General features: G+C 42.5%; 2 protein-coding genes across 2 annotated transcripts in view; one reads left to right on the forward strand and one right to left on the reverse strand.

The window, feature by feature from the left end:
• The first annotated feature begins 13403 nt into the window (after positions 1 to 13403).
• On the forward strand, positions 13404 to 92634 carry ANXA10 (annexin A10). Its single transcript, XM_027548911.1, has 12 exons — positions 13404 to 13598; positions 56930 to 57011; positions 65457 to 65551; positions 71781 to 71894; positions 73507 to 73597; positions 74569 to 74648; positions 82920 to 82973; positions 83065 to 83158; positions 84017 to 84112; positions 84628 to 84686; positions 89650 to 89772; positions 92285 to 92634. The coding sequence occupies exons 1-12, from the start codon at positions 13581 to 13583 to the stop codon at positions 92351 to 92353; spliced, it is 975 nt and encodes a 324-aa protein (XP_027404712.1). The 5' UTR covers positions 13404 to 13580; the 3' UTR covers positions 92354 to 92634.
• A 4139-nt stretch (positions 92635 to 96773) lies between these two features.
• Positions 96774 to 144179, reverse strand: part of DDX60 (DExD/H-box helicase 60) — a 59253-nt gene continuing 11847 nt past the window's right edge. The window contains 24 exon segments of the mRNA XM_027550816.1: positions 96774 to 96874; positions 99093 to 99209; positions 99212 to 99236; positions 99380 to 99484; positions 100185 to 100385; positions 101010 to 101039; positions 101041 to 101115; positions 104224 to 104376; positions 114799 to 114946; positions 120546 to 120574; positions 120576 to 120629; positions 120632 to 120718; positions 122204 to 122347; positions 123342 to 123470; positions 124013 to 124051; positions 124053 to 124125; positions 131762 to 131807; positions 131810 to 131890; positions 131989 to 132154; positions 133177 to 133290; positions 139097 to 139207; positions 140116 to 140175; positions 140177 to 140236; positions 142919 to 143068. Of these exon segments, the coding sequence (XP_027406617.1) occupies positions 96774 to 96874; positions 99093 to 99209; positions 99212 to 99236; positions 99380 to 99484; positions 100185 to 100385; positions 101010 to 101039; positions 101041 to 101115; positions 104224 to 104376; positions 114799 to 114946; positions 120546 to 120574; positions 120576 to 120629; positions 120632 to 120718; positions 122204 to 122347; positions 123342 to 123470; positions 124013 to 124051; positions 124053 to 124125; positions 131762 to 131807; positions 131810 to 131890; positions 131989 to 132154; positions 133177 to 133290; positions 139097 to 139207; positions 140116 to 140175; positions 140177 to 140236; positions 142919 to 143068 (2298 nt within the window).

A 144179-nucleotide genomic window follows, 5' to 3' on the forward strand; every position in this document is an offset into this window, starting at 1 on the left:
CTAGTGTGTGTGCTCAGTTGCTCAGTCATGTCCGACTCTTTGCAACCCCATGGGCTGTACCCACCAGGCTTCTTTGTCCATGGGATTTCCCAGGTAAGAATGCAGGAGTCCATTTCCTACTCCAGGGGATCTTCCTGACCTAGGAATCAAACCAATGTCTCCTGCATTGCAGGTGGATTCTTTACTGCTTGAGCCACCAGGGAAGGATTTTTATATGATGACATGAACTTTATGTACTGATTTCAAGAAAAGTTAAGTCATGGCTATGGCTCTGCTTTGTCCACATCTCCTCCGTGAGAACTGATACTCCTCCCTAGGACCAGCTCCAGCGTTCACATGGGAGTCAAACACATCTTGTGTTTCCATTTCAAAACAAACAAAAAAAGGTACTGCGGCTTCCCTGGTGGCTCACTGGAAAAGAATCCGCCTGCCAGTGCAGAAGACGAGGGTTCAGTCCCTGGTCTGGGAAGACCCCTCATGCCGCAGAACAACTAAGCCCGTGTGCCACAACTACTGAGCCTATGCTCCAGAGCCTGGCACCGCAACAAGAGAAGCCCCTGAAAAGCGAAGCCTGCGCTCTGCAACCGAGAGGGGCCCCTGCTCTCCGCAGCTCAAGAAAAGCCTGTGCAGCAACGAGACCCAGCACAGCCAAATAAATAACAAACAGTGTTTTAAAAAGGTATTGATAAACCAAAAGGAAAATATCCTCCAGAAACATCTGATACTGCTTTTCAATACTCATTGCTTTTAATATTAATTTCACATGAGACCCGTTTACCATCATAAATATTTCTCCTTCTTTAATGAAAATGATTCTCTGACTTCTAATCTCTGTGAAATATATGAAAATTACTATTCCAGAAATTTGAACTTTGTTTCAAATTTATATATATAACTAATATGCTAGAATCTAATTTTCAAAGTGGTGAAAATAATTTTGTAGTATGTTACTTTTTTCTTTGAGTTTTAACTAAATTTCTTATAAGGTTTTGAGTCTCTGATTTGAAAAATAATTTAAAACAGATTATTTTTATTCATGAATTCTGTTGCTATAAAATGGAAAGGTGAATGCAAATTTCCAATTACAGGCAGCCTTAAATGGACCTTTGAATATCAGTCTATGTCCAAAGTGCTGAGATAAAGATAATTTTTTAAATCACATTTTTTTCATTTATGCATGACATAGATATTTATTGTATATTCTATGTGAATTCACTCAAAAAATTGCTTAAATTGAAGAGCAATACTCTGTCCATATATGAAATTGACAGTGACATTTAGAGTTGGACAAATGTGGTTTATACAATGAAAATCTATTGTTATAATTGATAAGCAACACAATTCAGGAAAGCTAACATTTCCTATTTTGGTTCGGAGAGAGTCTTGAGGTTTACAAAGATCGAGGTTTCAGGGATTGCTAGCTAGGATGACCAATGATAACATTTTTAAAGTCCTGGAAAAGAGTATTCCTGAAAAGTAGATGAATTTGGGTGACCTGTAACTTTGGTCTTTACACTAACAAGTGGCCCGAATGTACCATACAAGGTGAGAGCACGGCCACACAGGGACATCCAACAGCCACCAACATGACCAACTGCCTTGCCCTCGGTTCCAAATCCTTAGAAAAACAAATTCATTCATTCAAAAATATTTTGGGTGCTTTACGTATATCATATATAAATATATGAGCTTCCCTTGTGGCTCAGATGGTAAAGAGTCTGCTTGCAATACAGGAGACCCAGATTTGATCCCTGAGTTGGGAAGATTCCCTTGAGGAGGGCGTGACAACCTACTCCAGCATTCTCACCTGGAGAATCCCCATGGACAGAGGAGCCTGGAGGGCTACAATTCATGTGGTCACAAAGAGTCAGACATGATGGAGAGACTAAGCACAGCACAGCACAAGCTTTATACAGAGGATGGATAAACAACAAAGTCCTACTGTGCAGCAAAGGGAATTACATTTAATATCCTGTGATAAGCCAAAATGGAAAAGAATATAAATAAAAGGTATATGTATGTGTATATATATATATATATATATATATATATATCTTTTATTTATATTCTTTTCCATTTTATATTCTTTTTTTTCTTTTCAATTTATATTCTTTTCCATATATGCATGTATAACAATCACTTTTCTGTACAGAAGTAATTAACACAACACTATAAATCAACTCTGAAAAGTAAAAGTGTTAGTCGTTCAGTCATGGCCAACTCTTTGGGATCCCATGGACTATAGCCTGGGATCCACTGTTCCGTGGGATTTTTCAGATGAGAATACGGAGTGGGTTGCCATTTCTTTCTCCAGGGGATCTTCCCAACCTAGGGATAGAACCTGGGTCTTCTACATTGCAAGCAGAGTCTTTACTGTCTGAGTTGTACTCATTATTATACTACTTCAGTTTAAAAAAATAAAATTAAAAAAAAAAAAAAGAAGAACAGGTTGGCCAGGTTAAGATATTATAAGGAAGCAATGGTCAAGCAGAGGTCTCAATAAGAAGAAAGAGCCATGCTTGCTCAATATGGGCACAGGGGTCCACATAAATGAAGAGCAGGTTTACATGTCAAGTTAAGGTTCTGAGCAGGAGGCGAGTTTGGTGTCCACAGGCCCTCCAGAAGACAGCCTTTAGTCTGGAAGTAAAGGCGGATGGGCAGGCAGAAAGGCTCAGGGCAAGGCCATGCACACCCTGGCAAGAAGGGGGCAGAAGATGGGTTTTATTTGAACCGTCAGTCAGGGAAGGCTGTTAAAGGGGTGAGAGAAGGATCTGACTCTCTGGTTCAGCATGCAGACTGGATCCTGCAGAGCTTAGCAGGTCATCAAAGCTGCTCTTTGAGGACGAGGGAGCTCATGTCTAGCAGGCATGAGGAGAGACGCTGACCCAGGTTAGGACACATGGCAAGGCAGTGTCAACAGGACCTGCTGGTGATTCAGGGTACACAAGGGCTCTGAGGGTAAGACTCAGATCCTGGCTTGAGCAGCTGGTTGGGTCGTGGGAGGAATGTGCTGGCTTTGACTCACATGGGAGGGTGGGCTGCATTGAGGTAAATAAAAATGTCTGGTCCTTCTTGATACATTAAAAAAACTTATTGGAGTATAGTTGCTTTACCATTTTGTGCTAGTTTTTGCTATACAGTAAAGTGAGTCAGCTATACATATACACATATCCCCTCTTTTTTGAATTTCCTTCCCATTTAAGGCACCACAGGCTTCCCTGGTGGTTCTGACAGTAAAGAATCTGCCTGCAATGCAGGAGACCCAGGTTAAATCCTGTGTCGGGAATATCCCTGGAGAAGGGAATGGCAACCCACTCTAGTATGCTTGCCTGTAGAATTCCATGTACAGAGGAGCCTGACAGGCTACAGTCCATGGGGTTGCAAAGAGCCAGACACAACTGCATGATTAACAATTTTACTAGGTCACAGAGCACTGAGTAGAGGTCCCTGAGCTATACAGTACCTTCTCATTAGTTACCTGTTTCATACACAGTGTCAATAGTGTATGTATATGTGTCAATCCCAATCTCTCAATTCATCCTCTCTCCCCCTCTTTGGTGTCTATACATTTGTTCATTTGTTCCCTATGTCTGAATATATATTTCTGCTTTGTAAATAAGATAATCTATATCAATTTTTTCAGATTCCATATATGCATTAACACATGGTATTTGTTTTTCTCTTTTTTAGACATTCAAGTGAGGGTGTTAAATAAACATTTTGGAGTTCAGGGCCAATCTGAAAATTGGGACACCTAAGTAGATAGATGGTTTCAAAGCTCAGGAATTAAATGAGATAAACTAGGGCAGAATAATAAATTCATTCATTCATTCATTCTGTGTTTACACAGAAACAGAAAAGGACCTAATACTAATCAGGGGACATTTCCAAATAGGGAGGTGGGGAAGACGAGGTGTTCACAGAGTAGGAGATTGAGACAGTGAGACCTGTGCAGTCAGAGTAAGGCAAAATATCCCTCACTGCAGTCAGGGAATACGCCTAGGACTTTGGAAAACCAGCTTCATGGTTATGATTAATTACTTTCTTGCAGATGTTCACTGCTGTTCTAATTCTGCAAAAGTCTAAATTATATACTTAATTGTTTTCAAACATTGTATTTAGCTACTAATACATACAGTATTTCCACAATGTCTGATTTCTGTTCAATTTTCAAGTACTTTCAAGATTTAAAGATAACCAAGAAAATTAAGCATTGTTATATAGGTCTTTGATACTAGGTGACAATTTGAGTAAAAATTTTCCTACTTTTCCTATTTGTAGCATTGTGTTTCCCCAGTTATGTTTGATTTTAACTCTGACAACAAGATATATCTAAGAAAGTAAGAAGAGCAAAATTAATAGTCATTAGGGAGGTTGTGCTTTTCAGGGTATTTATTAGGAACTGAGATGATGATAATAATGATTGAGGAGCAAATCCTTCTGAACCAAGAAATACGTCATTTTCATTATAGGGGACTGGAATGCAAAAGTAGGAAGTCAAGAAACACTAGGAGTAACAGGCAAATTTGGCCTTGGAATACGGAATGAAGCAGAGCAAAGACTAATAGAGTTTTTCTGAGAAAATGTACTGATCATAACAAACACCCTCTTCCAACAACACAAGAGAAGACTCTATACATAGACATCACCAGATGGTCAACACCGAAATCAGATTGATTATATTCTTTGCAGCCAAAGATGGAGAAGCTCTATCCAGTCAGCAAAAATAAGACCGGGAGCTGACTGTGGCTCAGATCATGAACTCCTTATTGCCAAATTAAGACATAAATTGAAGAAAGTAGGGAAAACCAATAGACCATACAGGTATGACCTAAATCAAATCCCTTATGATTATACAGTGGAAGTGAGAAATAGTTTTAAGGGCCTAGCTCTAATAGATAGAGTGCCTGATGAACTATGGAATGAGGTTCGTGACATTGTATAGGAGACAGGGATCAAGACCATCCCTGTGGGAAAAGAAATGCAAAAAAAGCAAAATGGCTGTCTGGGGAGGCCTTACAAATAGCTGTGAAAAGAAGAGAAGTGAAAAGCAAAGGAGAAAAGGAAAGATATAAGCATCTGAATGCAGAATTGCAAAGAATAGCAAAAAGAGATAAGAAAGCCTTCTTCAGCGATCAATGCAAAGAAATAGAAGAAAACAACAGAATGGGAAAGACTAGAGATCTCTTCAAAAAAGTTAGAGATACCAAGGGAACATTTCATGCAAAGATGGGCTTGATAAAGGACAGAAATGATATGGACCTAACAGAAGCAGAAGATATTAAGAGATGGCAAGAATACACAGAAGAACTGTACAAAAAAGATCTTCATGACCCAGATAATCACGATGGTGTGATCACTGACCTAGAGCCAGACATCCTGGAATGTGAAGTCAAGTGCGCCTTAGAAAGCATCACAACGAACAAAGCTAGTGGAGGTGATGGAATTCCAGTTGAGCTATTCCAAATCCTGAAAGATGATGCTGTGAAAGCACTGCACTCAATATGTCAGCAGATTTGGAAAACTCAGCAGTGGCCACAGGACTGGAAAAGGTCAGTTTTCATTCCAATCCCAAAGAAAGGCAATGCCAAAGAATGCTCAAACTACCGCACAATTGCACTCATCTCACACGCTAGTAAGGTAATGCTTAAAATTCTCCAAGCCAGGCTTCAGCAATATGTGAACCGTGAACTTCCTGATGTTCAAGCTGGTTTTAGAAAAGGCAGAGGAACCAGAGATCAAATTGCCAACATCCGCTGGATCATGGAAAAAGCAAGAGAGTTCCAGAAAAACATCTATTTCTGCTTTATGGACTATGCCAAAGCCTTTGACTGTGTGGATCACAATAAACTGTGGAAAATTCTGAAAGAGATGGGAATACCAGACCACCTGATCTGCCTCTTGAGAAATTTGTATGCAGGTCAGGAAGCAACAATTAGAACTGGACATGGAACAACAGACTGGTTCCAAATAGGAAAAGGAGTACGTCAAGGCTGTATATTGTCACCCTGCTTATTTGACTTCTATGCAAAGTACATCATGAGAAACACTGGACTGGAAGAAACACAAGCTGGAATCAAGATTGCCGGGAGAAGTATCAATAACCTCAGATATGCAGATGACACCACCCTTATGGCAGAAAGTGAAGAGGAACTCAAAAGCCTCTTGATGAAAGTGAAAGTGGAGAGTGCAAAAGTAGGCTTAAAACTCAACATTCAGAAAACGAAGATCATGGCATCTGGTCCCATCACTTCATGGGAAATAGATGGGGAAACAGTGGAAACAGTGTCAGACTTAATTTTGGGGGGCTCCAAAATCACTGCAGATGGTGACTGCAGCCATGAAATTAAAAGACGCTTACTCCTTGGAAGGAAAGTTATGACCAACCTAGATAGCATATTCAAAAGCAGAGACATTACTTTGCCAACAAAGGTTCGTCTAGTCAAGGCTATGGTTTTTCCTGTGGTCATGTATGGATGTGAGAGTTGGACTGTGAAGAAGGCTGAGTGCCGAAGGATTGATGCTTTTGAACTGTGGTGTTGGAGAAGACTGTTGAGAGTCCCTTGGACTGCAAGGAGATCCAACCAGTCCATTCTGAAGGAGATCAGTCCTGGGATTTCTTTGGAAGGAATGATGCTAAAGCTGAAACTCCAGTACTTTGGCCACCTCATGTGAAGAGTTGACTCATTGGAAAAGACTCTGATGCTGGGAGGGATTGGGGGCAGGAGGAGAAGGGGATGACAGAGGATGAGAGGGCTGAATGGCATCACTGACTTGATGGACATGAGTCTGGTTGAACTCCGGGAGTTGGTGATGGACAGGGAGGCCTGGCGTGCTGTGATTCATGGAGTCGCAAAGAGTCGGACATGACTGAGCGACTGAACTGAACTGAAACTGGTAAATATTTCAATGAGACATTCACAATATTCACATTACTCAGAGCTTCACGGCAGTGAATTGCGTTCTCGTAAAAAAGCAAACAAACAAACAAACTTCTCTTGTTCCTACTACAATACTGATATGAATATGCTTTGCAAGGCTTACCCTCTTTAAAACACTGGAATGCTTGCTGATTTACTATTATTCTCTCATTCCAGCTACCAGCAACATTCACCCACAGGGATTCGAGAAAATCATTTATTTATCTCATTATAATACAATATACCTGAAAAAAAATTTATATTTTTGACCTATTATGCACTAATACTCTAAGGAAATCTCTTTAAAGAAAGAAAAAATTTAATACTTAGATTATGTTCACAGGATTTTTACTAATTACATCTTATGCATAAAGAGAGAACATCCAGGACTTTCCTGGTGGCCCAGAGGTGAAGAACCCACCTGCTAACGCAGGGGACACAGGCCCAATCCCTGGTCTGGAAGGATTTCACATGCTTCAGAGCAACTAAGCCTGGAGCCACAACTACTAAGCCTGTGCTCTAGAGCCCAGGAGCCACAAGAGAAGCCACTGAAATGAGAAACTCACAAACCACAACTTCAGAGAAGACCCTGCTCACCACAGGTAGAGAAAAGCCAATGCAGCAACAAAGACCCAGAACAGCCAAACATGAATAAATAAATGCTTGGTTTTTTTAACAGAGAGACACAGAGAGAGAGAGAATGTCCAGGAACGTTGTCCAAGTAAAATGGCTGTGTAGATTCGACCACTGTCAATAAAAAATTATAGTAGATAACAATTACAGAGCCAGATATAAGAAAAAAGTTGAAAATGTAAAGGCAGTAGAAATTATCCAAAATCAGATAGAGGCTACAGGAAATTTTGCTCTTTAAAAAAAAAAAAAAAAAAAAAAACAGTTCTTAAGGGTAAGAAATGTGTTTGCAACACAAAGAATACAGGTGTAGCAGCTGTGATGGTGCACAGGTGTGGCCGAGAGGAGCTACCCCAGGCCTGAGGCCAGGGGCAGCTGCAGAGAGGAGCTACCCCACATCCAAGGAGAGGCTAGGAGGAGCTACCCCACGTCCAAGGTCAGGAGCGGCCGCCCAGAGGAGTTACCCCACACCCAAGCTCAGGGACTGAAGCCGAGAAGAGCTACCCCACATCCAAGGTCAGGGGTGGCAGCCCAAAGGAGTTACCCCACATCCAAAGTAAGGAGCAGTGGCTGCACCTTGCTGGAGCAGCCATGAAGAGATACCCCACATCCAAGGTAAGAGAAACCCAAGTAAGAGGGTAGGCACTAAGAGAGGGCATAAGAGGGCAGACAGACGGAAACCACAATCACAGACAACAGGCCAATCTGATCACACTAACCACAGCTTGTCTAACTCAACGAAACCTAGGAATAAGCCTACCTAAAGACACATAAGACCTGTATGCAGAAAACGCTAAGACCCTGATGAAAGAAATCAAAGATGACACAAACAGATGGAAAGACATACCATGTTCCTGGACTAGAAGAATAAATATTGTGAAAATGACCATACTACCTAAAGCAAACTACAGATTCAATGCAGTCCCTATAAATTACCAAAGGTATTTTTTCCAAAGACCTAGAACAAATAATTTTACAATTTGTTTGGAAGCACAAAAGACCCCAAATAGCCAAAGCAATCTTAAGAAAGAAAAACAGAGCTGGAGGAATCAACCTTCCTGGCTTCAGATATACTACAAAGCTACAGTCATTGAAACAGTATGGTACTGGCACAAAAATAGAAATACAGATCAATGGAACAAGGTAGAAAGCCCAGAGATAAACTTATGCACATATTGGCACCTTATCTTTGACAAAGGAGACAAGAATATACAATTAAGAAAAGATAGCCTCTTCAATAAGTGATGATGAGAAAACTGGACAACTCTGTGTAAAAGAATGAAATTAGAACACTTCCTAACACCATACACAAAAATCAACTCAAAACAGATTAAAGATCTAAATGTAAAACCAGAAACAATAAAACTCTTAGAGTTAAACATAGGTAGAACCCTGTATGACATAAATCACAGTAAGATCCTCTATGACCCACCTCCCAGAGTAATAGAAATAAAAACAAAAATAAACATATGGAGCCTAATAAAACTTAAAATGTTTTGCACAGCAAGGGAAACTACAAACAAGATGAAAATGGAACTCTCAGAATGAGAGAAAATAATTGCAAATGAAGCAACTGACAAAGGCTTAATCTCCAAAATATACAAGCAGCTCATGCAGCTCAATATTGGAAAAACAAACAACCCAATCAAAAAATGGGCAGAAAACCTAAACAGACATTTGTCCAAGGAAGACCTACAGATGACCAATAAGCACATGAAAAGATGTTCAACATCACTCATTATTAGAGCAATTAAAATTAAAACTATATGAGGTATCACTTCACATGGTTAGAATGAAAGTTTTAATCATTCAGTCAGGTCCAACTGTGACCCCATGGGCCCCTAACCCACCAGGTTTCTCTGTCCATGGAATTCTCCAGGCAAGAATACTGGAGTGGGTTCCCATTTCCTTCTCCAAGGGATCTTCCCAACCCAGGAACTGAACCTGGGACTCCTGCACTGCAGGCAAATTCTTTACTGTCTGAGCCACCAGGGAAGCCCTCGGTTAGAATGAAGTGACGTAAAAGTCGATCAGTCGTGTCTGACTCTTTGCAACCCCATGGACTATACAGTCCATGGAATTCTCCAGGCCAGAATACTGGAGTGGGTAGCCTTTCCCTTCTCCAGGAGATCTTCCCAACCCAGGGATTGAACCCAGATCTCCCGCATTGTAGGCGGATTCTTTACCAGTTGAGCCACAAGGAAAGCCAAAGAATACTGGAGTGGGTAGCCTATCCCTTCTCCAGTGGATCTTCCCAACCCAGGAATTGAGCTGGGGTCTCCTGCATTGCAGGCAGATTCTTACCAATGGAGCTATCAGGGAAGCCCTTGGTTAGAATGGCCATGATAAAAAAAATATATACAAACAATAAATGCTGGAGAGGATGTGGAGAAAAGGGAACCCTCTTGCACTGTTGGTGGGAATGTAAATTCATACAGCTACTATGAAGAAAAGTATGAAGATTCCTTAAAAAACTAGGAATAAATTGACAACGTGACCCAGCAATCCCTGGACATATACCCTGAGAAAACAACAATTCAAAAATATGCATGTACCTCAATGTTCACTGCAGCATTATTTACAATAATGCTGGACACAGAAGCAACCTAGATGTCCGTCAGTAGCTGAATGGGTAAAGAAGATGTGTTACATATATACAATGGAATATTACTCAGTCATGAAAAGGAATGAATTTGAGTCAGTTACAGTGAGGTGGATGAACACAGAGTTTGTTATACAGAGTGAAGTAAGTCAAAAGAAGTATTGTATACATGCATGTCAATCAGTTGTGTCTGACCCTTTGCAACCCCATGGTCTGTATGTATGCCAGGCTCCTCTGTCCATGAGATTTCTCCAGCCAGAATACTGGAGTGGTTTGCCATATCCTACTCAAGGGTATCTTCCTGGCCCAGGGATCACACTTGCATCTCTTACATTGGCAGGCAGATTCTGAGCCACCTGGGAATATTAAAGCATATATAGAGAATCTAGAAAAATGGTACTGATGAACCTAGGAGAGAACATACTTGTGGGTACAGGGGAGGAAGGAGAGGGTGGGACAAGCTGGGAGAGCAGCACCGACATATCCACACTACCATGTGTAAAACAGCGAGTGGGAGGCTGCTGTGTAGCACAGGGAGCTCAGCTCCACGCTCTGTGATGATGTAGTGGGGTGGCATGTGGGGGTGGGAGGGAGGCACGAGAGGGAGAGGATATATACATAATTATCAGTGATTCGCATTGTTCTAAAACCAACAAAACATTGTAAAGCAATTTCGCCAGGAAAAAAAAAGTGTGAATTTGAGGCTTTCAGACCTGAATTTGTGGCTTTTTGATTCTCTGATCTTCTCAACCCCCATAGCTGCTGCTGCTGCTGCTAAGTCGCTTCCGTCGTTTCCGACTCTGTGCAACCCCATAGACGGCAGCCCACCAGGCTCCCCCGTCCCTGGGATTCTCCAGGCAAGAACACTGGGGTGGGTTGCCATTTCCTTCTCCAATGCATGAAAGTGAAAAGTGAAGCTGCTCAGTTGTGTCCGACTCTTAGTGACCCCATGGACTGCAGCCCACCAGGCTCCTCCTTCCATGGGATTTTCCAGGCAAGAGTCCTGGAGTGGGGTGCCATTGCCTTCTCCACCCCCATAGCTACAATGATGCAAATCAGCAGAATAAAACTATGGTATCAAGGGACAGCAAGGGAATTCCAGAAAAACATCTACCTCTGCTTCACTGACTACACTAAAGCCTTTGACTGCATGGATCACAACAAACTGTGGAAAATTCTTAAAGAGATGGGAATACCAGACCATCTTACCTGTCTCCTGAGAAACCTGTATGCAGGTCAAAAAACAACAATTAGAACCTTGTATGGAACAACTGACTGGTTCAGGATTGAGAAAGGAGTATACCAGGGATGTTTCTTGTCACCCTGTTTACTTAACTTAGATGTTAAGTACATCATGTGAAATGCCAGGCTGGATGAGTTACAAGCTGGAATCAAGATTACTGGGAGAAATACCAACAACCTCAGATATGTAGATGATACCACTCTAATGGCAGAAAGTGAAAAGGAACTAAAGAGCCTATTGATGAGGGTGGAGGAGAGTGAAAAGCCGGCTTAAAACTCATTATTTAAAAAACTAAGATCATGGAATCTATTCCCATCACTTAGTAGCAAATAGAAGGGGGAAAGTGGAAACAATGACAGATTTCCTTTTCTTAGGCTTTAAAATCACTGCCACTGGTGACTGCAGCCAAGAAATTAGAAGACAATTGCTTTTTGGCAGGAAAGCTGTAACAAACCTAAACAGTGTCTTAAAGAGCAAAGACATCACTTTGCCAACAAAGGTCCAACTAGTCAAAGCTATGGTCTTTCTAGTAGTCATGTACAGATGTGAGAGTTGGACCATAAAGAAAGTTGAGCGGCGGAAAATTGATGCCTTTGAACTGTGGTGCTGGAGAAGACTCTTGAGAGTCCCTTTGACAGCAAGGAGATCAAACCAGTCAATCCTAAAGGAAATCAACCCTGACTATTCATTGGAAGGACCGATACTGAAGCTCCAACACGTGTGCCACCTGATGGGAAGAGCCGACTCATTGGAAAAGATCCTGATGCTAGGAAAGATTGAAGGCAGAAGGAGAAGGGGGTGACAGAGAATGAGATGGTTGGATGGCATCACTGATGTGATGTGCATGAACTTGGGTAAACTCCAGGAGATTGCAGGGGACAGGGAAGCTTGGCATGCTGCAGTCCATGGGGTCTCAAAGAGCCAGATAGGACTTGGTGACTGACTCACAACAACAACAAATGAACACTGGGTTGTTCACTAAGTGGCAAGTTGCAGTAAAATGCTATAATACACATTTTGTGATTTGGGGGAAATAATGTATGAAACATATGCTTACAGATATTTCCTAACAATATATTGGACTTTGAAGCTGTTTTTAAAATGTTTCCTCAAAATGTAATAAGGCTAAATCCTAAAATAAAGTATATACATATGAAAGTGTATAGATGAAAGTGAAAGTTACTCAGTCATGTGTGACTCTGTGACCCCATGGATTATACATGGAATTCTCCAGGCCAGAATACTGTAGTGGGTAGCCTTTCTCTTCTCCAGGGATCGAACCCAGGTCTCCCACATTGCAGGCAGATTCTTTACCAGCTGAGCCACAAAGGAAGCCCAAGAATACCAGATTGGGTAGCCTATCCCTTCTCCAGCAGATCTTCCTGACCCAGGAATCAAACCGGGACTCCTGCATTGCAGGTAGATTCTTTACCAACCGAGCTATGAGGGAAGCCCAAGTGTACAAATGATGGCGCACATATATAATTTCTCCAAAACTTCTCCTGATGGGTAATCATTTCTTTCCTAAATAAACTATTTTTTAACATAAGACATATAACAGTTTAATATATTTAGTGAATGGTACGTGTGTTAGTCACTAAGTCGTGTGGAATTCTTTGCGACCCCATTGACCGTAGCCTGCCAGGCTCCTCCATCCACAGGATTTTCCAGGGAAGAATACTGGAGCAGGTTGCCATTTCCTTCTCCAAGTGAATGGTAGAGATGCATATAAAACCTAGCCATGTGAAGCATGAAGCTAGAAGCTGGAGGAACTGAAAAAGTCTGAGTGTTAAAAACGACAAAGCAGAAAATAAATCATTAACTATGTGGTTAATCAACCCACTTTCCGTAAGTCACCAGCTTTCTCAAAAGATTACACTGCTTTGATTGGTTTGATAATTAATGTTTCTTAAATCAACACAGAGCCAGGGGTTAAGCTACCGATTCTGTTTGTTTTGTGCATTAATTCTGCCTGTGACTGGTGGCTCAGTATATTAATAAATGCTTGTCCATAACTGACCCTCTGTTTTCTTGCTTGAGAAACCAAAGTGGACAGTGGACACACTTAAATTGGATTGAACGGTGAACTTGAGTTCTTTCTAGGGACACAGTGAAACAAGTCTATTCAACTGACCACACACTAAACACCATTTGATCTGCCCTGAAGTTAAACATTATCATCAAAATGTTTTGCGGAGACTATGTGAGTATAATGGCTATTTCCATAAAACTTCAGTTTTTCGAGATTTGTAAACCTTCTTTACAAAATTTCATTTGTGGTTCTTGACATTTTTGACAAGAAATATTGGTGTTTTGATTTATATTCATTAAAATTTTAATGAGTAGGTGTCCAATGTAACTATTAAACAAAGTTTGTGTTATTAAATATCAAATTCATGCTAATTTTGAAATAAGGTATTGTTCTCTAGAGGCAATTCAGTGATCCCTACTTTCTAAAGTTACCTGACTCAGAATTCTAACTGAAGTAGTAATAAGCTATTTTTGTCTCCATACTTACTTCTCTCTATAAGAAACTAAAAGTAAACCTGGTTGCTAATTTTTATTTAAAATCTATGGTATGTTCAGAAAATATAGTTTATTTTTTAACAATTATTTTGAATTTAAACAAATGTAAGACTTAGTTTAGTCATTTTATTTTTTTTCTTGTCTGAGTCACTTTGATCCAATTACTCTAACAGTCCATGAACTTTGGAAGAGCCTATGGAGACACTGAGTTATTTAAATATACATCATTTGAAAAGATATCCACTTTGCACAACCTTGGAAATTATATATACATTTGTTGAGGATTTTCTAAAAATCTGTATCATTAAAAATGCTTTCCAGAAGCCTTTTATTTTTAGTGCAAAAATTTTATGAAAGAAAAGAAAACAATTATTTGGTTAAACTTTGGCACAAAAATGATGTTATTTACCTATTTACAAAATATTAATCCCTAGAAATTTTTATTTACTTATATTGCTTTTCAAATTAAATATTGAATGGAACCTAAAAAGTAGCTACTTTCCATCACTGTTGGTTCATGAATCTTAATTTTATCTTGAGATTTCAGGATCTTGTTTGCAGTTGAAATTTCCTTTATCATCTTATTAATTGTAAGGCAGTTACATTCTACTATAGAAACAGAAGTTGTTACATAATTTAGGCCAGCACAGTAAATGATTTAATTTGTAAAAGAAATTGTTTTTTCCCAATTATTACTTTCAAATAATTGTACATGGATGAATAGAAAATTTCTCCCTTTTTTTTTCATTCAAGTACAATTATTTGGAAGTAATTAAAACTATATTCTGTGTGGTACATATGGTTTTATATTAATATTTTATGCCAATCTATCAAAAGATATATTCATAGAATATTTAAATTACATTTCAGAGACTACTAAAAGTTACCAATGATAACAAGCTTTTAAAGAAATGCGATGGTTTGCCATGCTTCTGTAGATAAAGAAGAATATCAGAGATTAAAGAGTTGGATTTCAGCAGACCTAAACTTTCATTTTAAGTGTTCTGATCATCTATTTTAGAGATAAATATTAGGTTTTATGAATTATCTCAGAAAATTTTGATGATAAATGGTTTTACATAATCATGTTATTATATTTTCATATTTATAAATCCAGTTATATATATATCCTTAAGATTTATGGACTAACTGGGAAGAATTGGATATTAACCTGGCATATATGAGGTCAAGTTCACCTGTTTAATCTCCATTCTGGGGATGTGTCCTTCAGCAAAAGGCAGGCTTTTGCACAATAAGTAAAAGTCCTCAAGTCATAGGGGAGATAATTACTGACGGGGTTGCTTGTTAAACTATTAAGTTTAAACTAAAGTTAAATTATTGACTGAGCCTTCTTCTCAGCAGCTCTGATTGAATGACACCTGAATTCACCCCCTTGGTATAAACACATGACCAGTCCATTCTGAAGGAGATCAGCCCTGGGATTTCTTTGGAAGGAATGATGCTAAAGCTGAAACTCCAGTACTTTGGCCACCTCATGTGAAGAGTTGACTCATTGGAAAAGACTCTGATGCTAGGAGGGATTGGGGGCAGGAGGAGGAGGGGATGACAGAGGATGAGATGGCTGTATGGCATCACTGACTTGATGGACGTGAGTCCGAGTGAACTCCAGGAGTTGGTGATGGACAGGGAGGCCTGGCATGCTGCGATTCATGGGGTCGCAAAGAATCGGACACGACTGAGTGACTGATCTGATCTGATCTGATCTTTAGAGCCACCAAAATAATGCATTATGTCAGTTGCAAAACATAGAAAATTTAAACAGAAATCAAGCAAGAGGCAAGAATTAGAGAAAAGCAGTTATATTTCTATAGGAAAGAAACATATTCACTCATTGAAAATTACTTTCCAGAATTTTGGAGTTAGATGATCCTCAGGGATTAAAGTAATTCAAGTGGGTTAGTTACATCAAGAAGGTAAATTCACCTTCCTGAAAGTATTTTACAGGTGTGCTTGACTGTAAAATTGTTAAAAGCAAGATTTAATGAAATGATGTTGGCAAGCCTGGAACTGTTCTGATTTACTACTTAGCCAGATATAAATCACCTGTCAGGAAGATGGTATTATAACATGTCTCTTGGAATGGAAGAAATTTCACTGCAGAGCATTACCAAAAACATGCCCAAATCAGTATCTAAACCAGGTCTGTCTGTCACTGTAACTCAAGCTCTTATCCACAGAAAAACACTGTCCCTTCCACATACATTGCCCTGATTCTTCTACCAAAACTGATGGCTGCTTTTGTCCTGTTTTGTCATCAACTGATTTCCCCTTTTTGTATGCGTGCTCAGTCACTTAGTCGTGTCTGACTCTTCTGTGACTCCATGGACTGTAGCCCACCAGGCTCCTCTGTCCACGGGATTTCCAAGGCAGGAACAATGGATTGAGTTATCATTTCCTCCTCCATCATTTTGTACAGTAGCATTTTATTTATTATAGACTCCTTTATTTGGTAACACTCTTCTTTTTTGCCTCAAAGGAAATTTTAATCCTTTTCCTTTCCTTTTGACAACTTTCCTATTTCTACCACATTTATTGAATCTGAAAAAAAGTTAATCATAGGAAGATCACAAGCAATATAATATGTCTAGCACATATTCCACACCTGAATTTACGTTTTACTTTACACAGAGAGAAGTTATCACTATTAAAATTTCCCGAGTCTGTGATAAACAGCAGGAGCTTTGCATGCCTTGTCTGATGGGACAGTCACTGTGAATCTTTTTACAAGAATACTCCGGGACAGGCAAAGATCCTTCCATTCTTCTTGGAGGCTCCAGACATTCTGCTCAGTGGTTTTAAACATTGTTTTCAGGTTTCACAACCTTCAAGGAAAATTTTATCTACCAGTTTCCATATGAATATATTGAGGCTTAGAGAAGTTAAATAATTTTTCCGGGAATGAAAAGGCAGGAAGTGGTGAAACAGAATGTAACTCCAAAACCGTATCCATCACACATACACAGTTAGAAGTTAAACACATCTAAGTGTGACTGCTGTGTGTTAGTCACTCAGTCGTGTCCGACTCTTTGCAACCCCATGGACTGTCACCTACCAGGCTCCTCTGTCCTTGGGGATTCTCCAGGCAAGAATACTGGAGTGGGTTGCCATGCCCTCCTCCAGGGGATCTTCCTGACCCAGGTCTCCTGCACTGCAGGTGGATTCTTTACCAGCTGAATTACCAGGGAAGCCCCTAAGTGTGATTATCCTACATAATTAGAGGTTATGTTACAAAGGAAAAAGCAGACCCTTTGTCAGTCCAATTGAGAGAGGAAATTAGCAGCAGTATTTTCACAGAGATGCTGTTACTCATAGATTTGCTTCCAGAATGGCCTGAGAATAGTCTGACAACAGCAGCTGAGCTAACATCTAGAATGGGCAACCAGGCAGTCTGCATTTCAGCCCAACTAACGTGAAACAAGGCTCAGTATTAAAGAACCCACCTGCCAATGCAGGAGGCACAGACTTGGGTTTGATCCCTGGGTGGAGAAGATCCCCTGGAGGAGGAAATGGCAGTCCACTCCAGTATTCTTGCCTGGGAAATCCCATGGACAGGGAAGCCTGGCGGGTGACAGTCCATGGGGTCGAAAACAGTCAGACATGACTGAGGACTGAATAACAACAACATGAATTAAATGCACGGCTGCTCAGGTATGAATGGCAGGTGGGGAAGGCAGATGGGCAGTAAATCAGAAGCAAGTCCGGGCTTTCAGTCCGGAGGGCCTTCAGGCTGAGAAGGCCTCCCTCCCTTGCAGGCAGAAGCTGGGAGGGGCAAGATCTTTTTAAAAACAATTTTATTGGAGTGCAGTTGATTCAAAGGCAAGAGCATTTTAAAAGCAGATTTTCCTATAGAAAGGGACTCCTGAGAGAAATATTCCAAGCTAGAAATGTGATTTTGATTGCTTATCTACAGTATGACTTACTGAACAAATAATAAGAAAAGATTATTCATACTGCGATTGCATTTTACTATCACAGGACTGTGTTGTCTGAACTTGACATGCTAGGATTTAACAAGACTCATGACTCATGTGGGTGAGGCCTCCACTGCAACTGAAGCTTCTGTTGAACTCATACATACTGGACTGGAAAAGTCTATGCAGTCATGTTTTCCTTGTAGTCCTGTATAAGCATATTGCTAATAAGTATTATTATTATTGCTAATAATATTTCAAAACTCCTTTAACAGTTATGGACTGCTTTATTGTAAGAGCAGGGCAAACATAACCGTAGGATCACTACTGAACAAGCACTCAGGGCCAGCTTCACCTCCAAGGCTCTATGCTGAGGACCATTTACTCAAGCTTTGTTGTTGTTTAGTCACTCAGTTGTGTCCGACTCTTTTGACCCCATGGACTATCACCCACCAGGCTTCTCTGTCCATGGGATTTTCCAGGCAAGAATACTAGAGTGGGTTGCCATTTTTCACCTCCAGGGGATCTTCCCCACCCAGGGATTGAACCCACATCTCCTGTTTTGGCAGGCGGGTTCTTTACCACTGAGCACCAACCTGGGAAGCCCTTACTTAAGCTTTCTGCATCTCAATTTTCCTACCTGTGAGATGGGTGATATGGGCTTCTCAGGTGGTACAAGTGGTAAAGAACCCACCTGCTAATGCAGATTATGCATAAGAGACATGGATTCCTTCCTGGGGTCAGGAAGATCTCCTGGAGGATGCCATGGCAACCCCCTTCAGTATTCTTGCCTGGAGAATCCCGTGGACAGAGGACAGAATCCCGTGGCTGCAGTCAGTGGGATCGCGAAGAGTTGGACATGACTAAGCAACTTAGCACAGCACACAGCACAGAAAATAGGTGGTATAATAGCACCTGTATTATATGAGTCTCTCGAGGATTACTTGGCAGGTAATGCTCTGAGAAGACCTGAAGTACAAACACACCTGGGAACTACTATTAGCAGTTTTATTAAGTAGCTGTGCCAGCATTTGAACCCAACTAATGCAGAAGCCCTGGCTGTCAACATCCCAGCACACGGCTTCTAGAGAGGAGGTTAAGTCTGCACCATTACTAACGTGCTCGTACACACACACACACACACACACACATATGTATATTCATATATATGTGTGTAAGTATTCATAACATTCATGAGCAAATTTGAATACCAGCAAAAGTTCCAAGGGTGGAAACAGAAATATATTGTCTTATATGAATAAATTCTCTTTATCTGTAAATAGCTTCTGCTGCTGCTGCTAAGTCGCTTCAGTCATGTCCGACTCTGTGCAGCTCCATAGACAGCAGCCCACCAGGCTGTCCTGTCCCTGGCATTCTCCAGGCAAGAACACTGGAGTGGGTTGCCATTTCCTTCTCCAATGCATGAAAGTGAAAAGGGAAAGTGAAGTCGCTCAGTTGTGTCGGACTCTAGCGACCCCATGGACTGCAGCCTACCAGGCTCCTCCATCCGTGGGATTTTCCAGGCAAGAGTACTGGAGTGGGGTGCCATTATAGCTTCTACCATGCTAAAAAGTTTCTCACAATCCCACTTCCTTCACCAGTTATTGCAAACTCTGTTTTTTATGTCCTCCAAAGTGTACTGTACTTGTGTTATCCAGCTCCTCGCCTCTGAATATCCCTGGCTCCATCCTACCTGGGCTGTCACCCACCCCCTCTACCTGCAGGGTCCTGTGGAGGTTGGCAGTGACCTCCATGACCTGACCTATACCCCATTCTCTGCCTTCTCTTGTAGACATATGGGTGAGGTCTAACTTCGGCTCTTTGCCAGGGAAAGCCCCAGGGCTAAATCCTTGAACTTATTTACAGCCACTCCTTCAGTCATTGCATCCAATCTACTGGCTTTAATTACAATCTACACACAGAGCCTTCTTGGAATGTACATCTCAACTCATCACCTGTGCCTGAATCCCAGATTCATACAAGCGGGTGTCTACTCAGGAAGTAAAAACTCACTCCATCCTTGGTTTAGGTCAGAGTAAAAGAAAGGTAAAAGCTTGAAAATCAGAGTTACTCCTGACTCCTCTGACTCTCATGAGTTTGTGTGTGCTCAGTCATGTCCGACTCACCGTGACACCATGGATTGTCATCTGCCAGGCTTCTCTGTCCATGGAATTATCCAGCCAAGAGTACTGGAGTGGGTTGCCATTTCCTTCTCCAGGGGATCTTCCCAACCAGGGATCAAACTGAGTCTCCTGCATTGCAGGCAGATTCGCTACAACTGAGCCACCTGGGAAGCCCCTCTGTCTCCCTCACACCTCACAACAATCCACCAGCAGAACCTGTAGGTTCTACAGTCACAGAATTCACTACACAACACCTCTCACCAGTCTTCTACATCCAGCCATCCACTCCACCATCATCATTACCTGATGGCTTCCTGCAGCTCCCTCCTACCTGGACTCCTGCTTCTATCTCTGCTCAAACTTCTGGGTCTTGTGGACACAACAGTGAGTACAACTGTCAAAAACATGAATTCCATTGATGACAAGTTCCATTGATGATGGTGTAGGGACCACCATCATTCTGGAGTGAGTTACAGAGGAGGAGGTAAAAACATTAAAGAGGAGCATGGAAACAAGCTTCTGGTCTTGGTTTACAAGTCATTGTTCACTGTGATAACAAGAATGAAACCCAGTTTCATGTTGTAGCATCATTTTCAGTTTCCAGAGTGCTTACCGTGTACAGACTACAGGGTCCGTGGAAGATAAGACACCTTTCTCACATACCTCTCTGGACATGCTGACTTCTTGTAAATGTCCAGGTTTCCAGGTGATTGCAAATTATCAGGGAAGATTTTTGACATTATATGTCTACTCTCATTAATACACGGTGCTCATTCTCATAACATTAGGGCAAAGCCAGAACCAACTGCAAATATAAATAGCACTGGGAGTTGTAAAACCAAAGGAACAAGAAAAATATGGTTGATGATATTTTTATTTTATGTTTTCCAATTAATCAACCCACTTAACAAACAGTACAAGAACATCATCAGATTATCACAAATCACTTTCAAAAACTATACTTCTTTTGTTAAGTCTTGAGATTAAAGACTGAAGCAACGATGACTAAGCAATGAGACTCATGGTTACTCTAATGAGTCATGCATTCCCAAGATAACAGGAAGTGGAGAAAGCAGATAGAGAGATGGTTTGGAGGGTGTTACCTGCTGATACTTCATTGCTATAGCACTACCTTTAGACCAATACCCAGCCCTCTATCTACCACTAATTTCTGCTATCAGTGCAAACTTCTTGTAATCATTCATCAAAAGCAAAAAGATTATGGGAATTTTTAAAATGTATTTCAGAGTTCACATTGTCAACCTCCCTCCTTGAGCCTCTTTGGAACTGTCTTCAAGAATTCATAATACCCTGCTTATAGCCTGTGGACGTGCCTTTCTCATCCAAGGCATAGAAAAGACTGCTTTTTAAGACTCATCTTCTTTGTCAGCATCCCATCTTATTGACACAGGAAAGAGAGTGGGTCACGTCTGAGGCCCTGGGATGGCTGCCAAGTGTGGCTTCCTGACTTAGAGCAGGAAAGAATTCAAGAGTGAGCCATGGTAAAGTGTGTGTGTATGTGTGTGTGTGCATGTGTCTGTGTTCAGTCGTGCACAGAAGGTTTACTCAGGGAGATACACACTCCATAGACAGCATGTGGGTCATCTCAGAAGGAAAGAGCAGGCCCCTGGGTGTGGGGAGTCAGTTTTTATAGCAGTGGGAAATTTCATAGGTTAAGGAGTTGGAGGAATATTCCAGTTATTTCGGGGAAGGGGCTGTGATTTCCAGGAATTGGGCCACTGCCCACTTTCTGACCTTGTGGTCGTGGTGCCAGGGGTGTGTCACCCAGCTTGCTGTTGTATTCCAGTGAGTGCATATCGAGGCTTCAGGTCAAGTGGAGGTCAACCCGTCCACCATCGTGTGCCTATTTGGGTCTAGTCAGTTTACATCATATCTTTGGGCTCTGTCATTCCTTCAAAGGTTGATCCCTGCACCCTCCTGTCTCATTATCACTGTATGGAGTTGGAGTCTCCATACAGTGGAGTCTCTAAATTATGCTTTGATTTATGTAACCTTCAGACATCCTGGTCACTACACTTGAAGGAAGCAGGAAAATAAGATGCTAACAGACCATGACATGTATGATGTACAAAAGAGTGATTCTAGGCTATTTGTGCATATGATACTGTGTGTTACATGGTCCTGTTAGAGAAAAAGTGGGAATCAGTTTCACTCATAGGCCACTCTGGATTATCTTTTCAGTTTATTATGTGGCAATTTGTAATAAAGTAACAAGATATGAATGTATTTTATCATTCTATTTAGCAATTACAACCTTAGTGCTATTTAATTTTTAAGTGAGAAGGATTAAAAACATGGAAGAAATAATATTTTTTCAAGTTATAAAAAAAAACACATTAACCCCAGCAGACATATTGTTCTAAGGAATATGTATTAGTTATGGTTTTAAAAAAATATAAATCCTATTGTATTTTAGAGTTGGATGACTCCTGTTCTTGTCACCACTATAAAAGTAATCTGCTTGAATTATTGTTCAATTCTTTAGAGGTAGTGAATATACATATACATTCTACTAAGCTTTCATTCCATACTGTTCATACTGTTCATGGGGTTCTCAAGGCAAGAATACTGAAGCGGTTTGCCATTCCCTTCTCCAGTGGACCACATTCTGTCAGACCTCTCCACCATGACCCGCCCATCCTGGGTGGGCATGGCTTAGTTTCATTGAGTTAGACAAGGCTGTGGTCCATGTGATCAGATTGGCTAGTTTTCTGTGATTATGGTTTCAGTGTGTCTGCCCTCTGATGCCCTCTCACAACATGTACCATCTTACTTGGGTTTCTGTTACCTTGGACGTGGGGTATCCCTTCACAGCTGTTCCAGCAAAGTGCAGCCACTGCTCCTTACCTTGGGCGAGGGGTATCTCCTCACTGCCACCCGTCCTGACCTTGTGGGGTAGCTCCTCTCAGCCCTCCTGTGCCTGAGCAACCACTGCTCCTTGGACATGGGGTTGCTCCTTTCAGCCGCCTCCCCTAACCTCAGGCATGTATGAAAAGGCAAAATGATAGAATACTGAAAGAGGAACTCCCCGGGTTGGTAAGTGCCCAATATGCTACTGGAGATCAGTGGAGAAATAACTCCAGAAAGAATGAAGGGATGGAGCCAAAGCAAAAACAATATCCAGTTGTGTATGTGACTGGTGACAGAAGCAAGATCCAATGCTGTAAGGAGCAATATTGCATAGGAACCTGGAATGTTAGGTCCATGAATAAAGGCAAATTGGAAGTGGTCAAACAGGGGATGGCAAGAGTGAACATCGACATTCTAGGAATCAGCAAACTAAAATGCACTGGAATGGGTGAATTTAACTCAGATGACCATTATATCTACTACTGCGGGCAGGAATCCCTCAGAAGAAATGGAGTAGCCATCATGGCCAACAAAAGAGTCAAAAAAGCGTACCTGAATGCAATTTCAAAAATGACAGAATGATTTCTGTTTGTTTCCAAGACAAAATATTCAATATCACGGTAATCCAAGCCTATGCCCCAACCCGTAATGCTGAAGAAGCTGAAGTTGAGCGCTTTTATGAAAGACCTACAAGGTCTTTTAGAACTAATACCCAAAAGAGATGTCTTTTTCATTATAGGGGACTGGAATGCAAAAGTAGGAAGTCAAGAAACACCTGGAGTAACAGGCAAATTTGGCCTTGGAGTACAGAATAAAGCAGGGCAAAGGCTAATAGGGTTTTGCCAAGAGAATGCATTGGTCACAACAAACACCCTCTTCCACAACACAAGAGATGACTCTACACATGGACATCACAAGATGGTCAACACCAAAATCAGATTGATTATATTCTTTGCAGCCAAAGATGGAGAAGCTCTATACAGACAGCAAAAACAAGACTGGGAGCTGACTGTGGCTCAGATCATGAACTCCTTATTGCCAAATTCAGACTGAAATTGAAGAAAGTAGGGAAAACCACTAGACCATTCAGGTATGACCTAAATCAAATTCCTTATGATTATACAGTGGAAGTGAGAAATAGATTTAAGTGACTAGATCTCATAGACAGAGTGCCTGGTAAACTATGGATGGAGGTTTGTGACATTGTACAGGAGACAGGGATCAAGACCATCACCATGGAAAAGAAATGCAAAAGAGCAAAACGTCTCTCTGGGGAGGCCTTACACATAGCTGTGAAAAGAAGATAAGTGAAAAGCAAAGGAGAAAAGCAAAGATATAAGCATCTGAATGCAGAATTGCAAAGAATAGCAATGAGAGATAAGAGAGCCTTCCTCAGAGATCAATGCAAATAAATAGAGGAAAACAACAGAATGGGAAAAACTAGAGAATGCTTCAAGAAAATTCGAGATACCAAAGGAACATTTCATGCAAAGATGGGCTCGGTAAAGGACAGAAATGGTATGGACCTAACAGAAGCAGAAGATATTAAGAAGAGATGGCAAGAATACACAGAACTGTACAAAAAAAGAGAGCTTCATGACCCAGATAATCACGATGGTGTGATCACTCACCTAGAGCCAGACATCCTGGAATGTGAAGTCAAGTAGGCCTTATAAAGCATCACTACGAACAAAGCTAGTGGAGGTGATGGAATTCCAGTTGAGCTATTTCAAATCCTGAAAGATGATGCTGTGAAAGTACTGCACTCAATATGCCAGCAAATTTGGAAAACTCAGCAGTGGCCACAGCACTGGAAAAGGTCAGTTTTCATTCCAATCCCAAAGCAAGGCAATGCCAAAGAATGCTCCAACTACCGCACAATTGCACTCATCTCACATGCTAGCAAAGTAATGCTCAAAATTCTCCAAGCCAGGCTTCAGCAATACATGAACCATGAACTTCCAGATGTTCAAGTTGGTTTTAGAAAAGGCAGAGGAACCAGAGATCAAATTGCCAACATCTGATGGATCATTGAAAAAGCAAGAGAGTTCCAGAAAAACATCTATTTCTGCTTTATTGACTATGCCAAAGCCTTTGACTATGTGGATCACAATAAACTGTGGAAAATTCTGAAAGAGAAATGGGAATACCAGACCACCTGACCTGCCTCTTGAGAAACCTGCATGCAGGTCAGGAAGCAACAGTTAGAACTGGACATGGAACAACAGACTGGTTCCAAATAGGAAAAGGAGTACGTCAAGGCTGTATATTGTCACCCTGCTTATTTAACTTATATGCAGAGTACATCATGAGAAACGCTGGGCTGGAAGATGCACATGCTGGAATCAAGATTGCTGGGAGAAATATCGATAACCTCAGATATGCAGATGACACCACCCTTATGGCAAAAAGTGAAGAGGAACTCAAAAGCCTCTTGATGAAAGTGAAAGAGGAGAGTGAAAAAGTTGGCTTAAAGCTCAACATTCAGAAAACGAAGATCATGGCATCTGGTCCCATCACTTCATGGGAAATAGATGGGGAAACAGTGTAAACAGTGTCAGACTTAATTTTTGAGGGCTCCAAAATCACTGCAGATGGTGACTGCAGCCATGAAATTAAAAGACGCTTACTCCTTGGAAGGATAGTTATGACCAACCTAGACAGCATATTAAAAAGCAGAGATATTACTCTGCCAACAAAGGTCCATCTAGTCAAGGCTATGGTTTTTCCAGTGGTCATGTATGGATGTGAGAGTTGGACTGTGAAGAAAGCTGAGCACCGAAGAATTGATGCTTTTGAACTGTGGTGTTGGAGAAGACTGTTGAGAGTCCCTTGGACTGCAAGGAGATCCAACCAATCCATTCTAAAGGAGATCAGTCCTGGGTGTTCTTTAGAAGGAATGATGCTAAAGTTGAAACTCCAATACTTGACCACCTCATGCGAAGAGTTGACTCATTGGAAAAGACTCTGATGCTGGAAGGGATTGGGGGCAGGAGGAGAAAGGGACGACAGAGGATGAGATGGCTGGATGGCATCACCGACTTGATGGACATGATTTTGAGTGAACTCCGGGAGTTGGTGATGGACAGGGAGGCCTGGCATGCTGAGATTCATGGGGTTGCAAAAAGTCGGACATGACTGAGCAACTGATCTGAACTGAACTGAAGCTTTCATTTAGTTGCCAGGCTCAAAATGTCATTGTTTTAAAGAGTAAATAAAACAACAACAACAACAAGGGTGGATAAAGATAGAGGCACTGTACGTGGGGTCACACACCTTCTGTGTACCTTTCATCACTTGTGTACTTAATCAAGCTGTGTGTTTAATCAAGCATGTAGCTCATGTTTTAAAAAGGCAAATATTCACAGTGAGTACAATAGTCCCTTCAAAGCAAAGATGGGTCAGATTTATGAACCCTCAATGACACACAAATTACTGGTTATGAAGTGAGAATTCTTTGTGCAGCCAAGGTCACACCTGAACCTACGATGATTTAATGACCTACAAAACTCCTAGAGACCTCAGTCCCTGCACTTCTTCTCTGTGTCATTTCACATACATTTCAAACACCGTAGGGTGACCGTACAGGGATGTGTCAAGTTCTCCTTCAAGAGGAGGTCAGTGACTTCTGATTGCCTCCCTTAGTGAACTTGGTCTTTCTCTCACATATAATACTGATTGGGAGTAATTTGAATGCTTCAGAGATTGGAAATGGTTTCAGGAAAATGTTATTTTAGTTTTTACAGGCCAAAATAAGTACAAATAATATAGCCCTGTCAGGGAGGAAGAATTTTCCATCTGTCTACGTTCTTCTGGCTGGTCTAAGAATTAAATGGGCCTGAGACAGATGAACAGGAGAAGATCACACAGAAGTTGAAAAGTGTTGCGGTCCTTTAATGGACTGGAACCTGTTGTTCCAGATCGATGATAAAAAAGTGAAAGAGAGAAAGAAAGTAATATTCCCTGGTTTACGTCAAGAACCAATAAAACCCTTGAACAGGGCTTGCACCACTCATGAAGGCACAGGATGTCCTCTCGAAGAGGTCTTGAAAGCCTGGACAGGAAAGTGAGCTCAGCGGGTTTCCACACTCCAGAGAATTAGCCAGAGGGAGGGAGGGAGAGAGAGAGAGAAAGAAAGTCATGGGGACCCAAGCCTCTGGTGGAGCAAGGGTGCTTTAATGATCTTTCTGTAAGTATATAATAGGCTGTTGTACAAGGAATTTCTTTCGACAATGATAAAGATCAGAAAACCAGACGTACAGCAACTGTTATCAAGGAAACAAGGAATTAACAATGATCATAATGTCAGAAGACAATCCATATCTCAAGAAAGAGGGTTGTGACTAAGCACTTTTGTCGTTAAGGAGAATGTTTACTGAAGGAAATCCATGCATGCGTTTTATCTCATGACCTCAGTCCTGGGAGCAGTGTGCCACTCCACTCATTACCAGAAACTGATAAGGAACAGAGGATTTATGAGAGACAGGAAACAGCACACAGGAATACTCCTGTTAAACGTTCCCTGACAGAAAAGCATGTACACCTGGGAGAGACCCAAGAAAATTGAGTCACTCGCCAAAATGGCTGAGACCCTCAGCTTAAACAACATCTCAGCTAAAGACAAAGAGGATGTTGGGGGTAGGGGGTTGGGACCTCAGAGGAGGAAAGGCAATTCACATGGAGATGGAAAAGAACGTCTTTGGTAAACACGTTAGCTGGGCCAGCAGAGACAGTGGGACAGAAGGAATGCTAACAGACTTTGCAGGCACCTCCCTGTCCACACAGCTGGTTCACAGTACAGTTACCTACGGTGGCTGGTTTCTCTCTCTAGCTATCTATCACTGTTTTCATATTGATACATTCAATCTAATTCAGGCTCCACATGTCAACCTTCTCCATATTTATAACCGAAACTACCTAAAATGCACGTGCTCATTTCTTTAACTCTATTGCACTTGTATATGAAGACTTCCCTGGTGGCTCAGAGGAACACAATCTGCCAGCCAGTGCAGGAGATGCAGGTTTGAGCCCTGGGTCAGTAAGATCCCCTGGAGAAGGAAATGGCAACCCACTCCAGTATTCTTGCCTGGAGGATGCCATGGACAGAGAAGCTTGGAGGGCTAAAGTATATGGGGTTGCAAAGAGTTGGACACGACTGAGCAACTGAGCACACACACATGCAAACACACGTCCATGAAGTTTAACGCATGGTTAACTGCCAGGAAGAGGACACTATCTGGGTTCCTTTCATCCTGAGTGTCAGTTTCTGGTCAAACGCTATTTTTCCAAGTTACTTAGGGCTCTTTCTTTCTCCCAATCCACTTGACTGTGGTTACAAGGTTCATGTGCAATTTAAACAGCTTTGCTACAATCTGTGTTCCCTGTCAGGTTCCTCTCCATCATAGCTCATTTTGTTAAATTCACGTGTGGTAAAATATGTTCTTTTCAGTATACAGTTGTAAGAGTTTTGAGTTATGGATCCAATATATTTCCTTATAGACACTTCCATCACCCCAAACACCATACACACTTCCTGTCAGGAGTCAACAAAGACCCCAGCCCTCAAACCCTGGCAAACACTGACCTAGTTACCATTACCCTAGTTCTAACAGAGTTTCCAGATTTTCACATAAAAGGAATCACAGACTATCAAACCTTTTGGATTTTGCTTCTTTCACTTAGTGGAATGCATTTAACATGTATCCAATTTGTTGAATGACTCAGAGGTTGTCGTTTTATGGCTGAAAAGCAGTATTGAATGGGTGTTCTGCAGTCTGTTTATCTATTCAGTTTGAAGAATATCTGGCTTGTTTTCAACTTTTAGCAATTACAAATAAAGCTTCTAAGAACACTTAAATTAAGGTTTTTGAATAAACACAGGGTTCCATTGCTTTTAGACAAATATCTAGGACTGAGATCATCAGGCTGTATGATAAGACTGTGTTTAAACTTTATAAGAAACTTCTCAGTTGTTATTCCTCAGCAGCCCACAGTTTTGCCTTCCACCCAGCAATGTATGCAGTTATATCTCACTGTCGCTTTATGTCGAACTTTTTAACGTAAATGTTGTCAATAGTTTTTCATATACTTATTTACCATACCATCATTGAAAATGTGTCTGCTTATCTCTTAGCATCTTTAAGTGTTAGTCGCTCAGTTTTGTTGACTCTTTGTGACCCCATGGACTGTAGCCTGCCAGGCTCCTCTGTCCATGGGATTCTCCAGGCAAGAACAGTGGAGTTGGGTTGCCATTCCCTTCTCCAGGGAATCTTGCCAACCCAGGGATTGAACCCAGGTCTCCTGTATTGCTGGCAGATTCTTTATCACTGACCCACGAGGGAATGTTTTACAAATATTTTCTCCCATTCCGTTACTTGTCCTTTTTGTTTCCCCCTCACCAAACCACATGCCTTGTGGAATCTTAGGTTCCCAACCAGGTTTCAAACCCATGCTCCCTGCAATGGAAGCATGGAGTCCTAACCACTGAACAACCAGGGAATTCCCTGTCTTCATTTTTTAAGATTTTTCACAGAGCAAAAGGTTTAAGTTTTGACAAAGTTCAATTTATCTTTTTGTATTTATAGACTACATTTTTGTTGTTGTGACTAAAAACTTTTGACTAACCCAAAGTCATGCAGATTTTCTTCTATATTTTCTTCCAGATATTTCACACACTTAACATTTCTATTTAGGCCTAAGAGAAAGTGGGGGTTAATTTTTGTATGAGGTGGGAGGTATAAGTCAAGCTTAAATTTTTAGCATATTGATGTTCACTTTCTATAGGCCCATTTCTTGAAACTATTCTTTATCCATTGAACTGCTTTTACAACTTGCTCAAGATTATTTGTCTGTTGCTTCATTCTCTATTCTGTTCCATTCATCTTATTTTCTAAAACATTAGCTAATATCACAATCTCATTCTTATTGTGACCTCATAATAATTCTTAAAATCACAATTATTCCTCTAATTATGTTTTTCTTTTTCAAATCTGTTTCAGCTGTTTTAGTTCCTTTGATTTCTGGTATAACAAAATAAACTGATTGATTTTTGAACATCAAATCAGTCTTGCATTCTTGGAATAATCCTTATTTGGTCATGCTACTTATTGTTTTTACATATTGCTGCACTGGATTTTCTTAGATTGGGCACTTTTTGCATCTGTGTTACTAAGAGTTTTTGTTGTTCACTCATTAAATCGTGTTTGACTCTTTGTGACCCCATGTTCTGCAGCATTCCAGGCTTCCCTATCCTTCACTATCTCCGGTGTTTGCTCAAAATCACGTCCATTGAGTCGGTGATGCCATCCAACCATTTAATCTTCTACTTCCTCCTTCTCCTCCTGCCTTCAGTCTTTCCCAGCATCAGGGTCTTTTCCAATGTGCCTGTTCTTCGCATCAGGTGGTCAAATATTGGAGCTTCAGCTTCAGCATCAGTCCTTTCAATGAATATTCAAGGTTGACTTCCTTTAGGATTGACTGGTTGGATCTCCTAGCTGTCCAAAGGACTTGCAAGAGTCTTGTCCATCATCACAGTTCAAAAGCATCAATTCTTTAGCACTCAGCCTTCTTTATGGGCCAACTCTCACATCCATACATGACTACTGGAAAAACTATAGCTTTGGCTAGATGGACCTTGGTAGGCAAAATGATGTCTCTTCTTTTTTAACACACTGTCTAGGTTTGTCATAGCTTTTCTTCCAAGGAGCAATTGTCTTTTAATTTCATGGCTGCAATCACCTACTAAGTTACAGTTCTGTAATTTTCTTTTCTTGTAATGGTTAGATTTGGGGTTAGTGCAATTCTGGCTCCACAGAATGAGGTAGAAAGTGTTCTCTTCTATTTCTTATAAGAGAATTTATGAAATTGGCTATTATTTATTCCTTGAATGATTGATAAAAACCTCCAGTGAAACTATGTGCCTGAAGTTCTTCCTCTTGATGCAATGCTAACTATGAATTAGAATAGGGAAGTGAATAGGATCTGGCTATTCATCTTATTTGTTTTTCTTGAGTAAAGCTTGATAGTTCTTGTCTGTCAAGGAAAAGAAATTTAAATTATCATATTTATGGACATGGAATTGTTCTTAACATTCCTTTTTCGTAATGATGTCTCAGATATATTCATATTTATAGTTTGTATTTTTTCTGTTTTTGTCAGCCTGGCTGGAGTTTTACCAATTCTATTGTTGTTCAGAATACAAGCTTGTGATTTCATTTCTTGCATTTCATTTATTTCATGTATTTTTCTCTTCAGTTTTATTGATTTCTAATGCTGCTGCTGCTGCTAAGTCGCTTCAGTCGTGTCCTACTCTGTGTGACCCCATAGATGGCAGCCCACCAGGCTTCCCCGCCCCTGGGATTCTCCAGGCAAGAACACTGGAGTGGATTGCCATTTCCTTCTCCAATGCATGAAAGTATTAAGTGAAAGTGAAGTCGCTCAGTCGTGTCCAACTCTTAGCGACCCCATGGATGGCAGCCTACCAGGCTCCTCTGTCCATGGATTTTCCAGGCAAGAGTACTGGAGTGGGGTGCCACTGCCTTCCCCATTATTGATTTCTACTTTGTCTTTATCATTTCTTACCTTCTGTTAATTTTAGTGTAATCTTCTACTATCTTTCCTATTTTTTATCATGAAATCTTAAATTTTTAATTTGATAATTTTTTCTAACATCTGCATTTAATGCTATAAGTGTTCTTTTAATAACAGAAAGAAACTGAGGAGTAGTCGACTTTGTTCCTCCTGCCTAATTTTGATCAGAAAAATTCCATAAAGTCTTGAAAACTGTTATGCTCAGTAATAACTTGTTGATGTTACATGATAGAAACAATTACAGATAAATAATATTTTAAAGCATTTATTATGAATTTCTGAGATAAAAAATGGAAAGTACTACAAATTTATCTGTGGATACCTATAAGACTTACAGTTTTCATTTTACATCTCAACAAACTTAACATTTCTAATTTTATATAAAGTTGATTCTTGAAAATGGTAGAGTCCCATGAAACTCTCAGAAGAACAATGAAAACCTAAGTGTTGTTACAGGTTGAAGCTAATGGTTATAATGAGGAATAGGATATACCCCAGTGTTCAGAGCAGCACTATTTACAACAGCCAAGACATGGAAACAACCTAAGTGGTCATCAACAGATGAATGGATACAGGGGATATGGTACATATAAACAATGGAATATTACTCAGCTGTAAAAAGAATAAAGTAATGCTAATCGCTGGAACATGGGTGGACCCAGAGATTATCAAACTAACTCAGACAGAGAAAGACAAATAATATATGGTATCACAAATATGTGTAATCTAAAACAAAAATGACACAAATGAATTTATTTACAAAACAGAAACAGACTCACAGACATTAAAACTAACTTATGGTTATTGGGGCAAAGGGGAAAGCAGGGATAAATTAGGAGATTGGGATTAAAATACAGACACTACTACATATAAAATAGGTAACCAAAAAGAACCTACTGTATAGCACAAGCAACTACACTCAATAATTTGTAATAACATATAAAGGAAAGGAGAAAAGGAAAGATATACCCATTTGAAAGCAGAGTTCCAAAGAATAGCAAGGAGAGATAAGAAAGCCTTTCTCAGTGAGCAATGCAAAGAATTAGAGGAAAACAATAGAATGGGAAAGACTAGAGACCTCTTCAAGGAAATCAGAGATACCAAGGGAACATTTCATGCAAAGATGGGCTCAATAAAGGACAGAAATGGTATGGACTTAACAGCAGCAGAAGATATTAAGAAGAGGTGGCAAGAATACACCTAAGAACTGTACAAAAAGGATCTTCACAACCTAGATTATCGTGATGATGTGATCATTCACCTAGAGCCAGACATCCTGGAATGTGAAGTCAAGTGAGCCTTAGGAAGCATTACGAACAAAGCTAGTGCAGGTGATGGAATTCCAGTTGAGCTATTTCAAATCCTGGAAGGTGATGCTGTGAAAGTGCTGGACTCAATATTCCAGCAAATTTGGAAAACTGCTCAGTGGCCACAGGAGTGGAAAAGGTCAGTATTCATTCCAACCCCAAAGAAAGACAATGCCAAAGAATGCTCAAACTATTCCACAAATGCACTCATCTCACACGCTAGTAAAGTAATGCTCAAAATTCTCCAAGCCAGGCTTCAACAGTATGTGAGCTGTGAACTTCCAGATGTTTAAGCTGGATTTAGAAAAGGCAGAGGAATCAGAGATCAAATTGCCAAATTCCATTGGATCATCAAAAATGCAAGAGAGTTCCAGAAAAACATCTACTTATGCTTTATTGGCTATGCCAAAGCCTTTGACTGTGTGGATCACAACAAACTGTGGAAAATTCTTCAAGGGATGGGAATGCCAGACCACATGACCTGCCTCTTGAGAAATCTATATGAAGGTCAGGAAGCAATAGTTAGAATTGGACATGGAACAACAGACTGGTTCCAAATTGGGAAAGGAGTATGTCAAGGCTGTATATTGTCACCCTGCTTATTTAACTTATGATGATGTTAACCTAGGATGCAGAGTACATCATGAGAAATGCTGAGCTGGATGAAGCACAAGCTGGAATCAAGATTGCTGGGAGAAATATCAATAACCTCAGATATGCAGATAACACCACCCTTATGGCAGAGAGCAAAGAAAAACTAAAGAGCCTCTTGATGAAAGTGAAAGAAGAGAGTGAAAAAGTTGGCTTAAAGCTCAACATTCAGAAAACTAAGCTCATGGCATCTGGTCCCATAACTTCATGGCAAATCAATGGGGAATCGATGGAAGCAGTGAGAGACTTTATTTTGGTAGCTCCAAAATCACTGCAGCCATGAAATTAAAAGACGATTGCTCCTTGGAAGAAAAGTTATGACCAACCTAGACAGCATATTAAAAAGCAGAGACATTACTCTGCCAACAAAGGTCCGTCTAGTCAAAGCTATGGATTTTCCAGTAGTCATGTATGGATGTGAGAGTTGGACTGTGAAGAAAGCCTAGCGCCAAAGAATTGATACTTTTGAACTGTGGTGTTGGAGAAGACTCTTGAGAACCCCTTGGACTGCAAGGAGATCCAACCAGTCCATCCTAAAGGAAATCAATCCTGAATTTTCACTGGAAGGAAGATGCTAAAGCTGAAACTCCAATACTTTGGCCACCTGATGCAAAGAACTGACTCATTGGAAAAGACCCTGATGCTAGGAAAGATTGAAGGTGAGAGGAGATGGGGATGACAGAGGATGAGATGATTAGATGGCATCACTGACTCAATGGACATGAGTTTGAGTAAACTCCAGGAGTTGGTGATGGACAGGGAAGTCTGGCATGCTGCAGTCCATGGGGTTGCAAAGAGTCAGACACGACTGAGTGACTGAGCTGAACTGAACTGATAAGGGAAAGGACTCTTAAAAAAAAAAAAAATATATATATATATATATATATATGTGTGTGTGTGTGTGTGTGTGTGTGTACTTATAAATGAATTACTTTGCTATACAACTGAAACACAATATTGTAAATCAACTATATACTTCAATAAAAAAGCAACTACCTCTGATTGACATAATACCTCATTCTTCAAAATAACTCAGGTGAACACAGCGTCTATATAAGCTCCACAGCGTGTGGATCAAGGATGTTTAAGTAATGTGCAGTCAAGATGCCCTGTGGCCACAGAGGATGCCTCTGGGGCCACTGTGGTTTCAGGACACCTCTTGCTCCAGGAATCCTCTCCTTAGGTTTGTGTATCTGTCTGCTTTCAAAGTTCCTGTTACCCACTGAAGGAAGACATGGAACCAGAGCCCTTCAGATTAACTCGGGTTTAATGCACCTGCTTTGTGGCCCTCACTTGGCTGGTGGTAAACGCACTCATGCCTACCTCCCCTCCAACTCTGGATGGAATAAACACTTGGGGCTGGCAGTCCCAGGAAAGCTGCCCTCCTCACCTCGGGCAGCTGGGCAGTCTCAGCTTTAGGCTTTGTCCAGTGTGAGTCGCTGTGTAGTCAGGACTCCATGGTCACATTCAAGTTCTGTAGCAGCTCCCTTGGTAAAGACACCCCCACCCTGGAACCCTTCACCTTGGTTCCCATGGCAGCGCATAGGGTCTCAGGACACTGTCACCTCCAACCAAGTAATCCCACCTCTAATTTAGAGACTCTTCCCCTCTCCTAGGTTGCTGAGTGGCTGAGTTACAAAATGGGCATCTAGAACCTTCTCTGCAGCCCCAGCCAGGTGCTCCACTTCACTCTGCAGTGTGGATGCCAGTGGTGGCCACTGCATTGCCAGAAAATTACAGCCTCAGTGAAAACGGCACAATGAAGCAACCAGTGTTAAAATCCTGCTATTATGTTGCTGTTGTTTAATTGCTAAATTGTGTCTGACTCTTTGTGAGCCTGTGGACTGTAGCCCACCAGGCTCCTCTGTCCATGGGATTCTCCAGGCAAGAATACTGGAGTGGATTTCCAGTTCCTTCTCCAAGGGATCTTTCAGACCCAGGCATTGAACTTTAATCTCCTACAATGACAGGCAGGTTCTTTACCACTGAGCCACCAGAGAAGCCCCAAATCCCACTATTAGTGTTATATAAACATCTTGACTGTTTGCCACATTTTCCCTATGGTTTGTCTATCAAATGAGTATCTTTCTCTACCAACCTTCACTTTTCAGAAAGATTAATATATGCCTTCTGTGGTGCAGCCCACACCACAGACTCCTATCCAACACACCCATGTTTATGTGGCAGAAGTCTTTCCTGTAATACAAGACATCACATGAATGTTAATGGATTTTAGTCTCCTCAACACATGTTCTCAAGTTTTTCAAATTATCTTAATACTAGTACTGCTTTAACACTTACATTTCTCAAGAATAGCTATTACATTTTTAAAGTAAGAAAAGTAATATAAAAACATGCTAAATGCAATTTATAGCAGAAAAGAGCACTGTACTTAAGTACCTATTAGGAGAACTCTAGGTGCATTACCAACACTTCAAAGTGTAAAAGTGACCAATTGAGTATTATTTTGAAAAATTAAATAAAACTGGATCCCCCATTGAAGCAGGTGGCTGTCATTTTCTGAATAGATCCTAGTATCACTGTGGTGTTTGACACCTGGCTGACAGGTTACTATGAAGATTAAAAATAGGGGCATATTTACCATAAAATTAGATTCTGAATTATCTTTTCCTTCCTAAACATTTGAGAGTTCTGAGATCTTTTCTTTACAATGAGATCTCTTATACTGATTGCTATTTATCAGAACACTGATCAACTTTTTCATTTAGAAGCATAACACTATTTAAATGCAATTAAACCAGGTATTCTTGAGAAACTAAAAATTACCTTTAAGTACTTTAAACAATTTAGTTTGGTTGAGTTGCTCAGTTGTGTCCAACTCTTTGTGACCCCATGGATTGCAGCATACCAGACTTCCCTGTCCATCACCAACTCCCGGAGCTTGCTCAAACTCATGTCCGTCGAGTCAGTGATGCCATCCAACCATCTCATCCTCTGTCATCCCTTTCTCCTCCTACCTTCAATCTTTCCCAGCATCAAGGTCTTTTCCAATGAGTCAGTTCATTGCATCAGATGGCCAAAGTATTAGAGTTTTCAGCTTCAGCATCAATCTTTCCAGTAAATATTCAGGACTGATTTCCTTTAGGATGGACTGATTAGATCTCCTTGCAGTCCAAGAGACTCTCAAGAGTCTTCTCCAACACTACAGTTCAAAAGCATCAATTCTTTAGCACTCAGCTTTCTTTGTAGTCCAACTCTCACATGCATACGTGACTACAGGAAAAACCATAGCTTTGACTACATGGACCTTTGTCGGCAAAGAAATGTCTCTGCTTTTTAATATGCTGTCTAGGTTTGTCAAAGCTTTTCTTCCAAAGAGCAATCATCTTTCAATTTCATGGCTGCAGTCACCATCTGCAGTGATTTTGGAGCCCCCCAAAATAAAATCTCTCACTGTTTCCACTGTTTTCCCATCTACTTGCTATGAAGTGATGGGACCAGATGCCATGAGCTTAGTTTTCTGAATGTTGAGTTTTAAGCCAACCTTTTCACTCTCGTCTTTCACTCTCATCAAAAGGCTTTTTAGTTCTTTTTCCCTTTCTGCCACAAGGGTGATGTCATATGTGTATCTGAGGTTATCGATACTTTTCCCGGCAATCTTGATTCCAGTTTTGCTTCATCCAGCCCAGCATTTCGCATATAAGTTAAATAAGCAGTGTGACAATATACAGCCTTGACATACTCCTTTCCTGATTTGGAACCAGTCTGTTGTTCCAAGTACAGTTCTAACTGTTGCTTCTTGACCTGCATACAGATGGTCTGGTATTCCCATCTCTTGAAGAATTTTCCACAGTTTGTTGTGATCCACACAGTCAAAGGCTTTGGCATAATCAATAAAGCAGAAGCAGATGTTTTTCTGGAACTCTCTTGCTTTTTTACACAATTTAAAAGTACTTTATCTAACCATAAAGTTAACTAATGTCTCCCTGATCCCTTACTATGCCTTTCATTAAGGAAGTAGAGACCTGTGAACCAACTGATATAAAACCATTCAAGGTACCAAGTGGTCCTTTTGTCTTCATCCTTGGTGCAATGATGGCAGAAGCACAGCTAATGTGTATAAAGAAATCTTGTAGTGATGAATGGTTTCCACATTTACTATGACTCCATATTTTATCTTCACTAATATTCTCTGCTTTTGTGTGTGTGTGTGTGTGTTTTTTTTATCTAGTCCTGTGATACCTTAATACTTGCAAGAGTCTCACCTACTCTACGAGTTTTCCCCACAACCCTCACTGCCCATATTATGTGATTTCAAGTGTGAACACTAATTTGAAGATCAAAACTGGGACCCAGGGGAGAAGCCAGTATAAAAGGTTAAAACAAACTCTTACTTCCATTGTACATTGCCTGTGGGTCTACCAAATATCTAAGAAAAGCTGTAAAATAATACCATCCCAATGATCTCTTTCCCATTACTATACACAAAGCCCATAAATGGTTATTGTTATTGCTGTTTTCTGCTTTTGTGTTTTTGTGTGTGTTTGTTTTGCTTTTTTTTAGATGTATACATCTTCATTCACAGAATGAAACAGAACTGCTTTGCAGAATATTTATTTAAAATAATTCAAAGCAAAAAATGCTCTAAACTGGCCACTACTTTAACTGTGTAAAATGTATTAGTCATATGTTGTATCTATTGAAATTATTATGAAATCCTAAAATCTTTGCATTAAATTTTCCTTAATAAAGAAATACAAATTTCCTTCATTTTATAGCTAAACAACTTATTTACAGATTATCCATCCAGAATTTTATTTAGCTGAAAATTCTTTAAAAACCATATTCTCTTGCTTTAGTTAATATTAACTCAGAAAAAAGAAAAAAAAAAGTCAACCCAGCTAGAATCAAGCATTAATATAAAGGTAAAATCTGGTGGGAAAAGAGTATCATGATTCTTTTTCCACAACAGTCTTTCAGGGTGTAAAAGGAAGTAAAACGGTAGCCCAGAAAAGCCACTCTTTTTCTCATTAACCTCTCAAGAACAGGCAGTTTACCAGATAAAGTTATCACTGATCTCTGTTACAAAGGTAAGGAATTTCTAATCACCAGGAGCCTATTTCTATTTGTGAAACAGATGACTGTGCTTTAAGATTGCTGCTGAAGTTCAGTTCAGTTCAGTCGCTCAGTCCTTTCAGACTCTTTGCAACCCCATGAATTGCAGCACTCTAGGCCTCCCTGTCCATTACCAACTCCCGGAGTTCACTCAAACTCACGTCCATCGAGTTGGTGATTCCATCCAGCCATCTCATCCTCTGTCGTCCCCTTCTCCTCCTGCCCCCAATCCCTTCCAGCATCAGAGTCTTTTCCAATGAGTCAACTCTTCACATCAGGTGGTCAAAGTACTGGAGTTTCAGCTTCAGCATCATTCCTTCTAAAGAACACCCAGGACTGATCTCCTTTAGAATGGATTGGTTGGATTTCCTTGCAGTCCAAGGGACTCTCAAGTGTCTTCTCCAACACCACAGTCGAAAAGCATCAATTCTTCGGTGCTCAGCTTTCTTCTCAGTCCAACTCTCACATCCATACATGACTTCTGGAAAAAACCATAGCCTTGACTAGACGGACCTTTGTTGGCAAAGTAATGTGTCTGCTTTTCAATATGCTATCTAGGTTGGTCATAACTTTGCTTCCAAGGAGTAAGCATCTTTTAATTTCATGGCTGCAGTCACCATCTGCAGTGATTTTGGAGCCCAGAAAAATAAAGTCTGTCACAGTTTCCACTGTTTCCCCATCTATTTCCCATGAAGTGATGGGACTGGATGCCATGATCTTAGTTTTCTGAATGTTGAGCTTTAAGCCAACTTTTTCACTCTCCTCTTTCACTTTCATCAAGAGGCTTTTGAGTTCCTCTTCACTTTCTGCCATAAGGGTGGTGTCATCTGCATATCTGAGGTTATTGATACTTCTCCCGGCAATCTTGATTCCAGCTTCTGCTTCTTCCAGCCCAGCGTTTCTCATGATGTACTCTGCATAGAAGTTAAATAAACAGGGTGACAATATACAGCCTTGACGAACTCCTTTTCCTATTTGGAACTAGTCTGTTGTTCCATGTCCAGTTCTAGCTGTTGCTTCCTGACCTGCATATAGGTTTCTCAAGAGGCAGGTCAGGTGGTCTAGTATTCCCAACTCTTGAAGAATTTTCCACAGTTTATTGTGATCCACACAGTCAAAGGCTTTGGCATAGTCAATAAAGCAGAGATAGATGTTTTTTCTGGAACTCTCTGGCTTTTTCAATGATGCAGCAGATGTTGGCAATTTGATCTCTGGTTCCTCTGCCTTTTCTAAAACCAGCTTGAACATCTGGAAGTTCACGGTTCATGTATTGCTGAAGGCTGGCTTGGAGAATTTTGAGCATTACTTTACTAGCGTGTGAGATGAGTGCAATTGTGCAGTAGTTTGAGCATTCTTTGGCATTGCCTTTGTTTGAGGTTGGAATGACAACTGACCTTTTCCAGTGCTGTGGCCACTGCTGAGTTTTCCAAATTTGCTGGCATACTGAGTGCAGTACTTTCACAGCATCATCTTTCAGGATTTGAAATAGCTCAACTGGAGTTCCATCACCTCCACTAGCTTTGTTTGTAGTGATGCTTTCTAAGGCCCACTTGACTTCACATTCCAGGATGTCTGGCTCTAGGTCAGTGATCACACCATCATGATTATCTTGGTCGTGAAGATGTTTTTTGTACAGTTTTCTGTGTATTCTTGCCATCTCTTCTTAATATCTTCTGCTTCTGTTAGGTCCATACCATTTCTGTCCTTTATCGAGCCCATCTTTGCATGAAATGTCCCCTTGATATCTCTAATTTTCTTGAAGAGATCTATAGTCTTTCCCATTCTGTTGTTTTCCTCTATTTCTTTGCATTGATCGCTGAGGAAGGCTTTCTTATCTCTCCTTGCTATTCTTTGGAACTCTGCATTCAGATGCTGATATCTTTCCTTTTCTCCTTTGCATTTTGCTTCTCTTCTTTTCACAGCTATTTGTAAGGCCTCCCCCACACAGCCATTTTGCTTTTTTGCATTTCTTTTTCTTGGGGATGGTCTTGATCACTGTCTCCTCTACAGTGTCACGAACCTCATTCCATAGTTCATCAGGCACTCTATCTATCAGATCTAATCCCTTAAATCTATTTCTCACTTCCACTGTATAATCATAAGGGATTTTATTTAGGTCATACCTGAATGGTCTAGTGGTTTTCCCTACTTTCTTCAATTTCAGTCTGAATTTGGCAATAAGGAGTTCATGATCTGAGCCACAGTCAGCTCCCAGTCTTGTTTTTGCTGACTGTATAGAGGACTGAGTGACTTCACTTTCACTTTTCACTTTAATGCATTGGAGAAGGAAATGGCAATCTACTCCAGTGTCTTGCCTGGAGAATCCCAGGGACGGGGGAGCCTGGTGGGCTGCCGTCTATGGGGTCACACAGAGTTGGACACGACTGAAGTGACTTAGCAGCATAGAGCTTCTCCATCTTTGGCTGCACAGAATATCATTAATCTGATTTCGATGTTGACCATCTGGTGATGTCCATGTGTAGGGCTTTCTCTTGTGTTGTTGGAAGAGGGTGTTTTCTATAACCAGTGCATTCTCTTGGCAAAACTCTATTAGCCTTTGCCCTGCTTCATTCTGTACTCCAAGGCCAAATTTGCCTGTTACTCCATGTATTTCTTGACTTCCTACTTTTGCATTCCAGTCCCCTATAATGAAAAGGACATCTTTTTTGGGTGTTAGTTCCAAAAGGCCTTGTAGGTCTTCATAGAAGTGCTCAACTTCAGCTTCTTCAGCATTACCGGTTCAGGCATAGACTTGGATTACTGTGATATTGAATGTTTTGCCTTGGAAATGAACAGAGATCATTCTGTCATTTTTGAGATTGCATCCAAGTACTGCATTTCAGACTCTTTTGTTGACCATGATGGCTACTCCGTTTCTTCTAAGGGGTTCCTGCCCGCAGTAGTAGATATAATGGTCATCTGAGTTAAATTCACCCATTCCAGTCCATTTTAGTTCGCTGATTCCTAGAATGTCGATGTTCACTCTTGCCATCTCTTGTTTGACCACTTCCAATTTGCCTTGATTCATGGACCTGACATTCCAGGTTCCTATGCAATATTGCTCTTTACAGAATCGGATCTTGCTTCTATCACCAGTCATATCCACAACTGGGTATTGTTTTTGCTTTGGCTCCACCCCTTCATTCTTTCTGGAGTTATTTCTCCACTGATTTCCAGTAGCATATTGGGCACCTACCAACCTGGGAGTTCCTCCTTCAGTATCCTATCATTTTGCCTTTTCATACTGTTCATGGGGTTCTCAAGGCAAGAATACCTAAGTGGCTTGCCATTCCCTTCTCCAGTGGACCACATTCTTTCAGACCTTTCCACCATTACCCACCCATCCTGGGTGGCCCCACACGGCATGGCTTAGTTTCATTGAGTTAGACAAGGCTGTGGTCTGTGTGATTAGGTTGACTAGTTTTCTGTGAGTATGGTTTCAGTGTGTCTGCCCTCTGATGCCCTCTCACAACACCTACCTTCTTACTTGGGTTTCTCTTACCTTGGATGTGGGGTATCTCTTCACAGCTTCTCCAGCAAAGTGCAGCCACTGCTCCTTACCTTGGACGAGGGGTATCTCCTCACCACCGCCCCTCCACCCTTGAACATGGAGTAGCTCCTCTCAGCCCTCCTGTGCCCACGCAGTCACTGCTCCCTAGATGTGGGGTTGCTCCTGAGACTGCTAGTTACCAACCTCTAAAAATATAAAATTAGTGTAGAGTGGCTGAAATCACCATTCATCTAGGAGTAGCCTCGTTTTGTAGAAACTGTTATAATAAATCCTGAAATGCAATTCTTCGCTCATTAACTGCAACATAATCTCTATCTTAAGATTGAAATTCAAGACTCCACATGTTCCTTGAGTTTGAGCTATGGATCCTATATTGAATTTGCTTCCCAATTAACCTTTAAAAATTTGAAGTTATGATATCTCTATTCCCTCTATACTATGTTATGGGCACTAGGGTTTTTTTAATCTTTTTTAAAAATACACAAACAAATATGAAAGCAGCATTAATTTTTTTTAAATATAAGAACAAAGAGTTAAAAAAAGAGAGAGAGAATAGGAATGAGAAGTAAGATATACACGGAAAGCACTGGGTTTAACGTCAGAACACTATTATTCTGGTTTGCCAATTATTAAGCCAAGGGTGTTATACAAACATTGAGTTATCATTTTCATATGTAATGTAGAACAAAGAATACTTGCCTTGCCTGCTACAGCCTTGTTGATAACCTCGAATCAAACAGAGACCATAAAGGCACTGTTTAAACTGCAGAGTAGGCAGGAAGAGAGCAAGAGGTACAGAAGCCTCCTTCACCTCAGAACACCAGGGTCTGCAAACCCACACATACACTTTGTTCTGTTTGGGATGTGGATTTCAGGTCTCTTTGGGCTTTCCAGGTGGCGCTAGTTGTAAAGAACCTGCCTGCCAATTCAGGAGACACAAAAGATGCAGATTCGATCCCCAGGTCAGAAAAATCCTCTGAAGAAGGAAATGGCAACCCACTGAAGTATTCTTGCCTGGGAAATCCCATGGACAGAAGAGCCTTGTGGGCTACAGCCCATAGGATCGCAGAGGCAGACATGACTCAGCACACATGTATGAGTCAGGTCTCTTTAAATGATATAGACGAGAACTAAAAGAGTGTTAGGATACCTTATTATTAATTAGATTATTTGTAAGTCAGGTTGAGTAGTATTTTTAGAGCTGCTGCATAATTTTATCTTCAAAGAAAAGAACAGAAGAGACTGTAAGCTATTTCCTATAGACTGGTACACTAGGAAAAGGAATTCTCCAGGCAAGAACACCAGAGCAGGTTGCCACGCCCTCCTCCAGGGGATCCTCCCAACACAAGGATTGAACCCAGGTCTCCCGCACTTCGGGCAGATTCTTTACCTTCTGAGACACCAGGGAAGCCCATAGGAAAAGGCAAATTACCAAATATGTAAAACATGATTCCATTTGGACAAACACAGTTATATGTAAAGATACGAAAAGCACAAGAAGAGGACTTGGCAGATATTTCCTTTTGTTGTTGCCACTAAATATTTACCAATAATTTGTAGACAATGAGATCACAAATGATGTTTTAACTTTTGTCAGAGACGTTCTTATTTGCTAACATGATTATACTAAGTGTAGGTTAATTATTTAATGATAAAATATTCCCACCGGAATCTGTTCCATGCATGGAAGGAAGTAAGGGGGATGGTTTTCAAAGTCTGTGACTCAGTATTTTGTTTAAGTTCATTTGTATCAATTTTTAAGATTCCATATGAGTGATATCACACAATATTTGTCTTTCTCTAACTTACTTCGGAGAAGGAAATGGCAACTCACTCCAGTGTTCTTGCCTGGAGAATCCCAGGGATGGGGTAGCCTGGTGGGCTGCTGTCTCTGGGGTCGCACAGAGTCGGACTTAGCAGCAGCAGCAGCAGCAGCAACTTACTTCACTCAGGACAGTCTCTAACTCCAACCATATTGCAGAAAATGCCATTATCTCATTCTTTTTTTATGGCTGAGTAATATTGAACTGTATATATGTACTACATCTTAGAAAACAAAGCCTAGGGTTAGGGCTAGGGTTAGAAAACAAAGCCTGTATATATTGTACATATGTATAATATTCTATTCACACATTAAATGTAATCTTTATCTTATCATAATATCATATAGATATCATGAAATCTGTCAATATTCTATTGTATATAGGTACCACATCTTAGAAAACAAAGCCTGTTTCTTTCTGAAGTAAGTTAGAAAGAGAAAGACAAATACTATATATTAATGCACATATGTGGAATTTAGACAGTACCGACCATCCTACATGCAGGGCAACAAAGGAGACACAGACGTAAAGAACAGATTTTTGGACTCAGTGGGAAAAGGCAAGGGTGGGATTATTTGAGAGAATAGCACTGAAACATGTGCATTACCGTGTGTAAAATACATGACCAGTGTGAGTTCAATGAATGACGCAGGATACCAAGAGCCAGTGCTGTGGGAAAACCTAGAGGGAGAAGGTGGGGAGGAAGGTCGGTGGGGGTTCAGGATGGGGGACACATGTGTACCTGGGGCTGATTCCTACTGACATATGGCAAAAAAAATCACAGTATTATACTTATCCTCCAGTTAAAATAAATAAATCAGTTCAGTTCAGTTCAGTTGCTCAGTCATGTCCAACTCATTGTGACCCCATGGACCGCAGCACGCCAGGCCTCCCTGTCCATCACATGAGTCTATCCAAACCCGTGTCCATCGAGTCAGTGATGCCATCCAACCATCTCATCCTCTGTCATCCCCTTCTCCTCCTGCCCTCAATCTTTCCCAACATCAGTGTCTTTTCCAATGAGTCAGCTCTTCACATCAGGTGGCCAAAGTATTGCAGTTTCAGCTTCAACATCAGTCCTTCCAGTGAACACCCAGGACTGATTTCCCTTAGGATGGACTGGTTGGATCCCCCTGCAGTCCAAGGGACTCTCAAGAGTCTTCTCCAACACCACAGTTCAAAAGCATCAATTCTTCAGCACTCAGCTTTCTTTGTAGTCCAACTCTCACATCCATACATGACCACTGGAAAAACTATAGCCTTGACTAGATGGACCTTTGTTGGCAAAGTAATGTCTCTGCTTTTTAATATGCTATCTAAGTTGCTCATAACTTTCCTTCCAAGGAGTAAGCATCTTTTAATTTCATGGCTGCAGTCACCATCTGCAGTGATTTTGGAGCCCCAAAAAATAGAGTCAGCCACTGTTTCCACTGTTTCACCATCTATTAGCCATGAACTGATGGGACCGGATACCATCAATAAATAAATTAAAAAAAAAAAAAAAACCCACAAACTTAAGGTGACCAAAGTGGAAACACTGGGGATAGTGATAAATTAGGAGCTTGGGACTGACATATACACACTAATATGCATAAAAGAGATAATCAACAAGGACCTATCGTACAGCACAGGAAAACTCTACCTAATATTCTTATATGGAGAAAGAATCTGAGAGAGAATGAATACGTGTATATGTATAACTGAACCACTTTGCTGTTCCTAAAACTAACCCAACACTGTGTATGAACCATATTCCAATATAAATTAAATTTTAAACACAGAGTGGGAGGGTGGATTCAGACTGGAGTGGGTGCTAGTCTGCACCCATCACTAAGCTCGTGATCTTGAACAGAAAGTGACCTAAGCTTCATGCATCTTGTGTGTACTTCTGATTGTTTAATTCCTGGGAGTTAGATAAGGCATCAGTTCAGTTCAGTTCAGTCACTCAGTCGTCTCTGACTCTTTGCGACCCCATGAATCGCAGCATGCCAGGCCTCCCTGTCCATTACCAACTCCCAGAGTTCACTCAGACTCACATCCATCGAGTTAGTGATGTCATCCAGCCATCTCATCCTCTGCCGGCCCCTTCTCCTCCTGCCCCCAATCCCTCCCAGCATCAGAGTCTTTTCCAATGAGTCAACTCTTCACATCAGGTGGCCAAAGTACTGGAGTTTCAGCTTCAGCATCATTCCTTCCAAAGAAATCCCAGGGCTGATCTCCTTCAGAATGGATTGGTTGGATCTCCTTGCAGTCCAAGGGACTCTCAAGAGTCTTCTCCAACACCACAGTTCAAAAGCATCAATTCTTCGGCACTCAGCTTTCTTCACAGTCTGACTCTCACATCCATAATGACCACTGGAAAAACCATAGCCTTGACTAGACGGACCTTTGTTGGCAAAGTAATGTCTCTGCTTTTCAATATACTGTCTAGGTTGGTCATAACTTTCCTTCCAAGGAGTAAGCGTCTTTTAATGTCATGGCTGCAGTCACCATCAGCAGTGATTTTGGTAGTAAATTACCATGATTCTTGAGACATACTGGAAACTCAGTGGGTGCCATTATTTCTGGATTGAGGTGCTAAGAATATGGAATTACTTCTGTTTTTCACATGACTTCCTTCCTTCCAGTGTCAGCTTTACTGGGCTGAATCATTCTTACTATGATTTGAAAAGGGTATATAAGTGGTAACTTCTTCTTTTGCCCTTTCTTTCAATTTATAGTTCACTGGGTTTAAAACTTTGAATCCTCAGTTGTTTCCTCTGAAGTCTGGAAAGACTGATCAAATGCCTTCTAAAATTTAATTTTATGAAGGAGAATTCAGATTCCAGTTTGATTATGTCCCTTGTAAGCAACTGGAATATGTATAAATGTTGTCCCTTAAGTGCTGACCTTGATATTTTTCTTTACTATTCCTTGAGACAAGATGGTCCTTCTTTATCACATCACAAGGATGTGATTCTTTCACTGCCTGAATTTTTTATGATGCATTTTTCTCTATTTTTAATTATTTTATATTTATTTTATATAGTGATATGTTATTTTGTTATTGTTATGTATTTATTATGATTATATTATTTATTAGTTTTATTTTATTGTTTCTTAGTATTGTTTTTCTTCCATAGTTATGCTCTCTCCTAGGGGCGTATACATTAAATATAATGTCCTAAATTATGTCTCTATATCTTATTGTTTCTTCTGTAATTCATAATCTCAACCCTATGTCTTTTTCTGTTTATTCTGAAAGACCCTGGACAGAGTTACCAAATAGCAGTAATCTTCTTACAATCCTCATTAATTGGCATCAGTCACATGAAATGCTTCCAAGATGTTTTAAGCTATGAAACCTAGTCTTTCTGGTAACTTCAGTGACAGTCTTTATTTACTTACAAAACAGTAATAACCCATTGCCTTTTATTCATCCAGACAGAATGTTATTTCAGATTTCCTCATTGTATCATATCAAATGCAGGCTTCCTAGAAATGGCACCAAAGCACTCCAGCAATAAAGCAGATTGAATAGAAGGGGAAGTTCTACCTTGACAGTCTTAACAGTGTCTCAGGGTGCAGAGGAAGGCTGGATATTTATGAATTTGGGGGGCTGGCTTAAGGGTATCATTTGACGGGGTGGGGTTCCTAATGGATTGAGCAAGTTCGTGAGCTAAGAGTTCAGGCTTGGAGGACAGATGGAGAGGAGGATTCCAAGGTGAAGGGTTCATTTTCTGTTTTATTTCTGTAACAAAGTATCAGAAAGGTGGAGACAATACCAACGTATCCTCTGACAGCTCTGAAGTCAGGAACCTGAAATCAGTCTCACCAGGCTGCTGTTTCCAGGTCCTCCTGAAGCCTCTGGAAAGGGGGGTCTCTTCACCCTTTCAGCAGCTAGAAATCACCTACCTCCCTGCACAATGCCCTTCCTTCATGCTCACAGCCTGTATCGCGGCAGCTTGCTGTCAGCTTCACATCACCTGCTGTAGTCAAATCTCCCTCTGCCTCAATAGGTAAAACTATATTCAGGGCCCCTAGATAATCCAGGATACTTTCCACCTCAAACCCCTTCACTTAATCACACCTACAAACATGGGAGCATCTTAGATTCCTGGGGTTAAGAATTGAATATTTTGAGGCTTCAAGAGAAAGCAGTCATTTGATGCCATCAATTCATTCTGAGGAGGGTTAAGTTTTATAGTGTTCTACTACATATTATTAAGATAATGTTCACAATACCTGTTATTCAGATAAAGTTATCTTCAGTTACATCTTCCTTCATAACTGTTTCCTCAAAATATAAAGTCCTGTGAGGGAAGACACTCTTGGACCACAATCATTAGAGACCATGTGGTTGAATCCAGGTTCCTCCATTCTTTTCTTAAACTCCTTAACATCCATCTACTAAGTTGTAAAGATCTTACAGAAACTAATTTAGTAGTTGGTTCATAGTCATAAACACTTCTGCATCAATTTGAGAATATAACTCAGCCTATCTTAATATCAGGGAAGATCCTTTCGAGGAGAGCATGGCAACCCACTCCAGTATTCTCGCCTGGAGAATCCCATGAACAGAGGAGTCTGGCGGGTTACAGTTCATAGTGTCACAGAGTCAGACACAACTGAAATGACTTAGCACATCTTAATATCAGTAGTTATGGTAGTCATCAGATCACTAAGCTTTATTTTTATTACATGCTAGATGCATATTTCCCTGGGCTTCCCAGGTGAGTTCAGTGGTCAGTTCTGATGAGGTGGATGAACCTAGAACCTATTATACAGAGTGAAGTGAGTCAGAAAGAGAAAGATAAATACCATATTCTAACACACATATCAGATCAGATCAGTCGCTCAGTTGTGTCCGACTCTTTGTGACCCCATGAATCGCAGCACACCAGGCCTCCACATATAGGGAATATAGAAAAATGGTACTGAAGAAATTTATTTACAGGGCAGCAATGGAGAAACAGACATAGAGAATAGACTTATGGACTTGGGGAGAGGGGAGGAGAGGGTGAGATGTATGGAAAGAGTAACATGGAAACATGGAAACTATGTAAAATAAACAGCCAACAGGAATTTGCTGTATGGCTAAGGAAACTCAAACAGGGGTTCTGTAGCAAACTAGAGGGGTAGGATGGGGTGGGAGATGGGAGGGAGGTTCATAAGGGAGGGGAGATATATATATATATGTGTATATATATATATATATATATATATATATATACACACACACACCTGTGGCTGATTCATGTTGAGGTTTGACAGAAAACAACAAAATTCTGTAAAGCAATTATCGTTAAAAAAAAAAAAAAAAGAATCCACCTGCCAATGCAGGAGACACAGGAGACCCAAGTTCAATCCCTGGGTTGGGAAGATCCCCTGGAGGAGGGCATGGCAACCCACTCCAGTATTCTTGCCTGGAGAACCCCATGGACAGAGGAGCCTCGTGGGCTACAGTCATGTCGCAAAAGAGTCAGACACGACTGAGTGACTAACGCTCTTTGGGAGGTTAACTATTAGACATTCTGTTCTTAAATGCACTTCAGTGGCCCAGCCACTGGATCTATTTTTGGCTGTCTTTCTCTAATTTCCTCAACCCCTCCTTCACACACACACATACACACCCCTTTCTTGTTCTAATAGAACTGGCTTAAGAGTAAGAATTTATGCTTTAGAGTTTTAGTTTTACCCACAGGAACCTTTGCAAATAGGGACATTTTCCCTGGCAAAAAGAAATGAGTAAGGGGCCTCAACCATACATGTTATTTTATTTTACATCAACTCCAGCTCTAATGGAAAAAGCACCAGCCAGGAAGATAAATTTGGAGCTGAGTGTGGGCTTCCTGACACACCACTCACTTGGCCCCAGCGCCTCCTCACCTGTGAAATACACTTGACAACCCAGTCTCACGAGATGGCTGCGGCGACTGCCTGGGAAGCCCGGGTGAAGGTGCGCGGAGCACAGCCCGCTTGTGTGGAAAGCGGATTCTGAAGCCGGGGGATGCATTCAGATGCCTTTGGGTCCATACACTTTTCTATTTAGCATTTTGCAGACATCCTCAGAGCCCACTTCCTGAATAAGGTGCTGCCCTAAATGCTCTGAAAAGCAGGAAGTGTCACTGCCCTGCAGAAACTAAAAATTTGGAGGAAAAGGTAAATGCAAAAAAATGCAAGGCCATGTTTAATAAGCAAAGTCAGCCACAGGTAACACACAATAAAATCAGGGAAGACTCCACAGAACAGGTGCAATCTGAGCTGACTCCAGAGTCTGGGAGGAAAGAGTGTAATTCTAGGTCACCTCCATTCTCGTGACTTGTTGTGTCTCTTCCTAAACTGATGCCTGGAAATCCAAATATTCTTCCTTTTTTCATGAGAATGTTCAATCTCTAACCTTGCACGACCAGTCACATTCAGGTCCATCCTCAATGAAATGCAGGAAGCCCAGTTAAGGAGACTTCGTGCTCTGGGAACACCGGGAGAGTTGGGAGGAACATTTCCCTCTGTGCCGCAGTACTCCAGCCCACTGTTCCAGCTTGTGTATGTGTTTCTGTCCCTCTGAGTGTCTGGGAGGTGGCCGGGGTCCTGCACAGTGCTGCAGAAGTGGGTTTCTGTTATTTTGAAGGAAGGAGGAATTAGGGTCGTTTCCTGATGGGGTACCAACCACTGGCACGGGATGGCACACGGCTGCACTCTGGAAGGGCGCGGACACTCCTGGGGGGAGGGGAACGTCAGGAGGGACCCCTGCACACGTGGCCTTGGAGCCATCAGTCAAATCCTGAGTGGAGGCTCCCCAGAGTCACGGAGGAGTCTGGGGATGGGAGTGGGTACGGAGGTGGGCACGGGTGGGTGACAAGTTCCCTGGGGCTGCAGTGTGGGGCTGTTGTGTGCGGGAGCCGAGAGGTTCAGGAGAGAGGAAGTCAGGCAGGAACCCCCACAGACAGCCTGGGATGGTGCGCAGAGCTCTGCTTACGCGGTTGAAACCTCTGGACTGTGATCTATTCTTAGTCACGGGCAGAGTCGCCGTGGACACTGACCGATGCGCCGAGGTTCAAGCTCTTGCTCTACCCCCACACACTCCTGCTCTGCCCCCGGGGTGGGAGGACGCGCTCTGCTGACGCCCTGCAGCGTGCTCAGGCCAGCCCCCTGGATGTGTGCGTAAATCCCGGTGTACCGGGATGTTTTTCTCACGTGAACAGCATCCCCACTGTGCACCAGAGCAGAAAACCAGCATGGGAAACCCGGCTCTGGGTGGGGGGCACTTGAGGCAGAAGGATAGGTGTCGTGTCTGACCCGCAAGGGACCTCTCTGGCTGCGGGGACAGCTCGCTGGGGGTGGGGAGACTGGCGGGGGGTGGGGTGGGGAGGAGCATCAAGGAAGCAGGAGCAGAGGCTGAGATAAGGGTACCCGAGGAAGGTGTTGCCGGGAGCAGAGGGACTGAAGGACACGCTCCTGGAAGGTGGGAGACGGTGGGTCAATCACCCCATGGTGCTGTTTGTCTCCAAGCCATTGAAATCGTTCAGGATGTTCTTGCAGACAGGAGTGACAGGTGAGTGGGTGTGGGGTGTTCAGAACTGAGTCAGTGAAGACCAGGGACCCGTGCCCCAAAGTGACAATATGCCCATGAATGAAGGCCCAGGACTCCTGGAGGGTATCCTCACAGGGCTCCAAAAATCCTCAGTTCCCTAGAGATCTAGAAATCCCAATGACATTGAAACTACGCTAAGTCATTCACTGAAACCCACCTACTGGCAGGCACCAGTCAGGCCAGCTGTCATTTCAAAGTCGAAACTCTTGAGGCTCCCAGGTGGTTAGTGTTCGGGTGACACAAGGCAGAGGAGAGAAAGGACTTAAGAGTGGGTGCTGAATAAGGATCAGCATGGGTTTACTGACCTTGGCCCCTAGGTCAGCTATGAAGAGATGAAATATGCACTGATCCATGCACCTATTGATATGAGATGATTAAGATGTTTTTATCAACTTTATGAGCAATCTGTGAGTCTTCCAGTCTGTATTCAGTTCCAGATAATTCTGAAATTTTTCTGTCACTTGAAGAAATCCATTCATTATTCACTCAGGGGAGTAGGTTCTGGAACCAATTTTAAATTTACAAATTACTCATAACCTTCTGCATAGTGAATTGATGAAGCAGTTTGTTCTGTCTTTTTAAAAGGGAGTATGTTTCATTCCTCTGTCAAAAATCTAAATTCACAAATGAGTAGAAGTCAAGATCATATTCTGCTTACCTTGCGGTAAGAATTCAAGTGGAAATGACAGGCATTAGGACTTATTTTTAAGTGACACTATGTCTAAATCTGTCAATTTTCAAGGCAAAAAAAAATTTTTGTGGATAGATGCATTATTTTTTATGTCACATTGGAAAGTGTCCACTTTTTCAAAATTTCCAATTTGCTCTAAGATGTGAACAAATTAGGAACACTTATATTAAAAGGGACTTCACTTTAAGAGGCATACATTCTGAAAAATACCTAACATAACAGTCTTTCACTCTTGCCAATGCAGGAGATATTAGAGATGCAGGTTTGATCCCTGGGTTTGGAAGATCCCCAGGAGGAGGGAATGGCAACCCACTCCAGTATTCTTGACTGGAGAACCCCATGGACAGAGGAGCCTGGTGGGCTACAGTCCATGGGGTCCCAAAGTCAGACACGACTGAAGCAACTAAGCAACAACAACATCTAAGAGAGCAGGTCTCAAGTTTCCTCATCAGAAGAAAGACAGACCATGTGAGGTGGCAGATGTGCCAACTAACTGTACTGAGGGGAGCACTTCACCACACACACAGACATCATATCACATTGTGCACAAGGCCACATGTCAGTTACATCTCAATGAAACAAGGAAACATGACCATTAAAAGAAGAGGGCAGCATTCCAAGGAACCCTAAGTAGGTACCTTACATGAAACAATGTTGCTGACTCCAAGCTTAACTGAAACATAATAATTGATATGAAATGAATATAATGATTTAACATGCTATATAAGTGGGCATGAATGACAAGAGCTCGCTAGAAAACTGTTGTTTGAATTACTGACTATTCACAATTTCTTTTTTACTTTTAGTGTTGAATTTACTTCTAAAACATTTTTAGTGTTTTCTAAGACGAATAGATAAGGAGAGTACTTTAAGTGGCAAAAGAGACAAGAAGTGTAAACAGAAAGAAATAATTTTTGCATTATGTTGTAAAAATACATTGTATTAGTAGTCTGTGTGAGGATTTAAAAAAACTATGAAGAAAAAACTGTGGATTTTTATTTCACATACAAATTTTGTCTAATAAATCACTATAGACAGTTCAAGAGGAGAAGGGGGCAACAGAGGGTGAGATGGTTGGATGGCATCACTGACTCAATGGACATGAGTTTGAGCAAAATCCAGGAGATAGTGGAGGATAGGAAAGCCTGGCATGCTGCAGTCCATGGGGTCACAAAGAGTCAGACACAAGTTAGCGAGTGAACAACTTTCCTTATGTATTACTTTTAGAGCTCTGTGTGTGTGTGCCTTTTTTTTTTTTTTCTTTTGCAAAATATATGAATAGTTTTATTTTATAGCATTCACTCCAGTCGGAATTCTGGAGGACCCTAGTCCAGCCAGGAATGAAATGCTCTGCTTTGTGGTGGACGTTTGTACCTTCAGAGATGAGATGGCCTAGGCTACTTACTCATATGTAACAATATGTCTCACTGTTTCCAAATACATTTTCTCTTTTACACTTTTAAGACAGGAACAAACTGGGAGACTGGGACTGACACATAAGCAGATGGCCAGTGGGAAGCGTCTGTAAAGCACAGAGAGCTCAGCTCGTGCTCTGTGACGGCCTGGAGGGGTGGGATAGGGGGTTGGGAGGGAGGTTCAAGAGGCTGTATGTATATATATGTAGCTGATTTACTTCATTGTACAACAAAAACTAACAAAACACTGTAAAGCAATTATACTCCCATAATTAAAAAATAAATAAATAAGACAGTCCTTTGTCTGAGAGCTTGCAGCAAGACCGAGGTCACCAGGCAATGAATGGCATTGTCACCCAAGACCTGTGCAACAGCCTTCTAACTCCTACAATGAACATGCCTCAATGAGCCTTTAGTTTTCCCAATGGAAAAACCTGAGAAAAAGCTACGCAGACAAAAGGGACTTAGTAAAAGACAGTGACAAAGAGCAGAGAATAAATTTCACATTTAAAGGCAGGGCTTATCTTTCAAAAGTTTAAATCTTAAATTGCTTTAGGATTATAAGATTCAAAAGAAAATAACCGAGGTGAAGAGAACTCAATCTAGGAGTTTAACTTAGAGTCTGCTTTCTGAACTCAATTTAGTGACTGAAAGAAAAACCGAAGTCTATTTTCTTAATAGAGTTTCATTCTCAGGGGTGATAGTGAATAGGGAAATAAAACTCATATCGTCTCCTATGCAATAGTGTATAGAAATGAGGGTTGGCTCAAGAAAAGTAAGTTCTGGGTCATCGCCAATAAGCTTGAGATATCCCTCATAACTCAGCTGGTAAAGAATCCACCTGCAATGTAGGAGACCCCAGTTCAATTCCTAGGTCATGAAGACCCGCTGGAGGAGGGATAGGCTACCCACTCCAGTATCCCTGGGCTTCCCTTGTGGCTCAGCTGGTAAAGAATCTGCCTGCAATGCAGGTGACCTGTGTTCGATCCCTGAGTTGGGAAGATCCCCTGGAGAAGGGAAAGGCTACCCACTCCAGTATTTTGGCTTGGAGAATCCCATGGACTGTATAGTCCCTGGGGTCGCAAAGAGTCAGACACAACTGAGCGACTTTCACTTTCACTGATTCAGAAGTGAACTGGACATTGGAGTGCAGACACACACGTGGGCATCCTAAGGTCCTAAACTATGTCCGTATTTTAATCACACATCTGTCCATCTAGGATTTAAAAAGAATGTTTCACAGACACGTTTGTGCCTCTGAGTATAAAAACTTATTAATATCGGTCAAGTGGAACACAAATTGAATTTAATTCTTAGCTTTAACACAGGTGAACAGTGCTCTTACTCCCCCCAAAATCTTTTCATTAATCTTTTGGCAGTGGTATATGCATGTTTCTTAAGACTAGAAACCAGGCTCATCAATTAATTAATTTTCTGCTCTTAGACCATGGGCCCCAGAATGTTGTGTGTTCAACAGAATTGCTCTGTGAAGCTGCCTGCTCAAGGGCCCAGAGACTCGTCACCATGGGAAGGCTCTTTGCCCATCATTTCTGGGCAAACTCACAACAAACGGGGGGAGCTCCCCTTCTCAGCACACCTGAACTGGTGGTTACTGCTTGGCGTGTGCTCCTACCCAGCCCAGTGCTGCTGGCTCGGACTCAATAAGGGATGCAGAGTCACTCTACTATCGGCACACGACAGAGTGTAAAAGGAGGGGCTTCGGAAGCTCATGGCTTCCTCTGCACCTGCAAGTTTCTGCCAAAAAACCTCCACTCTACCTGCATCATCTAGATTTTTGTGAATTTCGATTCTAGATTCAATATTTCAATTTTCTATAATATGACTTTAGGGCCCCTGAATTTTTTTTTTAAAGCTGTACTGGTAACTGCCACTTCTAACTCATTGTTTATTTTTTATTGGGGTATAGTTGCTTTACAATGTAGCGTTAGTTTCTTCTGTACAGTGAAGTGAATCAGCCACGTGTGTACATATACCCCTCCCTCTGGGACCTCCCTCGCCTCCTCCTCCCACCCCTCTAGGTCATCACAGAGCACCGAGCTGAGCTCCCTGTGCTCTACAGCAGCTTCCCACTGGCTATCTGTTTTACACATGGTACCTGAAGCTCCAATCCTTTGGCAACCTGATGTGAACAGCCAACTCATTGAAAAAGACTCTGATGCTGGGAAAGATTGAAAGCAAAAGGAGAAGAGAGTAGCAGAGAATGAGATGGTTGGATGGCGTCACTGATTCAATGGACATGAACTTGGGCAAACTCCAGAAGATGGTGGACAAGGAGGCCTGACGTGCTACAGTCCACTGGGGTCACAAAGAGGCAGCCACGACTTAGTGAGGAACAACAAACAACCATTTATACATGTCAACGCTACTCTGTCAGCTTGTCCCCCTTCCCCTCACCCCGACGTGCACAAGTCTATCTCCTACATCTGTGTCTCTATTTCTGCTCTGCAAATAAGTTCATCTGTATCATTTTTCTAGATTCCACGTATATGTGTGAATATTTATTTTTTTCTTTCTGGCTTGGACCTAAATATAAGACCAGACACTATAAAACTATTAGAGAAAAACCTAGGAAAAACATGTTCTGACATAAACCACAGCAAGATCTTTTTTGACCCACCTCCTAGAGAAATGAAAAGAAAAGCAAAAATAAACAAACGGGACCTACGTAAACTTAAAAGCTTACAGCAAAGGAAATCATAAACAAGAGGGGAAGATATCAGTCAGAATGGGAGAAAATATTTGCAAATGAAGCGACAAAGGATTAATCTGTAACTCATTTAAATGGCAGAGAAGGCAATGGCACCCCACTCCAGTCCTATTGCCTGGAAAATCCCATGGACGGAGGAGCCTGGTAGACTGCAATCCATGGGGTCGCTAAGAGTTGGACATGACTGAGCGACTTCACTTTGACTTTTCACTTTCATGTGTTGGAGAAGGAAATGGCAACCCACTCCAGTGTTCTTGCCTGGTGAGAATCCCAGGGACAGGTGGGCTGCCGTCTATGGGGTCGCACAGAGTCAGACACGACTGAAACGACTTAGCAGCAGCAGCAGCAGCATTTAAATGGAATGAAGCCCCATAATAGGGTTCTCTTTTCAATTTCTAAGTAGTCTCCAATTCCTAAGAAAATGCTTACTGTTTACTAAGAAGACATGTATTTATTTGATTCTTACACTTTTCTACTATCAGTTCTAGTTTCTCAGTTTCTAGATCCCAATACAGGAGAGAACAGGGGATTGAAAAGAACACAACTAAGTCACCGCAACTGACATACAAATAACACATCTGTTTAAAATACCCATGTGTGTGTCTTAGAGTAATTCAAACATATAGAATGTACTTTTGTCTTTATTTATATGAAAAACACGCTGAAGTCTTTGGTGAGAATTACCCAATTCCTCTCTCTCTTTGACCCTCCCCATCAGGTTCAGGGTACCATCTTCCCAGCTCCGAATTTCAACCCCGTGCTGGATGCTGAGTTGCTGGGAGGTGCACTCCAGGGATTCGGTGAGCCTGGGGATGTCTAACTCCTTTGGGGTCATTTTTTCTGTGTTTTCACATTATTTTATGACTGTGTGCATGCTCACTCAATCATGTCTGACTCTGCAACCCCATGGACTGTAGCCCACCAGACTCCTCTGTCCATGGATCCTCCAGGCAAGAATACTGGAGTGGGTTGCATTCCTTCTCCAGGGGATCTTCCCAACTCAGGGGTTGAACCCGCTCTCCTGCACTGCAGGCAAATTCTTTACCATCTGAGCCACCATGGAAGCCCTACAGAAGGGAAACACAGATTCAAAAAAAAAGCTGGGCAAAGAAATAGAATAAAAAAAATAGAAAAGATGAACAGAATTGCTTTTCACCATTGCACATCTGATCAATATATTTTTGCCTTAAATTCTTAAGTGTCTCACCACTACTATTCAATGAAATTCTTAAGTCAAAAACTTTATCTGGGATAAGCATCTTTTCTCACTGTCTGTTTTCTAGCCTGTTTCCTTTGGGACCTCCATATCCAGCTAAACCAGCCCTATTTCTGCTGTTTCCCAGGGGCAGCTCCTCTACATCCTGCAAACTTGCCCAGCAACCCCCACCCCACCCCACTGCTCCCCCACCCCACCTGGAAGGCTGTTTTCTTCTCCCATCCACTTGGCATTCAAATTCTCATCTTTCAGGAACCCCCTCAAGTGAGCCGTCCTCTTTATAGCCCTTCTTTATCCTCCAGACTCATCAGGCCAGACACCTCCTTCTGCACGGCCCTGCCCCCACCCCCACTCACCCAGCCTGTCCACCTAGGTCAACTGCAGATCAGTCTGTGAGCTCTCAGGGTGGGGAGGCGGGGTCGCCCACCTTAGAAGTGGATGTCCAATGAACGAACAAGAGTTTAGGAAAGAAATGTAGAGAGAAGGGGGAAGTTGTTGAGTTTTTTTAAAAAAAGGATTTAATCCTTAGGATTCAACACAGAGCTGTGAGACGTCAACCTGTGCGAAGGAGACTGCTGGTGAGCAGGGAGATAAACACTGACACCAGAACATTTGCACCAAACATACAAAGCCTTTCAGGAGAAAGCGAACTGTCAGCTTGGAAGACAAGGTTGCTTTTATGAGAGCGATACTATGTGTATGTGTGTGTCTGTGTGTCTGTGTGTTTGTGTGTGTGTGCGTGTGTCCACTAGCAGGACCCCAGAGGAAAACAATCAAGAACTTGAATATGCTCTGAAGTCCACTTTAAGAATCTGCACTGCTTCCATTCCTTTTGAAATATCAATCATCACTAGAAAAATCTAAAGGCAGGGTAATAGAAAGTTATGGATGAACTCTTCCTTCTGGAGAATATTTTGCTTTAAAACTATAGATCAGAGAAATCTACTCATTGAAAAAAAAGTTTTTTTCTTTGCACCAGTTTCAGTTTTCTTGTCATTGCAATTTTAGGGTCAGAATTCAGATTCACTTCGACCCTTGCAGCTTTTTGCTTGTCAGTGTTTTAGCTGAAGGATTCCAGGAGGTTCTGCATGTGACAGCTCAGGCATGCCTCAGGGTGATAGAGCAAGGACACAGGTCAACACGCTTGGATGCTCCTGGCAAAGTTCAACCAAAAATGACAACTGCGAGTGTTCTCCTTGGCTACTGTGGGTTCTTTCCAGCTTTGCTGAGACATAACTGACATACAACAGTGTAAGTTCAAGGTGTATGTACACATGATGATTTGACATGCATGTTGCTAAATGGTTAACCCAGTAAGGTTAGCTTACACATCCTTCTCATCGCATAATTACCATTTTTGTTATTATGCTGAGAACATTCACTGATTACTCTCTCAGGAGCTTTCAACTATGCAATGCAGTACTGTTAACTGTAGTCTTTTCCTTTGCAGAAGCTTTTGAGTTTGATGTAATCCTACTTGATGATTTTTGACTTGGCTCTGTGTTTTATTAATACTTAGAAAAATCAGAAAGCAAAAATATGGTCTGATGCAAATGAAAGGGAGTTGTTTTAATAAAATGTGTCTTACAGTGTGTAACAGTTCACCGAGGAAAAGCAGTGCCTCCCAGGTAACGTCTCTAACAGTGCACTTGCCAAGCCCCAGCTGTGACCAGCTGCTGCCCCCGCCCATGGATGCTTAGAACACAGAGTACCTGTGTTTATTTTGTCTCAGTTAGCACATGTAACTTCCAGACCATCCCTGTCAGATCCTGGACAACGGGAACTATCTTTGACCTACATGCCTAAATCATGGCAAAGCTGCCCACAAGACAAAACGAATCTCTGTGGGACCCTCGGTGCTACTTAAATTAGATCCGCCACTACCTGCCTCTGCCCTTACTCAGCAATAATGTGGTGTGAGCTGTAGAGTGTGTGTAGACACTATTTATACAGGTGGAGGAAGTGTCCCTTTACACCTTGTGGCTGAGTTTTCCTGTATCTCCCCTGGAAGTAACCATTCAGTATCTACTAACTCATATTCATGGTGACTTTGTAGAAACACATCATGAATAACAAGAATCAACCATACATCATACAAGCCCATAAAATTGGTAAGGATCATTACGCTATGCTTTTCTGTTAAACCATCAAGTAGGAATTATTTAGGAATTCCTGGCCCTAATGCAATAGGACAAGAAAGAGAAAAAGACACACTGTCTAAAGAATAAGTCAAAATTCTTTGTTTCTGCAGCAGACATTATCAGCAAATTTCAAAATCCAAGGTAATCCAGTAAAAAATTATTAGAAGTATGAGAGTTCAGGGGAAGGAAATGGCACCCACTCCAGTGTTCTGGCCTAGAGAATCTCATGAACAGAGGAGCCTGGTGGGCTGCTGTCCATAGGGTCGCACAGAGTCAGACACGACTGAGCAACTTAGCAGCAGCAGCAGCATGAGAGTTCAATAATTTTTCTGAACACAAGGTCCACATGAAGTTCAATATCATCTATTTCATTAAGGAATTATTCTGTTAAGACCAAAATAAAAATAATATAATTTGAAATATTGATAGAAATACAAATATGAATAATTCTAACCAAATAAAGTTTCTTGTAATTTACAAAAACTATACAAATGTTTACTAAGTCTTTTAGAAAAGAAAAACACATAAATAATTCAACAGATATGTTAGTGACTTCTCTAAATTGATTCCTAAGTTTACAGTTATTTTAATTGATATTTGAATAACATTTTTGAGATCCATATGAAAATATTTTTAAATACTTCTAAAAGAATAAATGAGCCAGAATTGCTATGAACTTTGAAAAATGGAGAGTAATTCAGAGAGGTGTATTGTGGATAATTCCAACAGGATAACAACAAAAATCACATTATAATAATTATGTGTGATGATAGCAAAAATCAGTATGTATATATAACTGAAAAATCTTATTTGTTGTTCAGTTGCTTGACTCTTTGCCACCCTATGGACTGCAGCACACCAGGCTTCACTGTCTATTACCATCTCCTGGAGCTTGCTCAAACTCATGTCCATCAAATCGGTGATGTCATCCAACCATCTCATTCTCTGTTGTTCCTTTCTCCTCCTGCTCTCAATCTTTCCCAGTATCAGGATCTTTTCCAGTAAGTCTGCTCTTCACATCAGGTGGCCAAAGTATTGGAGCTTTAGCATCAGTCCTTCCAATGAATATTCAGGATTGATTTCCTTTAGAATTGACTGGATTGATCTCTTTGTAGTCCCAGGGACTCTTGAGAGTCTTCTCCAACACCACAGTTCAAAAGTATCAATTCTTCAATGCTCAGCCTTCTCTATAGTCCAACTCTCACATCCATATGTGACTACTGGAAAAACCATAGCTTTGACTAGATGGAACTCTGTTAGCAAAGTAATGTCTCTGCTTTTTAACATGCTGTCTAGGTTTGTCATAGCTTTTCTTTCAAGGAGTAAGCGTCTTTTAATTTCATGGCTGCAGTCACCATCTGCAGTGATTTTGGAGCCCAAGAAAATAAAGTCTGTCCCTGTTTCCACTGTTTCCCCATCTATTTGCCATGAAGTGATGGGACCAGATGACATGATCTTAGTTTTTTGAATGCTGAGTTTTAAGCCAGCCTTTTCACTCTCCTCTTTCACCTTCATCAAGAGGCTCTTTAGCTCCTCTTCCATTTCCACCATAAAGGTGATATCATCTGCATATCTGCGGTTATTGATACTTCTCCAAGCAGTCTTTTTTTCAGCTTGTGCTTCATCCAGCCTAGCATTTTGCATGATGTACTCTGTCTAAAGGAAATCAGTTCTGAATATTCACTAGAAGGGCTGATGCTGAAGCTGTAGCTCCAATACTTTGGCCACCAGATGCGAAGAACTGACTCATTGGAAAAGACCCTGATGCTGGGAAAGATTGAAAGCAGGTGGAGAAGGGGACAACAGAGGATGAGATGGTTGGATGACATCACCGACTTGACAGACATACATTTGAGCAAGATCCAGGAATTGGTGATGGACAGAGAAGCCTGGCATGCTGCAGTCCATGGGGTCACAAAGAGTTGGACAGGACTGAGGACTGAACTGAACTGAACTCTGCATATAAGTTAAATAAGCAGGGTGACAATATACAGCCTTGACGTATTCCTTTCCCAATTTGGAACCGGTCTGTTGTTCTATGTCCAGTTCTACCTGTTGCTTCTTGACCTGCATACAGGTTTCTCAGGAGGCAGGTAAGGAAATACGGTATTCTCATCTCTTTGAGAATTTTCCAGTTTGTTGTGATCCACACAGGCAAAGGCTTTAACATAGTCAATGAAGCAGAAGTAGATGTTTTTCTGGAACTCACTTGCTTTTCTACAATCCAATGGATGTTGGCAATTTGATCCTCCACCTTTTTTAAATTCAGCTGGAATATCTGGGAGTTCTAGGGTCACTGTGTGAAGCTTAGCTTGAAGGATTTTGAGCATAACCTTGTTAGCATGTGAAATAAGTGCAATTGTGTGGTAGTTTGAACATTCTTTGGCATTGCCTTTCTTTGGGATTGGAATGAAAATTGACCTTTTCCAGTTCTGTGGCCACTGCTGGGTTTTCCAAATTTTCTGACATATTAGTACAACACTTTCACAACATCATCTTTTAGGATTTGAAATTAGCTCAGCTGGAATTCCATCACCTCCTTTAGCTTTGTTAATAGTAATGCTTCGTAAGACCCAACATCAATATTTTAGGAATCAGTGAACTAAAACAGACTAGAATGCATGAATTTAATTCAGATAACAATCATTTTACTACTGTGGACAAGAATCCCTTAAAAGAAATGGAGTAGCCCTCACAGTCATCAAATGAGTCCAAAATGCAGTACCTGGGCGCAATCTCAAAAACTACAGAATGATCTCTGTTCGTTTCCAAGGTAAACAATTCAATATCACAGTAATACAAGTCTATGCCCCAAACACTAACGTCAAAGAGATCGAAGTCTATGAAGACCTACAGGACCTTCTAGAACTAACACCAAAAAATAAATAAATAAATAAAAATGATGTCCGTTTCATCATAGGGGACTAGAATACAAAAGCAGGAAGACAAGAGATACTTGGAGTAACAGGCAAGGTTGGCCTTGGAGTACAGAATGAAACTAACAGAGTTTTGCCAAGAGAACACACTGGTCATAGCAAACGCCCTCTTCCAACAACACTAGAGACAACTCTACACATGGACATCACCAGATGGTCAACACAAAAAAACCTTCTGCTGCTTATTAAAGCTACATTCATTTTGGATCACTTGGTCAACAGACTCCTCTGGAACCATCTCACATACCTTGGGTCCAGGACGTAACCCGGGAGGCTGGACACCCTGCTGCTCGGTGTCACTTCACTTCAGGCTACGTCTTTGTCACAAATCTGAAATTCCAGTCTTTGAAGAAGATTCTCTGCCTCCCCACCTCCACTCTGCCACTGCCAGACCCTCTCTCTCACATGAAAAGACACCCCACCCCACTCTGGATCTTCAGAGACCCACCGTGCACCTTTACCCAATCCTCACCCTTGCTCACTGCACGTTTCCACAGCCAACTCACTACCTTCCTATGAGCCCAGCATTTCCAGGATGGCGTTAAATCCCCAAAACATGATCTGCTTAACATCCCAGTGCTTCAACTCGCTTTTATACTCATCTCCATCATTTGTCAGAGAAAAACTGTACCGCACACCACTCAACAGGCCAGGATGCCCTTACCAAAGGAGAGAGACTGGCCCCAGCTCCTCTGGGACAAAGGCGGGTAAGGTCTGAGCCCTGGGCTGAGCTAGTGAGTGGTTCAGAGGACGCAGGTTGGGGGCCCGGTCATGCAATGAGGATATCTAAGTCTGCCCACTGGTGCTGAGGGTGCATCCTGCCACAGGGCCCGGGGACAGCAACTGTCTTACTCAGCGGGCTCAAAGGGGTATGTCCTAAGCCCTGAGGAAGGCATTTCTAGCCTTCCAGCAAGTGGTTGGGAGAAGATTTACATCTCAAAGGAATAAAGAAAGAATTTACAACCACAGATTTTCCAAAGTAAATGCTCTCAGAAAAAAAGAAAAGAAAAGATCCAAGGCTTATGATAAGAAGAAGTCTATCTAAATATTGGTCAAGTTGAGGGGCACCTGAGGTCTTCCTGGTCACTACTGTAACTGTCTGTGTGCATGCTAATCTGCCCAGTCGTGTCCGACTCTTTACGACCCCATGAACTACAGCCCACCTCTGTCCTCTGTCCATGGGATTCTCCAGGCAAGAAAAATGGAGTGATTTGCCATTTCCTGCTCCAGGAGATCTTTCTAACCTGAGGATCGAACTTGCATCTTTTATGTCTCCTGCACTGGCAGGCAGCTCTTTATCACCACAATTATAGCTAGATCTCCCTGCAGCAATTGTACATCCAGGCATTTTACCAGGTCGATGGGTTGGTGGAGGAGGAAGCGCAGGCCTCAGAGCCTAGGAGCAGGGCCTCTGTTACAAGCAGGGGCCTGATTCCCTCCTCTCACAGCTCCCTCCCCCAAGGCTCTTGCTTCTCTGGAGGGTCTGCACTGAGTAAGGGGCAGATGGGCCCCTGAGCAGAGCAGCTGGAGTTTGTCAGGTGGGTTAAACTGGAGCTGTGTCTTCCCTGATACTCCAAGGACAGAGTTAGTGGCAGAAGCTGAGCTCTGCAGAAGTAAGAGAGAGGATGAGCACCTCTGTCACTCTTGAGGTCAGGGAGACTAGACCCCGCCCCACCAGGGACAAGTGTACAAGAAGGCTCCTCAGGGGTCAGAAAGGGAGGGGCACCATCCCATGATGTTGTTGTTGAGTCGCTCAGTCACGTCAGACTCTTTGCAACCCCATGGACTACAGCACACCAGGCTTCCTTGTCCTTCACCAACTCCTGGAGCTTGCTCAAACTCACGTCCATTGAGTCAGTGATGCCACCCAACCGTTTCATCCTCTGTCGTCCCCTCCTCCTCCTGCCTTCAATCTTTCCCAGCATCAGGGTCTTTTTCAATGAGTTGACTCTTTGCATCAGGTGGTCAAAGTGTTTGAGCTTCAGCTCCAGCATCAGCCCTTCCAATGAATATTCAAGGTTGATTTCCTTTAGATTGACTAATTTGATTTCCATGCTGTCCAAGGGACTCTTGAGAGTCTTCTCCAGCACCACAGTTTGAAAGCATCAATTCTTCGGTACTCAACCTTCTTTATGGTCCAGTTCTCACATCATAATAAGTGCTGTCAGACTTCCCACAGTCTTCTGTGCTAGAATCCATCTTGGCTAAAAGGTGAGCATGTATATGGGGAGGGCCCTGGGACAGGTCAGATGTGGGGAGAGAGGCGAGATAACTGGCCAGAGTGGAACAGAGCCCTGGAAGAAGTGCCCCACATCAGTGATTTAAATCACATCTCTGGCACACTCCTCATTAGGGACCTTGCTGCTCTCTTCTCTAGGTCTGTGTTTCTGCTTTGCTCCTGCTCTACATGAACTGCTTCTTTGTTCGCTTTGTACTAACTGTGCTGCCAATAAACTCTGTGCCTGCTTCACCCCATTTCTGTGGGGAATTCTTTCTCCAAAAAAAGCCAAGGACCCTGGTGATCTCACCTGCTGTTGGAAGGACCAGAGCAGTGACTTTCCTCTCAATGCACATCTGTTGTAAGTCATTGGGAGCCGTGTGGTGAGAAGGACATGGGGTCTGTTCAAACTAGATCAGTGTGGAGTTCAGGGAAGCCTTTTGCTGGTGGGGTAGGAGGGGATGGGAGAAAGGCCACATTCTCTCCTCCCCTCTATTTTTATTGAATCTTTTAAAAAAAGAAAAGTCTGTAGCACCAGGAGAGGGGGAGGCAGAAGGCACCTCGGCCGCAGCAGGGGTACCCTGAAACTTCCACTCAAGCTGGGCCTTCTCCCTCCACTGGGAGCACCAGGGGACGAGCTGGCCCACTGGCCTGACCCTTGCACCGTGGGCTCTCCCTACCTGCAGTGTGGCACTCACAGCACTCACTCACTCACCAACACAACTCTCTTTCAGGCTGTGACAAAGACCTGCTGATTGACATCCTGACCCAGCGCTGCAACACCCAGAGGCTGTTGATCGCCGAGGCTTACCTGGGTGCCTTCAGCCGGGTGAGTCCCCCCAACCCCTCTCGTTTCCAGGCAAACTTCTGAGACACCTCCAAACAGGGTCTGGTATGCTCTCCAGTCTCTGATCACAAAGGTGTCTGACTTTACTGAACATTAGGGACAGTTCCTCTGCCTCAAACATGTGGCACAGAATGTGGGGAACAGACACATCAGAAGTGCCTGTACGTGATGTGTGACCCCACCAGCCCTTTCTTAGAAATCATTCATTTCATGTAGTAGAAGCTCTCACAGCCCAGCACCACCACCTGTTCCAATTAGGTACTGCCTGCGAACACCCCATGTTCAGCTCCAGGGAAGGCACACAGGAACTAATGACCCAGGCCCAGAAATAAGATCTTTTCCTGCAGTTCTCCTGAGGTCCTCACCCGCATCTCTATCCAAGTGGCTTCCCCACTAGCTTTTCCTCCCAAAGCTACAGTTAAAGACCATTAGAAAAGAATGGTGCTCAAAAATAGTTTCAGGCAATAGAACCGTCCAGAATACTCGTAATCATGCACTGGTTTTGAAGCAGGTGCCATTAAGGATTTCTCTCCTTTTTTGTGCGGTTAAACCACAGATTAAAAATGAAAACTCTTCAGTCCAAAAGGACCTGTAATAGCAATTACTTTTTGTCAACTGACCATTATCGATGAAACACTCTTTCTCTGTAACTCTTTCTCCGTAAGACTATTTCTTAAAGATTTAGTCCATCTCCAAACCTCAGGCTCTGAACAACCACAGTACACAAAACAAAGGCGTTCTCTGCTTTAGAATGAATGACATCTAAAAAGCCACCACTGCTCATGAAATTAGCTGAATTAAGCCATAGTAGGAAACCAGTTGTTGTTGTTTTTCTAGGTAAAACTGTTCCTTTTCTTGTGTTCCTATGATACCCGGAGTAGTTTTCCTTTGGAAGAAAATGTAAAAGCTATACAAGTTGCAGCATCAGTCACCCAATATTGCTGTAATATGCATACTGCTGTAAGAGAGGTCATTTTCAGTAACTTCTTATCCCAAAAGTTTACATACATCTGTGCTTTTCATAGATAAGGTTAACTTAGGTAAAAGCAACACTTTATCACTCTCTACAAAATGGCCCTAAAACAGACCAAAAAAAACCCCTAAGAAACGAGGCGTTTGCACCTTCTCAGACAGTGGATCCTCCAGGGAAGAGGCTTTACCACATGCCCAAGGTCTCAGAATGGTCAGACCCCCTGTGCTAGGGCCCCAGGCCTCCAGGGAACTTGAGGACCCTCAGAGGAACCTAGTGGGGCCCCTTGGCTTTGAGAGACTCCATCAGGTCAGTTACCTAGTCACTTTTACTGCTGCGGGTCCCTGGCTCACACGGTCCTGAGTTGGGCATTGCCACGTGGTACCCAGATGGATTTGGAAATGGTTCCCCCCCGCCAAAGCTGCTGCCCCAGGACCTTACCCTGGGTATCCCTAAACTGAAGGCAGGAGGAGTCCAAACCTAAAACTCCACTGTCTTGCTTTAATCCCAGAGCATTAATGTCGATTCCCCTGCAAAATACCCACCTGTGCACCAAATTCAATCCATCCTCCCACCCCTCTCACCAAGTGCCCAGCATCTGCACTCTGACCCTCAAGCTGTACTGGCCACCTCTTGCTCTGCCCACTGCAACAAGAGGAGGCCCTGCACGTCCGCAAACTGCCTGGCCAGGGCTCCGTGCACTCCCCCAGGACCTGGACACTCAGGCAGCCCCAGACACCCCCCCAAGACTGCTACACCACATCCTGTTCTGCCGGCGCACAGGCCTGGCTCCCCACCTCTCCCTCCCCGCCAGGTGTGCAGACTGACCTTACCTCCCGCCCCTCAGCCTTCACCTCCTGGAGTCAGGGAACGGGTCCAGCCAGGGTCTGATATAGAACAGGAACTGCATTCACTGGAGTCCACTCTGCCTGTAAATAAAAAGGAGGAAAAAAAATCACATTAGGGTACACTTAACAGTTAAAAAAATAAAACACTGACAAACTGCCTCAATGTCCCATTTCCTTCCTTTCTTCCTCTGGCTGCCCCCCAGACACCCTGCCGGACCTTGGGGATGGCTTCCTGACCGCCCCCACTGCTCACTTTCAGAATGACTTCTTCCACCTGGACAAGGCTAGTTTTCCCTTCCTGTGGGAGAGCTGATAGATTTCCTGTATGCTAACCATTGATTTTTATTAACATGAATAACAAAGATGAGAGGAAATTACTCTCTTAGCTGCTGAATAAGTTACAGTTCTGGGCACATTCCATAAATACTTCTTACTATTTGATGCTTTACATTAGAGATGAGCTGCTGTTACTAGTCCCGAGACACACGAGAGAAGCCTTGGAACATAGCCAACACACTGGTCAGTGTGAGGAACGTGGCACTCCAGACCCTGACCCAAAGCAGTTCTCTCCAGGGCGATGCAAGCTGGGACCCAGGATGCCCCTGGGCTGGGGGGACTGCCCCAGCTGAAGGGCTGGGCAATCTGACAGTGGTTCCTACAGGGGGCAAGGTCACCTGAGGTAATACTCCAGGATACAAACTGGTGCAGCCACTATGGAGAGCAGTATGGAGATTCCTTAAAAACAGTTACCCTACGATCCAGTAACCCCACTCCTGGGCATATATCTGGAGAAAATTCTAATTTCAAAAGATACGTGCATCCCAATGTCCATAGCAGCATATAGTAGCCAAGACATTACTTTTATATATAAGACAACCTAAATGTCCAATGACAGAAGGATGGATAGAGAAGATGTGATATGTACAATGGAATATTGCTCCATTAAATAAAAAATGAAATACTGCCATTTGGAGCAACATGGATGGACTTAAGAGATATTATCATACCAAAGGAAGTAACAGAGAAAGATAAATACCGTATGATATCTTAAACATGCTGCTGCTGCTGCTAAGTCGCTTCAGTCGTGTCCGACTCTGTGTGACCCCATAGACGATAGCCCACTAGGCTCCCCCGTCCCTAGGATTCTCCAGGCAAGAACACTGGAGTAGGTTGCCATTTCCTTCTCCAATGCATGAAAGTGAAAAGTGAAAGTGAAGTCGCTCAGTCGTGTCCGACCCTCAGCGACCCCATGGACTACAGCCCACCAGGCTCCTCCATCCATGGGATTTTCCAGCCAAGAGTACTGGTGCCATTGCCTTCTCCATCTTAAACATAGAATATACTTAAACATAGAATCCTTAACATAACTTAAACAAACATAGAATCCTTAAAAATAATACAGATGAATCTACATAGAAAACAGAAACAGACTCACAGACATAGAAAATAAACATACAGTATCAAAGGGGAAAGGTGTTGGGGGGGATAAATTAGGAGTTTGTGATTAACAGATAGATACCACTGTAAATAAAATAGATAAATAACAACAGTTTACTGTATAGCACAGGGAACTCTACTTAATATCTTGTAGCAACCAATAAGGAATCACTCTGCTGTATACTTGAAACTAATACAACATTGTAAATCAACTGTATGTCAATATAAGTAAATACGTTTTTTAAAAATTTACTTACCAGTGCACAGTGACAAAGCAGCTTGCACAAGTGTTTTTATAATGTAATATACAATTTCCCGAGTGTTTACAGGATGACTATTGGGCGGGCAGAATTAAGACAACTGCTCAGTCACACTTCATACAGGTCTACAACATGGCTTCAATAGCAAGTATCTTTTTACAACAGCAGGAAAAGCGATAGAAGTTAAAAACATATTCCAACAAGCAGAGTGCTGGCTGTCCTCCTTTGTCTTGCCCTGAGTGCACACAATTAGGTAAAGATAAAAGGAAGAAAGAAAAGGGAACCGCCATGTCATTTTTAGTTTAAATGGAGCTATCGGAGTTGCTGCGACACGGCCCACCTGCAGCTCCAACAGATCTGCTTGAACAGCACCCGCTCACCAGCCTAGTTTAGGCCCAGGCCGTGAAGCCCACAGAGTCCCTTTGGGGCAAGTCTTTGGCAAACTGGAAAGAGCAGCAGTCAGGCTGGGGAGAGGCACCCTGAGAAGACTGCATCTGCAAAGCTGTGTCTGCCCCTCCAGAGAGCATCTAAGACGCTGACTAGACGAGGCAGTTGAAGGCTCCGCTCTGAGCTTGAGAAGTTTGGCTGCTTCAACATGTTACTCAGTATCTATTTTCTCTAATGAAAGTACTGTCTTCTGATGTCCTGAAAAACGAGCCACCACCACAGCGAGCTTCCCAGGTGGTACTAGTGGCAAAGAACACACCTGACAATGCAGGAGACTTCAGAGATCCAGGTTCGATCCCTGGGTCAGGAAGATCCCCTGGAGAAGGAAAAGGCAACCCCCTCCAGTATTCTTGCCTGGGAAATTCCAAGGACAGAGGAGCCTGGCAGGCTACAGTCCATAGGTCACAAAGAGTCAGACACGACTGAAACAACACACACATGCACGCATGTCATGTTAGAATGAACTAGTGCCCTGGAGAAAAGATGCAGCCTGGTGATAAACAGTGTTGGGGGCCAGGGCATATTGTAAAGAGTGACAGCAGGCTCTATGAAGGAGGCCGACGGCACAGACAGCAAAGGAACACGCAGGTGACAGGAATGGGAAGCCGGGACCCTGAGGGAGGGGCCTGCAGACCCAGGAGCTGCAGGAAGCCGGCGGGGTGGAGTGGGTGGGGAGCAGGGATAGCAGCAGCAGGAGGTGAGGGCAGGGATGTGACCACCACGGGCACATTGAGCACCCTGGAGACCGTCACCTAAAACACCCGCACGTTTGCTATATTCTGAGCTGAGCTGCACAAAAGTAGTTATAATTCATCCTAGAGTTTGGAGTGGGGAAGGGCCTTTCTGCAGAGAAGTGACTAGCTGATGTGCACGTTCCAGGGTCACCTGTCAGGTGTGCTGGGAGGGCAAACGAGAGGGCAGAAGGGGGCGCTCCAGAGGCCTGGGCACTGACCGCAGGAGCGATGACCACGAGAGGTCGAGGCTGCGGTGGTAACTGGGCATAAAATCGTCAGTTTGGGGATGCATTCGTAAGTTAGAGGCCATGAAATCACTGACAACTGGATACTGTAAAGGCTGTGAGAAATACAAGGGAACAGACAACTAATGAGGTGGAGAGAAAGAAAAAAGACGGGAGAGAGAACACAGCTAGCACCTGCCATTTTAAACCTACAGCAAATTACCTAATATTTTGGGGGAAAAAAAGACCTTTTGAGTGCCTTATACCAGCCAGAAAACATGTTAAGGACTTCACCTGAGCAAACACCGTCTAGTAAGGTCAACGCTGAGGTAGGAGCTGTCCTCGCTGTGCAGACCGGATGGGGCTCACAGGCGAGCCACCCACCTCGCAGCTGATGCTCCGCCCGGACTGAACCCAGGCCACCTCCCGCCTGGGCACCACCGGCAGTCTTTTTCTTTTTTAATTTAAATTTATTTATTTTAATTGGAGGCTAATTACTTTACAGTATTGCCTTGGTTTTGCCATACATCAACATGAATCCACCACGGGTGTACACGTGTTCCCCATCCTGAACCCCCCTCCCACCACCCTCCCCATAGCATCCCTCTGGGTCCTCCCAGTGCACCAGCCCCAAGCATCTTGTATCCTGCATCGAACCCAGACTGGCGATTCATTTCTTATATGATATTATACATTTCAATGCCATTCTCCCGAATCATCCCACCCTCTCCCTCTCCCACAGAGTCCAAAAACTGTTCTATACATCTGTGTCTCTTTTGCTGTCTCGCATACAGGGTTATCATTACCATCTTTCTAAATTCCATATATATGCGTTAGTATACTGTATTGGTGTTTTTCTTTCTGGCTTACTTCACTCTGTATAATAGGTTCCAGTTTCACCCACCTCATTAGAACTGATTCAAATGTACTCTTTTTAATGGCGGAGTAATACTCCATTGTGTATATGTACCACAGCTTTCTTATCCATTCATCTGCTGATGGACATCTAGGTTGCTTCCATATCCTGGCTATTATAAACAGTGCTGTGATGAACATTGGGATACACATGTCTCTTTCAATTCTGGTTTCCTCGGTGACATCACTCATTTTCAAACCCTCAAGTCCATCATCTCATGTAACCCACGCACACACATGTGAACCCAAACCAAACTAGCTATTATGTGAAGGGGCAAGGAGAAGGGCATCCCGCTAGAAGATGTTCTGCAATTATCCCGTTTTCCCCACAAACTTGAGAGGTGGTGTAATGCAAGTATTTGTTTTCCCTGCACAGGACCTGGTTGGGGATTTGAAGGAAAAGCTTTCCAATCACTTCAAGGACGTCATGGTTGGCCTCATGTACCCCCCACCCTCATATGATGCCCACGAGCTGTGGCACGCCATGAAGGTAGAGCGGGTCACCCTGTTATACTGCCACGTGTGATCAGGGAGGGAAGGGGGCATGTCATAAACAAGAGAAATGCTTGGGGAGAGGAGGTTGTCATGAAAAGGGGAAGCCTCCATAGCCCAGCAGCAGGATCACTTGACTCTTCTTTTGAGCAAACTCAGACCCATGACCTGGCCCTGTGCAGAGCTGCCAAGAGGAAAGAGGAAATGAGGTTCTTTTGGGGCTGTCTGCATTTGTCTCTTCCCCAGTATGGCTTTCAGCTTCCCTGATGGCTCAGTGGCAAAGAATTCACCTGCCAATGAAGCAGGCACATGTTCGATTTCTGGATCAGAAAGAATTCCTGGAGGAGGGCATGACAATCCACTCCAGTATTCCTGCCTGGAGAATCCCATGGACAGAGGAGCCTGGCAGGCTACAGTACATGGGGTCACAAAAAGTAGGGCACAACTTAGTGACTAAACAGCAGCATCAGCTGGTTTGTCTTCCTATGTTACATGGAAATGTTAGCATTCTTGTGAATCTCTTTAAACTATTGTATAAATTGGGCTCATAAAGTAATGAGTCAGTAATGCTGAGGCAGAGACAAAACATAGATGACATCTATATTTTTGTGACCCTAAATTAGTCCTTTACCAAAACTACTGCTCAAATGTAGCAAAATCTTGCTTCTAAAGGATGAGAACAATTCTTTCTTACAGGCCAGTCATGAAAGAAACTGATTACAGATTTGTCAGAGGTTTGTTGGCTAGGGAAGGGAGACAGATGACTTTTCACATCTTTCCAGATCTTTCCAAATGCTGAATGAGACACCTGTAGAGAGGTTGCAATCACTCCAGAGGGGTGCCTGCCAATGACCTGATTTCCCCGATCTGGGAACAACACGAAAAGGGAAAGGGAGAAAATTAGGGGACCTGGGTCATGGCTATCATATTCACAAATCAGCACTGTTGTTTGTTTTAGTCGCTAACTCATGTCCGATTCTTTGTGACCCCATGGACTGTAGCACTCCAGGCTCCTCTGTCCATGTGATTTCCCAGGCAAGAATACTGTAATGGGTTGCTATTTCCTTCCCCAAGGGATCCTCCCAACCCAGGGATCAACCCAGCATCTCTTACTTGGCAGGTGGTTTCTTTACCGCTAGGCCACCAGGGAAGACCAATAGATCAGCACAGGCCTTATATAAAATATGAATTTCAACTAATGTCTTTTTAAGTGTTGCATATGTCAGTCCGTACCTCTTGCAAAATGATGTAACTAAAAACCTAAGGAGAAAGTCCTATGTCAATGTTTAGATGAAACTGTTATATTTTTTCAGTGTCTCATAAAATGGTATGGATTTCTGAAGCTCTCTGAAAAAGGTGTGTTGTCTTTCAAATCACCATCAGGGAGGAATATCCCATGACTGGAAGAGGCTGCAGAGAGTACCCAGTCCAAATATGCAGGCAAATGGTACAAAACTCCACACCTGGGGAGAGGTGGGGTGAGGTCTCTGCACCATTCTTGGGGAATTAGGGACCCAGAATCAAGGACAGAGTACCAGGGCTACATCCATTCACTACAGAGCTACTCCTCGTGTAGGTGCCTTCATGTGTCTCTTGCTCTGTCCTTCCAGGGAGCAGGCACTGATGAGAACTGCCTCATTGACATATTAGCTTCGAGAACAAACGGAGAAATTTTCCAGATGCGAGAAGCCTACTATTTGCGTAAGGAAATATACATTTGTACATATGTTTTACACGTTATAAACTTTATATTTTTCAAATAACAGGCAAAATATTCCAGTTTATATATTTGAAAGAATTATCTAAGACAGTCACATGTGAGATATCGCTTACGCAAGACTAATGAATTGTCTAAGTAGAGTTGGTGGTTAGGGCACTAAAATCAAAGCAACCCCAAGATAATTGAGTGAAGCAAAGTTTCCAGGAAAATAATGATGAGTTTCTACAAGGTGGACTTTAGTTTAGGACAGCGCACACTCAGGACAGTGGCTCAGGGAGGACCTTGTCTGTCACCCAAGAGGGACAATTACGAAGACAGAACAAAGCAAAGTGTAATGATCACTCAGTGAATTCTACAAATCCAGGCAACAGCTTCACTTTTCATAAACCTCATAATCACTGAATCCACCTCAGAATCTGATTTTTATGCATTTTAAAAGCGGAAAGGTTAACGACTTTCATATTCAAAAAAGCTTTAATACCTTAAGTTCCATCGCATCATGTATCATATGACATTGAGTGTGAACAAAATGTTCCAGACAATCAGCTCCATTGCACTCAAACAAAAACAAGACTTTGCCAGGGGAGAGAATTAAGACCCTTCACTGACAATATTAAGACAAGACAAAGACTTGGGGGACCGCTGGGCCAGGCAGTGGTCTAAGGAAAGAGAAGACAGCCCTGAATTTCAAGGGTTACAGAATGTGAAATGATTCTCAATGCTGGTTTTCAATTTTGGAATAGAGATAGTATTTTTATAAGAAAGTAGACTTGGGCCTGTGTTATTGTTGGGATCAGTTTTGTTGGGTGGACTGTTCACGGGCCTCATGTGAGTAGAAGGTGGCAGAAGACCAAGAAATGTCACCCTATGGGAGCAGCACTGACCTCTGCAAACACAGGGAGGCACGGTTCCTTCATGACTAACTCTTCCACATGGGTGTGCTCTCCCCCAGAATACAGCCGTGACCTGCAGGAGGACATCTACTCAGAGACCTCAGGACACTTCAGAGACATGCTCGTGAGCTTGGTCCAGGTAGGAGATTCCTAGATTTGCTCCACTTTGCACTACTGAAAAATAGATATGTTTTGATTTCAAAAAACAGGACAGGAAACTCCAGTAATAACAGTTACTGAATGCCAGTAAATTCAAGGCACTTCAATGGAAACTTGGGTTGAATATAGAGACAAACAAGTATGAATGAGACACCATCTCTGTCCTCAAAACAGTCTATTCTAAATAAAATGATCATAGTTATAGATAAATGCATAGCTGATTATATATTATGAGGGAATTAACACACTGACAATATTACAGTTACAATTAGTAGAATGTGCACACTGTCTAAGGCATCAGGAACCCAGGACCCACCCAGCTGGTGAACAGTCAGAACCACCAGATGAAATACAAGAAACTGGGATCCAGGAGCCTCCCATATGACTTTAATTTAAGAGATTCTGCTTTATTGAAAACAAAAACTAGTTTTCCCTCCTTAGTACAAGTGTTAATCACTCAGTCATGTCTGACTCCTCTGTCCATGGAATTAACCAGGCAAGAACACTGCAGTGAATTTTCATTTCCCTCTCCAGGGGATCTTTCCAACTCAAGGATCAAACCTGTGTCTCCTGCATTGCAGGGGGATTCTTTACCATCTGAGCCACAAGGGAGCCCTCCGTAGCAACTATTTATGTCTGTAATTCCATCTTCTGCTTGAGTTTGTATTGACCGAATTGTTCAGACACAGGCTCAGTGTCTGATGACAGGTGCAGGAAGCCAGAGGCTTGAATTTAGACAAGCAAAGTTGCCACCGTCCTTCTGTGTTATCAGTCGGATTGCTGACCAGCCATCTTCTAGCAGGGAGTAGTGGATGGAGTTCCTGATGTTCCAGCCCAGGTTATAGAACTTACCGAATGAAAGAGAACAAGGGGACATGGGGTCAGGGAAAACTACAGAAAATCTCCCACCCATTCTGGAAAATAGTGACAGTGTTAGTCGTTCAGTCATGTCCAATTTTTTTGCAACCCCATGGACCGTAGCCTACCAGACTCCTCTGTCCATGGGATTCTCCAGGCAAAAATACTGGAGTGGGTTGCCATTTCCTCCTCCAGGGGGTCTTCCTACCCAGGTATCAAACCTGTGTCTCCCACATTGGAGGCATATTCCTTGCTGTCTGAGCCACCAGGAAATTCCGTGGTAGACAGACCCATAGCCATATACTGATTTTTCTTTCTGAAACTGCAGGTTCAAATCTTTAGCTTGGGAGATTTCTTCTTCTTCTTCTTTTTTTTTTTTTTTGATTCTACAAAACTTTGTTTTTTTAAAATGGGCAGTTTTACATAGTACTTTACATGAGAAAGATAAAAATTAAGAATTATTTCTACCCTGGCTAGAACTAGTCTGTGTATAGAAAAGAGTTAAAATGAGAACACAACTATTGATAATGATTTTTTTCCTTTACAATACCAATGGCAGTGTGCAAATTTAAATAACTACTTTATTTTCCTTCTTAATCTTCAATTTTGTCATCTTTCTTATCCAGGGTAGCTTCACATATCCAATCAGATGTGTGTTTATGTGATTAAAATCTTCATATTGTACTTCACAATATTTGGTATCATTTAGTTAAGAAAATGAATAAATACATCAGCCTGATTTTAACACCAACTGAGAATTTCATTCATTGCCAAGCACCAAGAATTTTAATTTTTTAAACTTTTTTTGTGCCCAAGTTACTGTCATTTTTAAATTAGGAATAAAGAAATCCAAAAGGAAAGGTTTCTGAGGAAGCCAAGTACTAGCTGCTCCAATGGAGGAGAGATTGGTGATGGGCTGGTTGGCTTTTTCAAATTGTTCAATTGAAAAACAAATGGCATAGAACTAAGCAAACCCATTGACCTTACAATTAAAGTAAAACTTTCCATTTGTAAAAACAAAATCAAATATTGTTTAAAGTGAGGAGGGAGGAGGGTTCAGGATGGGGAACACATGTATACCTGTGGCGGATTCATTTTGATATTTGGCAAAACTAATACAATTATGTAAAGTTTAAAAATAAAATAAAATTAAAAAAAATAATAATAAAGTGGATTTGCACAGCATGGCTGTGTACCTCCCAAAACTGCCCATATCAATTCATCAAGTCCTATTCTGAGGATTCTATTCTCTGGAATGATAACATCAATAGAGAACACAGAGCTTGGCTTTACATTGCCCAACAGGAGGCTTCTGTGTGAGCTGCTGGGGAAATAATAATAAATAATAATAAGCAGCTCAGTCGTGTCCAACTCTTTGTGACCCCATGGACTGTAAGTCCATGGAATGCTCCAGGCCAGAATACTGGAGTGGGTAGCCTTTCCCTTGTCCAGGGGATCTTCCCAACCCAGGGATTGAACCCAGATCTCCCGCATTGCAGGCAGATTCTTTATCAGCTGAGCCACAAGGGAAGCCCAGGAATACTGGAGTGGGTAGCCTATCCCTTCTCCAGTGGATCTTTCCGCCAGAATTGAACTGTGGTCTCCTGCATGCAGGTGGATTCTTTACCAACTGAGCTATAAGCCTATTTAAATTTGTGACAGAAGTTGAGTCTTTTTATATGAAAAAAGTTTTTAATAATCATTATTAATATTAAAAATAATCTCACTTGGAAAAGCATCAATCAAATATTTTCTAACTTATAAATGTTGTAAGATTAGTTACAAGATTCTCTCAACTTAAAGGGGTCATCATTTCTTGGCTTTCTTGGACTGACACTCCATAATGTAAATTAAAACAACAGTTTCCAGTCAGAAATTCATATTGGCATTAGTACTGCGCCAACAGAGTAAAGACAACAGTGCTGCTATAAATCCACAAGTTACATCTAAGGGCAAACATATCTTTATTTTCTTAGTATCCAAACAGAAATGTATTTCAATTTGTTAAAGAAAAATATAAGTAGGGTAAAAATGTGTTTCGTAAGGACCTTTTTGTATTCCACTAAGGCTATATCTCAGTCCAGACTCTCCTTCCAAGTCTGGCTTCTTTTCTTTCTGGTCCACAGCTGATCCCCCAGCACATCCCACAGTAACATGGACCCATTTTGTAAATAAGTTTATTTGTACCATTTTTAAAGATTCCACATATAAGTGATATCATGCGGTATTTGTCCTTCTCTGGCTTAACTTGACTCAGTGTGACAATCTCTAGTTCCATACATGTTGCTGCAAATGCCATTATTTCATCATTTTTATGGCTGAGTAGTATTCCATTGTGTGTATGCACCACATCTTCTTTATCCATTCATCTGTTGATGGACATTTAGGGTGTTTCCATGTCCCGGCTATTGTGACTAGTGCTGCAGTGAACATTTGGGTGAATGTATCTTTTTGATATGTATATATGTATAACTGAATCACTTTGCCATACACCTGAAATTAACACAACATTATAAATCAACTAAACACCAACAACAAAAAATTTAAGGCAAAAAAACAAAGATAACTGCTGGTCCGCATCTCAGAGCCAGCTGAGGGAAGTGTGCTGATGGCACCTCCTCCCTGGAAGCTCAGACGGGCCCTGTGGCTGGGCCGACACTTCACATCTGCTGAGTAAAAGCCCAGCCTGCAAACAGGGAAGCACATGGTAAATGGGATTGTTTCCACCTCGTCTGACTCCTCTCCACTTATGTTTCTATTTGGTGAAATTCCAGTGATCAAGTGTGCTGCCTCTCAGAATCTCTGCCCTTCTTCAAAGGCTGAGCTACAAAACACCTAAAAGTAACTGATACCCAAGAATGAGGATTGCAGTAGATTTTTATAAAGCAAATGCTCTATATTTCAGGAAAAACACACAGTTCTGAAAATTAAACATGACAGAAAATAAGTCACAAAGGGAAAAAATCAGTGCACAATATTTTCCCTTGGCAAAACTGCAGTTCCTTTTTCCTGAAATTAAACAATAATGCTTTATTTTTATAGAGTACACATGTATATGCAATAATATTATCTGTATAGACATACATATTTTGAAATAACACACAATTTGTTTTATCACTGGCTTTCACCTCATTTTGATTATGACTTTACAGGATAAAGTATTACTTCTGAAGTTCAATTTCTAGAGTTGGAACTTAAGTCTGTGTGTGTTTAACCTTAAAATAGCTTTTCAGAGCATTAAAATTGCCCTTTCAACATAGAATACCAAAAATGAGGAGAGTTCTAGATTTTATAAGAAGCCAAGGAAAATTAATAATGTGTACCTAAATATTATATATTTAGGAGGTTTCACAGTATATTTCCCTTAAAATGTAAAACACACTTTATGAGTATAATACAGATTTTACAGAAGTTACTTAACTCACAATTGAAACGGGATATAAGAAACTTAAAAAGACATAGTATAATATCCTTTACTAATAGTCTTTTTCAAGATCAGGAGTCCTGTGTAATGCTTAGTAAACTGTACAATTTCTCATAAATTTTTAAATATTTTTAAATTTGACCACTGGCTTCTGATTTCCATACTCATGACTCATTTTGGAACTCCTAGTTTAGGATTTGAATCAATACTTAGAGGACTGGACAAATATGAAAAGTGAGTTAGGGAACTGATGAAGTCCAGCATGTCCGCTGACCACAAACTCTGGTATATCCCATGCCAGAGAATCTGTCTAGATATTCTCAGAAAGGAAATGGAATTGCATCCTACGGGTTTGTGAAACTCAGAGTAGATAATAACTGAGACAACTGAGACAACCAGCTAACTGAGGGTGTTGTCACAGGACCAAGACCCTTCTCTCCCCCGAGTTGGGATCCTTGTTCTCTCTGCCTCAAGCTCTCTCCATAGATAGATGATAGATAGACAAATAGATAGGTTAGGTAGATTCCTTAGATAGATGATGATCGATGATAAATGACACATAGAAAATAGACTCATGCTCAAACCCATGTCCACTGAGTTGGTGATGCCATCCAGCCGTCTCATCCTCGGTCGTCCCCTTATTCCTCCTGCCTTCAATCTTTCCCAGCATCAGGGTCTTTTCCAGTGATTCATATATTCACATCAGGTGACCAAAGTATTGGAGCTTCAGCATCAGTTCTTCCAATGAATCAGTTCAGTTCAGTTCAGCCGCTCAGTCGTGTCTGACTCTTTGGGACCCCATGGACCTCCCTGTCCATCACCAACTCCCAAAGTTTACTCAAACTCATGTCCATTGAGTTGGTGATGCCATCCAACCATCTCATCCTCTGTCATCCCCTTCTCCTCCCACCTTCAATCTTTCCCAGCATCAGGGTCTTTTTTAATGAGTCAGTTCTTCACATCAGGTGACCAAAGTATTGGAGTTCCAACTTCACCATCAGTCCTTCCAATGAATATTCAGGACTGATTTCCTTTAGGATTGACTGGTTTGATCTCCTTGCAGTCCAAGGTACTCTCAAGAGTCTTCTCCAACACCACAGTTCAAAAGCATCAGTTCTTTAGACTCCAATTAAAATAAATAAATTTATAAAAACAAAACAAAAGCATCAGTTCTTCAGCCCTCAGCCTTCCTTATGGGCCAACTCTCACATGCATACATGACTACTGGAAAAACCATACCTTTGACTCTATGGACCTTTGTCAGCGAAGTAACATCTCTGCTTTTTAATATGCTATCTAGGTTTGTCATAGCTTTTCTTCCAAGGAGGAAGCATATTTTATTTTCTTGGTTGCAGTCTCCATCTACAGTGATTTTGGAGCCCAATAAAATAGATGATGATAGGTAGAAAATAGAAATGTAGATGGTAGGTAGATAGATATATTAGATTCCTTAGATAGATATGAAGGTAGAGAGGTAGAAAGTAGATAGAGAGATGACAGACACTGTTTGTAAAACAATCAGGTATTATCTATGTATCTTTTCCTCTCAGCTCTGCTATAAGTCAGTGTGTGTCCTTGGGTTTATCATTTTGCTTTCTTGAGATTCCAGAGACATACTCCATAAATTAAGGGTCATGAAACCATTCTTCTCTCTGTTCCCTCCTTGTGCCCATGTTCTAAAATTCTCCAACAGTTATAATCACATCCGCCTCCTCCCTCTGCATCTTCACTTTGAGAATCAAAGGAAAGACTGTCCATGGACATTCAGACACACTTGGGTTTTTTTGTGAATTAATAGAGAGTGGGGATTGGAAGCTTGAAGGTGTTCATGAAACATAAAGTGTTTAAATTATTATCATATTTTCTGGGAAAGAAGTGCTTTAACTTAATCTACAAAGAATTTTCCAGCAGGGCTATTTCTAATAAGAAAACCACTCGACCAGAACACGTTCTTCTTGAAAATGAATGCCAATCACTGAACTTACTCACAGCACTTCCTCTGCTCTGCTTCTGTTAAACCAGACTTACGGGAGATCTAATTATGTGTCAAATAATGAAGGATTAGTCACTTAGAGGTTACTTAATCCGCATGCATGATCACACAGAGATGACAAGTGTCTCCACAGAGAGGAAGAGGGGCATCTGCCAGGAGTCCCCTGTGCTGCTCCACAGGCGGCTGCCCTGGGGCCTCCGCTCCACTGTGTTTGCTCCCAACACTTCTGGCTAGACTTGAACCCCCTTAATTTGTTCCTGTCACGAGTTTATTCTATTCCTAACCCAAATGCCTGTTTATGCCATTTCTCTGGCATTTGCATCCCCTAACAGGCTACTGTCCTAACTTAGGCTTTTTATGTGACCAGATCTGCTTGGTAGGAAAAGCTACATCACACATTAGCTGATTGACATTTTCTTAATCTACCCGTCTGCTTACAGTGCTTTTGGCAATCAATTGCACAAAGAAGTACACATATGGGCCCCATTTCAAGTTAAATGTCCAAAATTCTTACCTCTCAAAAAAAATATCAGATGCACAGAACTGCAGAAAATTCTTAAATGTTTCTCACAACTTAGCTACATCGTGTGATTGGAAATCACTAAAAACACTTCAGTGATCCAGAAAATCTTCCCATCTCTACTAACTGATGTTTAAGTTCTGTGACATCTAAGGTATTTCTTTATCTTTCCTTCCTTTGTGTAGTATTGATTCAGTGAGTATTGATCAAAAGCCTTCAGTGTGCCAAGGACGACTGGGAATTATCAAAAGAGGCAAAGACCCCAGTCTTAAGAAGCTTGTGTTTTAGTGGGGAGATTCAGACAGGAGAAAGCTAGTAAATTGGTGCATTTCCCAGCATGTTAGCTGATGAAGAATACAGCAGGGGAGGGGATGGTGGGTCAGTTAAGATGTGCCACAGCTCAGTCAGAGCAAATTCCACTAAGAAGATGAGCCTCAGCTGGTTAATGTATAGCCCTTTCTCTGTTTCAGTTTGGTCAGAAGCAGGTAACCTCTCATGATGGTCTGGCCTCACCTCTGCTCTCACTGAAGAATCCCCTCATGTCCAGCTGTATCCTCCACACGGTTCCAGCCACTGTGGTCTGCCTCATGGCCCTGGGCTGCCGGAAGGGTCTGCCTGCTGTGGCCGTAAGCCCCTCCACCTGTCAGGCTCCCCTGTGTGCTTCTCAGCCAGCAGTCAGGGTTCTCCATCAGGAGCGGGTGAGACACTTGGGATCCTTCAGGGGACTCCCAGATGGAGATAATGCACAGAGGTGTCTTCAGGGCCCCCTGCCCTGTCCTGTGTCACTGAGTTCATTTGCAGATTCCAAAAAACAATAAGAGCAAAAGACAGGGTACTCAGTATTCCCGCAAAGTTCAAAAAGCATGTTTCCTTCAGGCCTCCCAAAGGAAGCATGAGATAAACTGGGTCATCACGTGTCTCTCCCACCTCTCTTTCCTCTGTGTCCTCATGACCCTCAGGGACCAGAGGACCTTGCACTGGCGAGCCCTCTTTCCTTCCTGTTTGAAATGTCTTCTTAGGTCAGCTTGGCTGTGTCTGCTCTTTCCTTATATGATAAAGAGGCAGGAATGAAACAAATGTACAAAATACTCTCATTTGAAAAGACCCTTCAGCATCTCCCAGAGTTTGCTCAAACCCATGTCCATTGAGTCGGTGATGCCATCCAAACATCTCATCCCCTGTCGCCCCATTCTCATTCTGCCCTGAATCTTTCCCAGCATCAGGGTCTTTTCAAATGAGTCGGCTCTTCACATCAGGTGGCCAAAGTATTGGAGCTTCATGGACGGATGACACTGGAGAGTTCTGACAAAATGCGGTCCCCTGGAGGAGGGAATGGCAAACCACTGCAGGATTCTTGCTGCAAGAACCCCATGAACATGAAGAGTATGAAAAATCAGCCATGTTCCAATTTAAAAACAAAGGACACTTATAAGGGAAACCTGTGCTTGCTTCCCAGGGAACCAGGGAGGAAGGATACACAGACCCAGCCACGGCCACTCAGGACGCGATGGTAACTAGGACTAGCGCTGGGGGGCAGCTGTGGGGGCTTTGTCGGGCAGCCTGGGGCTGCGGTGCTACCGGGCGGCCCCGCGGCATTTCAGGTGCTGTGGGAGGCCTGCCAGCAGAGGACAGGGGAGCACAAGACGCTTCTGCAATTGATGCTGTGTAACAAGAGCTACCAGCAGCTGTGCCTGGGTAATATCCTCCTTCTTTATAGCTCCTCTCCGATTATGCAGTAAGAAGCAAGTAGGTAATTCGGGGGAAGGGGGTGTTACAAGTAGAGGAAAGCCAGTTCTCTCAAGGCATCTATTTTAGATTATGTTTGTACAGACATGCCTCATCCATTAACACTGCTAAGGAAGGAAGTTTCTGTAGAATTTTATTTTTCCAGTAACTGAATTATAGCAGTTCCTGGGGTTGCAAAGAGTCAGACACAACTTGGCGACTGAACAACAACAACCTTTCAATACTAAACCTTTAAAAGCCATCTCTGGTTTTGGTGAAGAACTTACATGTATCAGCCATGTTCCGTTCAGTGCATCACGTGTTGTCTTAAACAGAATATGCTGAACATAGGTTAATAAGTCTGGAAGGAACCAAGGTCATTGTTACTGAAGCTGTGATTCACACAAAGCTGCCGTATTGGTTTTAAAGGTGCTTTCTTTGGCTTTCCCCAAACTGCTGGATACTTTTCTATTTCTCTTGTTTTTTAATTGTTTTTTTTTTTTTTTTTTTGGCTGCACCACGTGGCATGAGGGATCTTACTTCCCTGACCAGGGATCAAACCTGCATCCCATGGAGTGGAGGCTGGAGTCCTAGCCACTGGACCACCAGGGAAGTCCCTGTTTCTCTTATTTTTTTACAATATTTTTTTTCTACTATCCATAACACACAGAAGTCTATAATAATTTAAAAGGTGTCCCACTCCAACCCAAAACTTATTTGCACATACCTACACTTTATTTGCCTTCCTATGTATAAGCAGTCAAATCAATACCTACATTTAAAACTTATAGTATTCATAATAATCTCATTTGAATCAATTTGTTAAAGTTTTCCAGGAATTTCAAAATATTTCTGGGCAAGACATAGTAGATGCCATTAATGAATGTTACGATGGATACTTTCGAGAGCTGCTAGTAGCAACTGGTGAGTAATAATTTACTTGATATATCAAGTGTCAATTAGCTCTGACTGAGATAAAGATGTGTTCAATTGAATTAAAGTGACTGAGTTAGTTTCCCTTGATTTTAATTATTTAGACAAGACATTTCTCTACATTCTCTGTAGACAAAAAATACATCAGCTCCTAATACAATGGCAAGCTGATGTTTTTCATGAACCTATACTCTTCCTAAGAGCTGTCAGTGTTCATGGTAGGAAGCCTTGACTTCTCAGGTCATTGGGATCTCACATCTTTAAATTCATTGCATACATGCTAATTTCCTTCCCTTGTAAAGAGGTTATGGTTTTACCACTATTTGAAATGTTGACATTGTAATATAGTGTACAATGAGGGATCCCACAGAGAACTCACAAAATATCAGTTTTCCAGGATTATAAGTGGAAAAAAAAAAAGTATTCTCGTTTCCCAAATTTTGAAAAAAAAAAAAAAATGTATTGTTACTCTCAAACTTTCTTCTTTTCTCTCTGTTTTTTCCCAGTTCTCTGTATTCGAGACAAACCAGCCTATTTTGCTTACAGATTGTATAGTGCAATCCATGTAAGTATGACCCACATATTTTTAATGTTTCTCCAGAAGTCATGTATACTTTCTCAAAGGACTAGTTTTACTTCAATCATTTAAGTATTTATTCCCATTTTTGAATTTGTATGCAAATATATTACCTTCAAAGTAGATATGCTCACGTGAAAAGATATATTACACACCAAAATGAGACCCATCAAGTGAAAATAATGCTCTGCTTTCTATATCAAATGGAGGGGCCTAAGAAGTATTTCTTAGCGCCTTTCCCCCCAGGAGGTGTGCTTCAGCATTTTTTTAGCATCTGAAGAAACTGAAAAGCCAAATGCTGTCACAGCTTCCAAAGAAACCTCCCCCCACCCCGCCCCACCCCAGCCACCACCCCCCACCCCCACCCCACCACCTCATACTCAGGCAATTACACAGCATATGGAGTCAAGCAGAAAATGTCAAAGCACTACAAATTTTTCAACATAGTGGTTTTTTAAAACCACTTAAAAGGCAACAGCCAGACAATAAACTCTAAAGCTGTATTTGTAATTATGTACAAATGTTTTTACTTTCAGGTGATAGTCAATTGCACATCCTTTGGTGCATTCATGTTCAAAGAAACAAAGGCTCACAGGCCTGAGACAATGCACATTGCATCCACAACATGCATGAGACACTGAGAAACTGATAAGGTCTGATGCAGATCATTATACACATCACAGCCCTGAAATCTCAGTGAAAATCATTTTAAAAATTCAGTCAGTTCAGTTCAGTTCAGTTCAGTCCCTCAGTCGTGTCCAACTCTTTGTGACCCCATGAATCACAGCACGCCAGGCCTCCCTGTCCATCACCAACTCCCAGAGTTCACTCAGACTTGTAATTTTAATAGAGTGTTTTATCCTCCAAGTGATTTTTAGAGACCAGCTTCTTAGAGGTAGCCAGAAAGTGTGGATAACATGCTAATCATCAAGAATAATTTATTTACTTATACTTATGTACAGTAATTTTTATTATGTACAAGAACCTCTGTATCCTCGGAACATAGGAGGAAGATTGACGCTCACAGTCCCCTGCTTCTTTGTTATTCTATTTCCAAGAAGAAAACCTGATTGGATTAAATATCTGTCTAAAAGTGTCATGGGCAAGGCTATTGAGTGACTTGAGAAAGGAATGGCTGTCTGCTGTCACCCTGTTTGTTTAACCTATATGCTGAGTACATCATGAGAAATGCCAGGCTGGATGAGTTACAAGCTGGAATCAAGACAGGCAGGAGAAACATCAACAACCTCAGATAGGCAGATGATACCACTATGATAGGAGAAAGTGAAGCAGAGCTAAACAGCCTCTTGATGAAGGTGAAGGAAGAGAGTGAAAGAGCCAGCTTAAGATGAAGTATTAAAAAAAAACCCTAGATCATGGCATCCGGCCCCATTACTGCATGGGAAAAGGTGGAAGTAGTGACAGATTTCCTCTTCTTGGGCTCTAAAATCACTGCGGATGGTGACTGCAGCCATGAAATCAGATGATTGCTTCTTGGCAGGAAAGCTATGACAAACCTAGAAAAGCAGAGATATTACTTTGCCAACGAAGGTCCACATAGTCAAGGCTACAGTCTTCCCAGTGGTCACATATGGTTGTGAGAGCTGAATCATAAGGCAGAACGCCAAAGAATTGATGCCTTCAAACTGAGGTGCTAGAGAAGAGTCATGAAAGTCCCTTGGACAGCAAGGAGATCAAACCAGTCAATCTTAAGAGAAATCAACCCTAATACTCTTTGGAAGGACTGATGGTGAAGCTCCAGTATTTTGGTAATCTGATGCAAACCAGATGACTGACTCATTGGAAAAGACCCTGATGCTGGGAAAGATTGAAGGCAGAAGAAGAGGGCGTCAGAGGATGAGATGGCTGGATGGCATCACTGACTCAATGGACATGAACTTGGGCAAGTTCCAGGAGATAATGAGGGACAGGGAGGTCTGGCATGCTACAGTCCATGGGATCGCAAAGAGTCAGAAACAAATGGGCAACTGAACAATGGGTGACTGGATTTACTCTGTGACTCAGCAGTAAAGAATCCGCCTGCCATGCTGGAGCCAAAGGAGATGCAGATTCAATCCCTGGGTCGGGAAGATCCCCTGGAGGAGGGCAGGGCAATCCACTCCAGTATTCTTGCTGGGAAAATCCCAGGGACAGAGAAGCCTGATGGGCTCCAGTCCATAGACTTGCCAGGAGTCGGATAAGACTAAAGGGCTTAGCATGTACATTGGATAACTTCAAGTCATCTTTCTCCAACAAGAGTAAAGCTTTGCTGGTGAATGACCTTGGGAAAATAATCACATTACTGATTCCAATTATGCCCCAAGTGAGAGCCCCCTAATAATAAAAACTACTTTGCTGAGGTGTGTCAGTGCAAAAAGGAAGGTGTGTGTACTCAGTGTCGCGGGTTATGGAGGAGAGTCCTGTGTTCCAGCAGTCAGAGATCTCATGCACAGGACCACATCAAGTCAGGGCCCTCCAGTGTCAAGTTCAGGGGAAAGCTGTTTTCACCAGCCCTCACCAAGGAAAGCATCTCTGATTTTCTCCAATGCACTCTAATTATACAACTTAAATACAGAAACTCGGTTAATCATTCATTTTCATCACTTTAGCTTATGGCAGTTTGCTAGTAGTGCATGTGCATGCATGCCTGCTCAGTTGCGTCCGACTTTTTCAACCCCATGGACTGCAGCTCCCCAGGCTCCTCTGTCCATGGGATTGTCCAAGCAAGACTACTAGAGTGGGTTACCATGCCCTCCTCCAGGGGATTTTCCTAACCCAGCGATCAAACCCATGGTTCCTGAATTGGCAGACAGATTACTGAAAAAAATAAAAGTTGCTCAGTCATGTCCAACTCTTTGTGACCCCATGGACTATACAGTTCATGGAATTCTCCAGGCCAGAATACTGGAGTGGGTAGCTGCTCCCTTCTCCAGGTGATCTTCCCAACCAAGGGATCAAACCCAGGTCTACTGCATTGCAGGTGGCTTCGTTACCAGCTGAGCCATCAGGGAAACCCAAGAATACTGGAGCCTATACATAAAACTGGATCTTCCCTGTAGCTCAGACGTAAAGGATCCGCCTGCAATGCAGGAGACCTGGGTTCGACCCCTGGGTCGGAGAGATCCTCTGGAGAAGGGAATGGCGATCCACTCCAGTATCTTGCCTGGAGAATCCCATGGAAAGAGGAGCCTGGTGGGCCACAGTCCATGGGGTCACAAAGAGTCGGACACGACTGAGTGACTAACACTACTGCTACTATACATAAAACATTCATACCTCAAAAATTAGCTGATCCTTCCTGGCCACTAGGTGTCACCATCACTGCATTTGAACAGGCAATTTGAACTTGCTTTGTGCAGAGGTATTCTTTCTGAAGCTAATACACAGAAATTAATTTTTGTGCATTTTTCAATACTGGAGGTTAAATCAGCAAGTATTTCGAATACCTTGAATTCTTATGTGCACAGTTTACTACAATAAGCAGATGTTAAAATAAAAACCTAATCGTTTTTCTTTCTGACTTACTTCAGAAAGAAAAACACCAATACAGTATACTAACGCATATATATGGAATTTTAAAAGATGGTAACGATGACCCTATACACGAGACAGCAAAAGAGACACGGATGTAAAGAACAATCTTTTGGACTCTGTGGGAGAAGGCAAGGGTGGGATGATTTGAGAGAATAGCATTGAAACATGTATATTATCATATGTGAAACAGATCACCAGTCCAGGTTCGATGCATGAGGCAGGGTGCTCAGGGCTGGTGCACTGGGATGACTCTGAGAGATGGGATGGGGAGGGAGGTAGAAGGGGGTTCAGGATGGGGAACACATGTACACCCATGGCTGATTCATGTCAATGTATGGCAAAACCAATACAATATTATAAAGTAATTAGCCTCCAATTGTTCATCAACCAGAGCTGGGACCACCTCCCAACCCAGGAAGAATGTTTACATAGAGAGAGCAAATGATCACATCTGCATCCTAAAATGCAGCACCTGGGAGATGATGAGGAGGCTGGCCAGGTTTAAAGGGAGAATTATAGAGTCACAGATGTAGAAAACAGACTCATGGTTACCAGCGGGTAAGAGGAGAGAGGGATCAATATAGGAATTTGAGATCAACATATACACACTATATAAAATCTGGAGAAGGAAATGGCAACCCACTCTAGTGTTCTTGCCTGGAGAATTTCAGGGACAGGGGAGCCTGGTGGGCTGCTGTCTATGGGGTCGCACAGAGTTGGACACGACTGAAGTGACTTAGCAGCAGCAGCATATATAAAATCGGAGAAGGCAGTGGCACCCCACTCCAGTACTCTTGCCTGGAAAATCCCATGGATGGAGGAGCCTGGTGGGCTACAGTCCATGGGGTTGCTGAGAGTCGGACACGACTGAGCGACTTCACTTTCACTTTTCACTTTCATGCATTGGAGAAGGAAATGGCAACCCACTCCAGTGTTCTTGCCTGGAGAATCCCAGGGCTGGGGGAGCCTGGTGGCTACAGTCCATGAGGCCACAGAGTCAGATATGGCTGGATGACTTGGGTTTCAGTATAACTGGTTCACTTTGCTGTACACCTGAAAATAACCTTGTAAATCACCTATACTCCAATAAAAATTAATTTTAAAAATAAATAAAAGGGAAGATTATTGTAGAACCTGGTGAAATGAAAAGGGCCAGCCTCAAGGCTGTGACCCTGGAAATAGAGATGACAGGGCATTGGAAAAGCAGAGGAGATGGACCGCTTCACTGTGTGTGCGCCATGGCCGGGGTTGGTCACAGAGCTGAGGCGGAGTCTGAGTCAGTGCTCATGGGTGCCGGCACCACGGTCTGAGGAATACAGGCCATGGTCACAGAAAAGGGCTGGGTCCATTTCAGACAGACTGTCTTTAAGGTGCTGCTTCCTCATGGTGGTCACCCCCACTTGGCTGTGTCTCTTAGGACTTCGGCTTCCATAATAAAACCGTGATTAGGATTCTAATCGCCAGAAGTGAAATCGACCTGATGACCATAAGGAAGCGATACAAAGAGCGATATGGGAAGTCCCTTTTCCACGACATCAAGGTAAGTCTCCTAATCGTCATCCACCTGCACCCATAGTTCATCCTTTTTGAAACTGAAACCAGAGCCTAACTTTAAATAACTTCATGGTGGAATCTAAAAGTTCAATCAAGGGGTCGTCTACATCAGTGGGTCAGGCACCCTGAGAGCATCAATAGGTAAGAAAACCCCTTCACCTCACTTACTCCTCTTTGATGTGTTTTAAGCAAAAGTCAGTGGTCTGGTCATGAGCGCTATTCATCCCCTGATCACCAGCACCAGAAGACTGCATTCTGCAACAAGAGCACGTTAATTGAAGAGCGCCTTCTGAGATCAACCGCCTGTGTGCTGCCAGAGGGGAGGGCAGCCTGTCAGGTCCCCGCACATGCTGGGGCCATAACGTTCTGTGCACCCGCACCCATGAGCCCTGGAGGGTGCTGATGTGATGACTCTGAAGTCTGCAGCCTGGGGTCTTCCCTCTAACACATGTAGACTGTACTCTGGATCCTGATAAAGCCCAGCCAAGAACTGTCAGCATATGGAGGCCCATCTATGTAACTTGGGGACACAGTGGAAAATGAAAATGTTTGACCCATGGTTCAAAAAAGTATAAAGAACTCCAAGATGGCACCCAAGCACAGGGGCCTGTAATGTATCTGAAGGTATATTTTGAGCACAGCTGTGTCCTCTGGGCTTCCCAGGCAGCTCAGTGGGAAAGAATCCACCTGCCAACCAGGAGACCTGGGTTCCATCCCTGAGCTGGGAAGATTCCCTTGGAGAACAGAATGGCAATCCACTCCAGTATTCCTGCCTGGGAAATCCCATGAACAGAGGAGCCTTGCGGGCTACAGTCCATGGGGTTGGAAAGAGTCAGACACGACTGAGCCACTGAACAAGCCCTGTTGTCTTATCCACATTGTTTCTTGAGAATTTCCATTGCATAAAATAGCTTTTTAGTTCCCTGAAAGATCCAGGTGAAACTTGACAACCAGAGGACCAAGAGACCATATAACCCAGGAGGCCTCATAGGCCTCAGGAAGTTGAGATGGTTTCAGAGGAAGGATTATTGGAGCACTTAAGACACATCTTCCTCCTTTGTCTCTGATAAGACTCTTCTCGCATCCACCTTCAAAGCCCTAAACCTTTAGTGAAGATGAACATTTCTCACTGAGAAATGCATAACTCATTTTCTCGGTGAATAAACTAGCTCAATACTATACAGCAGTTAACCATGGCCACCTCAAAATCTACTAATATTCACAAATAATTAATGCAACCTTATGCATTTAAAGCAGTGAATTATAAGTAATGGCTGTGTAAGAGAACACGAACATGAGAGTTGCCTTTTAACAAAGATAAGTTTTATAATACTTTTATTACTATCATTTTTGAAAATAATGTAGAAACTATAGAAGATGATAAAAGGATTTAAATTGCCCTAATATGGCACTGGAGAAGACTCTTAAGAGGCCCTTGGACTGCAAGGAAACCAAACCAGTCCATCCTAAAGGAAATCAGTCCTGAATTTTCATTGGAAGGACTGATGCTGAAACTGAAGCTCCAATACTTTGGCCACCTGATGTGAAGAACTAACTCATTGGAAAAAACCCTGATGCTGGGAAAGATTGAAGGGAGGAGGAGAGGACAACAGAGGATGAGATGGCTGGATGGCATCACTGACTCAATGGACATGAGTTTGAACAAACTCTTGAGAGATGGTGAAGGACAGGGAAGCCTGGTGTGCTGCAGTTCATAGGGTTGCAAAGAGTTGGACACGACTGGGTGACTGAGCAACAACAACAAATTATTCACCACAGATAACCAACAGTAAAATTTTGTTGTATGTGTTTTCTTTTTAAAACTATATGTAAACATCAAAGTTTTACTACTTAAAGAACTATTTCTTTAAATCATGGATCCCATTGTATAAGTTGTAAAGAGCATAAATTGCCCTATATTATTATATATTATCTTTTACTTTTTCATTATTGTACACAATATAATGACATATGTTTTGGAGCACAAATCTTGGGCTCATCAACAATTGATCATTATTTCCTTAGGATAGACCTTTTGAAGTAGAATGACTGCATTAATGAGTATAAATATCTTTAAACCATTTGAGACACATTGTCCAGTGTGCCCTCTAGACTCTACACTAATTTGTAACAACATTAACACCTCTTTATCTAAGGGTGAGGAGAAGAATTAATTCTACTGCTAAGCATTCTTCTTTATAAAAACATATTCAGGCCCACAGGCAACAATGAAGACCAAGCACAGCCAAAACTAAATAAATAAAAACCATTAGGGTTCCATCAGCTTTATATAAACCCCATTCTATTGACTGTGACCATGTCATTACTTTTCAATAACCTCCACCGGGAAGAGTCCCCAGGACATGTTACATCAGGATGGAAACATAAACAATTTTTGAGGTGCTAATGGCCCATGGTGTCTCACTGTATAGTTCAGAGGAATTATGCTTCTTTTTATGACATTGCGTTTCAAATACCTTATATTTGCTCCTTTTCAGAATTTCACATCAGGGCACTATGAGAAGGCTCTGCTGGCCATCTGTGCGGGTGACGCAGATGACTACTGAGTGAAAAGGAGAATCTGGAGTACGCCGTCATCTTCACAGACATGTCACATATAGGTTGTGATTAATTTGCCTTGTTAGGAGCATTATTATGAAATTATAGAATCATAGTTTCTTTTTTCTCTTTAAAAGTATTTTAAGAATAATTAGTATCAATAGGTTCTTCAAGAAAAACTTATTGATGAAAGTATATGGGATTGGATATGCACATATCTAAATCAGCAATTTGTTAAATTGTGTATACTGGAATAATAAAGGAAATCATTGTATTGAAATATATGTTACTGAATGTGAAGGATCAATTCCTACAAGAAGTGGATTGGCTTATGTCTGTCCCAGCAGGAGACCAGGACAATCGGTGGGTGGCCATCCCCTCCCCCATTCAAGACTCTGGGCCAACTAAAGCTAAGTGAACATTGAAAGCCCTTTTAAATGAAAGCAAAGACATAAGGCTCACTTGATAAAGAATCTGCCTGCAATGCATGAAATGCAACAGATGCAGGTTTAATCCCTGGGTCAGGAAGATCCCCTGGAGAAGGGAATGGCAACCCACTCCAGTATTCTTCTCTGGAGAATCCCATGGAGAGAGGAGCCTGGTGGGCTACAGTCCAAGGGGTCACAAAGAGTTGGACACAAATGAAGGGACTAAACCACCACCACAAAGACACAAAACAGCAGAATGCAGCCAGCTCTATGCTTGTCAAGCTGAGATGTGTGAGAGACATAAAAACAGGCATGTGTGTATTTGACAGCCACCCTAGTGACAGCAGCTTATCCAAGGTACTGTTTTCCTTGGCATTGGTGTTGAACCAGCCACTTACCAGCTGCTTCAGAGGAGTCCTTGCTCCTGGTTTCCATTTTCACTGCTCAACAGCAGCATCAAGGTCTCTCTGGAAGCAAGCACATGATTAGTACCATCAGTGAGGCCGATCCCTTTGGTCTCTAAAGATTTGGTAAATTAGGGGAAGCAGAGAAAAGGTACTCACAGAGTCAGATTTGGGGAGAATGGAGCTTGAAGCCACAGTGTAGCAAGAACAGAATCGGGAACAGGGATGGGTGAGCCCACGACAGAGGGCTGCAGTCCCAGGATACACAGTGGCATGGGGTGGGGTGGGGGGTGCGGGCAGTGAGCACACAAACGAGACCCTGGAGGCAACGGGTAAGGATAAAGACAGGCAGGCAGAAACCTAAGTGACATTCACAGGAGTGTGTTCTTCCCCGGGGAGCACACTTCGCAAGCTCACAGCCCAGTCCCGGGAGACTGCCCCTCTGGGCTCAGGGATGTAGCGCACATGCTCAGAACTGGGTTCTGCCTTGGGGGAGGGTGCAGGACATGTAGAAACAGTTCATAATTAGACTTCTGAAACTACTTTCAAGACTTCAACTGATTGTCTTGATGCATATGATGCTATATAATTTTAACCTGGGTTTTATTTCCATTAAAAAAAAAATCATTAGCATTTCAAGCCAAAGTAGTAATTGTTTGAGACATTTAGCATAGCTGTTATACAGGCCAAAACTCTTATAAGAAAAATATTGTTAGAATTCCCGATGAGAACTTAAAAACTTTCCACCTTATGGGAGAAAATAATAGCAAACAAAACAACTGATAAAGGGTTGATCTCCAAAATATACAAGCAGCTCATACAACTCAATACCAGAAAACAACAATCCAATCAAAAAAATGGGAAATAGACCTAAACAGACATTTCTCCAAAAAAGACATACAGATGACTAACAAACACATGAAAAGATGCTCAACATCATTCATTATTAGAGCAATGCAAATCAAAACCACAATGAGGTATCACCTCACACTGGTCAGAATGGCCCTCATCAAAAAGTCTACAAACAATAAATGCTGGAGAGAGTGTGGAGAAAAGGGAACACTCTTGCACTGTTGGTGGGAATGTAAATTGATACGGCTACTATAGAAGACAGTATGGAGATTCCTTTAAAAACTAGGAATAAAACCACCATGTGACCCAGGAATCACACACCTAGGCATATAGCCTGAGGAAACCAAAACTGAAAAAGACACATGTATCCCACTGTTCACTGCAGCACTGTTTACAATAACCAGGACATGGAAGCAACCTAGATGTCCATCAACAGATGAATGGATAAAGAAGTTGTGGCACATATACTCAATAGAATATTACTCAGCCATAAAAAGGAACACATTTGAGTCAGTTGTGATGAGATGGATGAACCTAGAACCTATCATACAGAGTGAAGTAAGTCAGAAATAGCAAGATAAATATCATATTCTAATGCATATATACAGAATCTAGAAAAATGGTAATGAAGAAATTACTTACAGGGCAGCAATGGAGAAACACACATAGAAAATAGACTTATGGACATGGGGAGAGGGGAGGAGAGGGTGAGATGTATGGAAAGAGTAACATAGAAACTTACATTACCATATGTAAAATTGATAGCCAACGGGAATTCGCTGTGTGGCTCAGGAAACTCAAACAGGGGCTCTGTATCAACCTAGAGGGGTGGGATGGGGAGGAAGATGGAAGGGAGGTTCTCAAGGGAGAGTATATATGGCTGATTCATGTTGAGGTTTGACATAAAACAACAAAATTCTGTAAAGAAATTATCCTTCAATAAAAAAATTAATTAAAAAAAAACTCCTTGAAAAAAAACTTTTCACCTTCCAATTCCAGTTCAGTCACTCAGTCATGTCTGACTCTTTGTGACCCCATGAACCACAGCATGCCAGGCCTCCCTGTCCATCATCAACTCCCAGAGTCCACCCAAACCCATGTACATCGAGTCAGTGATGCCACCCAACCATCTCATCCTCTGTCATCCCCTTCTCCTCCTGCCCCCAACCCCTCCCAGCATCAGGGTTTTTTCCAATGAGTCAGCTCTTCGCATCAGGTGGCCAAAGTATTGGAGCTTCAGCTTCAACAACAGTCCTTCCAATGAACACCCAGGACTGATCTCCTTTAGGATGGACTGGTTGGATCTCCTTGCAATCCAAGGGACTCTCAAGAGTCTCCTCCAACACCAGTTTAAAAGCATCAATTCTTTGGTGCTCAGCTTTCTTTATAGTCCAACTCTCACATCCATACATGACTACTAGAAAACCATAGCCTTGACTAGATGGATCTTTGTTGACAAAATAATGTCCCTGCTTTTTAATATGCTGTCCAGGTTGGTCATAACTTTCCTTCCAAGGAGCAAGTGTCTTTAAATTTCATGGCTGCAATCACCATCTGCAGTGATTTTGGAGCCTCCAAAATAAGGTCAGCCACTGTTTCCATTGTTTCCCCATCTATTTGCCATGAAGTGATGGGACTGGATGCCATGATCTTAGTTTTCTGAATGTTGAGTTTTAAGCCAACTTTTTCACTCTCCTCTTTCACTTTCATCAAGAGGCTCTTTAGTTCCTCTTCACTTTCTGCCATAAGGGTGGTGTCATCTGCATATCTGAGGTTATTGATATTTCTCCCGGCAATCTTGATTCCAGCTTGTGCTTCATCCAGCCCAGCATTTCACATGATGTACTCTGCATACAAGTTAAATAACCAGGGTGACAGTATACAGCCTTGATGTACTCCTTTTCCTATTTGGAACCAGTCTGTTGTTCCATGTCCAGTTCTAACTGTTGCTTCTTGACCTGCATACAGATTTCTCAAGAGGCAGGTCAGGTGGTGGTATTCTCATCTCTTTCAGAATTTTCCACAGTTTATTGTGATCCACATAGCCAAAGGCTTTGGCATAGTCAATAAAGCAGAAATAGATCTTTTTCACCTTAAGACATCTTTATATACATTGTTCAAGGAATTGTGAAACTTACACTTTAGCTAAGTAATATCTTTCGTGTCTTTGGCATAGTGTGGGAAAAAAAAACCTCTGGACTTAGGGAAGCAGATTTTACCGCAGTAAGTGGAGGAGGCGAACACAAAGGGAAGACGCTGACCATGGGTGTGCAGGGTCTCAAAGGTCAGCAGGAAACAGCTTCAATTCACAGGGTCAGTACCCGAGGCTGGAGAGGATCAGTGTGGGAGTGGGGGACGTGGTGTGATGGCACCGTTGACCTCACAGTGACCCTCACAGGGACTGGGTGGGGACAGATCTGGGGTCCCCTCCAGGCAGCTTTTAGGAGGAGCCTGAAGGTGGGTTATATAGTTCAGAGACCTGTGGGGTGGACAGGAGAAGACTAATATCTGTAGCAAATGTTTGTCTGGTTGGTCAGCAGGGGAAATCAGTCCAGCTCATCCTACATGAGACAAAGCAGAAGACTCTCGAGGGCATGTTGAGGATGGTCGTGGGTAAGGAGGAGTCACTACAAGCCCCATCTTAGCCATGTGGGAAGGGGTGGTGACCGCATCCTGACATGCAAGGGGGCACCTGGGCCACCTGAGTTTCCGAGGTGCCCAGGGCTCAGGAAAACTGGACACAGTCAGGGCCTTTCTTTTCTCCCAAGTTTTCTGTCGAAAGTGTCACCTAGTTGTTTAAATGCCAGCACAACACGGCTGTCCTCGTCTTTGCATAACTCACTCACTGAGGTCCTGTGCTAGAGGGAGCATTACCATTACAGCCATGGCTGCTTGTGTGTACCGACCTCCAGTGGTCACAAGAACCCCAAACGCAGGGAGGGGTATCTACCCCATGGCCCGAGTGACCAGTGCGAGGCCTCCAATTAACTGAAACCTATCACCCATGTTTAACCTACAGAAAAGAGCCAGCAGCGTGAAAGGAATGTGCTTTGTTTGGGTGTGTTCTTAGTCTACAGCTGAGGAAAAGATAAATTAGCACTGAATTGCTGGCATTTCCAGAGACAAAATAAAACTTTAATGGACTGAATCAGAAAAGAGGCTAGTCGTTTGGCTAAAAAAAAAAAATGACTTTTAGTGCTCTTATATTGTAGAACATTATTATGAACAAAGTTGTCATTGTACATGTTAAAACAGTGCCAAACTGGGATGTCTCAGAAGATGGAACAGAGGCAGAATGAGGGCCTGTCCCTGCAGAGAAACATCAGAAACACAAGCAAAAGTTGACGGAATTAACTGAGAAGTGTGGGAAATTAGCTGGGATTTAACTCAGAGTCAAGAACACAGTGGGGAAAGCAGGAAACCACTGAGATATTTTTACTCACCATCTCCCTGCCCTCCAACCAGCTTAGCATCAGACTTGAAGACAGAGCCTGCGTCCTGCTGTGGGATACTGGCACCTGGCTCCCAAATATGTCTGTCCTAATCCAGCGGGTTTTGAAATGAAAAGGTCAGTTTTCATTCCAATCCCAAAGAAAGGCAATGCCAAAGAATGCTCAAACTACTGTACAACTGCACTCATTTCACACCCTAGTAAAGTAATGCTCAAAATTCTCCAAGCCAGTCTTCAGTAATATATGCACCGTGAATTTCCAGATGTTCAAGCTGGCTTTAGAAAAGGCAGAGGAATCAGAGATCAAATTGCCAACATCCACTGGATCATCAAAAAAGCAAGAGAGTTCCAGAAAATCATCTATTTCTGCGTTATTGACTATGCCAAAGCCTTTGACTATGTGGATCACAATCAACTATGGAAAATTGTAAAAGAGGTGGGAATACCAGACCACCTGACCTGCCTCTTGAGAAATATGTATGCAGGTCAGGAAGCAACAGATAGAACTGGACATGGAACAACAGACTGGTTCCAAATAGGAAAAGGAGTACATCAAGGCTGTATACTGTCACCTTGCTTATTTAACTTATATGCAGAGAACATCATGTGAAATGCTGGGCTGGATGAAGCACAAGATTGCCGGGAGAAATATCAATAACCTCAGATACGCAGATGACACCACCCTTATGGCAGAAAGTAAAGAAAAACTAAAGAGTCTCTTGATGAAAGTGAAAGAGGAGAGTGAAAAAGTTGGCTTAAAGCTCAACATTCAGAAAACTAAGATCATGGCATCTGGTCCCATCACTTCATGGGAAATAGATGGGGAAACAATGGAAACAGTGGCTGACCTTATTTTAGGGGCTCCAAAATCACTGTAGATGGTGATTGCAGCCATGAAATTAAAAGATACTCTTTGGAAGGAAAGTTATGACCAGCCTAGACAGCATATTAAAAAGCAGAGACATTACTTTGCCAACAAAGGTCCGTCTAGTCAAGGCTATGGTTTTTCCTGTGGTCATGTATGGATGTGAGAGTTAGACTGTGAAGAAAGCTGAGTGCCAAAGAATTGATGCTTTTGAACTGTGGTGTTGGAGAAGACTCTTGAGAGTCTCCTTGACTGCAAGGAGATCCAACCAGTCCATTCTGAAGGAGATCAGTCCTGGGTGTTCATTGGAAGGACTGATGTTGAAGCTGAAGCTCCAATACTTTGGCCACCTGATGTGAAGAGCTGACTCATTTGAAAAGACCCTGATGCTGGGAAAGATTGAGGGCAGGAGGAGAAGGGGACAACAGAGGATGAGATGGTTGGATGGCATCACCGACTCAATGGACATGGGTTTGGATGGACTCCAGGAGTTAGTGATGGACAGGGAGGCCTGGCATGCTGTAGTCCATGGGGTCGCAAAGAGTCAGACATGACTGAGCGACTGAACTGACTGATGACTGTATATTTGTATGGCGTGTGGTGTCTATGTGGTGTGTATGAGCATGTGGGTTGTATGTGTGTATGCTCTGTGTGTGTGGTATGATGGTGTGCCTATGGTGTGTGGGGGGTGTGCACGCACAAGCACAGTTTAATGAGTAGGAGTGTGGAAAAGGCATTTCTGCTTGCCTTTGATGTTGGTTGGAACACACAACTTGTGAAATAAACCTTTCACCAGCAAGCTCACTAAAACAAACTTGGAGGGTTCGTGGTAGTGTAAATGGGAGACAAGCCCAGAATATCCAATGGAACACACTCTTGATCCGGGACTCCCTGGAAACAAGTTCCAACAAGCTAACCTCTGTCTCTAGATCTCAGAAATATCCAACAAATAAGTCATTAACAAAGCAAATTTCGGTACAGTAGAGGTAAAAACTAACATTTAGATTTGGTAAAAATAGTATAAATCTTACTACCTCTGTGACCAAGAATTGTAAAGAATATATAAAATAAAATTTCAACACACACTTGATATTTGGTTGCTTGAAGGACATGAGTGAACATTGGAGAACTGACAATGCCTACACAGATGTAGATCAAAGTATGAGGTTAGACATGGGGCAGACTCTGTACTGTCTTCAGATGCAACACCCATGGGACCGTTAGATGCTATTATTATAAAACATGGTGGCTCACATACGTATGTACCATGTATAAGGTATGATGAATTTCTACTCTTTAAATTAGGCATTCCATATTGCTCTTAAATTTATTAAAATGTATCATATTTATTATAATAAATTATTATTAAATTATATTTATTGAATATATTATTAAAATACATTATAAATATTACATAATGTTTTGTATTATATGTATGTAAACATAAGGTATAAAAATATAGAACCAAGAATTATAAACATTTCAGTATCATGTACATTTTTAAGCCATTAATTATTTCTTTGAAATTTGACTTTTAACATATTTCAGACAAGATATATTTACAGAAAAAATAATGTCTCTTGTCTAATATATGTAGAGCCCAGGAGTAATTACAGCAGTAAAGTCAAGGGCTAAATTTTCCATATGTTTGGAAGCATGGAGGTTACAAGATTGCTTTTGTGAGGAATAAGGGTTCTGTGGAGTAGAATCAAACATCACAGTGAGGCACACTGTCATTTTATTCCCTGCAGCCTATGGAGCTCAGGCAATATCACACAATAGAGGGGAATGGTTCTATTTATTGAGTTGAGTTAGATCCTCTAAAACATGTATTAATACCTTGGCATTGGCATCTTCCTTGTCATCTGCCTTGGCAACTAACAGCATGCATCTGAGAACCAAGGAAAGACTTAGAGGAAACTGGTCATTCAGTTCAGGCACATTTGATCTCAGAAGCTGTTCTGTCTTGGGTAATGGGATGTTGTAGAAGAACACACTTCCTGTGAGGTCCTCCCCACGTCTGCCTGCATGGCTGGACATCTGGAGAGAGGATACACAGCTCGTCAGCAGCCTCATTCCTGTCTCCATCAATGGTCACACCCACCTAGATCGAATCCTGTCTCCATCCATCAATGGTCACACCCACCTAGATCAAATCCTGTCTCCATCAACGTCACACTTACCTAGACTATATGGAGTATTAAACTTTCAAAAATCCTGAAAGCATTCTGTCTTACCATTATTAATTTTAGCAAAATTCAAAGTATTGTCTGATTTCACAAAATCACCATTAAAATGTGTTTACTTCTTCAGTAACGTCTGTGTTAAAAGTCATGACTTTTAAGCAGGAGAAATTTCTGTCTTATTTCCATATATTTCCAGAAACTAGTCTTAACTGAGAACATTTATCATCCTTCATATCATTTTTGTTCAGTTCAATAATATTTATCAAAGCAAGAGTATTCTTAAGAAAATGAATCTATTTAATCAATGACTGGAAAACATCTTTAAAAATAGTCATATGCATCAGATGTCATATATCTAGAATCTATTTTCAGTATTTTATAGCCCCCAAATGCCTTAGAATAAGCATGGTGTATCTCGGCTCACTGAACGGTTGTTGCAGAGTCTCATGTATACAGATGTAACAAAAGGCATAAATACCTGTCGGAAGTTTAAAGCATCCAAAAAAAAAAGAATCTTCCGTAAAAACAACAGATTTGCATGGCATATTAACTCCCAAAGCAAGAGTTGACGTAGCTGTTACCATCTAGGATTGAGGATAAAACAAAACAAAAAACAAACAGAAAAATAAATTTAACATAGAAAACACAGCTGTATGGGAAGGTGTTGAATATTAACTGAATTAGACCCTCTGAAATCATTTGTGTTATATAAAAGTCCAGAGAGTAGCCAATGTAACCAAAACTGCAAACTTTATATTTTCATTTGAAATAGTTATGTCTTACAGTTTCCTTTCTTTTCAATGTTTTCCCTTAATATTACAATTATCTATCACTTTTAGATTACAAAAAAATATGAAACCAAAGCCATTCGGGAAGCATTCGATTTTTGCATAAATAAAAGCAATAGGTTATAAAAGGAGTATTGATTTTACATTAAAAGATTTCTAGGGCTTCCCTGGTGGCTCATTGGTAATGAATCCACCTGCCATTGCAGGAGACACAGGTCCGATCCCTGATCCAGGAAGATCCCACATGCTGTGGAGCAAGTAAGCCTGGGCGCCACAGCTACTGAGCCCACACAGCCTAGAGCCCGTGCTCACAACAGGGGAAGCCCGCATGCTGCAGCTGGGCAGAAACCCGAGCAGCAACAGAGACCCAGCACAGCCAAAAACAAAAATGAAGCAATAAGATTTCCAAGACAAGAAAAGAGTAGGAGGTAAAATCAGTGGCACAGCACGGGTCAGGTCCCATTGAGCATTAAAAGCACTACTCTGAGGAGCTTACACTGTAAGAGAAAGCAGAGTAGCATGAGTTTATTCATATTTCTACTGTTGCTTTGGCTGCTCTGTGAACTACTCATTAAGAAGTGGGTGAGTGGAAGCTGAATGATCTGAAGGTTTTTAGATGATTCTAGATAAGATGTCAGAGAAGGCAATAGCACCCTACTCCAGTACTCTTGCCTGGAAAATCCCATGGACAGAAGAGCCTGGTAGGCTGCAGTCTATGGGGTTGCCCAGAATCGGACATGACTGAACGACTTCACTTTCACTCTTCACTTTCATGCATTGGAGAAGGAAATGGCAACCCATTCCAGTGTTCTTGCCTGGAGAATCCCAGGGACGGGGGAGCCTGGTGGGCTGCCGTCTCAGAGGTCGCACAGAGTCGGACACGACTGAAGTGACTTAGCAGCAGCAGCAGATAAGATGTAATGGCATCAGAAGAGATAAGATATAGGAAAAAGGATATTTCCTGAGGTTTTTGCTTTCCTACCTCTATTTGAAAATACCATTTTGACTCACATTTTTTAGAAGAAACTGAAGCCACCAGTTGGAATCTGCCATACGTCTACCTTGCTCCAGACTTAACGAAGGTCGTTCATACCCTCTCTTGTTTCTCCTCTCGTCACTTGTGGCTTCATTTTCCTCTAAGCACTAGCTTACCTGCACCTGTGTTTGACTGTGTAGTGTTTTATTGATCAACTCTATATTTTCCTGTTCCCATTATGGTTTCTTCTTTATACACTTTGACCTTGTGATATCATGTAAAAATGCTAAGTTAGTATACCTTCCTAATGGTGGTGCCATCCATCCCTGAAGTAATTATTTTACCTTAAAATATATTTTATTTCATACAAGCATCAGCTTATTTTGCTTATTACTGAATCAGCTTTCTTTTGGTTATTATTGCACTTTTCCCTTTCAATTCTTTTCCTCTTATGTTTTAAATGTGTACCATATAATCTTTACCTACTTGGATATTTTGGTAACTAAGTTCAAAATATTGTCCTGTTAATTAGAGTTATACACATCCAGTATATTTAACATAATTGTCCTATTTGATGATATACCTACCAGTTAATACTGTGCCTTTTATTTGTCCAGTGTTTTTAATCATTTTGTCTGCTTTCCTGATTGCTTTTCATTGATTCAGCTGTTTCTACTGCCAGCTGCTTTTCCTCTTGGGTTTGGAAGTTACACTCTCAAATTCTGTTCTTTCAGCGGGCTCTGACAAATGTATGCAATCCATAGTAGTAAAATTCTAAAACTGATCAGTAATTTTACCCTTCCTTTGGGCATTACCTCAAACAACTCCCACTTCTGATACATACACTATTGGGACACATTTTCTCTCTTTTTCATTTGTGGGTTCCAAAGTCCTCCTGTTGATGGCTATTCAACAGCTGGTTGCAATTCTGGTTCTCTCCGGAGGAAATAAGTGCACGTCCTTCTGCTCTGCCATCTTGAACCAAAAGCCTCTCTTTTTTGTGTGTGCGCTCTTTTAAAGTTTTTATTCAGATATTAATAATTTTAATCTACCCACATTCAGCATTTTCTAGGGTCATTCTTTTATGTAATTTTGACCACACTGTAGGAAAATGAAAGCTGTAACAAAGGCACTGCAATGATGTAAGATGTGAGTAATGTGTGGAGCTAGGGGTGTGATGGGTGGCAAACAGGAAACTCTCTGACCTATACTCACAGCTCCACTTTTTAACCACAATACTCAACATCAGTCACAACAAATAGACCCATCCTGGGGAAAAAAATAGCAATATAATTCTAGAGCCTTAATAATACTTTTGCCCTCTGAAACAGGCATTTCAACAATCAGAAATGCTGGTATAAATGTATAAACCAGAAAATGTCAAGAAAATGTCTAGGTAGAGTATATATGTGTGTGTGTATTATGATGCACTTAAAAGATGTTGATTATGTAATGTTCATTAATAATTTACTTGATTACATTTTCGTGTTCAGTTGCTCAGTTGTATCCGACTCTTTGCAACCCCATGGACTGCTTCCCACCAGGCTCCTCTGTCCATGGGATTTCCCACACAAGAATACTGGAGTGGGTTGCCATTTCCTTCTCCATGGGATCTTCCCAACCCAGGGATCGAGCCCAGATCTCTTGCATCGGCAGGCAGATTCTTTACTGCTGAGCCACCTGAGAAGTTCAAAGGTAAAGCAGACAGGATCCCAAATTGCACATACTTCATATGTGAACTATGTAAAAATGTATTGGAAGAACAAAATAAAAATGCTGAGTGTTGGCAGAGCATCCTGGTAAGTGGAGGGACCTGGCAGGGAGAGAGGTGATGTCAGGGCACATTCCCCTATAAGCTATCAGGGGACATTCAGTCCAAAGGGATGAAGACAGTGCTTTTAGGGAAGTTATCCTCAAAGTTCACCAACCTTGATGTGCTTCAGCCTGAAGAGTGTCTCCACCATTTGTCTCTGCCTAATCTCCATCGACCCATGATGGTACCTGCTGCCCTGCCATAACAGACTACACAGCTTCTAGCCTCTTCTCGTCTTCCACAGTCTGCATAAGATCTTCATTAAAGTCTGAAACACCAAAGAGTCAGAAATATAAAATTAAAGGTTTCACTCTGTAACTTAACGATGATTAAAACAGTGCTCAGAAATACACCTGAAAGCATCAGAAAAGATGAACATTGCATTCTGGTTCTTACTTCTCTTGAGTAGATTAGGAGAGTGTGGCACTAGACAGTCCTCTTACAAGGAGCCGTTGTGTTTGGGGCAGAACCCGCAGGTGATGGGGATGACAAATGCCGTCTACAAACCAAGGACACAGGCCCTCACGGACTCGGAAGGAGCCGATCCCACCAACACCCTGATCCCTGACTTCCACGCTCCAGACCTCCGAGAAAGCAAATTCCTATTGTTTAAGCTGCTTAGGCTATGGTTATGTCACTGGAGCAGCCCCAGCCACACAATAAACACACACACCCCAAATGTAGTCCCATCCTTTCCTCCTACCTGACTGTCCACAACCGAGTGCTCAGTGTAAGTGCAGTCCAGAAGAACTTCGTAATGCTTCCTAAGGTTTTTCTTCATTTCACTTATTTTAGCCTCCCACAAAATCACTCTCTCCAATCTTGCCCTGGAATTCAAATTTTAAAAACTGAATATAAAATATCAGGAAAATCAGTAAATATATTGCTTGTATTTTTTTTCAGTTTCTTTCTTTTTGTTTTTTTAAGTTTGAGGTTATGTCTGTAAATGCCAGGTGAAAAAAAGAATGCCAAGTAACTCAAACCCAAACTGTACTTGTCTTATTAGAGGACATTTATCAGGCTTTAATTACCCAGATTTATCAGCTTACCATCTAAGTATATTTTAAGTGTAAGTATTCATATGGATTTAACAGGAATTAGCAAAACCTTCTGAACTATCCCATCCCTCAGGCTAACTAAAGCTTTATTTATTTTCTATCTCCAGTTTTTGACATCACATTTGACAGAAAAATTCAATTTTCCTAAAACTGCATACAAATTGAAATGCTTCACAGTTGAAGAAGTATAGAAAGTTGTATCTGCCAGACTCTCATTCTAACATACACTGTGCAGATATTTTAGAGGTGCTGAGATCAGCCGTGAGATGAGCTGGGGTCTGTTTCCACCAGTAAGTCACCAGGTGACCGGGTGAGAGCCTGTGGAGCCATTAGATAGGCCTGTGTCAGCCCCGGGCAGCATGAAGGGTTAGGAATCATCTGCAGCCTTTTCAGACCCAAACCTATCCTCCACGATCACCTCATCTCAGAAATACACCTATCAGTATCAGAAAACACTGATATATTGCATTCTGGTTATTATTTCTCTCAAGAGTAGATAAGGACAAATGCTAGGAAAGAATCCTGAGTGCAGATGGGAATCATGCAACTATTATAATGAAGGTTGTTTTCCAGGTTGCTTTATGCTGCTAAGCTGCTAAGTCACTTCAGTCGTGTCCGACTCTGTGTGACCCCATAGACAGCAGCCTACCAGGCTCCCCCGTCCCTGGGATTCTCCAGGCAAGAACACTGGAGTGGGTTGCCATTTCCTTCTCCAATGTATGAAAGTGAAAAGTGAAAGTGAAGTTTCTCAGTCGTGTCCGACCCTGAGCGACCCCATGGACTGCAGCCTTCCAGGCTCCTCCGTCCATGGGATTTTCCAGGCAGGAGTACTGGCTTGGGATGCCATTGCCTTCTCCGAGGTTTCTTTATGCATTAGAATGGGGAAAAAAAAAAAAAACAGGCATGACTCTACACATCTGTATACTTTAAGACAACAAGAAGCTGAAGTTGAACGGTTCTATGAAGATCTTCAAGACCTTTTAGAACTAACACCTAAAAAAGATGTCCTTTTCATCATAGGAGACTGGAATGCAAAAGTAGGAAGTCAAGAAACACCTGGAGTAACAGACAAATTTGGCCTTGGAATATGGAATGAAGCAGGGCAAAGGCTAATAGAGTTTTGCCAAAAGATGCACTGGTCATAGCAAACACCCTCTTCCAATAACACAAGAGAAGGCTCTACACATGGACATCACCAGATGGTCAACACCAAAATCAGATTGATTATATTCTTTGAAGCCAAAGATGGAGAAGCTCTATACAGTCAGCAAAAACAAGACTGGGAGCTGACTGTGGCTCAGATCATGAACTCCTTATTGCCAAATTCAGACTGAAATTGAAGAAAGTAGGGAAAACCACTAGACCATTCAAGTCTGACCTAAATCAAATCCCTTATGATTATACAGTGGAAGTGAGAAATAGATTTAAGGGACTAGATCTGATAGACAGAGTGCCTGATGAACAATGGACAGAGGTTCGCGACATTGTACAGAAGACAGGGATCAAGACCATCCCCATGGAAAAGAAATGCAAAAAAACAAAATGGCTGTCTGAGAAGGCCTTACAAATAGCTGTGAAAAGAAGAGAAGTGAAAAGCAAAGGAGAAAAGGAAAGATATAAGCACCTGAATGCAGAGTTCCAAAGAACAGCAAGAAGAGATAAGAAAGACTTCCTCAGCAATCAATGCAAAGAAATAGAGGAAAACAACAGAATGGGAAAGATTAGAGATCTCTTCAAGAAAACAGAGATACCAAGGGAACATTTCATGCAAAGATGGGCTCGATAAAGGACAGAAATGGTATGGACCTAACAGAATCAGAAGATATTCAGAAGAGGTGGCAAGAATACACAGAAAAACTACACAAAAAAGATCTTCACGACCCAGATAATCACGATGGTGTGATCACTGACCTAGAGCCAGACATCCTGGAATGTGAAGTCAAGTGGGCCTTAGAAAACATCACTACAAACAAAGCTAGTGGAGGTGATGGAATTCCAGTTGATCTATTTCAAATCCTGAAAGACGATGCTGTGAAAGTGCTGCACTCAATATGCCAGCACATTTGGAAAACTCAGCAGTGGCCACAGGACTGGAAAAGGTCAGTTTTCATTCCAATCCCAAAGAAAGGCAATGCCAAAGAATGCTCAAACTACCGCACAACTGCACTCAATCACACACTAGTAAAGTAATGCTCAAAATTCTCCAAGCCAGGCTTCAGCAATACATGAACCATGAACTTCCAGATGTTCAAGCTGGTTTTAGAAAAGGCAGAGGAACCAGAGATCAAATTGCCAACATCCACTGGATCATGGAAAAAGCAAGAGAGTTCCAGAAAAACATCTATTTCTGCTTTATTGACTATGCCAACGCCTTTGACTGTGTGGACCACAATAAACTGTGGAAAATTCTGAAAGAGATGGGAATACCAGACCACCTGACCTGCCTCTTGAGAAACCTATATGCAGGTCAGGAAGCAACAGTTAGAACTGGACATGGAACAACAGACTGGTTCCAAATAGGAAAAGGAGTACGTCAAGGCTGTATATTGTCATCTTGCTTATTTAACTTCTATGCAGAGTACATCATGAGAAATGCTGGGCTGGAAGAAGCAGAAGCTGGAATCAAGATTGCCGGGAGAAATATCAATAACCTCAGATATGCAGATGACAGCACTCTAATGGGAGAAAGTGAAGAGGAACTCAAAAGCCTCTTGATGAAAGTGAAAGAGGACAGTGAAAAAGCTGGCTTAAAGCTCAGCATTCAGAAAATGAAGATCATGGCATCTGGTCCCATCACTTCATGGGAAATAGATGGGGAAACAGTAGAAACAGTGGCTGACTTTATTTTGGGGGGCTCCAAAATCACTGCGGATGGTGATTGCAGCCATGAAATTAAAAGACGCTTACTCCTTGGAAGAAAAGTTATGACCAACCTAGATAGCATATTCAAAAGCAGAGACATTACTTTGCCAACAAAGGTCCATCTAGTCAAGGCTATGGTTTTTCCAGTGGTCATGTATGGATGTGAGATTTGGACTGTGAAAAAATCTGAGTGGAGAAGAATTGATGCTTTTGAACTGTGGTGTTGGAGAAGACTCTTGAGAGTCCCGTGGACTGCAAGGAGATCCAACCAGTCCATCCTAAAGATCAGTCCTGGGTGTTCATTGGAAGGACTGATTTTGATGCTGAAACTCCAATATTTTGGCCACCTCATGTGAAGAGTTGACTCACTGGAAAAGACCCTGATCCTGGGAGGGATTGGGGGCAGGAGGAGAAGGGGACAACAGAGGATGAGATGGTTGGATGGCATCACCGACTCAATGGACATGAGTTTGGGTGTACTCCGGGAGTGATGGACAGGGAGGCCTGGCGTGCTGCGAATCATGGGGTTGCAAAGAGTCGGACACAACTGAGCGACTGAACTGAACTGAACTGAACTGAAGACAATAAAGGCACAAAAAAACTAAAATCATATTTCTTGAAAGTTATTCTAAAATGAGTTTAAGATGTTAGATACTTGGCCTGACTAGGGTTTGATATTTTAGTGACTATCCTTTATAAGTGGGTATCAACATTCACAAATTTCATTTTAAGCAACTTTGTAAACTTGCAATTTCTAAAAAAAAAAAAAAAAAAAAACTTGTAATGTGCACTTCTGAGGAAAAGGAAGAAAAAAAGTGAATACTGAGAGAGTAACAGGCAGGAAGGCCAGGGGTCTCCAAATGGAGGAAATAGCCTGCAAGTGTCAGACATTTTTATCTCTCTTAAGCGGCAGGAGGAAACAAACTAGCGATATTTTTTTCCTTCTCTATACAAATTTAAAAAGAGGTTTCTCTTAAAATACTGTGTTGCCATAATGACACCTGGTTTCATCTGAAGTTAACTATTCTCAAACCTTGAGTTAACCAATGCCTTTTTCTTATGGAAATGTTTGTCTTAAGCTATGCTAATGTACTATGCATTTACCCCAAACTCAGTCTTCAAGTCCTTCCGCCTTTTGGCTCAGAACCTACTTGATAAATCAGTATGTTATACTCAGATAGTGTTCCCCTAATCTGTGTAAAGGAAACTATTTGTATGGTGATCTTCCCTTCTTCAAGATTCAAGTCAATCATTTTATGGCCCAGGATGAACCATTTGGTGCCAAGATTATCCCAAAATGCATGTTATGGGTAAGGGCCCTGGTGCCATTCTGAGTTTTAAGACATTCCTTTCTTTTATTAACAGACTGTCAATGACTATATAACATCCAGCTGAAGACTAGCAGAGGGGTACTCTTTCTGCCCCCTTCTGATGCCCATGTCAGAAGCTTTCTCTATCTCCTTTATACTTTAATAAAACTTTATTACACAAAAGCTCTGAGCAATCAAGCTTTTCTTCTCCTCCGGGGGCCAAGAATCCCAGTGTCTTTGCATGATTCAACAACAACCTTTCAATACAATGAAGAAAATTACTGTAAAATATTGTATAATTATTAAAATATTCAATGATCCTCTCCTGGATGTCCCCCAAAAGTGCAATATAATTAACTGAATGTGTCATAAAGAGGGAAAGAAGCCACATTGTCATAAGTGAAAGCTGGAATTATAAAAGCAGCTGAAACATTCATTGATTAAGGATTTAACACCACAATTCAACTGGAAATACTCCACTGTTCATAATTTCTCCTCTGAGCCTTTATTGCTTTAGATAGGTTTCTTCTTCAAATTTTCTTTCTTTTTTCAGAATTTGGTATTATGAATAGTTTGCTTCTTTATCAAATCAGTAAAAATGCATAAAGCTGATATTTCCATTAAGTGAATGTTGTGTCTAGATTGAAAATACATGAGAATTTTTGGTAACAGGATGTCCACAGAACCCCAAAGCTGTCTGCATCAGTCAGCAGAGTCTCTAGCAGCAAGAACACTTGTGGGTGATAATGATTACCTTTCATCTCATTTTAATTTAAATCTCATTTTAAAATGATGAAATGAAAATATCAGGAATACCATATAATAATTTAATAACTTCAGTTCAGTTCAGACACTCAGTCATGTCTGACTCTTTGCAACCCCATGAATTGCAGGACACCAGGCCTCCCTGTCCATCACCAACTCCCAGAGTTTACCCAAACTCATGTCCATTGTGTCGGTGATGCCATCCAGGAATCTCATCTTCTGTTGTCCACTTCTCCTCCTGCCCTCAATCTTTCCCAGCATCAGGATCTTTTCCAATGAGTCAGCTCTTCACATCAGGTGGCCAAAGTATTGGAGTTTCAGCTTCAACATCAGTCCTTCCAATGAACACCCAGGACTAATCTCCTTTAGGATGGACTGGTTGGATCTCCTTGCAGTCCAAGGGACTCTCAAGAGTCTTCTCCAACACCACAGTTCAAAAGCATCAAGTCTTCAGTGCTCAGATTTCTTTATAGTCTAATTCTCACATCTATACATGACCACTGGAAAAACCATAGCCTTGACTAGACGGACCTTTGTTGACAAAGTAATGTCTCTGCTTTTTAATATGTTGTCTAGGTTGATCATAACTTTCCCTCCAAGGAGTAAGTGTCTTTTAATTTCATGGCTGCAATCACCATCTGCAGTAATTTTAGAGCCCAAAAAAACAAAGTCAGCCACTGTTTCCACTGTCTCCCCATCTATTTCCCATGAAGTGATGGGACCGGATGCCATGATCTTAGTTTTCTGAATGTTGAGCTTTAAGGCAACTTTCACTCACCTCTTTCACTTTCATCAAGAAGCTCTCTAGTTCTTCTTCACTTTCTGCCATAAGAGTGCTGTCATCTGCATATCTGAGGTTATTGATATTTCTCCTGGCAATCTTGATTCCAACTTGTGCTTCTTCCAGTCCAGCGTTTCTCATGATGTATTCTGCATATAAGTTAAATAAGCAGGGTGACAATATATAGCCTTTACGTACTCCTTTTCCTATTTGGAACCAGTCTGTTGTTCCATGTCCAGTTCTAACTGTTGCTTCCTGACCTGCATATAGGTTTCTCAAGAGGCAGGTCAGGTCGTCTGGTATTCCCATCTCTTCCAGAATTTTCCACAGTTTATTGTGGTCCACACAGTCAAAGGCTTTGGCATAGTCAATAAAGCAGAAATAGATGTTTTTCTGGAACTCTCCAGCTTTTTCCATGATCCAGCGGATGTTGGCAATTTGATCTCTGGTTTCCCTGCCTTTTCTAAAACCAGCTTGAACATCTGGAAGTTCACAGTTCATATATTGCTGAAGCCTGGCTTGGAGAATTTTAAGCATTACTTTACTAGCATGTGAGATGAGTACAATTGTGTGCAGGAGCGGCTGAAAGGAGCTACCCCATGTTCAAGGTAAGGAGCAGCAGCTGCACTTTGCTGGAGCAGCCGTGAAGAGATACCCCACGTCCAAGGTAAGAGAAACCCAAGTAAGACGGTAGGTGCTGAGAGAGGGCATCAGAGGGCAGACAGACTGAAATCACAATCACAGACAACTAGCCAATATGATCACACGGACCACAGCCTTTTCTAGCTAAATGAAACTAAGCCATTCCATGTGGGGCTACCCAAGACAGACAGGTCATGGTGGAGAGGTCTGACAGAATGTGGTCCACTGGAAAAGGGAATGGCAAACCACTTCAGTATTCTTGCCTTGAGAACCCCATGAACAGTATGAAAAGGCAAAAAGATAGGACACTGAAAGACAAACTCCCCAGGTCAGTAGGTGCCCAATATGCTACTGGAGATCAGTGGAGAAATAACTCCAGAAAGAATGAAGGGACAGAACCAAAGCAAAAACAACACCCAGTTGTGGATGTGACTGGTGATAGAAGCAAGTTCCGATGCTATAAAGAGCAATATTGCATAGGAACCCAGAATGTTAGGTCCATGAATCAAGGCAAATTGGAAGTGGTCAAACAGGAGATGGCAAGAGTGAACGTCGACATTTTAGGAATCAGCGAACTAAGATGGACTAGAATGGGTGAATTAAACTCAGATGACCATTATATCTACTACTGTGGGTAGGAATCCCTTAGAAGAAATGGAATAGCCATGATAGTCAACAAAAGAGTCCAAAATACAGTACTTGGATGCAATCTCACAAACGACAGAATGATCTCTGTCGTTTCCAAAGCAAACCATTCAATATCATGGTAACCCAAGTCTATGCACCGACCAGTCACGTTCAAGAAGCTGAAGTTGAACATTTCTATGAAGACCTACAAGACCTTCGAGAACTAGCACCAAAAAAGATGTCCTTTTCATTATAGGGGACTGGAATGCAAAAGTAAGAAGTGAAGAAACACCTGGAGTAACAGGCAAATTTGGCCTTGGAGTACAGAATGAAGCAGGGCAAAGGCTAATAGAGTTTTGCCAAGAGAACACACTGGTCATAGCAAACACCCTCTTCCAACAACAGAAGGCTCTACACATGAACATCACCAGGTAGACAACACCGAAATCAGACTGATTATATTCTTTGAAGCCAAAGATGGAGAAGCTCTATACAGTCAGCAAAAACAAGACTGGGAGCTGACTGTGGCTCAGATCATGAACTCCTTATTGCCAAATTCAGACTGAAATTGAAGAAAGTAGGGAAAACCACTAGACCATTCAGGTATGACCTAAATCAAATCCCTTATGATTATACAGTGGAAGTGAGAAATAGATTTAAGGGACTACATTTGATAGACAGAGTGCCTGATGAACTATGGACAGAGGTTAGTGACACTGTACAGGAGACAGGGATCAAGACCATCCCCAAGAAAAAGAAATGCAAAAAGGTAAACTGGGTTTCTGAGGAGGACTTACAAATAGCTATGAAAAGAAGAGAAGCAAAAAGCAAGGGAGAAAAGGAAAGATATACCCATTTGAATGGGTTCCAAAGAATAACAACTAGAGATAAGAAAGCGTTCCTCAGTGATCAATGCACAGAAATAGAAGAAAACAATAGAATGGGAAAGACTAGAGATCTCTTCAAGAAAATTAGAGATACCAAGGGAACATTTCATGCAAAGATGGGCTCGATAAAGGACAGAAATTGTATGGACCTAGCAGAAACAGAAGATATTAAGAAGAGGTGGCAAGAATACACAGAAGAACTGTAAAAAAAAATCCTCATGACCCAGATAATCACAATGGTGTGATCACTCACCTAGACCCAGACATCCTGGAATGTGAAGTCAAGTGGGCCTTAGGAAGCATCACTATGAACAAAGCTAGTGGAGGTGATGGAATTCCAGTTGATCTATTTCAAATCCTAAAAGATAATGCTGTGAAAGTGCTACACTCAATATGCCAGCACATTTGGAAAACTCAGCGTGGCCACAGGACTGGAAAAGGTCAGTTTTCATTCCAGTCCCAAAGAAAGGCAATTTAGCTAAACGTGGAGAATTATTTGAAATTAATTCTACATATAAAGAACATTATATGGGTGCAACCATAACTAAGGAAATATTCCAGAATCTTGGAGTAAAATGCCCCGTGCTGTTTCACCCTATGTTAGGGGTGAGATATATTGATCAAGCAGCAGACAGACCCCAGGGGAGGCCACTATAGCCTAAGTGAGGTCAGCTCTGCCTCAGTTCTCCCAAGGGAGAGAGACTTCTCCAAGAAGGAGAGAAGATTACTTATACGGTCTGGGAGGCTTCCTTCTCACTATAAATTGTCCATAGACAGCCTTAAAGATATCCCAGCCCTAAGCGGTTAAGTCTATTTGGGTGCACAGTTATGTACGTTAAAATAAATACTGCTTATGAGAGAGAGAGAAAAGGAAAAAGCAAAACCCCTAAGAATCCAACGGCAAAATAAACTCCACTGTACAGTCAACCATACAATGAGCTGTCAAAGCCATGAAAACAACAATGGTTCTTAGAAAGAGGGAAACTAAGACATTTGCAAAGAATTCACACAATGGAACACACATACATGGATATTCATGTGCCGGTATGTACTCATATATGTATGTGTTAGGGGGGTATGTGCATGTGTGTGTGCATGTGCTTGTGTATGAGTGCACCTGTATGTGCGTGCATGTGTGTGTGTGTGTGTGTGTGCATGCACACGTGTGGTCACAAAGATATGAGAGGCTCGCCTGGAAGGGCAGTGGTTACTTCTGAGTGCTGGCATGGTTTCTATTATTACTAATTTTTATTTCAAATTTGTCTACCAAATGCATGCATTATTTGCATTAAAAATATTTTGAAGAAGAAATAGCATACCATATTTAGATATGTCAATGTCTTTTTGGTGACATATGTTGACTATAATATAGAAAAAGCTTCAGCATTTGAAAAACTGTGTATATATTAATTATTTCAAGTGTATTGTATCCACATACTGAAATATTCGGTGGAGGCAAGTGAGAGCAGAGTGTAGAATTTGGACTGTGCAAAACGGTATCACAGAAAGAGGTAAGGGAAGGGCAGGCACCCGCAGGGTTAACAGTTAACAAGAAAGAACTCATCTGTAAAGCTCACCCTGTCCTTTCAGACAAGCTCTGCAAGGCCCGCGGGCTCTGGTGCAGCCAGAAGCATGTGCTCAGGGAGCTCTGCTCTGGAAAGGTAGGTACTGAGGGACCACACCCAGCACTGTCCAGATGGAGCAGTAGTAGGGACACTGTGGAGTGACCTCTCCGAGAAGTGTTCCATCAGGGCTGACCTCAGCATCGATGGCCTTCTGGTCCATGTGTGTGCAGTCCTGAGGGATATCCAAGTTCTTCTCAAGAACCTTGAGTAGGTTATCATGCTCAGCTTCATGGAGTAGGCTTTGATCCATTCTTCTGGGATTTTTCTGGCTTCATTCATCTCTGTCTTAATAAAAACAAATCTTAAGTAATGAATGGTCAGATCTGGCCATCACAGGAAGCCCAAGATTTCCTGGATCCCCCTCATTGCCGAGACATTCGATTCTATGAACACCTGGACTGCCATGAAACAGTCTTCTCCCTCATCAGCCTCTGGAACTTGTGTCCATCGTCAGAAAAGTCCTCAATTGTCTCTAGGTGTCCCCTCCTTCCTCCTGGTCTAGCAGGCTTCATGCCAGCCCAGTTGTCCCAGTATGACTCCCTTCTTTTCAGCCCAGTTCTCCCAGTATGTCCCCCAGTTCTTGTCAGCCCACTTCTCCCAAATGGCCCCCCTTCTTGTCAGCCCAGTTCTCCCAGTATGTCCCCCAGTTCTTGTCAGCCCACTTCTCCCATTATGGCCCCCATTCTTGCCAGCCCAGTTCTGCCAGTATGGCCCCCCGCCCCTTGCTGCACTGATGACTGCTTCCTCTTGGAAGGCCTTTGATAAGCAAGGTAGGTGCCCTCAGGCTCCACAGGTGGAGTGCAGACCCCCTCCTCCCCTACTGCAGATGCTACAGAGGTTCTGAACTTGGATTTCAAGGGCTCCTGGTGACAATACTGTCCTCCACTGACAAAAGCCTTGATCAGGGCCTGGAAGGTACAACGGCTCCTGGCGGGGAGGTGGCCCCCAGCCAGTACCCCACTGATAGGTGCAGAAATCAGCCACCTCAACCGAGGCCAGCATGATTCTGCAGCACCCCCAGCCCTCCATGCTGGCCAGGGTTGGCAGCATTCCAGCAACAGGCACACCCTCATGTGTCCTCTTCAGTCCCCCGCTCTGCCCCTCACTTTCCTGCAGGCCCCTCACAGGTACCCCCTCTGTGCCCCTCACTTTCCTGCAGGCCCCTCACAGGCACCCCCTCTCTGCCCCTCACTTTCCTGCAGGCCCCTCACAGGCACCCCCTCTGTGCCCCTCACTTTCCTGCAGGCCCCTCACAGGCACCCCCTCTCTGCCCCTCACTTTCCTGCAGGCCCCTCACAGGTACCCCCTCTCTGCCCCTCACTTTCCTGCAGGCCCCTCACAAGCACCCCCCTCAACAGATCACTTGCATGAGGTCCAGATCTGCCGGGGTCCAGCCCCGGTGGATCCAAGGAATTCGAAGCGGGGATGGCGTCAGCAAGGATCAGGAAACAACTGCTTAATTAAACGTTAATTAAGGATATAAACAGTAATAGAATAAGGATAGCTCAGTGAGGAAATTCAGTGGAGAAAAGAGGCTGAAATAAGGATAGCTCAGTGAGGAAATTCAGTGGAGAAAAGAGGCTGAATAATTCAGCCAGAAGGTGAGAGAAAGAACGACATGGGGAGACCAAGTTTCCGTGAACAAGGCCCACACTTTATTTTCCAAAGTAGTTTTTATACCTTAAGTTATGCATAGAGGATAATGGGGGAAGGGGTAGAGTCAGGCAGCAAGCCAGGCTTTCTTCCTGCAAACTTATCATATGCAAAAGTTTAGGTGATTTGCATCATCTTCTGGCCCGGAGGCCTGTTAACATTTTAAGACCCTTTCTTCAGAAAACTTATTTTTCTCTAAAGGTGATTGGTCAAGAGCCACCCTCCAAAAACATTAGATAAAGTTGCATTCCTATAGGGCAAAGGTGTGGTGGGCCATAACAAGTAAAAGAATTAACTTAAGGGTCCAAGATTACAAACATTAAAGCTACTACTTACACCAATTATATTAATCAATACACTGCCAGGGACACAGCAGGTAAGGGATATGGAGACTTAGCAGCAAACATTGGCCCAACAAGTGAAAAACCCTTCACCAATACAATTTCTAATCAATCTTTTAACTACTCAAAGGAATCTGTGTTTAGACAGTTTAGAACATCTCCTGCCTCTCACAGTTGGGAGGCTCTGAACAATCACATGTGGCCGGAAAAACCTATTCAGGCAGGCTAGAGGATTTCCAAAGGAGTTTGTAGGTTAAACACTGTCACACCCAGGAATTATTAACTGGAGCTGTAAGCTAACTCTTTTTTCAGAGGGAGGTAGTGGGGGACAGCCCCCCGTAAAGTCAGAGGTGTAGGTGAAAGCACAAAGCAGAAAGTAGGCAGACTCTGGTTTTGGGGGTAGATGCTCGAGAATTTCCAGGGGGACTCCTGAGGCTTGTGTATGTCAAGCCTCCTTCCTCATGACCTTTGCCACGGGCGGAGTTCCTCATGCTGGCTCCTGGCAGTGATAGAATTCCAGTTGAGCTATTCCAGATCCTGAAAGATGATGCTGTGGAAAGTGCTGCACTCAATATGCAATATGCCGGCTCCCGGCACAGATCCCCATGTGGACCAGACCTAAGACACTACCCGCAACACACTGGCTTGGACTCCAGTGTCAAATCACGTCATCCACCACTCCTCACGAGAACCACCATTCATACACACACACACATCTCTGGTCCTTCTTTTGTTTGTCTCTTGTGAAGGTGAGAAGCTGCTCCCCACTGCAAACCCTCAGCAGCTGCAATCATCCCCCCGCCGGTGAGCCCCAAGGGGACTCAGGATGGGAAAGCACAGGATACTGGCCCCAGAGAGCCAAGTGCACATCACAGGAGTGACTTCATGGGGCCCAGACTCTTGTATCTTCATACCCAGAGAAGCCCTACATTCATTAACTAGAGAGGTCTGGTTTTCTCTGCTGCTGCTGTGTCACTTCAGTCATGTCCGACTCTGTGCGACCCCATAGACAGCAGCCCATCAGGCTCCCCCGTCCCTGGGATTCTCCAGGCAAGAACACTGAAGTGGGTTGCCATTTCCTTCTCCAATACGTGAAAGTGAAAAGGGAAAGTGAAGTTGCTCAGTTGTGGCCGACTCTTAGCCACCCCATGGAGGCTACCAGGCTCCTCCGTCCATGGGATTTTCCAGGCAAGAGTACTGGAGTGGGGTGCCATTGCCTTCTTCAGTGAACAGTAATCTTGTGATGTTCACTGGTCTTTATTGCAAAAACTCCTGGGTATCCTGGCCCCTCCCTCCCCTCTTCAGGCAGCCCCCCAGAGTTATCTGAGATGCTGTCTTCTGGGTCTAGGTCCTCAGAATGTCTACCAAATGAATAAATTCTCAGCTTGTAGGCTGCGCTTTATTTTTTAGTCAACACTCTTGACTGTGCACATGGCTCCTACTACGAGAATATGTGCTCACGAGTGTCCGATTTAACTCCGTTTCATGGGTGAGAAATACTGACCAAGCAGTAGAGAAACCACCAACTCCCTTTCACTGATATTCCCCTCACCCCCGCGGCAGTGCCAGGACAAGCAGGCCTGGCCTGACTGTCAGCAAAGCACAGGCAGAGGATTAACGGAGGCCCCCATGTGGTGTCTCAGACAGCTCTGAGGGGCTGCTCCAAAGAGGGGAGGGAGGAGTCAGGATACAGGCAGTCAGAACATCAGAAGATCACGGTTAAAGAAAGTCAGACATCTCAAGTTAGGGAATTTAGCGCCCTTTTACGTACAGGAAGATGCAAGAGTCTGGGCTCCCTGAAGTCACTCCTGATGTGCACTCAGCTAACATCTGGGCCGTTGTCCTGGATTTGCCCATCCTGAGTCCCCTCAAGTGCACGGTCAGGGAATTGGGGTGGCTGCAGTGGCTGAGAGCTGCAACACCCTCTGTGTACCAAGATGGCAAGCAGCATTCCTAGTTCACAAAAACATTCTCGTTATTTTTATAGTTGGAATTGTTGGTCACTAATCCAGCTTGAAACCATGACTCCTAGAGCCCTGAAGAAAAGCTATTGGAAGACTAGAGCCTGAAAAGGCCGACACCTGCTGTCATGACCAAGGAGACGAGCACAGCTGGTGGAAGGAAGATACACAGAAGTGTCAGCAGGAAATCCTAACTTGCTCTAGGATTGCTCTTGCTCAGAACGTGAGAAATCTGAGTCAGGGAAGCTCTAAAAGCTGTTTCCACTTTCAAGGAAGTAACTACCATTCACTGCAAAATAGCTATGAACAGCTGTGACCCGCCCAGCTGTGCGTTGGGACTGTGTACGCAGCTCTCTGCAGGAAGCCCTCCTCAGCATGAAGTCCTCTCCTCGTCACTTAGCAGAGCTATATTGTCTCTGACTTTTAACCAGGCGCCCCAGGCTCTACTCATTTCTGCCCAAGCACACCTTTCAAGTCTGGACATGCGATATGTTGCCTGACTGGTTGGTTGTCCACAAAGATCAGAGAAGAAGAAATGAGTGACCAGATCTCTTCTCGAGCTTCCCCTTCAGTAATCGTGCAAACTGTGTGACCAAAGTACATGAACAAGAGAACATCCAGAGGAAGATTCTGAGGCATCCTCAAGCCTGGCAGGGATGGAGACTGACCCCCCTCATCTCAGTGATTCACTGAGATGACTCCCCTCCTTCCCTTTATTTTTATTTTATTTATTTATATTTTAGGTGCTCAATGGTTTTTATTTTTTTTTAATTTAAATTTATTTATTTATTTAACTTTACAATATTATATTGGTTTTGCCATACATTGACTTGAATCCGCCACGGGTGTATATGTGTTCCCCATCCTGAAGCCCACTCCCACCTCCTTCCCCATCTGATCCCTCTGAGTCATCCCAGTGCACCAGCCCCGAGCACCCTGTATCATGTATCGAACCTGGACTGGTGATTCGTTTCACATATGATAATTTACACGTTTCAATGCCATTCGGCCGAGCGGGATCTCAGAGGTATTTCTAGCAGATACTCAGCCCGCCCTCTTCCCAGATGGCCGGCATCCTGATTAAAAGCACCTTTCCTTTCTACTGACATTTGTGAGAATGTAATTGATTTTGTAAGCTGTGACTAGCAGGACACCACATAAAATAACAGCTGGAGATAAAAAGAGGAAAATGCACGGTCCCTGCTGTGAGGGAGTGACAATTTAGGAGAAAGAGAGCAATGCGTCACAACTGACCCACCAAGTACTGCAGTGCAGCATGAGCCCAGGAGAAAGGGACAAGTCCAAACAGGGGTGGGGGGAAGAGGGGCGGGCACGCCTCAGGGAGGGATGCGAGCTGCTGCGCAGAAGACCTGGGGGCATGGGATGGAGGGCCCAAGATTATGGGACAGTACAGGGGGACACGGCCCTAGGGAGAGGCGTGTGTGGGGTACTGTCGGATGAGAGTAGTAGGAAGCGCACCTGAAAAGGTGAGGGCAAAGCCCACGCATGCTGGCCTGTGGACAACAGCCCAGAAGGAAGAGCGAGTGAGGGTGAGATTATCAGCCTGAATGTCAGCTGCAGTATAGGAGGGAGTCTCAAGGTCAGGTTTCAAGAAGAACTTTGTGACCATCCAAGGGAAGATGTGGACACTTTGAGACCAGGACGTCACTGAGGACATGAGGATGGGGGCGGGGGGGGATGCATTTCAGACCCAGAGGAGTCAGAATTAGACCCCAAGAACTAGGGACCCAGAATGAGGGCCCCGAGGCAGAGGGGCCCACCGCACACACAGTTCTCCAAGCACAGAACTGGCCAGCAAACAAGTCCCAGTGACAACTAACTGGTCTGTGCAGCCAGCGGCCTCCCTGCTAGGACGTGCGACTATCTCGGCCTTCCCAGCACAATGTACTGAGCTGCATACTCACACTGTCTTGTATTTCTCCATGGATTTTTTTCACTTTGTGCAGTTTGTTCCCCATGTCATGGGCCTCTTCATCTGCCCTGGGGGGTGGGGGGAGGTGGGCCTTCTGCGCTCCTGCTTTTGCTGTAGAAACTTTTTCACACTTTCAGCCCTTCTCTCCACAGCCCCTAAATCAAACTCGAAACAGAGGAGAAGAAGGTGTGCCTTGAGAGTGATGATAAAGACAATTCAACCATCCAGGCAGCCACTACTGCCACTGACATACGGCTGTCGAGATTGAATACCCATTGCTACGAGCTTCATTCTGAACACGGGGTGCTCTGGGTCACAGACCCATCACTAACCACCTTTTGGGAGATCAGAAGTCCCCCTCCTGGGGCAGCAAGCAGAGTCCCCTGGAGAATGTTCCTGTAGGAGGGGTCAGGCACCCCACAGCCAAGGGGCCAACCCCAGTGCATTTTCTCTGTCTACAGAAAAGAGGTGCTCCCCTGTATACTCTTTAGAGAGGAGGGAAAAATTAACAAAAAAAATTTTCTACTATTTTAAAATTTATTTTTATTGTTATTATAGTTGTTCTTATACTTAATTCCAGTGGCCTTTACGTCTGTCTTGTAACAGAATCAAAGACCCTTGTGTGCATTCTAAGTCACTTCAGTCACGTCTGACTCTGTGCAACCCTATGGACTGTAGCCCGCCAGGCTCCTCTGTCCATGGGATTCTCCAGGCAAGAATACTGGAGTGGGTTGTCATGCCCTCCTCCAGGGGACCTTCCCAACCCAGGGATGGAACCCACGTCTCTTACGTCTCCTGCATTGATAGGCGGGCTCTTTAGCACTAGTGCCACCTAGGAAGCCCCCAAAGATATCTAAGTCCTGACTTTATTTTTTACTGAAGTATAGTTGATTTATAGTATCATATTAGTTTCAGTTGTACAAGATAGTAATTCAGTATTTTTGAAGATTCTACTTCATTATGGGTTATTACAAGACCATGACTATAATTCCCTGTGCTATAGAGCAGGTCCTTGTTGGCTATCTAATATATAGCATTAATAGTTTGTATCTGTTAATCCCAAGCTCCCAGTTTGTCCCTCCCCACCTTCCCTCCTCCCTTTGGTAGCCATAAGCTTGTTCCCTATGTCTGTGTGACCATTTCTGTTTCCCATGTACACTCGTTTGTATGACTATTTAGATTTCACACATGAGTGAGATCATAGAGTATATGTCTTTCTCTGTTTGATTTATCTCACCAGAGAATATTATGAGTAGTGAAGTAAGTTAGATTTCTTGATGGTCAAATCTTCTGTGAATTGTAGTGCCTCCTTTGCTTTTTTCTGTGTTTTTTGTTTTCAGTTTTATTAAGACAAAATTGACATATAACACTGTACACATTTAAGGTAAAGAAACCATGATAATTTGATACAGGTATATATAGCAAAATGATGACCATAATAAGGTTAGTTAACAAAACCATTACCTCCCAAAGTTATCTCTTTTTCCTTTTGTGGTGAGAACATTTAAAGTTGAACTGGAAAGGTGTCATTTTAAATATGTAGTCTGATAACAAAAGGGAACCGAAAATCATATTGAACACTACAATAGTCAAGTTTGTATAACTCTTATCCTTAAAGGAATGCATCTAATAAAAAACAAACTAAGTGACTCACAGAAAAAACCGTGCAGGTAACTTCTCCATTTCCCTTAGCTTTACAAGGAGAAGTGGAAACATAATTGCCATGTTTTCTGAACTAACAACCACACAACCGTGGACTGAAGGAGGATGAACACTCTCCAGGACTGTTCTGGCCTGTAGCAGGGAAAATAAAATTATTTTAAGTTCTGCATATTGAAGACAGGAGTGCCTACTTATTGCTAAAACATATTCATCGCTATCTTATCTATATACCTCTGGTTCTTTAATAGAGTATGTAACAAAAATAATAAAGATGAAAGTATAAGATAAAACACTGCAAAAGAATTAAAGAAATACACTAGAGAACAAAAAGATAAAAAGTAATAACCATGCACGAACATGCCACTTTTTAAGGCAACACAAATCAGTCAGGAAGAGGATTATGTAGTAAATAATGCTACTTTCACTGTGGCAACAGATGAAGTGAATCAGTTTCTCTCTTTATCATGTAAAATCTCTTATAAATACATTTTAAAGGTTTTTCTTGGCAAAATAAGTGGAATAAAATAAAATTATGTTTCTGAGCAGGAGGAGATAACCTAAGTTAAAAAGATAATGGGAAAAGCTCACCTGAGAATTCTAATATGTGTCACACCCCCAAAATCAGAAACTTCAATATATGACAACAAAGCAAACATCAAAATAAAAAAGATCATCAACTTACTTAAAATAAATATGCATAACTCATATGACCCCGGGTTAAGGTTTTAACACAAAAATAGTTTCTGCAAATCAAAACAAAAGTCATAAAAAAAAAAAAAGCTTTCTGAAAAAGAGATAAAGAAGTCAAAAGCTCTCCTCAGCTATTACCACTGTAACTCCAGCCCCACACTCTCTGGGCATCACGACCTGGTGCATGGGAAGGGCTCCCTCTGCCTGCATCCGTCAGAAATTAGAGCACACGTGGCAGGTGGGGAAAGGGGAGAAGTCAAGGACCAAGGTCCTTTCTCTCTGGTCTATCTCAGAACCACTGGGCTTCACGCTCAACTGAAAATCCTAGAATGGAGGTTGAAGATTAAAAAGTCAAGACAATAGTCATGACTGCCCAGTATAACTCAAGGAAACAAGAACATAGAGATGCTTCATCCAAAACATGTGTGAAAATTACCTTGTTGGCGTGGCCATTCTTCACCCAGCTTGTCAGTTCTGCCTTTAAGCTCTCTTTATACTTTCTAGCATCCATCTTCCTAATGACTATTTTATTCTCAAAATGAACGAATTCCTCTGGACACAACTCCTTGAAAAGGAATGTCACAAAATTCAGCAAAATCATGCAAGAAAATCCAAGTGCTTCTCAACAATATGTCTCATGAACAAAATTACAAGTGTCTTGCAAAGAGGGGGCAAACTATCTCCCTGTCATTCCTGGTGTGTAAACCTGATGGAATGGTGAACCCTTACAGAAGAGTATGCAGCAAAACCAACCAGGAGGTGAACACAGATGGGCAGAGAGAAGGAAGGGGCATGAGAGGAGAGGAAGGCAAGAATAGAAACCCAAGACCTGGCACACAGTGTGGGAGATGGAAGGGTGGTCCTGTCCCAGAAAGCAGAAGAGGAAGCAAGGTCAAGAGTTGAGGGGCTTTCTCCCCAGTTACAGGAAAACACAGACTGTGAGCAGGAAGGCTGTTAGGGAAGGAGCAATCTTATTTTCTAAAGAATCCACTGGTGATTTTCAAAGATCAGATGCAGACAATTAGGAAGGGTGATAGCTCATCTCTGTGAATGGCAGTTACCATCCACTAAAATCAATTCAAAAACAATTGCAGAATTACTGTTTACCTGAGCTCTGAGACAACTTTTCCAGAATTCAAACATGGTAGGTATCATAAAGCTGGACCATTTCTCGAGATGAAAGGGTAAGATCGGAAGGGAATCCAAACTTTTCAATCCATCTTTAAAATAAAATTGAAAATTTTAATATTCTTTCTGTTTCATCTGAAGTTCTATCCTTTGCTTCAGAGTCACTATCATGAACCCAGACACTGAAACTATCCCTGATCTAAAATGCTTGATGAAAACACAGTACTAACCAAAAGTATCCCTGATTTACTAAGAAAGGGGAAAAACCCAAAAGCCCGCCACAAAGTTTTATACTTCTTGAGACCTTGCAGTTGGGTCAGTTCTCTATAAGGGTAGAGGTGAGGGGGTGTCTAAAAGATCTGCAAACTCAGTTCAGACAAGAACACACAGCATCCACCCTGGCACCAGAAGTGAAAGTGATTTCATTATGAATATGGTTCCTGGCTTTTGAGCACTAGCCTGAAAGTGGCAAGTCTGACTTTCTCAAGTACTAAGATCACTTGGAAGGACTGATGCTAAAGCTGAAACTCCAGTACTTTGGCCACTTCATGCGAACAGTTGACTCATTGGAAAAGACTGATTCTGGGAGGGATTGGGGGCAGGAGGAGAAGGGGACGACAGAGGATGAGATGGCTGGATGGCATCACCAACTCGATGGACATGAGTTTGGGTGAACTCTGGGAGTTGGTGATGGACAGGGAGGCCTGGCATGCTGTGATTCATGGGGTCGCAAAGACTCGGACATGACTGAGTGACTGAACTGAACTGAACTGAAGATCACTTGAAGGTCACCTTCACAACACTCAAGGAAACTTCTCCCCAGGTCACTGACTCGGTTCTGCTTTAAGCCCTCTGGATATCCATGTAATTCATTTTTCCTCAGATATTTTAAAATATAAATTTAAAAGTCCTGTTCTCCAAAAGCTTGTATTGCAGTAAATTCTGTTGGATTCAACCACTATTGCTACAAATCCACTGCCTGTGAAACTATGATCCCTAAAATGCTGGCAGATTTCCTTCAAAAGAAAAGGTTGGGTGGGGGGTTGGTTTATGAATAGGCTTCCTCAAGATTTCTCATTGGAAAGGTTACGTCTTCAAGAAGGGGCTATGTACACAGGTTTCTCCAAAGTTATTTGACAATAGGGAATGAGTTTTAATAAACAGCTACTAAGTTATGAAACTCAGGTTTGGAAATTCAAGGCTAAAAAAAGCCACTTCAAATAATGCAGTTGAAAAAAACTGTTTATTAGGCTGGAAAGTACAGTCAAGTTTGAATCAGAAGATCTAATTCTAATTCCACCCCTAAATGCTGTTTCCTCATCTACAACATAGGATCCAAGTATCTCTTTTGCCACCTTACAGACTGCAGTAAAAGCAAATAAGACAAACACTTCAGCACAAGGTTTTGGACTTTAAACTAGGAGATAAGTAAGACCTGAAGAGCTAATGCCTAGTACAGTGACTACAGACAACAAAGCTGTATTATGAACACCAACATGCTGAGGATGTGTGTATGCTCATATCTGACCCTTTGCATCCCCATGGACTGTGGCCCACCAGGCTTCTCTGTCCATGAGATTTCCCAGGCAAGAATGTTGGAGTGGGTTGCCACTTCCTCCTCCAGGGGATCTTCCCGACTCAGGATCAAAGCTGCACTGGCAGGAAGGTTCTTTACCACTGAGCCACCTGGGGAGTCCTAAACACGCTGGGACTAGATCTTAATTGTCCCACCACAAAAAAATAAAAATAAAATAAAAAAGGATGAGGACTCAGACTTGACACAGGTGGCTTTCATACTGCAAAATAAATATACCAAATCAACATGCTGTACCCCTTAAACTTACACAAGGTTTTATGCCAAACGTACTTCAATTAAAATAATTGGGCTTTGACTGAGGTTGTAGATCAACAGAATGTAGGTGAGTGCCTGGACCACAGTTCAGCATCTCAACCTGAGCAGTGAACTAGCTGAACAGAAAAAATTGCTTTTCGCCAAATAGTATTTGAATATCTTGCTTTGGAATGTTAGCATTTGTTCTCTTATTATTACTACGTAAAAGTGGCAACTTGCAGTCCATGGGGTCTCAAAGAGTCAGACGTGACTAGGCGACTGAACAACAACAATATCTTGCCCAAATAAAATAAATACAAGAACTATCATAATTTTTAAGATATAATTGTTCTGGTTTGGTCCCTAGAATGCATTTGGTTTCTTAGCCTCTTACAAAAGCCTGCATGCCCTTATTTCCACCATGGAGAGAAGTACTGCCTTTGCCCTCAGAACTAAGCTACACAACACGTGGCACAGGCCTAGGAAAACACCCAGCATGTGACCAGCGCCTCGACCTTCCATGTGCCTGATGAATGACCAACTTATAGGTCTTCATTTTCTAATCAATTTAACAACTCGTGGCCAAAAGCTGGGCCACACCATTCCATTCAGCTGGTGTTCACTGTGTGACAACTAATGAGCCAGCCCAGGGAGACAAGGAAGAGAGATAAAAGGTTCCCACCCTCCTTCACTTATGAGCACACAGCATCACACCACGAAGGTGTTTTGGCAAATCGCATTGTCCCCAACCCCACAGGTGACGGGAAGCACAGTTCCATGGGCAGCAGACAGATGGGCAGCCCCTCCTACACTTGCTGGGGCTGACACCCCTGTCCCAACAGCTGTCCCCGAGTGGCCAGATAGCTGGTGACAAGGTTGGACTCCACCCTGTGCCAGAAATGAGCCTCACATGGAGGCAGGCCCAAGCTACTCAGCCCTTCCTTCTAGAGCCACCCGTGTAACAACAGAGCCAGAGCACAGACATCTATGGGGACAGCTCTTCTGTTCATGTTGCCTCACCACCCAACCTCCTCACGTCCACCTGAGGTCTACTACACAAGATCAGAGATCGTCTCCTTGTTCAGGGAGGCTGCCATGCCTTTTACCACTGATGCTGTAGGAAACACTCCATGTGAACACACGCCACACACACAACGGTCAACATACACATTTAATGCCATCCAAGCTGCGTTCCTACTGCACAGGAGACTCACGCAGCAGCATGACCTTTGCAGGAGTCACATGGGGTTAGAGTAGCTGGGTCCGCTTCCCAGCCATCCATTAATAGCCACTGAGATAGCAGACAGGCACTTGGAGCAAGATGCCAAACTCACCAAGTTCTCCCAATCCCTCTGCTCACTGCCACCTAAAGACAGTCTGCCCTGAACCATCTACACAGAATGGAGGACTGTGTAAATGCTGCACTGAGATGCCTGGAGACAAGGCGGAAAGAGAAGAGAAGAGGAGATGGACACAGAGAAAGGGGGCCTGTTATCTATGTGCGGGTTATCACCACTACTCCAGTTTTGGGGTGTGAGTTAGGTCACAGGAATTTCACCCACATTTCAGTTTCCTTTAGATGTAGATGGAGCCATTGCCACACAAAAAAGAAAGTCCCGTAATGAAATCCTATTGGAAAATTACCGCACTGAACTCATTCCATTGCTCTTAGAAGCTACTGTGTCACAGCCCAAAGGCCGTAACGAGATTCTCACGCAGTCGCTCACTCACGCATCTGTCCACCAGTCTGTTCAGAATACAGCGATGAAGCTGCAGGCTCTGGGGTCATCCGTCTGAGACCGCACCCCAGTCCCACCCCTTCCTCGGCAGTACAGGTTCTCTCCGCCCTACCTCCCTTGCTTGTCAAACGGGAGTATCAGAAAGGCATCCATCCTATTGTTGCAAAGGTTACAGGAGGCAAGATATGTAAAATCCTTAGAACCCAAAGAATGTGCTCACCCTGGGTGTCTATATTCATGTAACAAACGTTTCAATCCAGTTAATTACAAGCCACAAAGGCAGAAAATCTGTCTTCAAGGAATTATTCCAGTAAGAAGACAAGCTCTTAAGGAACTTCAGCAGCAAGCCAACCATGACTGTTGTTGGACAGGAAATACAGACCAGGTGCATTGAGAGAAGACTCCCTCCAGCTAAGCAGGTCACAGAGGATTCTGAAGAGATTTCCCATGAGATCAGATCAGTCGCTCAGTCGTGTCCGACTCTTGGAGACCCCATCAATCACAGCACGCCAGGTCTCCCTGTCCATCACCAACTCCTGGAGTTCACTGAGACTCACGACTATCGAGTCAGTGATGCCATACAGCCATCTCATCCTCTGTCGTCCCCTTCTCCTCCTGCCCCCAATCCCTCCCAGCATCAGAGTCTTTTCCAATGAGTCAACTCTTCGCATGACATGGCCAAAGTACTGGAGTTTCAGCTTCAGCATCATTGCTTCCAAAGAAATCCCAGGGCTGATCTCCTTCACAATGGACTGGTTGGATCTCCTTGCAGTCCAAGGGACTCTCAAGAGTCTTCTCCAACACCACAGTTCAAAAGCATCAATTCTTTGGTGCTCAGCCTTCTTCACAGTCCAACTCTCACATCCATACATGACCACAGGAAAAACCATAGCCTTGACTAGACCAAACTTTGTTGGCAAAGTAATGTCTCTGCTTTTGAATATGCTATCTAGGTTGGTCATAACTTTCCTTCCAAGGAGTAAGTGTCTTTTAATTTCATGGCTTCAGTAACCATCTGCAGTAATTTTGGAGCCCCCCAAAATAAAGTCTGACACTATTTCCACTGTTTCCCCATCTATTTCCCATGAAGTGATGGGACCAGATGCCGTGGTCTTCATTTTCTGAATGTTGAGCTTTAAGCCAACTTTTTTACTCTCCTCTTTCACTTTCATCAAGAGGCTTTTGAGTTCCTCTTCACTTTCTGCCATAAGGGTGGTGTCATCTGCATATCTGAAGTTATTGATATTTCTCCCAGTAATCTTGATTCCAGCTTGTGTTTCTTCCAGTCCAGAGTTTCTCATGATGTACTCTGCATATAAGTTAAATAAGCAGGGTGACAATATACAGCCTTGACGTACTCCTTTTCCTCTTTGGAATCAATCTGTTGTTCCATGTCCAGTTCTAACTGTTGCTTCCTGACCTGCATACAGATTTCTCAAGAGGCAGATCAGGTGGTTTGGTATTCCCATCTCTTCCAGAATTTTCCACAGTTTATTGTGATCCACACAGTCAAAGGCTTTGGCATAGTCAATAAAGCAGAAATAGATGTTTTTCTGGAACTCTCTTGCTTTTTCCATGATCCAGCAGATGTTGGCAATTTGGTCTCTGGTTCCTCTGCCTTTTCTAAAATCAGCTTGAACATCAGGAAGTTCAAGGTTCACATATTGCTGAAGCCTGGCTTGGAGAATTTTGAGCATTACTTTATTAGCGTGTGAGATGAATGCAATTGTGCAGTAGTTTGAGCATTCTTTGGCATTGCCTTTCTTTGGGATTGGAATGAAAACTGACCTTTTCCAGTCCTGTGGCCACTGCTGAGTTTTCCAAATTTGCTGGCATATTGAGTGCAGCACTTTCACAGCATCATCTTTCAGGGTTTGGAATAGCTCAACTGGAATTCTATCACCTCCACTAGCTTTGTTCATAGTGATGCTTTCTAAGGCCCACTTGAAGAGCCATCAAAATTGAACAGGGTCTGGATGACTGGTACTGTGCATCTGTGGTGAAACACTCCAGTTTACAGATAAACCATGAGGGCGTCCAGTAAAATCCATCAAGTAGATGAGCAGAAGCACTTGGGGCTGGGTCCTGAAAGACCTCAGAAGCCTGACCAAGGAGCTGTGCCTTTGGTTGTTTGCAAGAGAAAGCCATCACAGGCTCAGAAGGATCAGAATTATCCTATTTATTTACCTAAGATAGGTTTCTGATCCAGATACGTCATTCAGGCAGAACTTGAAACTACTCCCTATGACATCAACTATTGTAACTAAAGAAAACTGCATGTGGCTTAAAAACTGTCAGACTACAAGGCTTCACCTGACAACAGAATTTAGAGTATATTTAACTTGTTCAGTCTTGGAAGGAAGGAAAACTATTGCCTAATTATCACTTTGAGAGGCAACCAAAGCTTTAATGGGCCATCCTCAGAATAGAATGGAAAAGGAAAATTAAGAAATCTTCCTCCACTCAAACCCCAGAGCCCCAAATGAGGTCTCCTTAAGACTTCCACCTTACTGATTTACTACCAAAACATCACACTGCGATTGCTATGTCAGTAAAAAGCACCTTTTCCTTGTCTAACCTAATTCACAATGATCAAATTCTCACATGTATGAGACACTGTCCACACAAAGTTGTAGCTGCACTAAGAGAAGAGACAGTGTCCAAAAAGGTGGATAGATGGACATGGGTGCTGAGAAGAAGGAAAATGGGCAAAGATAACATCTAAGAATAAAGAAAAATCAACCCAAAAAACTTCAGGTTAAGTGTTCAGTCATTTTTAAGTTTTGCAGAGGCATTTCCAGATGTTCAAGCTGGTTTTAGAAAAGGCAGAGGAACCAGAGATCAAATTGCCAACATCCGCTGGATCATCAAAAAAGCAAGAGAGTTCCAGAAAAACATCTATTTCTGCTTCATTGACTATGCCAAAGCCTTTGACTGTGTGGATCACAATAAACTGTGGAAAATTCTGAAAGAGATGGAAATACCTGACCACCTGAACTGCCTCTTGAGAAATCTGTATGCAGGTCAGGAAGCAACAGTTAGAACTGGACATGGAACAACAGACTGGTTCCAAATAGGAAAAGAAATATGTCAAGGCTGTATATTGTCACCCTGCTTATTTAACTTATATGCAGAGTACATCATGAGAAATGCTGGGCTGGATGAAGCACAAGCTGGAATCAAGATTGCCAGGAGAAATATCAATAACCTCAGATATGCAGATGACACCACCCTTATGGCAGAAAGTGAAGAGGAACTCAAAAGCCTCTTGATGAAAGTGAAAGAGGAGAGTGAAAAAGTTGGCTTAAAACTCAACATTCAGAAAACGAAGATCATGGCATCCAGTCCCATCACTTCATGGGAAATAGATGGGGAAACAGTGGAAACAGTGTCAGACTTTATTTTTCTGGGCTCCAAAATCACTGCAGATGGTTACTGAAGCCATGAAATTAAAAGACACTTACTCCTTGGAAGGAAAGTTATGACCAACCTAGATAGCATATTCAAAAGCAGAGACAGTACTTTGCCAACAAAGTTTGGTCTAGTCAAGGCTATGGTTTTTCCCGTGGTCATGTATGGATGTGAGAGTTGGACTGTGAAGAAGGCTGAGCACTGAAAAATTGATGCTTTTGAACTGTGGTGTTGGAGAAGACTCTTGAGAGTCCCTTGGACTGCAAGGAGATCCAACCAGTCCATTCTGAAGGAGTTCAGCCCTGGGATTTCTTTGGAAGCAATGATGCTGAAGCTGAAACTCCAGTACTTTGGCCACCTCATGCGAAGAGTTGACTCATTGAAAAAGACTCTGATGCTGGGAGGGATTGGGGGCAGGAGGAGAAGGGGATGACAGAGGATGAAATGGCTGGATGGCATCACTGACTTGATGGACGTGAGTCTGGGTGAACTCTGGGAGTTGGTGATGGACAGGGAGGCCTGGCGTGCTGCAATTCATGGGGTCACAAAGAGTCGGACACAACTGAGCGACTCATCTGAACTGAACTGAACACCATTAAGGAATAGATAATAACTGGGAAGTTATTCTTGTTACTTTTAAAACTCAGATTAAATATCTGTTAAAAGTACTGATTCTGTAATTCTGATGAGTACCACCCAGGCAGCTCTGCAATATGACATAAATAATAACCTTTGCTCAGAAAAAACACGGCAGAAGTATCACTCACATGGTCCGTTGTCAATGCAGCACACAGTGAAAATGGTCAAAGGAAATTTCACGATTTCTCACTGAACATATGTATTTCTCTAAGTCATTGCAGGTCTTTTCATAGAGCACTGGAAGCGAAGAGCAAGAATTTCCCAATGAATGGACACACAATGATGGGATAACTTGAAAGGAAGAGACAAAATTCCTATGAATGTGTCAAACCTACCAAGTCTCACTTTATATGACTGCTTCATCAGCAAGTAATTTTTGTGGGAACTGGCACGGCAGCTGGCATTTCTTGTAGAAGCAATGCTTTTTTCAATCATACCGTCTGCTTGTTTCCAGTACCATTTTACAGATTGTAGCCACCTTAAAATTTAAATTACGTATTACTTAGACAGAACATGGAAACACTTCCTGAAATATCAAGTACTTCAAAATACAGAAAATTGTATGTGCCTTAAAACTTGCACATAAATGAATAGGCCCTAGAGCCAGATGACCTAAGATTGAATCCCAGCCTCCTTACCATGGGCTAAGACTTTCTGTTGAATCACAAAATCTCTCTGTGCCTTGTTTTTCATATTTAAAAGGAAATAATAATAGCAGTCAGAAAACTATCTAATAGCAGCAATTAAAATAATAAATCATAAAGGTTTTTGGCCATCTAAGACAAATCAACATATGCAAAGTACTTAGAAAGGCACTTGGCAAATCAGAGTCTTTGCTATAATTGTTGTTAGTGGGCAAAGATCTAGCACAGTGGAAAAATGATATGGAGCTTTCAACTAATAAGGCTTCCCTATCTTTCTAAACATCTGCAAACTGGGACAACATAAGCAGTCTCAAGGTCCATGGCAGACTGTGTCAATACATGTGTGTGTTTGTTGCTCAATCAAAGTGTCTGACTCTTTGCGACCCCACAGACTCTAGCCCACCAGGTTCCTCTGTCCATGGGATTCTCCAGGCAAGAATACTGGAGTGGGTAGCCTATTCTTTCTTCAGGGGATCTTCCTGACCCAGGGATCGAAACTGGATCTCTTGCATTGCAGACAGATCCTTTACTGTCTGGGCCACCAGGGGAGCCACTATACTCTTTTAATTTTATTTCTTTGCAAAAGGAGAAAGAAAAAGAAAAATAAATCAATCACTTCTGGTGAGCCTTTTTTGAGATACAAGGGAAATTTCCTACTCAACTGAAGATCTGGCTGGGGGAACCCTTGGTTTTTTCCTTTACAGAGCGTGGCCTTGCTCAGCACCTGCCAGGAGGGGTGAGTTTATTCCCTGAATATTCAGAGATAAGGTAAGAGATTCATCAGGTGGTTATGGAACTTTCCAGAACACATATAGAAAAGATAACATTCAAACATTCAAAACAGGTAAGTATTCTATCTAGACCGAAGCTCAGGCCTACTCAAGTCAGATGCTCCGAGTTGCTGATGGTGGTGGAAAGGGCCAGGAAGGGGCAGCGGATAATGAGGAGATGCTCCCAGATTTCTGCTCCAATTTCCCCACCAAGACTGTGGACCTATTAAAGACAAAAATGCTCCATTAAAAATGAGCAGGAGGTCTGAAAGATGTCTTTCCAAAGGAAACAAACAGATGGCCAATAGTTACATGAAAAGATGCTCAACTTTACCCATCATTGAGAAATGAAAATCAAAACCACGTGAGATATCACTCACACCTGTCAGAACAGCCACCACCAAAAAGAACACAAATAAAATCTGTTGGCTGGAGGCTTCCCTGGTGGCTCAGTGGTAAAGAATCTACCTGCTAATCCAGGAGACACAGGTTCAATCCCTGATCCAGGAAGATCCCACAAGCCATGGCACAACTAAGCCTGCACAGCACATCAATTAAGCCTGTGCTCTAGAGACCAGGAGCTGCAACTACTGAGCCCATGTGCCACAAATGAAGCCCTCACGCCCCAGAGCCCATGCTCCACAACAAGAGAAGCCACTGCAATGAGAAGCCTGCACACCACAACTAGAGAGAAGCCCCACTCGTCGCAACTAGAGAAGAGCCCATGCAGCAGTGAAGACCCAGCACAGCCAAAAACTAAAAATATAAAATAAACAAAAATATTTTAAAAAGCAACCTGAACGTCCATTACTCTGAGACTAAGTAAACACATTTAAAAAAATATTGTCGGCGAGGGTATGGTGAAACAGGAACCCTTGTACACTGTTAGTGGGAATGTGAGATGGTTACAGCCATTCAGAACAGTACCAGAGGCTCCTCAGTTCAGCTCAGTTCAGTTCAGTCGCTCAGTCGTGTCCAACTCTTTGTGACCCCATGAATCGCAGCACGCCAGGCCTCCCTGTCCATCACCAACTCCCGGAGATCACTCAGACTCACGTCCATCGAGTCAGTGATGCCATCCAGCCATCTCATCCTCTGTCGTCCCCTTCTCCTCCTGCCCCAATCCCTCCCAGCATCAGAGTCTTTTCCAATGAGTCAACTCTTCGCATGAGGTGGCCAAAGTACTGGAGTTTCAGCTTCAGCATCATTGCTTCCAAAGAAATCCCAGGGCTGATCTCCTTCACAATGGACTGGTTGGATCTCCTTGCAGTCCAAGGGACTCTCAAGAGTCTTCTCCAACACCACAGTTCAAAAGCATCAATTCTTCGGCGCTCAGCTTTCTTCACAGTCCAACTCTCACATCCATACATGACCACAGGAAAAACCATAGCCTTGACTAGACGGACCTTTGTTGGCAAAGTAATGTCTTTGCTTTTGAATATGCTATCTAGGTTGGTCATAACTTTCCTTCCAAGGAGTAAGTGTCTTTTAATTTCATGGCTGCAACCACCATCTGCAGTGATTTTGGAGCCCAAAAAAATTAAGTCTGACACTATTTCCACTGTTTCCCCATCTATTTCCCATGAAGTGATGGGACCGGATGCCATGATCTTCGTTTTCTGAATGTTGAGTTTTAAGCCAACTTTTTCACTCTCCTCTTTCACCTTCATCAAGAGGCTTTTTAGTTCCTCTTCAATAAACTAAAAATAGAACTGCCATATGATCCAGCAATTCCACTTCTGGGTATTTATCCAAAGAAAACAAAAGGATATATACATCCCCCATGTTTATTGCAGCACTATGTATAACAGCCAAGATAGTAAGCAGCCCAAGTGTTCACTGAAGGATGAATGTATGGGTAAAGAAACTGTAGTGTGTATACATAGAATGGAATATTATTTAACTATAAAAAAAGAATGAAATCTTCCCATCTGTGATCATGGAAGGACGTCAAGGGCATTATGCTAAGAGAAATAAATCAATAAGTCAGACATAAAAAGACAAACAATAATTTCACATGTGAAATCTTAAAACACACATACACAAACAACCTCAAATATATACAGAACACATATGTAGTTATAAGAAGTGTGTGTGGGAGAAGTTGGTGAATGGCTTTTGTTTGTTGTTTTAGTTTAGATTATTTAGACTGAATAAGTTAAATAACTTTCCAGTTGATTTAAAAATAGCAGATTTTTGTACTCACATGTAGAGTTTATGTTTTAAATAAATTTTGGTATTTAAAAAATAATTAGCAGATGAAAATAAGACCTGGAAGCTTGAATCATCATCATACATGGTTTCATATTTGCCAACCATGCCAAGTTTATATAAACACTGACAAATTCAGCCAACACAAAATCCTAACACACACTTTCTTTTAATTCCCATAACCAATCCATCAATAATTCCTCTGTAACTCACTTTCCAAAATATCTTTCAAATCTAAGCATTTTCTCCACTTCCATGGCCCCCAGGTCATCCACAATATCCTTCTGGCTGACCTCCCAGCTCCCCTGGGCCCATCCCTGCACTCTTCACGTCATAGCCAACAGACACGTCTCGAGGATGAACTCAATCAGGCCATGTCCCCAGTTACATTTTCTCAATATCTTCCCACTACATGCAGAACAAAATACAAACTCCTGAACAGGGCGAACATTGTGTTGGGGGTTACCACCCCCACCAGCTGGCTCTCTAGCCTCATTCCAGCCCCTCTCCCTTCATGCGCTTACTTCTCTCCAGACACACTGGACTTTGCTTTGTCGCCTGAACACAAATTTCCTACCCCAGAGCTTCCACATACACTGTTCCCTCTGCTTAGAATGCTTTAACCTGCTTTTGGACTTGTAGAGTTCAGCTCAGTGTTACCCACTGGAAGACTCTTCCCACCAGCACTGCAGAGCTGCCCTCAGGCTGCACCCATCCCCCACCTGGCCATCATCACAGTCAGACAGGCGGCCCCTTCTCACCACCATGTGCAGGGAAGTGGGCTGCCACAGTCGCACTCTGCTCAGCTGTCTGATCCTTTGGCCCAGTGAGTCTGTGGCTCACACCTGGGCATTCCCACACCCATAGTGCCTGGCGTTGTGGAGACACTGCTTCTATACTTGCTGAATTCATGAATGCCCTTTGACCTGATAAAGCAAATGGAACTAGACTTAGGGAAGATCCTCAGAAGTGGTGTCAACTTATAAAATATAAGTTTTCATCTATTTTTGCCATCCAAATGTGAATTTCTGAGCCCTGAGGACGCCCTGGAACAACAATACCTGCTATCTGTCAGCCATGGAGCTGCCACCACTCCCTATGGTGAGCAAGGAAATAAGGATGTGAATAATCAAATCACAGGACACAAGTTTTAGTTAAAAGCTAAACATGTTGAGAGTTATGTTTCATTTGGTGGGAATTTTTAGGGCTTCAAGTCCAGGAGACAGCGTCTCAAGTGACCCTGAGAGAACTGCTCTGAGGAGACAGGGAGGGGAGGGGAGGGTGGGAAGTCAGGTAATATAGAAGCTTGCAACAAGGGCCAGGTAGTCTGAAAATCAAAAGATTATTGCTAATTAGGGAACACGTCCTATAGTCCATGGGGTCGCAAAGAGTCAAATATGACTTGAGTCACTGAACCGAACTGAACTGAGGGAAGATGAGATATCTCATTAAGGAAATGCACTTTTCTGTGTATGGGAAGATGCAAGAGCCTGGGCTCACTGAAATCATCCCTTTCATACGCATCTCAGCTATCCAGGGCCACTGCCCTGTGATTTGATTATTCACATCCTTAGTTCCTTGTTTACCATAGGGAGTGGTGGCAGCTCCATGGCTGCCAGATAGCATGCACTGTTCTTCCTGGGCACCCTCGGGGCTCAGAAAGTCACATTTGGAGGGCCAAAATAGCTGAAGGCTGTGGCACCCTTGTCTATGATATGGCAGGAAATACTTCATCTCACAGTGGTTTCCTTTAAACAGATTACACTGATACCTGGCAATCAACTGGAAAGGACTTACTATCACAGTTATTAGATAATTTTTTTTAAATTCCCTTGCCCATTTGGTTTGGTAGCTCAGATGGTAAAGAACCTGCCTGCAATGTAGGAGGCACAAGAGACCCAAGTTCGATCCCAGAGTTAGGAAGATCCCCTGGAAAAGGGAATGGCTACCAACTCCAGTATTCTTCCCTGGAGAATTCTATTTATTATTGACTTCCCAGGTAGCACAATGGTGAAGAATCCACCTGCCAGTACAGGAGGCACAAGAGACACGGGTTTGATCCCTGGTTGGGAAAACCCCCTGGAGGAGGGCATGGCAACCCACTCCACTACTCTTGCCTGAGAAATCCCATGGACAGAGGAGCCTGGCAGGCTATAGTCCATGGAGTGGCAAAGAGTCAGACACGACTGAGGGACTGACCACACACAGTCAGATAACACACCACTCAGCTGAATGGTGGCCTTACAAGTACACATGGCACTCTTCCCTGACTCTGCCAGAAGAGCCATCAGTCTCCAAAGACCTCCAGCTTTACCCTTACATAAACTATGGAAGCTGAGGTACCCCATGTCACTTTATTTCAGAGCTTGGAAATGAGAGTACAGTTCAAGGCTGCTACTGCTAAGTTGCTCTAAGTCACTTCAGTCGTGTCCGACTCTATGTGACCCCATAGACGGCAACGCACCAGGCTCCCCTGTCCCTGGGATTCTCCAGGCAAGAACACTGGAGTGGGTTGCCATTTCCTTCTCCAATGCATGAAAGTGAAAAGTGAAAGTGAAGTCACTCAGTTGTGTCCGACCCTCAGCGACCACATGGACTGCAGCCTTCCAGGCTCCTCCGTCCATGGGATTTTCCAGGCAAGAGTACTGGAGTGGGTTGCCGTTGCCTTCTCCAACAGTTCAAGGCACTGGAGTGCAAAGACAAAGCTGTTGGATGTTTTGCAAATGTGAATATTCAAGGCCTTCAAGATGCAATGTATACAGATTGAGCAGAAATAAACACAAGAAGTCAGCTTCAAACAAATCAAAAGTACAGCCTTCTTGGTGGCTTCTAGTTCACACAAGAAAAGTTAAGTGAAATACAGGCTTATTATCATTTCCCCTTTAAGCCGAAAGCCCCTTAGAGCAGAATTCTTCTATAATGCTGTAAGCCTCTCTGAATAAATACTCTTACTTTGCTATAAAAACGTTCTCAGCACCCTTCATTTGCCCTATAAATGTCTATTTTCCATCCTGCTCTCTCTGCCTTGGGAAACTGAGGCTACTTCAAAAGGGTTCTGGGGTTCTCTAGGTCCATCGGATTTGGCCAAATGAGAGCCTGGGCAAGAGACCTGAGGGGAATGAGGATGAGATCTTAGTGCCACCAGCTGTCTTCCTGGCAGGTTGCCCTGAGCCAGCTGTGCCCTCCTGCCCGCCCACCCCTACCCCCCGCCACCCTCACTAAGGCAGCTGCCCTCCCCAAGTGGCCAGCACACACAGAACCTCCCTGTGGGCCTCAAGGACCACATCTTTGCCTCGTCCCCTTAGGGAAAGTGGTGGGCTCCTTGCCTGGCATTCCTGCACTAACCTCACAGTGCCCCCTCCCTACTATACACACACCTTTGGAAAATGCTCTTCTTGCACTGTTCTGTTTTGGGTATGTCGTTGGTTTCCTGCTGGCATCACAAGTGAAAAGATAACTCATGTAACTGACATCCTTGCTAGAGGCCCAATTCTTTGCTTTAGGGATCAAATATTGGATTTTGGAATCTCTGCCCAGGAACACCTATGTCCTGGTGGTTAGTTCTGCTTCCCTGAAACCGTGATCACCACAGACAGCTCCTGTGCCTTCCAGAGGCCCACAGACACAGATACCCAGTCCTAAGCCAGAACAGGAAAACGGAGCCTGAAGACAGACTGGTGTGGTTCACAGAGAGGCCAGTGTCCCCCGCCACCCAACAGAAACTCCACACAGACGACAAAGCCCTGAAGCAGCAAACTTCTTCAGTGTAGCGCTGACGCAACCAGGAAACCAACCCACAGAAACGACCCCAAGCCTACCTCATCAAATCTGATGTATCTGATCCTTTTCACCCACAGCTGGTGGTACGGAGCCAGCAGCAGAATTTCAAAGCAGGCAGGCACTGTGATGAGCACGCGCAAACAAGAACACTTTGAGCGCTTGCCACATACAGATGTGCTTCTAAGAATATAAAAGAGAGAGTTAAAACTCCTAAATGGAGCTGCTAATAGCTCAAATATGATACTGTTTCCGAGAACATTTCACTACAGCTGCAATGTATTTTTCTGAATACTATGAAACTGCAATTTTTGTAGGTCTAAATGGTAAAATATGAGATTTGAAGTTTAAATTCTTATTTATGAGCCATCAAGGTAATAACAATAGAAGGAGTTAAATGTCACAGATTTATTTCTTCAAAATCCGATCCTGAGGTTCAGTTTAGGTTGAAAAATGTTAAATGTTAAAAAATAACAATGATGGGGTAACTTCTCTGGTGGTCTAGTGGTTAAGACTTCACCTTCCAATGCAGGCGGTGTAAGTTTGATCCCTGGTGAGGGATCTAAGATCCCATATGCCTCACAGCCAAAAAAACAAAACAAAACAGAAGCAATATTGCAACACATTCAATAAAGACTTTAAAAATGGTCCACATCAAAAAAAATCTTAAAAAAATAAATAAACAATTATGGAAGTTGGGACAGGATGTTTGTTTAGCTTTAACAATTTTCTGTGAGTTCAGTAAGGAGGAAAACTGTTTGATTTATTTAACACCAGAAGTGCATCCATAAATATAACATTTGAAACCATGACGAGCATCCTTCTCAACAAGAAAGATCAAGAAACAGTTATTCTGAATGGAAATCGGAGCTTTTACTTTTTATACTATGGTGTTTTTCAGATCATTTTCAATCCACTTATAAACCAGATGATGCCTTTTGTAAATTCAAGAAAATTACTTGTACAAAACCTTGGGGAGGTACCGCACTTCTACTAAGACAGACTTCTGAGTGCTATCATGTACGTCAGTAACCAAGGCATTAGTTAGCGTGTGTCCTACCTGAGAGTTCAGGACATCATGATAATAGTCCCAGGTGAAAACACCACACAGACTTTCCTTTATTTGGCAGATTTTTGTTAAAACGATTCTCAACGGTTGCTGCCGCTTAATTGAGAAGGGCCTGATTGATAAAGAAAGAGATTCGTTTATCATGTGACAGATTTGAAGAATTGATGTTTTTGAATTATGATGTTGGAGAAGACTCTTGAGAGTCCCTTGGACTGCAAAGAGATCAAACCAGTCCATCCTAAAGGAAATCAGTCCCAATGTTCATTGGAAGAACTGATGCTGAAGCTGGAACTTCAACACTTTGGCCACCTGATGAGAAGAACTGACTCATTGGAAAAGACCCCGATGCTGGGAAAGATTGAAGACAGGAGAAGGGGATGACACAGGATCAAATGGTTGAATATCACTGACTGAATGGACATGAGTTTGAGCAAGCTCCAGGAACACGTGATGGACAGGGAAGCCTGACGTGCTGTGGTCCATGAGGTTGTAAAGAGTCAGACATGACTGAGAGACTGAACTGAATCATGTGACAGAGCACCGGTAAAACCTCAGAGAACAACAGGCTCTGTCTGAAAACACGTGCTGCTGGGGGCAGGGGCAGGGGCTTCATAACCTCTTTCTCCTCCCGTTGCCCTCATACACCGACCCACAGGCTGTCTACCAGCTGTGTGACTACGCCTGAACCTTGGTCATAGCCGCAACCTAAAGTAAAATGGGAAAAATGGCTTCATCAGAGACAGAAACACAAAGTGTTGCCACACACGAGAAACAAACAGCTGCTCCCTGGGCAATCAAGGCTTGGAGAGAAGCCGTGAGTCTATTTAGGAGAATGGCCGAGGTGGGCTGTGGGGTGGACATGTGGTCCTTGTATTTGGGGGTGGCCTCCAGACCTCCATCTGTGAGGGATCCTCACCCCAGACCAGGCAGGTGGCGGCCAGTGGAATCTGAGTATGTGCAAACCCACACATATCTCTCTACTTCATACTTTATGCCCCTAGAAAGTTTCACCTAGATTAAAATGTAAACTTTAAAACATAAGCATAAAGATACTAGAAAGTGAACAATTTCACATATTTTCATATATTTGAGCACACACATGGCAAAGCTAAATGGAAATACTGATAAATCTGACTACACAAATATTAACAAAATACCATTAATACAGTTGCAAGATAGTAAAAAGACAAAATGACACAGGTATATTGATTATAATTTGGAGAGAAAAAGAAATATACTTATTACATACAGTTCTGGCCAATCATAAAAAGGGAATTCCCCTTCACTAAAAGAAAAAGAAAATGGGCAGATTTCATGAACAAGTAGCTCATGAATAAAGAAACATCAATGCCCAGAAATCATATGGGAAGACTCTCTGGTCAGTAATCACAGAAATTCAGATTTAATATGAGATGGAAATTTTTTATCAGCATGGAAATAAAATTTTAAAATCATAGGAATGTTGTTAAAAAATAGTAGAATATATACTTCCATACACTTCCAGAGGGAATAAAAATAGATTTAAACTTTTAGAAGAGTAATTTGGCTTCTACACTTTTGTTTTCTAAAACTTTTAGAAAAGGAATATGTACTGTGTTGAATTACCAATTCCACTTCTGGCAAGCTTAATTTTTCTTGATGTATTTTTTATTAATTTCTTACTATGAACACTTACTGCTTTCACAAGTGTGAAAAATGGAAAGCTACAGTAAAAACTAAAGTGCTAATTTCATTTAACATGTTGATCAATCTGGTTCTGAGTCTGACCCTAAGTCATTCAACACTACATTTTCCTATAAACATCAATAAAATGGAGTGAGATCTCATTTTAATCTGTAGAATCAAAGTTATGTCAACTAACTCTGCCTTTCTTAAGAGTAATCACATTAAAAACAAGGGGTTGTAAATGAGGATATGCAAACTTATACTTCCTGGAAATCAAACTTTCATCTAAATAACAAAGATTTTGTTGTTAAGTTTGACTTTAGGTGGTTCTAGCCATAAAACAAATATGGCAAAACCACTGGGCGTGAGGAACAGGCCAGGAACTGACGCCCAAGAGCAGACTAGATACGCCCCATGGAGGGCAGAGGTGATGTGGGGTCCTTAGTGACTCCACACTGCCCAGCAAAATGGAGGTGCCTCGCTCAGTTACAGCAAAAAGCTGAACAAAAAGGCTGCAAGTCCACTCTCCCTCACAACCCTCCAAGGAGAGTGTTACTTTAGGCTCTCAAACTGGAAGGAGAAAGCACAGAAGATAAAGTAACACTCACGCAACAGAACAGACTGGTGGTTGGTGCAGATGGTGGGTGGGAGGGGGGCAGGGGAAAGTGGGAAGGGGTCAAAAGGTACAAAATTCCAGTTGTAAGTCAGTCCTGGATGTAATAGTGACTATTCCTAATAACACTGTATACCTGAACAACATTGTGTACCTGAAAGCTGCCAAGAGTGTAGTCCAAAGTTCTCATCACAAGGGGGAAAAGGTATAACTGTATGAGGTGATTCATGGTAACTAGAATTATTGTAGTGATCACGTCACAATATACACCACTACTGACCTTTATGGTGTATACCCAAAATTAATATGTTACATGTCAATTTTACCTCAATAAAAATTGAAAAAATAAACTGGAAAAAAAATAAAGTGGGTAATCTACCAGATGACCATGGGCTTATTTCAAAAAAGGAGGTTCAGGAGTAAATGAGAAAACTTACTTTATTGTTACCTTAGTGGGGGCCACATCCACGAGCACCCCCTTGTCACCTGGGAACAACCCCCAGCCCTGGGATGTACCTTGGTGGGGGCCGCATACACGACCACCCCCTCATTGCCCTCATGCAGCACCCTCTCCATGCAGTAGTAGGAGGCTTAGGTCTTCCCAGAGGACTTTGGGGCTGAGATAACTGCAGACTTGTTCTTGTCCACGATGTCCAGGAGCTCTTGCTGCAGATTCAGAGCACTGTCACGTCAGCACCAGGTGCAGCAACAGCAAAACCAGTACGTGAAGACACCCCCCTCATAATTCCCTTCTAATGGCACCAGGGCAGGTGTGGGCTCTAGCAGCTTGTTTCCCTTGGGGGTCGGTGCCACACTGGGCCCCTCCCCCAAGCAAGCGACCATTAAGAGCAACTGTCAACCAGCCACCTGCGTGGTCCTTCTTGGCAATTGGTCATGGCCCACCCCCCCTCCACCTCTTGTGTGTAAAAGGAGTCTGAACTGGAACTGAGGGAGATGGTTTTCCGAGACACTAGTCTGCCATCTTCTGGGTCTGCTGGCTTTCTGATTAAAATTCTTATCCCAACAACTTGCCTCCCGACTTACTGACTTGCCGCAAGCAGAGCGAGCTTGGGCCAGTAACACTGTGCCGCAAAGCAGTGGTTGGGAGCTGAAAACACGCCAAGAGATCCTAGAGAACTTGTGAGGAGCTCACTGCCTCTCCCAGCAGAGAGGACCACAGTGCTTTTGAGCATACAAAGGTGGGCTTTGTGTGAAAAATGGAGACTGAGTCAGAACAAGTCTGATGACTTGTCATTAAGTGCACCTTGGCTTAGAGAAATGAAGACCTAAGAATATGTATTTTTGTGAGGGTGAAAAAGTAGCTGAATAGAAAAAAAAAATCAATAATTAGCATTTTACTACTTATCTTCTCCTTTGTAAAAAGAAGAATGGCCCTACTTTAGAGGGCCTGTGGGTCCTTCATTAAAACAGATTCTCATCCTTCAGCCTGCGCTTTCGTTCATCAAAATGATGACTCATCAAAGGATAGAGAGACCATGTGATGGGCAGAAGACACAATAGTCCTCCAAAGCCCACCCTACTCGCTATCTGAATCCAAGTCCACTCTGGGCTGCACCTCAGAGTGAAGGCAGCATCAGCAGTGTGGTGTGTGTAGGATTCCTGGAAGCCCTCGGCAGCCCCAGGCCTGCCCTCAGGCAGGAAGGACCTGGGCCCCGCTCCGAGCAGCAGCAGAGAGCCTGTGGGCGACCAGCACCGCCAGCACCAACACAAGGAGGACAAAGTCGGATGCTGGTGAGACAGCCTGTGAGAGTGAACC

Source organism: Bos indicus x Bos taurus, chromosome 8 (genome assembly GCF_003369695.1).
Source record: "Bos indicus x Bos taurus breed Angus x Brahman F1 hybrid chromosome 8, Bos_hybrid_MaternalHap_v2.0, whole genome shotgun sequence".
Taxonomy (NCBI): domain Eukaryota; kingdom Metazoa; phylum Chordata; class Mammalia; order Artiodactyla; family Bovidae; genus Bos; species Bos indicus x Bos taurus.

Excerpts from the sequence above, each read along its gene's own strand:
- ANXA10 (XM_027548911.1), top strand. Across the intron at positions 73,598-74,568 it reads GCGAGAAGCCTACTATTTGC|AATACAGCCGTGACCTGCAG; the intron begins GTAAGGAAATAT and ends GCTCTCCCCCAG. Across the intron at positions 74,649-82,919 it reads TGCTCGTGAGCTTGGTCCAG|GGAACCAGGGAGGAAGGATA; the intron begins GTAGGAGATTCC and ends CTTGCTTCCCAG.